Genomic DNA, 144,179 nt, shown 5'->3' with positions numbered 1-144,179 from the left:
TAATCATACATATGACCAGTAAATAATTTTACCTTGAATTTGTTTTACATTCTAATATGCCTTTTTAAAAAATGTGTATTTATTTTTTTAAGAGAGGGAGAGGGACATCAATGTGAGAGAAACATCAATCATTGGCCCCCTGCACACACTCCAGTTGGGTATCAAACCCACAATGTGGGCATGCGTCCTGACCAGGAGTCAAACTGGTATCCTTTCAGTGCACAGGACGATGTTCAACCAACTGAGCCATGCCAGCCAGGGCTTATATGCCTTTCTAGTGTAGTTATAAGCTTAATCGGGTTGAGGGCTATTTAATCAGCTTCCTATATTTTGTCCTCAGAGGCACACAGTTAGGAGGGTATGTGATAAGTCTTTGATTCTTCAATGAATTTTTTTAAAAAGTAAAGGCATCCAGGTCATGCCCTGCCGTCGTATCAAAAGTCAGACAGCGTATAAACAATTTCCATTCCACTGACAATAAATGTGCATGATCAATTTGTGGATGGTATTTGGCAGATTTAGATCCTCTTGGAAGATATGGAGGAAAATAATGCTTCATAATGATTGTAAATTCAATTTAAATTTGATTTAAAAGTCTTTCTCTCTGGTTATTATGATTGTTTAAGTTCTGGCCCTTCTCCTCTGATTACCATGACTTCTGGCCCCATACATGCCTCCTCGATTACTTGCCAAGGAATAAAATCAACCCCCACTGTGATCATCCTTTTTCATTTTTCCAAACAGGAATTGTCCTTTCAGGAGTACAGAGAGGGAAGTAGGGGAAAGTGAACTTCTGGTTGAACTGTTCAGCTCAGAACCCCCATCTTCTGGGAAACTTTTCTACACCTTCCCTCCCCAAAATTTTTATAGGAGTAATTACTCCTAATTATTTACTTTCTGTGCTATCTCTGCACCCTGCACATATTGTTGATCTTCCACTTTATCATACCTGCTGTTACTTATTTCTTTGCAATAACCTGCCTCTCTCTTGAGACTGTGGTCCGCTTGAGAGTAAAGACTGTGCTCTAATCATCTTTGTATCCTGAGAGCTGTTGGAATATGAATGTGGTAATTATTGACTGAAGTGGATTGTTGAGTTCTTGTTATTACTATTACTTTTAGTTAACACATTTAAAAACATGTTTAGATGTTCGTTTTCCAAACAAGTAATCAGTGACAAGTATTTGGCTAAGCCATGGTTTCGAAGAAGTTTTCTTTGTAATGCATTTATATTTTCTACTTTTGAAAGTTGTCATTTTATTTTTTAATCTCTAAACTCTTGGCAATGAATTATTTCTGCTACATATACAGCTTTAAGCTCTTGGTGAAAAGTTTCCGGCCTGTTCTGCCTTTTCTGATGAATGTTTTCCTGTTGGATGTGTTTAATTTATTTACTTTTCCTGGAATGACACATTATTTCTAGCTATATAGTGCCTCTCTGCTTAAGTTGTTATATAAATATTCTAGATTGAATTGCCCCTAAGGAACTAGCCTGTTATTAAAAAGATTTATTTTCTCTCTATTGTTCCTCTGATAAATAAATTCAGGAAATACAAAAGGCTGTTCTTTTGAATACTATGTACAGACAATCCCTGACTCTCAATGGTGCGACTTCAGGTTTTTCGACTTTATGATGGTGCAAAAGCAATATGCATTCACTAGGAAATGTACTTAGAATTTTGAATTTTGATCTTTTCCCGGGCTAGCGCTATGTCTTCCGATACTGGAAACTTTTTGAGAAGTTGGGCAGTGGGCCTCAGCTCCCAATCAGCTACAGGATCAAGAGAGTAAAAAATCCAATATTCTACAGAGTCCTGTGTTGCCAGTAATTTTTGAATATTATATTTTGTGCTTTTGCAATGCATCATGTCTACAAATCGTCCATCTGAGTCTCCTGCTTCTGGTGAGAAGAATAGGAAGATGATTACTCTTGAGAAGAAGCTCAAGCAAGATACTGTAGGCTAACGTAAGTGTTCTGAGCATGCTTCAGGTAGGCCAGGCTGAGCTCTGATGTCCGGTAGGTTGGGTGTAGCAAATGCATTTTCAACTTAGTCTTTTCATCTTATGATAAGTTTATGGGGACATTATTCCATCATAAGTTGTCGAGCACCTTTACTATGGTTAACTACCGTAGTTGTGTTTTGAAAAGGGAAAGGTAAGAATAAATAAATTAATCACTGATTTCTGTTTATCTCTTTTCCTTATTTTCAACTTTTCAATTTTAATTTTCTACTTTGGAATCTTTCAAATGTAACTAAATTAGGATGGTAATACTGATTTTCCTATACTCATAAAAGAGAGAAAGAATTATTCTTTTTATTTTTATGAAATATAGAAAAATGTTTAATGATATGGACATGTATTAATAGTAATAGTAAAATAACTTTTACATGCAATTAGGGTGAAAGGGCAGAAATTAATTTCACTACATAGAACTAAATTATTTTCAGAATAATAATGAACAAGTGAGATAAACAAGTGTTTTTAAAATATTAAAAATTATGTCTAAAGTAAAATGATCTCTACACCCTGTAATATTACAGAGTTTAAAAGAATGTTAATGTTAGTTATCATTTTAAAGATGGGGTTTAGTTATTTGTCCAGGCTCACACAACTAACTAGTCAGCAGCAGAAGTCTCCTGACTTGCAGACCACCGTCTTGTAATGTTTAGGCAAATAAATCAGGAAGACACATTAAATCATGACTTGTCAATGCATTTCAGGCCTCTCCTTATCAACCATAAAAATTATGCAATGGGCTATGTTTCGGTGACAGATTTTTATTACTTTCCAATGTGAGGCCTGGTATAAATATGCAGACTGTTACTCCTTAGCGTTTGTTTCTTTTTTATTAATTAAACACTTATTTAGCACCTTCAGTGCGCTGCGTGGTGGTGGATACTGAGCATCCACAGCAGTGAGGCACACCCAGGCCCTGGGAAGGCATGGTCAGTAGCAGAGTCGGACACCTGAGCCTGTAGTCTGAACATTAAAACTTTCTTTTTAATATTTGATCAAGATTGCAATATTCTTGGAGCTGCCCATGTTTAAAGAGATAAGACTTTTAGAGAAACATAACTGGACATACCTGAAAATGTGAACTAAGTCCACAGGCCTTTCTTGTTCATACCTGAGAGATGCTTTACCTAAAATTGCAGCATTTACAGACCCATTCTCTTTTATCCCCATGTAGATTCTGTGTTCCACCCATTCAGGAATAACATGCTATTTGTTAAGTTGTTGTCATCCATTTTTTAAAATTGAATTTATTGGGATGACATTGGTTTACAAAACCATACAGGTTTCAAGTGTATAACTCAGTAAAACATCCTAACCCCCACTGTCCTTTCCCTTTGGTTATCATCACACTGCTGTCTGTGTCTATGTGCTATGTGTGTGTGTGGGGGGGGGGGGGGGGAGGGGGCGCTAATTTCTTCACCTTCTTCCATCTAGTTATCCCACCCCTGCCTCTGACAGCTGTCAGTCTGCTCCATGTATTCATGCCTTGGTTTCTATTTGGTTCATCAGTTTATTTTGTTCATTAGATTCCACACGTAAGTGAAATCATATGGTATCTGTGTTTCTCTGACTGGCTTCACTTAGTATAATAAGCTCCAGGTCCATCATGCTGTTGCAAAAGATAAGACTTTCTTCTTTTTATGGCTGCATAGTGTTCCACTGTGTAAATGTGCCACAGCTTTTTGATCCATTCACTTACTGATAAGGCACTTTTCCAGATCTTGGCTATTATAAATAACTAGGGGCTCAGTGCATGAATTTGTGCACCTTGATAAGAACTGTGGGCCACGAGGATGTGGTGGGCACAGGGGTAGGTCTTGGTCCATCCTCTGTGACCCCGCCCGGCCCCTTCCCAATGTAGCCCCAGGTCCCCTGTCTGCAGGCAGCCCCACTCACGCCGCCACTGCTCCCACTCACTGCCGGTGCCAGCCCCACTTGCACCCACTGATGGCATGGAGCAATTGGGGCTGGTGCGTGCAGTGGCTCTGGCACCAGCAGCGGGTCTGAGCGAGGCTGGCGCTGGTAGCAGGTGTGAGCGCCAGGCGGGACCATGGCATGCTGGAGCAAAAAATTTTCAGTAACCACCAGAGGCTCGCCCCATGACAGCGACCGCTGCCCCGCCTTGGTCTGGAGCTCCCACTCACCTGCTCCACCATCCTGCTGCAGCCAACACCCACCACGTTCCATGCTCTGCTGCCTGCTGCCGACACCCGCCATATTCCATGCATGCTCCCTGGTGGTCAACACACATCATAGCGACCAGTTGTTTGGTTGTTTGTTCGATTGTTCTGCTGTTTGGTCTATTTGCATATTCGGGTCTTATATATGTAGATGCTGCAATGTAGTGTTGCATATATTCTTTTGAATTAGTGTTTCTGGATTTTTCAGATATGTTCCCAGAAGTGGTATCAATGTGTTAAAAGGCACTTTCATTTTTAATTTTCTGAGGAATCTCCATACAGTTTTCCACAGTGGTTGTACCACTGTACACTAGGGTTCTCATTTCTCCACATCCTCGCCAGCACTTGTTGTTTCTTGATTTATTGATGATAGCCATTCTGACAGGTGTAAGGTGATATTTCATTGTTGTTTTAATTTGCATCTCTCTGCTTATTAGTGATGCTGAGCATCTTTTCATATGTCTATTGGCCATCTGTATATCCTCTTTGGAGAAATATCTATTCAGGTCCTTTGCCTGTTTTCTAATTGGATTGTTTTTCTTCCTGGTATTGAGTAGTATGTTCTTTATATATTTTGGAAATTAACCCCTTGTCAAATGTATCATTGGCAAATATGTTCTCCCATACAATCGGTTCCCTTTTCATTTTCTTCATGGTTTCTTTTGCTGTACAGAAGCTTTTTAGTTTGATGTAGTAGTCTAATTTATTTAATTTTTCCTTCCCCCCCCCTTACCCTCGGAGATATTCACACAAATATTGCTATGAAAGAATGTCTGAGATTTTAATGCCTATCCTTTCTCCTAGGATTTATAATGTTTTGTGACTAACCCTTAAGTATTTTATCCATTTTGAGTTTATTCTTGTGTATGGTGTAAGTTGCTAGTTTAATTTCTTTTTTTTTTTCTTTTTTGCAATTTTCCCAACATCTTTTATTGAAGAGTCTTTTCCCCATTGTATGTTCTTGCCTCCTTTGTCAAATATAAATTAATGATAAAGACGTGGGTTTATATCTGGACTTTCTGTTCTGTTTCATTGGGCTATATGCCTGTTCTGATGCCAGTACTAAACTGTTTTGATTACAGTGGCCTTGTATTATAGTTTGTTATCAGGTATTGTGATACCTCCAACTTTGTTCTTCTTTCTCAAGATTGCTGAGGCTATTTGGGGTCTTTTTTGGTTTCATATTCATTTTTGGAATATTTGCTCTAGATCTGTGAAAGATGTAATTGGTATTTTAATAAGAATTTCATTGAATCTGTAGATTCCTTTTGGGTAGTATGGACATTTTAATGATATTAATTTTTTTAATCCATGAACATGGTATAACCTTCCACTTATTAGTATTTTCTTCAATTTATTTCTTCAATGTCTTATAACTTTTCAAGTACAGATGTTTTACATCCTTGACTAAATTTTACTTCTAGGTATGTTATTTTTGTTGTTGTTGCAATAGTAACTAAGTTTTTTCTTCATTTTTGCAGTTGAATATCATTATCTTTCCTGTAACCTTTGTCACCCTCCTCCAGTTCAGTATTATCTATTTATTCCTTAAATCTCAATTCAAATATCATCTCTGCTTGGAAGGATTTCTTCACCCTCCAAAAGCTGAATTTATTACTCAGTCATTTAAATGCTATATCTTGTTGCAGTGACCACAATTATAAAATTTTGGTATATCTACTTGCTTTTATTGTGATTTTGTACTTTATTAATTAATTTAAATAGGAATGACTCCAAACATTTTTCTAATTCTACAAATGATATGTGCTCTCATTAGGAAAAAGATGTCCTTCCTCAGAAATTGGATTGTTATAATTTAAACAGATCTGTGTTGTTTTGTATGGCAAGTATTTAAACATTCACCTCTGGGTATGGAAAGATGGATTGATAAGACTTTATTTCAGTGGTTTCTTAATTTTCTGACTTGTCATTATAGGGGTGAGTCAATTCCTCTCTCTTACTGTAGGCTCTGTAAACCTTGATCTTTCACCAATGAGGAATTTAAGCAAACCAAATACTTCAGGTAGAGAGCACAGTGTGTGCCTCAAGGCATAAAAACTTTGAAGCTCCTTTAAATCAATAATTTCTCAAAATGGTTCCTAACTTTAGCCAGGCCAGCATGGCTCAGAGGTTGAGTGTTGATCTGTGAACCAGGAGGTCATTGTTTAATTCCTGGTCAGAGCACATGCCCGGGTTGCAGGCTCGATCTCCAGTGTGGGGAATACAGGAGGCAGCTGATCAAAGATTCTCTCTCATCATTGATGTTTCTATCTCTCCCTCCCTCTCCCTTCTTCTCTGAAGTCAATAAAAATATTTTTTTAAAATGTTTTCTATCTTTAAACATAAGAATAATTTTATGTTTAAAGTATATTTCCAATAATTTTATTAATAATATGTTGTCATGATCATAATAACCTTTGTAAATTTGAAATATCAAGTAGAATAAGAATCATAAATAGTTATAACAAATAGTGTTCACTAATTTACATTGTTTATGTCCTTGATTCTTTAGTAGGTCATTAGCTTCTTTTATCTTTTGAACTAATATCATTTACTCTATTACCTCATCAGTACTCCTTTTAGTAGAGATTATTTCAATATGTCGCACTTCAGACAAAATATAAGATCTTGGAGAGCTTGAATTTTTTTTTGTGATAGTTTTCTTCAAAATTGCTTTGTATATTAGGTCATAAGGATTTCCTAAAACTAAATCAGACACGTTCAATTTTATATGGTTATAATTTATTTGTTTTAGATAAATATTATCTAGAGCAACATGAATGTGTTTCAAATTATTTTATGATGTCTTGAGAAGTTATGTTCTTTGTAACATCAGAAACAATTTTGAATTTTTCAATTGATCTTATAGGTTAGTCATTGATGTTTTCCCATTTCCTTTTCACCCCTTGAACTTTCCAGTGAAACCAACATCTCTACACAATTATCAGAGTGAATGTAATATCTTGTTTGTTTCTAAAACCTAGAGTTCTGACATGTATTTATACCACATCCCTATGAATGCTGAGGTAATGCTGTTGATTTTAACTTTGTAAGATATAATGGGCAGAGTAATTTCAAACATTATTCTGCCCACTATAATGTATCTTCCAAGATTCTTTATATTTTAATTTACTCTTAATACATACCAAAGTCCTCTGTGTGGAACACATGGAACACAAATCATTCAATAATACTCTTAAAGTATGAATTCATGATTTGAATTATATGATTTATTTCTCAGTGCTATCTCTTATTATGTTGTCCTGGTTCTCCAGTGAGAAAGAATGTGCAAGAATGCCTATGGTGATATGAATGGTTTTTATATTACTTTCTGCAGTAGAAAAATGAAATCATTGCCTCTCTGCTCACATCCTTTCTGAAAAGTACCTCTCCCTACTTAAAGCTTCCTCTGTGGGTGATGGTGAACTTAGGCAGCTTCTTTGTATGAGGTGACCCTGCCCCTAAAAGAAACTAACAAACATGCTCTCTAAGCCAGGAATTTGGAATTTGAAATGATCAAACTGAATGAATCATCCAGCTAAGAAAAACTGAGTCCCAAGATTATGCAGAAGTGTGACTGAAAGTTGTCTCTATTTTTTTTTTTTTAAAGCAAAATCCAGGTATAGAGAGAAGATAGCCACAAGTCATCAAAGAAAGGTGGTTTTCAGAAAGAAGCAGCCGAATGAAGCAGAAGCACTGACCTGGGCAAGCAGGGGAGACAGGCAGGCCCTTGCAGGGTAGAGGGAGTGGTCTGGTTACCAGCTCCTGTCTGGGCCAGTGTGACCGAGAGGAACTGTGCTTTCATTTCCTACTCTCAGATCCTTAGGAGACTGCCTCTTGGGCTCTTATTCTCACATTTCTTACACTCCTGATTTTCTATGCAAGCTTGAGTAAATTTTTTTTAATTGCCCCCTGAGAGGCATTTAAAATCCTGAGAGGTACTTAAAAATCGATAGATATTTATAAATTTAATAAGACTTGAGAAGTATTAAAATCAAAAGAATGAAAGAGATTCCCCTTAAAGTTCATTTCATATGAAACTAACCGATCCAAAGTATGTGGATAATGAAATATTTACATTTCAATCTGAAAAAGAACTTTTCAATATTAAGGTGTATCTCCATATCAGAAAATCATAAGTAATTTTATTCCCAGGATTTTGATAACACAAGATAATCACATAAGATGTTCTCTAGTTCTTCAACATCTTCTTTCTCCCAGTCAAACCTGAACCTCAGCATTGTTCAGTTTGAATTTAATGGAAAGCAAATTTATTTGCTCAAGTAACAAACTTCCTCCATTCATTTGAAGACTAGTATTTCCCCCCATTGTGCTCTTATTTATTCCAATTCAGTGTTTTTTATGCATTAGAACTCTTTTGATTATAAATGACAAAAATCCCAACTTTGAAATAGCTTAGATAAAGAGACATTTATTGCCTCTCATAATATAATTTTTTAACATTAGACTTCAGGTGTGGCTCAAAACATAACTAGTAATCTTTTTATCTTTGTCTCTTCACCCTGCTTTCCCCTGTGGAACCTCATTTCTTACAAAGAGGCTTTCCCATTTCACAGTCTGCCAGCTAACATATTTAGAAATATTGTCAAAGGCAAACTCATTCTCCATGTTTTCAGCAAATGTCTGACCCTGCTGCTAAGAATCAACTCTTATGACCAGGGCTAGAACGCTCTGAGTTGCTAGGTCTGGGTCCCAGGTCCACTACTGGAGGCACATGAAGTAAGAATGGGGCAATGGGGCAGGGGGGTCGTTTCCCAAGGGCAAGATCCTTTTACTATAACGAGAAGGACAGATGGTGCTGGCAGGCCTAAGCAAAGATATTCCTTGTATCTAACCAACACTTCACCCATTCTGTATTCATTCTGACTTCTCTTGTCCGCCTCAGTTGTTATAGCTTTGTTGTTGTCAGTTATAGACTGTTGACCTATACATCCTTACGCACTAATAGCACATTATTTTTCAAATGGGATCCACCAAATAAAAAATCATTCACCCAGTGATAGTCTTAGAAGCCAAGACCTCTTATGTAACATGATTCAAAGAATGCCTAGAGAGTTCCTCCCTTTTTCAAATATTCCCTCCCACTACCTGATACAGAGATGTACTTTTTTGAATTCTAGGGGTCTTGGAGTTGTCCAGTTTTTTAAAACACAAATATCCCCTTAAAGAGGCAGTAATATTTTAAGCCATTCAGGGATGGTGTTCTAGCAGGGATTAGTTGATGGCGAGTGATAAAACAGTTTTCTGAGGGGCAGTGTCTAAGGGAGATGGAATATTAGATTATTTTTGTTGGCACAACATCAAAGATTTACTTAGTTTAACTTCACAATTTTGCTTATGGTTATTCCTGTTCTAAGCCATCTTTTATACTGCTTCAACCCCAGTCGAAAAAATACATATAAGTTATAATGACCATAAGAAAAGAGGGAAAAATTACACAAAGATTTCTTATTCATAGTAATTGAAAAAAATGAAAGGATTTCAAGTGCCAAACCACAAGAAAGATATGATAGCTATCCATCAGTATTTGTAGGGTAAGACTCTATATCAAAGAAAGATAATGCTATTATATTTGCACGATTTCCTGGTAGGAAAACCTTACTTTAATAACAGATGTCGAGATCATGAAAAAATATTATTAAATTCAAGTACAAAGCAATAATGTTTTATTGACTGGAATTGGAGAGAATTTAAGTATTTTAACATTTAGTACCTTCTACGTGCCAGGCATTCATCTTGGTGTTAGAGATACATTGATATGTAAAATATACTAAAATCTTCACCTCCATTGAACTTACATATTAGTGGAGAACATATGCCACAATCACCACAATAAATAAGTAAAAAATGTGGAATAGTATAAACTTATAAAAACCATTGAAAAAAATAAGTTAAAAGAGATTGGGAGGGCTTTGTGGTGGTAACAGTGCAATTTTAAGTAGGATAGACTTGGTTGGGAAGGTAACAATAGGGCAAAAACTTGATACTGGTCAAGGAATGAGCCACACAGACATTAGCAGGAAGAAGTTATGGTCAGAGAAGTTCCCAGGTGAGCATGTGTCTGGAAGGTTGAGCAACAGTAATGAGGCTGATGTATTAGGACTGAATGAACAAGGGTGTGAGTAGAGGGACATGAGAACACAAAGGATATAATTACATTATTTTCTACCAAAATACTTTATTACAAGTTAGTTATATCCACTGAGGTTCTAAAAGTTTAGCTATTACATCTTAAACATGTATTTTGATTTGTAAATATGTTTACATTCACAAGGTCTGAGTGACAGCCTACTTTGGCTAGATGTTTTGTTTTGTTTTTGTGTTTTTTTTTTTAACCTATTTTACATTTCCCCAACTTAGAATTTCATTTTATAAATAAATGTGAACTATTTTTTAAATTGCTGTCTATCACATGTATGTTAAAAGAATGTTCTTAAAAATGTAATTTCTTGATAGGGCTTAAGGATGCAACATTGCCACGGGTGAACACATGTAGTCACAGACTGGATGATGATCAAAAAGACAGGCTTGCTGCAAAAAAATGCCTGAATGTGGAAAACTGCAAACAACCTCCCTCTAGTGTCCAAGAAGTATAATGTACAGACCTTACTTGAGTGGAATTTGTTGGAAACTGCTCAAATAAAGTCCAGATGAAGTTCAGTTTGGGCCTTGCCACAGACACTGGGTAACTGTGAACCAGTTATTGACCAGAATCTATAATAATAAAAGGGTAATATGCTAATTAGACCAGTTGTCTTCCGGATGTCATTCCAGACTCCGGATGTCCTCCTGGATGAAGCGGGGGCCTGAGGGAAGCCAGCCTGGTCCGGGTGACTGCCGGCAGCTGGAGGAGGAAAGCCAGGTCCCAGGTGCTGGAAGGAAGCCAGTGCCGGCAGCCAGGGGAAGGAAGGCCCACGCTTGCATGAATTTTCGTGTGTCGGGCCTCTAGGCTTCAATATATGGAAAGTGTAGGCTGTGTCATTGTAAAGTAACTTGGTAGCTGATAACATTTATTGAGATCAGTTTTAATTGTGTTTGTCAATTGTAGTTTTATGCATACAAATATATTGTATAAACATTTGTCAATATCAAAACCTGTGGATAGAGCTAAGATATTTTGGGGAAAAAATTACAAAAACAAAAAAATGAGACTCCCTACTTTTGACAAAAATAATATATTTTGAATCTTCTGAGTATTTATTCCCAGCCCTGCCTCTGCCACTGTGACACAATTTATGGCTTCTTTTTTCCAGGGAATGTGAATGCTTAGAGAATTCACTTTATTTATTTAGTGTCAGCCAAAGTAAATACAAGAAAGCATGTCTATAAAAGGAAATAAAATATTACATTCCAAAAATAGGCCACAATGCTCTTATTTGTCTTTATTAGTGGTAAAGTTGAGAATTGATAGAATGTTTAATTGACAGAATTTTAGATTTTTTACTAATTATTTTAAAGTCAGATTTTTTTCTCTCTATGCCTTGTGCTCTTGTTCAGTGTTTCCTGGACTTTAACATTTTTTAATTTTTTTCTACCTGCTCAAGTAATACTTGGATATGTTAACATTAAGTACTGTATATGTTAACATCTACATGAATAAAACAAAAATACAAATGTGCTGTAAAAAGTTTAAATAATATAGGAGTGTATCTAATAAAAAGTATCTTTGTCATCAATGCATTTCCCTCAATCCTGCTTCTCTTCCATGGATTAAACCAACATTATGGGTGTCAGCTTTATTGAAATGTTCAATATATGTGCACACGCACGCGCGCACACATGTCTATAGACTTCTGCATGATGCTTTTCTCACATAACTATATAAGTTGGAGATGTTTGCATGTGATAATTATTCATTTTTCTCTATTTCTCTATCTCTATATATGTTTACCTATCTATTCATCCATCCATCTATTCACCCAACCTCCCTTTATCTAATCTATCATTTTTATTTTTATTTTTATTTTTTTAAAATATATTTTATTGATTTTTTACAGAGAAAAAGGGAGAGGGATAGAAAATCAGAAACATTGATGAGAGAGATCGATCAGCTGCCTCCTGCACGCCCCACAGTGGGGACATGCCTGCAACCAAGGTACATGCCCCTGACCGGAATCGAACCCGGGACCCTTGAATGCGCAGGCTGACGCTCTATCCACTGAGCCAAACTGGTTCGGCATAATCTATCATTTTTATATCACCTAGTAAGTCCCCTCTCTCCATCGCTCGTCTCTACCTCTTTCTGCTCTTCTGCACCAATCTCTCTTACCAAAGACTGACATCTGTTCTTCCTGATCACAAGACAAAATGTTATCACTGATTCTGAGTTTGCATCTTTTTACTCAGGAACACACAGAGATCTGGACTATTATTTTTAGTGCTAATTCCAAGTTTCACAAGGAAGAAAAGAGCTAAATGGCCTTATTGGTTCAGATATGTCACTAAATTCATCTACAGTGTCCAGGGAGGCAGATGGTATTGACAACCACATGACCACCAGAAACCTTGCAGCTACAGGAAATGTAAACTACAGGCGGTTCACAGAGAAAATGGTTCTCAGGTAAGGAGGTGGGGATCTGGGCATCCAATTCAGTAGACATCTACTTACTAGTATAGGTAAACTTCCTCTTTAAACATCCCATTCAATTGTAAAACCTGTCTCTCAGAGGTGAACTCTAACACCAATAGCATTATTTTGAACATTTGTATATAGGAATTATCTTCTTATACAAATATTTCTGTGACATTCTCTTATATTCTTCTCTGGCTTCTTGACCTGCATTACCATTATCTCTTCCACACTATAAAATGCATTGCCTTGGATCTGAGCCAGTGAAAGCACAGTATTTTTTTTCTCCAAGCTAAATCAGGACCGATTTTCTTAAGTAAATGAATTATTATTTAATCACTTTGCATAATATTAAAAATATTATTGAAACAAAAGGATAGTATTATTGAAATTGGATGCCTTGTTTTAGGTATATCTCCTAGTAAGGTGGTCCCTGATTTAAGATCCTTCCATTTAGGATTTTTTAAATTATACACTAGTTGGAAAGCTATACACATTGATCTTTTCCTGAGCTAGTGATATGTAGTAAGATACTCTCTCATGATGCTGGGCAGTGGCGGCACAGCTCCCAGTCAGTCACAGGATCAGCAACAGATACTCTATAGTGTACTGTGCTGCCAGCATTTTTTGGAGCATATTTAAGGTAGGTTAATCTAAGGTGTGATGTTCAGTAAATTAGCTAAATTAGATTCATTTTCACCTTATGATGGGCTTATCCGGACATCACCCCATCATAAGTAGAGGAGCATTCTTATATGGAGAGTGGCACTGAAGCAAACTTGTTATAGAAGAAGAGTTTAGATGAGGTAAAGTCCTCTTGCTGCCTTTAGGATACTTACAGGCCCAATATTTTGATGTTTTACAATTCTTTTGAAAAGATTAGAAGAATATAAAATTCTGTGATCACTATTTATGATAATTCTTTGCCCCAAGAGCCACCTGTTTGTATAATTGGGGGTTTTGCCTCAAAAATTATTATTATCACTGCTGTTGTTACTTTTATATTTGGAAATTATCAAAGCTGTAGATGTAGAAGAATATAATGGATCCATATGCACATGCCATCCAACTTAACAATTACTAGCTCATGACTAATTAAATTTCAATTACTTCTCAATATACTCACCCCTTTCCAAAATTATACTGAAGCAAATCCCAGACATAAAGCCATCTTATCTTAGACATATTCCAGTATGTATCTTTAGAAGGTAAAAACTCTCTAAGAAAAACTCATCCACAATAACTGTGATTGCACCATAAAATTAACAATAGCTTCTATGTTTATCAACTATTCATCATAAAAATTTTTCAATTTGTTTTCCTGAATCAGATCCATGTGTGATCCATGCATTACAACTGTTTAATGTATCTTTTAGTTATTTTTTATTTCATTGGTTTCTTTTTCCATCACCCTCTTTTCTTTGTATTTTGTTGTTGTTGCCGCTGTTCATAAAAATTGAGTCATTGTTGCATAGAGGTTTGCACACGATCAGGATTTTGCTAATTTAATCCCCATGGTACTATTTAACATGTTCCTCCCAATTCCCAGTATATCTGACATTCATACTTTGATCTAGATGCTTGATGAGATGCAGATTAAATTTTTTGGCAAGACAACTTGATAGATGGTAATGTGAACTTCCATCATGCGGCACATAATGTTTGGCTATCTCAATTTCTGTAATGTCATCAGAAGTTGATGATGATTGGCTAGATTCCATAATGCCTTAGGCATTACAAAATGATGATATCTTAATTCTATCATTTACTTTTCAAATATTAACCCCTATATGAAGAAAACTTCTTGACAATTTATTTGGTTATCCTGAGGTATGTTGAGACTAGCAAAAGCAAAATCAATGCTTTTTTCCCCATTCTTTATGATTTTTCAAAACAGGAAGCTATTTGCATCATCCAGAGGTTATCAATGATTTTTTTTTATATTGCTATGAACTGGTGGGTCTAAATCTATTTTTTGAGTTTCAGTATATTGCAGTTATTTTTCTTATTGATTCACATTTGCCCAGCAGAGACTCTTTAAGTTGGCTCCTAAATCCTTCGAACACTATCCCAAGCAGTCTTTTTATCATTTCCTTGCTATCTGATTTGTCAGGACAATAAGGCTGATTTTGTATATTTTCTACTTCAGACTTGAAGTTAGCATTTTCTGAAAAATAGCCCAGGATCCTTTTAGCCAAAAGGTAAGAGGGGTTCTTAAAATCAAATTCCACTATTCACAGCTTATTTCTATTTAGCCTCATGGCTCTTAAATCTGTTTCTCCTTTGTCTAATATCAAAAATCTTGGACTCCTACCACACAAAAGTAATTAAAATCCCATAGAAGACACAGAACAGTCTCAGGATAATGATACCAACCCTACCACTAACAATCTGATTGTTAAAAAGAGTTCCATAATGAATCATTATTTTATAAATATGCAAAATATCTGTATGGTTACATAGCCAACGCTATGAAATAAGAGTAGTTTATATCCATAGTCACCTCCACCATAGTCCTGTTCTCCATTTTATTTTTGTGGTGGTTTGTTTTTATTCTAAAAAATCATAAGCAAAGACACATAGGTAGAGATACAGTAATATATATATATATATATATATATATATATATATATATATATATTTATAACCTACCCTTTCTTGGTTAAGGGCACATACAGTTTTCCATCTTGCTTTTTCTTTTTCTTTTGTTTTCACTTAATGATACATCTTGGCGATCACTCCAGAGTAGTATCCTATATAATAAAAGCCTAGGTGGCATCATGCGAAGGAGGTGGGTCACATGGAGGAGATGGGTGGCGGCAGGGGAGGTCAGTTGAGGACAATCAGGCCAGCAGGGGAGTGGTTAGGGGGTGATCAGGCTGGCAGGCAGAAGCGGTTAGGGGCAATCAGGCAGGCAGGCAGGCAGGCGAGTAGTTAGGAGCCAGTGGTCCTGGATTGTGAGAGGGATGTCCGACTGCGGGTTTAGGCCCAATTGGGATAGGGCCTAAACCGGCAGTCGGACATCTCCTGAAGGGTCCCAGATTGGAGAGGCCGCAGGCTGGGTTGAGGGACATCCCCCCCCCCCCAATGCACAAATTTCGTGCACCGGGCCTCTAGCATAAACATAGCATTCATTGCTTTTTACAGATACATAGAACTCCATTGTGGATATGTCTTGAGTTTATTAAACCAGTGCCCTATCTGTGGACATTTAGATTCTTTTTAAACATTACAAATAGTGCTACAGTAAATGCCTTGTGTCTATGTCTTTTCCTTATTTTAATAGTGTATCTTTGGAATAGATTCCTAATAATGGATTACTCATTAAGTCAAAGGGAAAATACATGTAATTTTGCTAGTTTCCCAAATTCCCCCCATAAGAGATAATGCTATTTTGTATTCTCATCAACATGTACGAATATGCTTGCCATAGAGATATTGTTAAACATTTGAATTTTCTGCTGTATTATAGATAAGAAATGATATATTGGTATAGTTTTATTATTGTATAAACTTTTTCATATTTTAGATTATTTCATATTTTTCTCTAAGCTCTTTGTTCATATCTCCAGACTTATTTATTTATTTATAGATTTTTTGTAATATATATTTTAAAGAAAGGAAGAGGGAGCAGAAAGAAGAGAGAGAGAGAGGAGAGAGAGAGAGAGAGAGAGAGAGAGAGAGAGAGAGAGAGAAGTTTGGTTGCGTCCCACACATATCTGGACCAAAGATAGAACCTGAACTTAGGTATGTGCCCTGACCAGGATTCAAACCTGACAACTTTTGGTTTCAGGAGGATGCTTCAACCAACTAAACAACTAAATAAAATAGCCAGTGCTCCAGGCTATTTTATTTCTAGAGTTGTTAGACTTCTCTTTTTCATATAAAAAAAATCTCTTTGGACAAGAGGGATTTTTACCTTTATCTCTGCTATAATATGTGAATACATTTTTCTGTTTGTCATACATTTTTATCTCTGTTTATAGTGATTTTTGCCATGAAAAAGATCACATTTATGAAATCCAGTTTTCCATTTTTTTCCTATATCACTCCTGGATTTTAAATCAGAAGAGCATTTCTCTGGTTATGGAAGAATTCAGTTTATGAACAATGTATCCATGTTTTCCTTTACCGCTTGCATTGTTTTATTTTTTTTGCATTTAAATTGTTGATCAACATGGAATTTATTTGTTAGAATATGAGAAATAGGTCAAGTTTAACTTTTTTCATATGACTACCTAGTTAAACCAATGCTTTAAATGTCCATCTTTTAGCCCACAGGCTTGGGATGCTGCTCCTGTCATATACTCAATGCCCATATGCAATTGAGTATACTTCTGAGTTTCCTATTGTGTCACGTTGTCTTACAATGAGCCAATAAAAAATTAATGGCTTATCTCCATCTCTTCAACCATTACTCTTCTTTTTCAGAGTTTTCTTGAACTTTGTTGGTTAGTCACCAAAAATAATTTTTATTAAATTCAATGCATTTTGAAATCAAGCTTCATGGGAAAAGAAACATGATGTATTTTTATTGTGATTACATTGAAGTTATTAAGTAATTTGGATAGAGCTCACATCTTTCTAATGTTGAGGCTTCTGCTCCAACAATACTGTGTAACTTTCCACTTGGCTCAGTCTGCTTTTTCAATCTTTTGGGTATACTTGTTGTTTTCACATAGATTTTATACATTTTTAGTCTATGTATATGTATATATATATATATATATATATATATATATATATATAATTGCATTATTAATTCTTTGTAATTGATATGGGATCTTCTCTCCCATTATAACCTCTACATTGTTTCTTTCTTATATATGAAGACTAGTGATTACTGGATATTAAGTTTAAAACTATTTTTTTTTTCCAGTAAATTCTGTTGTGTTTTTTTTTGTTTGTTTCCCAGATGTATACTTACGTTATGTTCAAATATAAATAGCTTTACATTTACCTATCTAATTCTATGGCTATAATTGATTTTTGTGGCTTGATTGAATGACTGAGCACAGTTCTCAGCAGTAACGAAGACTGTAGTCATCCTCACCTTGTTTCTTGCTTTTTAATTTAAGCATCAAGTGATTTCCTACTAAATAAAGATGCTAACTTTTGTTATGAGGTATATATGTATGGCCATACATTTCCATTCTATTTGTTAATTTTTAGCATGAATGGTGCTGGTTGAGTGTAACCAAATGCTTTTTCTGCATCTATGGAGATGGTCATATTCTTCTTCTTAGCTCTATAATACTGAGGGAGCATATTTATGGATTTCCTAACCTCAAATTTCTGAATAAACCTCATTTAGTTATGGTGTATTGTTTAAAAGGATTGTTGCTTTTAGTTTATTGCTATTTTATTATTTATTTATTTCATCGCATCGATATTCACAAAGAGGTTGGTTTGTTACTCTCTTTCTCTCTCTCTTTCAACTTGTTATTGCATATGGCCATTATATAATACTTTGTCTCTCTCTGAAGACCATTATGTATATTGAGTTCCACAGGTAATTGCATATTTTGCTAGTCTTTATTTCAATGTCTCCCCAATCATTGTGGTTTTCTAAATCTTGTTTTCTGGTAATTTCTAGGGAAGGTTTTGCAAATAATATTCCCTGACTTCTTGGATTCTCAAACTATTTTTTCTGTACCTTTGTACAAGCAGCCAGAGAAAGTTTGAGAATGTAGTGGTAGCAAGTGGGATTACGTAGGTATTAATTTCTAATGCATTCTGCACATTCATTGGACCATTTACAACATTGTTTATTTGCCTGAGGTTTGAATTTTCACAATAGACTTCAATGCCCTATGAGCAACCTCTGCATATAGACCTTGACAAAGGAAAGTGGCTCTCATGTGTAGTTGGGCAAGAAAAAGCTACCTGTTTTTGTTTGTTTGCTTGTTTTAAAACTTGGCAATCTAAGATTTGAGAAGTATTGCAAGCTCTTCATGGGAGGAGTAGAAAGTATTTTTGTTTGTTTGTTTGTTGGTTGGTTTTGTCAAGTCTCTTCCATTCACTAACATTTATATAAAAAAAGGCCTGTAAACACTTTTTTCCCAGAAAGGGTACTTTGTAATAATCTAACTCTTTATCCTTCTTACCATTGATAAATGTGCATTACTGCCCTCTGCTGCATGAACTTGAACCTCTCCTAGTCCTGTAAACTAATAATAACTGTGTAAGATCATTGATTTTTTTTTTTAAAGCAAATCTCTGACAGTTAACTGGAGGTCTTCTCTTGCCATCAACAATATCATGATAAGTTGAAATTTCCATTCACCACATACATGGATTTACTTAGAGGGATTACTTACAGTGGTTTTCTTATAGGCATTCTAACATTAAATGGTCACTGGAAAAAAAAATCAGAGGACCATGTGTGCCATATTCAGAAAGTATACAAATTAACTTATATTTAACAGTCTTTGGCTGTAAATGGTGTTGTAACAAGTATAACTTTTGACCAAAACTTGCAATTATGAGTTTTTTTTAATGGATGACCTAATACAATTATGGATACATGTAGAAGGAAAATCAGGTAATTCCATGAATTTGAAAATAGTACTTAGAAGGTTGTAAATGTAGTTTGCTTTTCATGTTAGAAAGGGTGCCAGTTTTCATAATCCTTGGCCCAATGTCAGCTCCAGTGTTAAGGAAACAAAATAATAGTTTTCCAAATTTGAATAATTCTGTTACATACAAAGCTCATATTTGAGTAATACAGTTTGATACCTAAAAGGCAAATTGATCAAATAATTAAGAATTCTATTTTCTTATTAATGAAAACGCACCATTGGTAATAGAGAATAAAGCCAACCCAATTTTAGAACATGGAACTAGTTGCTATGTTCTAGGAGACAGTATTTGATCTTAGGTATATACAAATTTGCACTTATATACTTGATATTAAAAACCCCAAATAGCATTTAATGGATTTCAGAAAGTCAAAAAACCCAAAAAACCCAAAACAATAAAAATTAAACTAAATTTAAGCTTATTCTAATTCATGTTTCTTGATATTTTAAAAACCTAGTGGTCGAAGTACACGTACATTAAAAAATGATTTCATGAGCACTTTCAATGAAATTAGATAGTCCCTCTGCTTCCCCATATTTAGTACTGCCTTGAATTAATTACAGTTACTGTGACTCCAAGTGATTATTAATTTACTGAATAAATTGAACAAATCAAATTAAACAAATGGACAAATTAAGTTAGTAACAGAACAGCTTGCTGATTGCTAGACCAATTCTATTTCTGATTGCCACTTCCTTTTTCTTTGTTCTACCATGATTTCATTTTTGTATCTTCTACTCCTATATTTTATTGTTTCCATCTTTCATTAAAAGCGTGCTGTTTTTCAAGGTAGAAATGACCTTATCTTCCTGGCACATAGCTTGTAGTCTTTGTTTTCTTTTCCAGGGCCCAATGGAATCTTGACAATCACATTCAGACTTAGTCAGCTGGGTTCATGTTTAGCCATAATTCACCCAAAGAAGAAAGATCAGGGAGTTAATATCATTAGCACAGGCCAAAAGTAAAATGGTAATAGACAAATTTAAATAATATTTTTAAGTGTATAATACATCTCTTAATTAAATTTAGGAACTCTGGTAGCGTTTCAGAAATGTTACTCTTTCCCCAAATGTTTTAATATACATGATGCCTATAAATCCATGTTATAAAGGAAGTGTGGCCCCCTCCTCAAAAAAATGTTCAAATGTTGAAACCCTAACCACCAGCATTTCAGAATATAACATTTGGAAATAAGGTTATTAAAAATGTCATTAAATTAAAATGAGGCCTTTATGATGGTCCCTAATCCAATATGACTAGTGTCCTTATAAGAAGAGGACAATTGGACAAAGACAGAGGGACTACTCAGTGAGAAGGAGGCCATCTGCAAGCCATGGAGAGAGGCCTGGAAGAAACGAAGTCTGCCCTCCCCCCAATAAAAATAATAACAAAAACAGACATTTAAAAAGCCTGTTGCTAGAGCCCTCTCCCGAGAGGTCCTGTCAAAACCCCCGCAGCTCTAATGTCCTTGTGTGATTTCTGTAGAACCCTGGAGCGCTAAGAAACAAAGTTTGGAAGCCACTTGTCCAGGTTATCTAAATGTTGTTTATTTTGTTGCTCATCAAGATGAAATTTTTTGCAATGACCCTCTCTCAAGAATTAAAGTTATTTCTCTTTCATTGCCAAGTATAGTACCGTTCCTCAAAATGACTCTCGAAATAGGCTGCCAGGACTCAGCAGTAGGAGTAAATGGACCACCAAGAAGGCTATGCCATGAATAGAAATGGCAGAAATTATATATCACAAATGTTATCACATTTGGAGATTGTTTCTAATTTCAGTTCCATCACTCATGAGCCAATAGAAATGTGTCTACCTGAGTTTCTGACTATATTACTTGCACCTATTTTATTAGTTAAGTTCAGGCTCTAAGAAAGGTATCTGTTCAGTAATTCTCTTGATTTGGGTGGCAGATTAAGCACTAAGAAAGTGATTGATATGTCAAGGATAAAAATAAGCACTGGCTAAGCAATTACCTTACCTTGAATCACGTCACTTGTGCATGCTTGTGTGAAGCACAGCTAGTGCCCCAAATGTGAGTAAGAAGGCCTTCTCTCATTAACTGGTCCTGTCGACCCTCAGATCAAGGCAGAAGACAGTCAACAGCTGAATTTATACCAGGGATCAAATAGGAAATGCAATCAATACAAGGACATCAATACATGGCACTGTTGTTTTTCAGGCAGACTGAGAAACATAAACTCTTATGGGAGAAAACACAAGTGTGAGTATTGCTAGAATATAGAATCAGGTAGCCTGGCTTACTATGTAGGGAAGCCACATAACTGTCTTCTCCAAACCCTTGAACATCCAACAAGATGAAGGTCTTTCATGTCCATCTTGTGTGGACAAGATGACTTGGGGTCCTATAGGAACTACTAAAAAGTAATCTCCCTTCCCAGGTTTGCCAGAGTACCACACTTTTGTTTTTACTAACCTAAAATGACCACAACTAGTGTCATTTCTTTGGGCTCAACCACAAACATAGGAGTGTTGTTTCCCTATACAATATTAAAATGTCCATGTGACTCATGAGAAAAAGGAAAGACTCTGGGGACTGTCTCTATTTTTTTTTTATTCCGAAGGTCACACGAATGCAATCCAAATCAGAAGTTTCAGCTCCCCTAAGAGGCTGGGGTGGGCACTACTCAACAGTGGATGAGGACGGAGGAAGGCTCAGAGCAGCAACTCCGGAGAGAGGTCAGGGCAGGTTCCAGTGAGGTAAGGCCTTGACAGTGGCCTGCACGCCTCTCCATGGCCAAGGCCCTGGCTGATCCACCTTTGTATCTTCGGGGTCCTAAACTTAATAAATATGCAGTGAGTACGTGAACAACTGCTAGACGGTTGTAAGAAGTGCTTACGAATGCAGAGGGAGAGACAATGGGCTGGAAAAGTAGAATAAGGTGATGAGGTATACTTTTAGCTAACCTTGGGGTTAAGTATTCAGAAGGAAGCCAGGATCCAGAAACAACTGCTGAGATAGTTGTGGTTTTTCTAGGAACTAAGAAGATTCCAGAACTGGAGGAGCTAAGTCCAAGGGAAGAATGGGCAAAGGAAAAACTGTCCACACGGGTACTTTCTTCTGGACAAGAGAATCCTATTTTTACTTTTCTATACAGTGTTGCTTTTATAACTTTTCATCTTAATGATGTTATTGCAAGAGGCATACAAATCTATTTTTCTAATTAAATATGAAGCTCCTATCTTCATACTTATTAAACACAGGAGGAAACACATGTGGGGTTATGACAGTAATCCAAAGACTATGTTTATTTGCAGTTAGTTGATTTTGTGCATGCATATCTACTTGTCAACATACGGTTTATGTGTGTCTGTTTCTGTCTGTTACACTATTTCACAGAGAGCATTTGGATCATAAATGAAATTAGTTTTAACCTCCTTTTAGTCCTAAGATATAGTTGTGTATGTTTTAGCATTTGATTCCACAGTGCAACTATATATATATATATTTGTGCAAGTGAATTTCATGTGAATTTTCATTTTTAACTGTAAAAATTGACTTTTGGAGTTTGTAGGGTGTTGGGTAAGCCTTTGAGGTAATCTCTTTATCATTATACTCCAAGCTGAGGGGTTTCTTGAGAGTAAATATGCTGAGTATATCAGTTTTCTTTTTTAGCAGTACTATCACAACAGTTAGGTGGGATCTTATTTTGGTTGGAGGTAAAGAAAGAGGGAACTGCTGGTGGAAATGTAGACTGGTGCAACAACTATGAAAAACAGTGTGGAGTTTCCTCAAAAAATTAAATATGGAACTGCCATTTGACCCAGGGATCCCACTTCTAGGAATATATCCTAAGAAACTGGAAGCACCAATCAGAAAGAATGTATGCACCCCTATGTTCACAGCAGCACAATCTACAATAGCTAAGACATATAAACAGTCCAAGTGACCATCAGTAGATGAGTGGATAAAAAAGCTTTGGGTACATTTATACCATGGAATACTATGCAGCAGAATAAAGAAGGATCTCTTACCCTTTGAGACAGCATGAAGGGACCTGAAGAGTATCATGCTAAGTGAAATAAGTCACTCAGAGAAAGACAAGTGTCACATGATCACACTCATATGTGGAATCTAAGTAACAAAATTAACTGATGAACAGTGTGGATCCAGATACATGGAAGCATGGAAGAGTGTGGAATCTCAGAGGCAAGGTAAGGGAGGGTGGGTGGATAGGAGGTAATCAACCAAGGACCTTGTATGCATATATGAATAACCCATGGATACAGACAATAGGGTGCTGAAGGCATGGGGGGGGGGGCTGGAAGGGGTCAATGGGGCAAAAAGGGGACATATGTAATACTTTCAACAATAAAGAATTATTTTTAAAAAAAGAAAGAGGGAACTGACATAAACAGGGGAAGTGACTTCAAATTTTCTTTTGGTTCATCTGAGTCTGTTCTTTAGCAGATGGTGGATACCTACACCCTTCAAAAGAAATGCAGAGTGACTTCTTGCTACATAGCGAGCTAGTGCTTTTTTGTCTTTACCTTTTGCTTAAAATACTATTGAAAACTATCTAAACCAGTGGGCTCCTAACTTAATTTCTCCATTTCTCTAATGTTTTCTGATTGACAAATCAGAGCAAAGGCAAAAGATATGCCCTTCTGTGAAGTCTGAGCTCTGATTCTAAGTGCTTATTTATAGAGCCGGGTCACTTTCCTTGCCCTCCATTGGTGCCTGGAATGCTCCACTTGTCGTTAAAAATCCATTCCTGGGCACATATTTTTAAAAAGTAAAAAGACATTTTTAAATGTGAAAGTCTTACCCTACGGAAGCACAAGGCAATCCAAAGATAATAAGGAAATATGCCAGAGGGCTCCTGAAGTTTTAATTCCCCATTTGCTTGTGTATTTAAAAAAACAAAAACAAAACTTTCTGAAAATGAAGAATTATCCAGACTCACAAAGCTGGTGCTGTCTGAGAGAACCCAGCTATAAATTCACACTTTAGACCCTGCCTTCTTTGGGGAATAAAGAAAAGAGTCACTACTGTTCGCACTGAGCGACATGTGTGAATTCTCACTCCTGGAAGGGCTGGCTGGTGTGTGCCAGGATCAGGTGTGAAAGCAGAGGAACCAGGTAGGAACATTTCAGCGGTGCAGCTCGCGGGAGACGCCGCCGCCCCTAGCAGGTGGCCACACGCTGGGCTGTACTGCCTTGGTTTCTCTGCGCGCAGGCATTGGAGACAGAGAAGGAGAAATGCAGCAACTTCGGAGCAAGCCCTCGCCTTGCTTTGGAAGCTTCGTTTGCCCTCTGAGGGCGAAACCTCTCTGAGCCTGGAGCTTGCCTGGGACAACTTATCTCCTGCAGTACTCCCGCGCCTTGCCCGGCCGCTGCCACTGGCGCCCCCAAGCGCCGCACGCCCCAACTCTTCTCGGAGTCTCCTTGGATCTTCGCAGCAGCGAACCGGACTTGGGGAGCCGCGGGGTCTGGCAGGAAAGTTTCCCATGGAATTCCCAGGGGCTAGGAGACAGGACGCCTAGGAAGGCGGCACGCAAAGGACGCCCTGTCCCCGACATTCCTCTCTGGGATTGCCCCTTTGCGAAGGGGCAGCTGCCTGGCGCGGTAGGGATGCCGGTGGAGCTGTGAGGCTCAAACCCAGGGAAGACGCTGGAGCGCACCCCACTCCTCCCAGCCCCTCACAGACAGAGATAGAGGCTGCGTGCGTGTTTGGGTGGAGGGTGGAGAATACCGAGAGTAGCAAGTCCTAAACGCCTCCTAGGAGAGAGAAAGGACCATCTTTCCAACCTTTCTCGGGTGGCCTTTCCCGGGTTACACAGCCCCCTCCGGATCGCTGGGCACCGCGTCAGCCGCGCCAGCACAGCGCCCGCCTCTCGCAGCCCCTAGGAGGCACCGGCTAGAGTCGAGCCTGAGCGCACAGATCACAGCATTAACACCACATGCCCCCCCCCCTCCCCGCCCCCCGTCTCCTGCGGGGCTTCGCGGGCTGAAGAGGGTCCGGGATGGAAGGAAGGGGCTGGCCGTCCCCAGGCGCGGCGACGGCGAGCCGCTGTCCGCTTCCACATGGGCACCCCGTCTGTTCCCACAGGTCCTCCCAGCCCCTGGGGCTGTTGTTAGGCGTCAGGAGCCCTCACGTTCCCCTGGGGGCGAAACCCATTTTCTCAATTGCGGGGTGGAGGGAGATGGGAGGGGGGAGAGAGGGAGAAACAGGAGGGGAAGCCGCCGAGCGGAGGCGGGGAGGGGGGCGGGAACATGGGGGGTGAGAAAAGCGTTTTCACTCTTTGTCACTCTTGAATTGGGGGCGGAGGGAAAAAACCACTAAGTGAAGCTATAAAAAGCAAAGGGGGCGGCGGCGGCGGCGGGAGCGCAGACGCGCGGAGCCGGAGACCGCGGGAGCGGAGCGCGGGACCGAGCGCCCGGAGCATCGCGGCGGCGTCCCTGGCGGCGCCCGGCTGCCGGCTGTGAACCTGGGGCGGACGCTCCGGGAACCTGTGCGCGCGCGTGGCGGGACCTCGGCTGGCCTCAGACCTCGGGGGCTCGGTCTGGAGCGGTTCCTGATCTCCCAGGAGAGCGCCGGCTGACAGTGCAAAGGCGGACTCCAGTAGGGGAGAAAAAAAGGGGAGGAAAGCAACGGAGGCCAACACAGAAGGGACTAGTGTAGACCTTCTGAGCGATCCGGAGCATTGGACCGCGGAGACCCGGGCGGGACCGCGGAGGTGCGGGGCTGAGTCTTCTGGCACCTCGGGTCACGCCTCCTTGGCTAGAAGGCGGGTCACCTTGGATTGCTCGCAGCTACTACAGAACTTCCTGCCCCGGTGGTGAAGTGGGTCTCGCCTGGGTCGCTCTAGCTCCTGGTTTGAGGCGTGGGACTGAGTTCGCAAGGTGCCGGGCCCCGCAGCTAAGAGGAGTTGGGGAACGGAGTCTGCGAGCCTCCGCGCCCCCAGTGAGTGGCCCGGTGTCGGGTCCTCCCTCCCCCGCATCAGGATCCCTCGGGCTTTGCGCCTCCCTCCCCGGGACCCCTCGCCCGGATATGGCCGCATGGATGCGGGGCAAGGACTCCTCCCGCTGTCTGCTCCTACTGGCCGCGGTGCTGATGGTGGAGAGCTCACAGCTCGGCAGTTCGCGGGCCAAACTCAACTCCATCAAGTCCTCTCTGGGCGGGGAGACGCCTCTACAGGCCTCCAATCGATCTACGGGCACATACCAAGGACTGGCTTTCGGCGGCAGTAAGAAGGGCAAAAACCTGGGGCAGGTAGGAAAACACCCCAATGCGCTCTTCAACCAGGAGAGGGAGGGACCAGCGCGCTGGAGAAAGTCCTTTGCCTTGTGCACCTTGATCTTCCCAGTGCGCTCCCAGGTGTGGCGCGTGGGACAGGTGGGGAGGGGATCCCAGAGCAGATCTTCGAGGGTGGAGGAGACCGGAGGCTGCTGCTGCTGCTGGAGGGCGTGGAGCGGGCGGGTTAGGGTGCGGTCTCGCCTTTGCACTGGGACGTGGGCACGTACGGAGATCTAGTGCCAGCGGGTGGGGAGAGTGGCCAGAATGGTCCTTCTCCAAATGGAGCACAGCGATGCTGAGGATGATGTTAGTGTCGAACACATAACAACTGGACGTGTTCTAAGCGTTTCACATATATTTCATCTTCACAACTCTATGCGCGAGGCACGGTTACTGCCCCCATTCAGCACATGGAGAAATGGAGGCACGGAGTAGCAGCTCTTTGCCCAAGGCATATGGCTAGTTGAAGTGGCCCAGCGAGCGGGATTCCAATCCCCAGAGTCTGCGCCTGGGTCCTGGACTCTTAATCATCCCCTTTTACAATCTGGAGGGGCGGAGTGCTTACCCCCTTTCACGTTCTTCCTTCCTCTCAAACACTTTGTCTCTGCAAAGAAGTAAGGTCCCAGACAGAAGGCTTCAATAGGCACACATTTCTCACGCCTGCAGAATTGTAAATAAATCACGCGGGAGGAAGCAAAATAAGGAAATGACAGTGACAGCATCCTTGGCGCGTCCGACCGGGTGCCAGCGATGTAGCAAGGAAAACCCCAGGGGCATTTTTTGCTAGAGGGAACTTTCCGTGGGCGTCTCTACGTCTCTGTCACACAGACAGATAGATTGACAGTCACATGTAAACAGTTACACAAACAGACGCACACAAAGACAGGAGCGCACGCACTCGCAGTCCACACCAGCAGTGGTTGGCGCGCAGCGGCCAGGAGAGGGGGCCCTGTGGGCACTGGGAGCCAGGACAGCTCCTCCTTCTGCTCCTTTTGTAAGAAGCCAAAACCAAAAGCCAGTTTGCCAAACAGCACACGCACTTCGCACAACACAGCTGTCAACCCATGAAGGCAGCTCAGGGCCCCACATACCCGGGTTTCCTTGTTTCATCAGAGGAGCTCACTGCAGCCTCTCTGTGCGCTCTGGGTGTCCTCCCTGCACCTTCACCCCAGCGCAAAGGGCAGGGTGAAGGGTGACAACTGGGGCCAGTCCTGGCTGACAGCCAGGGAAGTCTTGGCCCATGCTTGGCCCCCTCCTGCCCTCTCACGGGACAGCTTTGCTCTGTTTGCAGTTTCAGAAGGCTTCCTGGGCTTTGAAATGTCAAACATGTCAGTTCTCCTCTCCAAGGAATACAAGGTCTGCAACCACAGGATGTTTCTTAAGGTCTCAAGGGAAATAAACTATACATATGCATACACACTACACACACACATACCCTTTGCATATGATCACGTGTCACATATGTCCACACATACATGACTGCTATCCTTTTTCTCTTTCTTCAGAAACACCCTGGCATTTTCAATCAGAACGAACTTAACATATCCTTAGAAGTCCAGCATGAGATGGGGCAAAGTTTTTAAAGAAAAGATGCTCTCAGTTCAAATCAGCAGACATCTCTGAGGCAACTGACTTCAAATTCTACCTTATCAGTTGTTGAAAACAGATTGTTGTTTAGTTCAGCCAAGGACAGAGGAATGTACCCAATATTGTTTAGATTCCTTTTGATTCCAATCCACGCTCATTCAGTAGGTTTCTGTAGAGGACTTTCTGTTTCCATCACCACTGAACCCCAACTCCCAATGTCCCTCAGTCAAATTGTCAGTTATGTCATCACTAGACATGGGGTTATACGGACTAGACTGAGGGATGCACCTCAGAACCCAGCTTTTCCTTTATGTTTTGATAGTATGTTTATATATAAATATGCATAAAATGCCTGTTTATTTTCCTATATCTCCAAATATCTGTTGCTTAAACAGACTGCAACTCTATTTGAATGTCTTTATTAAACTAAAGTTTTATTTATTTTAAAAATGAGTTGATTTTTTTGGGTTGAATTACTCATGCTCACTATAACTTAGTGGTACTACACAATATATTTATTATATTTATTTAACTGCGATATTATATCCTTAAAATTCGTCCTTAGGTTTTTAAGAGATTGAAACATATCAGAGATAATGGTAACATAAAATAAAACCCTGAACTGAATTGCTGGAAGATAGCTGGGAAATGGGAGGGTTGTCTTTTGTATATTCTGGAATCTCACTTGTTTAGCGGGGGATGGCAAATGCGTACTGTTGTAAAGAAACTAACAGAAAAATCTCTCTTCTTTGAAGTAGCAAGAGGATCCTTTGAATATTTATGAGTTTATTTATTTTCTAAATTCCATTAGTTATGTGGTCACCAAAATTCTTAATACTCTTATTTTTCAACAATGGAATGACAATTAGAAAAGACTATTCAAAAGGCAAGATGTCACTTCCTTTTACAAAGAAAAACTCTAGAATTGAAATGTAGCTAAGCTGAATTTTTATTCACCATAATAGAAAAATATGAATGGTTGAGAAGTCTGGAAGTATAGTGTCAAGTGGCCTAAATAATGTAGGGTCATCCTGAGGCCTGGTAAGTTCAATTCTCTCCCTTTCCTCCCATTCTTGACTGATGGATGCTGAAATATACGCATTTCAGAGATACAGGAACGAAGAGCTGTAGGATGCAATTTCAAGTAGGCTTATTAGGCACTTACTCTTTGGCCTTCTATTCTGTAGTGAAAATTGTCTACTTAGTTGTGTTTTTTTTTTTTTTTCTGATGTACTTTCAGGATAGAGTCTCAATATAAAACATATATTGCCATTGCAGAGGAAACTATCCAAGACATTTCATAACTTATTAATCTACAAAAGAGTAAATGAGACTGAATGGGCCCCAAGGTTTTCTTGATTCACTGTAGCTTGTTTTCATATGAAGGAAACATTCTTACTTATAGGAATTCTACTTGTTATAGGCCAGGTGGATTATTTGTAAATCACCCCTTAAAAATGTGCCTTTGAATTTCAGAAGCGAGTTGGAGGGCTCTCGGAGAAATCGCAGTTTTCCAGAGGTGTTACAATTCTCATTCTTAGGTTTGCGTTCAAAGAAACAGCTATGAGCTATGATGGAAACTGACATAGAAAACTGAGTGTACAAATATTCAGGGGATTGTAGAGAAGTAGTAAAAATGTTTTTACTGAATTATTCACATTCATGTGTTAATTTGACTTTCCATCTGCATCCATTGTTAATGAGTCTTAAGAGGTACTGTTTTGTTAGGACTGTTACTAATATATATGTGTGTCAATATTTATATACTTCAATTTCTAAAGAGACTATTGCAAATTTTCTAAATCAAAGGTCATTTTAAACAAAATACTATCGTATGGCCAAATATATTCTAAATAAGTACACTGTTGCTTGACATCACCTATGGAATTTGAGATTTCAACTTTACAGGATATCTTAAGAACAAATTTAAAAAACCCGGCAATTTATGAAATCATTTTACCTTTGCAATACCCAATGATTTTTTTTTGGGGGGGGGGGGATGAAAATCCTTTCGGGTTTGTGTTTGTAATTGCTTCTTTTAGTCTTTACTCCTTGCTTTTTTTTTTTTTTTTTGACAAAAGATTAATTGATTTGAATGCCAGGCTATAGAATTTTAAAAAGTTATGAATAAAACTAAGGAAAAAATAATTACATTTTAAAGGTAGATCAGCTTCCTAACATGGGTCTCTAATAACAAGCTGAAACTGCTTTACTGTAAATTCAGATTCCATGATTTTCTAATATAACTTGGACCTTTGGAGGACAATGGTTTGGATGAAGTTATGTTGTGAAAAAAGAATGTTTGAAATACATTGAAACAGAAGCTACAGGAAGTTGGTTAGAAAGCATTAATCTTTGTATACTGCATTTTCTTTAATAAAAAATGATGTATCTATTTGCATGTACAAACACTCATGAAAGTGCTTCCTGAATAAACTACACGCTCTATTTTCTATAAGTCATCTCCTCATTTTCTGAAATTATCCATGATTTTTTTAACCCCAGCCCAACTTTCCCTCGCTGGAGAGTAAATATCTGCTATCTCCCGAGGACATCAATTGACACTAAACGAAATGAGGAAAGCAAATCATTTTGAAATTTTCCAAAGTTAAAAGATTTTGAACCAATCCACACTGAGGTTTCTTTCTTTTCACTGTGAATGATTGAGAATTGATGATAGTGGATACAAGTGGAAGGTCACCTTATGAATAGCAAGAAAACTATTTTAATGATAATCTAAGTATGAGCATCCATCATTTTATTTTTGCGCTAGACTAGAGAGCAAGGGACCCGGTTACTTACACTCACTCCAGCTGTGACTTGGACCCTACCATAAACTTCCTTCGCGCTTCCCTCTGACACAAACTCCTTCCCAGGATGTTCCAAATCTTGTATTTTTTAAAAATAGAGGAAGCAATATAATAGAAAGGTAACTGATATATTGTGTTCTAGGAGAATATTACCACTTCCTTTTATTTTCCCTGCACAATCATTTAAAATGTGCATTAAAATAATCTGTTAAATTATAGAGCCCTTTTATAATACTCAATATATTTACCATTTTCAACTCAGTCTCTTCTGAGTTAATTTCTTGGTATTGATGCGACATCGAAATAAATTACAATTTTATTTCTGTAACACCCTGATGGCGCTTTAAAGACATTTTACTTTATTATACCTCCAGCCACTTGTTCTCATCTACAAAAAAAAAAAAAAAAAAAAAAAAAGCAGGTAAAGCTAACTCCTAGATTTTATCTGATGACTAAATAGAATTAGTCAATTTTGTGTCTGCCTGTGTCTCTTAATGAGTCATTTAAAAATTTTTTTGAAAAAAAAATTCATAATGATTAATAGGTGGACTTCTGCATTGCATAGAATTGCTTTAAGGTTGCATAGAAAAATTAAATATGGAATGAAAAACAAAAAAATATTATTGCTATGTAAGGCAAGCAGAAGTTAATTTTCTATTCCTCTTACATCCACTCTTGCCAGGAACTAAAGAAGAACGACATATTTTTGTCTAATCGTTGGAATTTTTTAGGGCAAATATAAACCAGTCTCTCAAACAAAGAGATCAACTGATGTAAAATATGGAATTTTTTTCTAGAAACATGTGTCCACAGGAAGAAAAGTCACCATCCAAATATTTGAAATAGTGACTTTCCAATGGGTCTTGCATGCCAACAACTTTGGGTCACTGCCCACTTCTTTGGATTCAAATCAAGGCATGAAGGACAGGAATATCACCGATATCTACTCAGGAGTCCTTAAGAAGAATTCATCTCATCGGTCCTGAGTTTTGTAGTGGTAAATGCAATCAGAGAAAACTTCACGGCAGAGGGATTTCAATATCTGATTTAAATTTCTTTGTATTTTAACTCAAATGATTCATCCTAAAAACAGGATTATTATTCTAACACTTGTTTCACAACCAAGGAACCTATACACAGGTTATATCTGAGGGGATCTTAATACTAGTTTAGAATTATTTATGTGCTCCAAATAATAAATCTAAAAATAACATCTGTGAAAAACAAAAGTAGTAACTTAAAAAAAAGTTATTTATCTCTCTTCCATAGTCAAATAAAATAAACAAATGTACATCAGATATATGTCAAAATATGTTAGGGTCTAATTTAATTGATTGATTCTATTTATGCATTACATTTTGTATACAAAATAAATTTGTATATTTTCATAATAATACAAAATTTTAACTTCCCCACCCTGTCTAAAACAAACAAATTCAATTAGTGAATAAGTACACTGAGTGGTAAAATAAATCAAAGCATCACAATTAAGGGAAGTGACTTCTTCAAGTGGTAGACCTAATCAAATATTTTCTAAAAGATGTTAGTTCTCTATATTATGATTCATCATGTGGAATTATATATTCTTTTCTTCTGGGGACAGGAAGAAAAGAGTAATTTTCAGAATATTATTTCCTTAAACTGGCTTGCAAGTAGTCATAGCATACATTAGATTAGAGTAAGCGGTTCCATTTATTGATTATTTACTATGTACCAGCCACTGATCTAAATGCTTTATTTAAATTAACTCTTGCTTCTCTCAGCAGCTTTGAAGCAAGTCCTAGTATCATCCTTATTTTATAAGTGATGGAATATTTTATAAATACTAAAACAATAATTCTCCTGAGGCACAGAGAGGTTATGCAATTTGTGCAAATCACACAGCGTTAAGTGGAGAAAGCCAAAATAATGTCAGAGCCTGCCTACTCAACTACCAGGGTATGCTGCTATAATTTGCTAAGGCTATTCGGGACTTAAGAGGAACATGGGCCTTTATTTTATTCTTCCCTCTGTATCTTCTAATGACATGGGTATAAACTGTAGGTTCATTAAAATCCACAGCAAAACCCAAGCCCTCTGTTGCTGCCAACTGCTGCTACCGAGCAGCCAAAGCGTGTTAGCACTTTATGGTTACAAAGGCAGGCCCCAGACCCCTCCAGCATTTTCCTCTCTGCCTTTCCTTGCCTCCCTGCCAAGAATTCCTCACTGTCATCAAGGCAAATACACCCCCTTCCGGTTTCTTTCTTTACTCTGTCCGATAAATTATAGTGTTGCCCAAGTAGAAGATAATTTGTTGGATAAACTAGATTTCTCTTCTTTTCTCATGGCAACTAACGCACACCCCCTGTACCTATCTCCCTGCATCTGCGTGTCACCATGTGCCCACTGACAGCGGCAAGCTGAGGGCTTCTCTATGGCCTCCCTGCAGTGGCTTGAGGTTGGTTCAGCTGACATCCCATTAACCAGAAGGAAAAGCTGTCCAGGTTGAGAGCCTGCTTCTGCTTTCTCCCTACTTCGACCCACTTCAGTTTCCTAACAGGCTCTCCATTCCTGCTCACCACACACTTGCTAATGTCTTTGAAAAGTCACGTAGTTCTGGTTCTTTTTATTTTTAAATCTGCAAAATAGGATAACAATACCATCAGCAGCCATAGTAATAATCACACTTCCTGGCTAAAGGGAGAAAGAGGAAAGTGCACACGTAGTTATTGTGCTGAGTATCTTTATTACTGCCACCAGCACAGAAATAAATAAGGCCAAGTGCTCGCGCACAAAATAGAAAGTGCCTGCTTATGCTTCCCCAGCAAGCTGGGAGGGGCAACCAAATTAATGCATGTCACGTCCATGAAGGAGAAGAATGAGCTCAATGACACACTAACTCCAGGAATTGTAAAACAGAACAAAACAGGACAACACACACAGACACACACAGACACACACACACGCACGCACGCGTGCTATGACATTTCTTGTATTGCATGTTAACACTAAGAGGGATATTAAGACATGTTGTAAAAACTAATTAATTGGTGAAACTACACAGAAGCAAGGGTACCCCATATATTGAAAATATAATCACGATAAGTGGGGGTGCTGGCAACCACTGCAATATTAGCCATTATTAAAAATATATATTTATTGATTTCAAAGAAGAAAGGAGAGGGAAAGAGAGATAGAAACAATTTTCTCAATAATGAGAATCATTGATCGGCTGCCTCCTGCACAGCCCACACTGGGGATGAGCTGCAACCCAGGCACGTACCCTGACGGGGAATCCAACAATGACCTCCTGGCTCATAGGTCGATGCTCAACAACTGAGCCCTGCCGGCCAGGCGCAATATTAGTCATTTAAGCACGGGAACCATAACAATGGAAGAACATGCTAGAATCCACTGCCAACAACATTAATTTGATACTCTCCAAAGTCAGATAGCCTCTGCAAGGGCGAGCTTCTCCGTGCTCTGTGCACAGAGCCAGGAGCCCAGCGAGCTTGCTGAGGAGGGGAAGGTTTACGACCCTCTTTGAGTGTAACTCTCCTGCTAACAGGACTCGGAAATTCAGACTCATCATTCCAACATCATACTCTTTACTTTCTTTTCTTTTGGTTTGTTTTATTTGAATTTTTTATGATTCAGGTAACATGGACATATTTTCACAATGTGAAATTGAGAGTGAAAGTCATCTCCTTGAAGTGTATGATACATTCAGCTTGTTGGAAACAAACCTTTTGCCATTAAGTATCTAATAATGAACTAAAAAGAGTCACCCAAATGTGGGGAAGGGGGAAAAGCTGTCATTTCAAACGGATCAAAAGGACAGCGAATGTTCAGATAAGAGTCTTCATTTGCTCATTTTAGCTTTTACTTCATCTTAATCCTTTGAAATTTGGCTCAAAAGGCGTTTTGTTCATTAGTCCCTGGAAATCTGAAGCCTTTTTTCCAGTAAACACCCTCTGTACTTTGTAAACTGTTGTCTATCCTTTATTCCTTACCCACCCCTTTGCTTTTGTAATATTGCATATTTCCCTTTTCCTCTCTGGCTCATTCCTCTTTATTGCTTTTCACTGATTGCTCTACAACCTTCTACTCATGGACGTGGGCATTTTCCACATTCTCTCCTCAGACCCCTTTTCTTTCTGTCCCATTTTCTTTCTTTGTTAATAGTATTTCCTTCTTTTGAAATCATGTCACATATGCAGATCTCTACCGTTGGCTTGATTAAACTCCTGCTGCCTTTCTGCCTGCTCAACTCTTGGAAGTTTTTCCAGAAACAATCATACAAAAGTTTTTCATATAAATTAAACCTTTTATCTCTAACTTCAAGCTGTCAGTAATCAGGCAATCAAGTCTTTAGTATTTCTCTAATATACAGGATTCCTTCATTAATTTTGATCTATTTTGCTGATTTATTGTCATCCCAAATGCCATTGCTTTGACTCAGATCATTATCGTTTCTGATAGACTATTACACTATTGTAACAGTTTAGTACTTTTTCAAACTATATTTCACACAACATCCAATGTGAGCTTTCTAAAGGAAAAATCTTCATTTATATACATTTCTAGAGCACGAAATAAAAAATCCTCAATATTCCCCACAATTATCTTGTTTCTTTCTACTCTACCCTCGGGGCTACACAATCGGTGAGTGCAAAGTGGAGATGTAAAGTCAAGCAGTTCTACTTGAGTATATGTCCTCAGTCACCACACTATGCTGCCCCTCAGATAACTTGGATGCCAGAGAAACCAGCTGGAGACTAGCTATTGGTATGTTTCTTAATTCATATGTGATTAAATTGTTCAGATAAGTCAGTCAACCTGCTCATTGCTTACTTACTTCTTAGGTATATTAGATGCTGTGATCCCAGTAAAAATATTATTAGACATATGCTGGGTCCTTGTTCTGTGTAGCTATAACAGCAACTGTAACCTTCTTGTGGAATCCAGTTAGAATTTTAATGTTGAAAGACAAACCTAGAAATTGTCCAGTTCATGCCTCTATTTCTAATATCACATTAGAAATAGCAATTTAATGAGTTTTCCTTTTTATAATAACTTCTAAGAAGGCAGTCAGAGAAAGATAAATACCACATGATCTCACTCATTTGTGGATTATAGAGAACAACATAGACTGATGAAAAGGGACAGACCCAAAGACTGAGAAACAGCGATCAGGCTATCAATCCCCAGAAGGAAAGTAGGGGAGGGCGGGGGTAAGGGGAAGAGATCAACAGAAGGACTTGTATGCATGTATATAAGCCAAACCAATGGACATGGACAACGGGGGGATGGGAGCATGAGTTTGTGTGTGTGGGGGAGGTTGGGGGTTAAAGGGGGGGATGAGGACACATTTGTAATACCTTAACTAATAATAAAAAAAAATGAAAAAAAAAGAAACAACTCAAAAAAAAATAACTTCTAAGGACGGACTCTTATATTGCTTGTATCTCTTAGCTAGTCATCTTAACTTTAATTATGATAAGAATGAGAACATTCTGCTTTCTGCTGTAAGTGAAGCAGGAATATAACAAAGCAGGATATCAATCTCTCTATAAAAAAAATCAGTATTAAGAAAATATGTGATCTAGTTATTATTTTTCATTCTTCATGGGTAAGACTCTAGTTCCCTCTGTGGAAAGTCAGCTTAACTGAAAGAGGAAGACCATCTCCATAAACAGTCAAGAAAAGGTCTATCCACGCCAGATGTTATGCTGATAATATAAAGAGGCACTGCCTGCCTTTTCTTTTCCAAATATTTAAGAAGAAATTAATGTTTTCCTTTGTAAAAGACCCAATGATCCCTGAGGAAGCCTGCTCTTAATTTTATCATTTACAACACACTAAATTAGTGGGAAGAGATAGACTTACAAGGAATTAGAAGTAAGGTAAGAAATTACAAAATTGCACTAGGAGGAAGGTAGGAGTCTGGTGACCTTAGGGTGGATTGGTAGAGGGGATGTGTTAAAGTTCTTACTACATATAGTGTGTATAGATAGAATATATGCTAGCATATATCAAAGAAAGAAATTTGAAAAAAAATGCAAGATCAAAATGATGCTACAGATTTTTTTTTAAAATAAATGCACTCTAACATTATTTTTCAAAATTAGTCATTATAGACGAGTCATTCCTTTGATATTGTCATTTAGACCTTTTTTTGAAACTAATTTTAGAAGTCATATATATGTTTATTTATTTGGGGCTATAACCTTATGACCATAAACAATATTATACATATTGATTAATATCCACATTCAAAAATGAGCTCTGAGTGATTTTGAGCTGTTCCCATACACCAAATATCCCACAGAAGGTGAGCTTGTAAGAAAGAGAAAGAAAGAAAGAAAGAAAGAAAGAAAGAAAGAAAGAAAGAAAGAAAGAAAGGAAGAAGAAAGAAAAAGAAAAAAATAGTGGTGTATTTTTGGAAACAATTCCAAAAAGTTCCAAAGACTTTCTCAGCTATGAAATCAGTACTGAGGTTATAATTGTAAACCCTTCAATGGGGATGAGCACTTTAAGATGGAAAACCCTCAGCTGGGTTTATAGTCTTAATTTTTTTTAAAAAAATGTATGTAATATTGTTTTGTAATGAGGTCTTCTCCATTAGAGGAACCTGGTCAAAATTTATGTAATATGGTTACTATTTCTCAGAGAATCATGGTGTTCATGAAGCAATTAATAAGAGCAAGCAAGCAGTAAGTTCCCCACCCCAAACCCACTCTTTTCCTGAAAGAAGAGGCAGGAACAAATTATACCCAGTATAATTCCATAGAGACCAGTTTGGTTACACATTTTTTCAAGTGCCACTTATTAGATAAATGCATGAGTTGAGGCAAAAGAAAAAAAAGTCTGTGGAAGGTTATTATTTTTAATGCAAACATATCCAATTAAAAGTTCAGAGGAAAAAGCCAAACTGCTTAACTCAGTAAAAATGTTTTTGCAATTGTTCAAATTAATACAATGCTTCCAAAATGCTCTTTGGAAATTCTTATAAATTTCCCTGCTTGCCTATTTGCCCTGCTGCTATCTTCCAACACTATTCAGAAGGAAATAGCTTTTTAACAAGAGAAATCTTGAAATTACATTTCCAAGGGGTCTTGGCCACACCAGCTGCAACACATTGTAACTGAATTTCAGTCTCTATTGGTTCTCATTGTTATGTGCAAGTGACCAGCACTCAGGTCTTATGCCCCAGTCCTCCCTGTGGTTGATCCCATAGTGGATTGGAGTGTGTGCTGTGACATCTTGCTAGAAAATACAAACGTTCAACACACACACAAAAAAACAATTTATATTTGATGGCCTGGTACTTAAAAATTAAGTGCCAAAATATAATTCTGTTCTTAGTAAACATCAGTAAAGAAGAGTTTGGCCCATTCTCACCGGTGATTCTGTTTTTTTAAGAAGTCCACTTCTGGGAGAGTCAGAGACTAACTGGAAAGAATGCTCTGATGGTTGAGACCAGAATGTTCTGAAATGTCAAATTTTAAAATACCTCAGGGTACCAAGGCAGAGTGGGCAAAGCAACAGACAAATTAATAATTTTGAATCCATGCTATCAGATTTAAGAATTATAAACCCAATGAAGATCTCATAGCAATTATAATGAGATTTAATATAAGGATTTGAAGGAGTGATACTCTGCAGCTAATATGTATGGAAAGGAGAAGAAGAGCACAACTGATAGCTACTGGTGATTACACATAAAATCAAGCAGGACAAATAGGCCAACCTCCAAATCATAGCCATTGCCCTTTCATGGATACTGCAGTCTGATCTTGAAAGTGGTATCACTATACATTTTCAGTACATTCCAAGCAATAACTTACAGCCAACATTAGTGAGATAGGATATTGAACTATCATAGTATTTTGCTTCTAAAAGATAGGGCAAGTGACAGTTTTTCAGAGCCTACTTTATGTCAAGAACTTTGTGTTATTTCACTTAATCTTCTCAATACCTATGAGTTTCTACCATGGGCAGAGCACCGTGAATGTTTGAGGGAAGTAGTTAGTCAAGAAGGAAGATGCTAGAAAAGTGACCACATACCAGTACATTATGAGCTAGCTCAGCATTTGGTATCTTGTACTCCCATGATGGCTCAGCTTCAAACTGAGTTATTTGATTACAGCTTTAATATTGAATAGTTTTACCTTCCTGAGTTAAATGAGAGACCACTTGATTTTTTTTAAATTAGTGAAAGTAAATGAAATTCATATGGCCATTGGGTCATTGGGACATCATACAAATAGCCAATAGGTATTTATATGAAAATATGCTGTACAACATTAATCATTAGGAATGTGCAAATCAAAACCACAGTGAGACATCACCCCACTCCTCAAAAAGACAAGAAATAACAAATGCTAATGAGGCTGTGGACAAAAGGAAACCTTTGCTTATTATTGGTGGGAATATAAATTGACACAGCCACTGTGGAAAACAGTATCGAGGTACCTCAAAAAATGGAGAATGGAACTAGCATATGATCCAACAATTCCACTTCTGGATATCTATTCAAATAAGATAAAAACACTACTTTAAAAGATATATTGCACCCTTATTGCAGCATTATTTACAACAGCCAAGATACGAAAATAATCTGAGTGTTCACCAATGACTGAAAGATAAAGAAGTTGTGAGATATATATTATTCAGTCATAAACAAGAATGATATGTCGCCATTTGCAACAACATAGATATACCTCTATGACATTATGCTAAATGAGAAAAGTCAGATAGAAAAACAAATATCATATGATCTCTCTTATATGTAGAATCTTAAAAAAATACAAATAAACAGACAAACTAAAAGCTTGCAGATACAGAGAAAAAAAATTGGTGGTTGCCAAAAACAGAGGGTGGAGGGGAAGAATAAAAAGAATTTGTTTTAAATTAAAAGAACTAAAATGGAGAGATAGCACCAAAACTGAAGAGTGACACAACCCCTTATGCAATTAGTTAAGAAAACATGTCTGAATATTTTTTTATGTACTTCATTTCTTGTACAAGATATTTTTAATTACACAGAGACAGACAAGCATGTTTTACTGGAGCAGGCCTTGTATGAATTGAGAAAAAAAAAATGATCAACGGCATTTAATCTGAATTGTGAATAATTTATCAAGTCTCTTAACATACTTGAATTAATTAAGATTATGAGTCTTGGTTCAAGTGAATTAAGATGAATATTCTAATCTTGGTCAATTGGGATCTATGGCATGTAATTTTTCAGGTCATGTTATATTATAGTTAGTGCATTTTCAGGATAATAATGCAACAATATGTATATTATAAAAATCTAAGTTGTCTTTCCATTTTCTTTCCAATATAAAAAAGTGAATAAAATTATTTTCCCCATATTGGGGGTTTATTTTATTTTATTATAGGAGTTTAAGGACTTCATAGAACTGTGTTTGTATACTAGAAACATATTGAAGTCCTTGTCTTCTCAGGTCTGATGAAGAAACCAAAATTGCCGTAATATTCAATGGGATTAGCTACCATTCCCTATTAAAGGAAAAAATAAAATTTGTAAGTATTTGATCATTACTAAAAGGTAGCATTGCTAAACAAGCACTTAAAGGTAGTTTGTGGGAAATTTAGCCCCCAAAATTGCAAAGAAGTAATAATTACTAGTTTATTCTCTTCTAGATGTCAGTTTTAGTGTAGGGAGAAAAAGACAGCTAATACTAATTGTTCAATAGCTTCTGGATTGTTCACCATGTTTACTCTGATCAGAACTCCATAAATTATTAGGGAGCCATGGTGTGGGACAAATGTCTCATTGTGTTTTAGGAAGACTAAGGAAGAGAGGTATTCCCTTGTTGGTCTGATAATTGCAAACCCAGCGGCAGGAACATAGAGCATGTTTGGAATGTGCACATGCTTAACACCTGGAATTTTCTGCGAGTTATAGTCATACTTCATCAGTCACCAGAATGAAAAGCCAAATGCCGATCTGAAGGAGGACTTCTGAGCAATTCTCCTGGAGCTAGCGATATACCCTACTTGTCATCTCTCAAACATAAGCTTTTAATCCCCTCTTCCGAAAATTGTTTATTTTAAAATATGAGAAAGGCTAAGGATGTCACAGCTGAGCTGTGAACTTTCTCTTTAAAGAATCCCATTCTTCAAACCCATCTTCAGCAAAGAAACTGGCACTTCATGTGCTGAGCAGATGGTGTCCTGCAGAACTGGCCAGCCCACATGTGCAGCTGGGCCTATCTGGCACACAGGTGTCCTGATTTGGACCTTCTTGAAATTCTGACACCACACTTTCCTCCACTGGGGAGTGTGACTTGGCTATGCTCCTTATTTCCAGTGACAACAAATACACTGGCCTAACAACAGCTCCGGCTAAGGTGGTAACATAACCCTCTAACTCACATTTACCTCAGACCCAGAGCATAGGGTTTGTCTTAAGTGTCTGGGCCACCTTTTTGGTTTTGATTTCCTCTTTTATATAATCTTTTGTCATTCATGCCGCCTCACTTCACCCGCCTGAATTGTGGGTACTTTTCAGAAGAGTGAGAAAGGCCCTCCGATGGAGAAAATGCTTCTGCAACCAACAACAAAGATCAAAACGAAACATGAAGTGGGTAGCCTTTCTAATCACTGGCAAATAATTGGACAACCACGTTTAAATTCTTAACCTCCAAGGATTTAAAAATTGGGAAAACTAGACCAATTCATTCAACTTTCATAGCATTTGACAAAAACTACTGTAAAAGTAGGAGATTTCACATGTAGGCAGCAAAGAGGAAATTCAGTTGCTGCTGCTTCCGCATAATCTTTTACATAATCATTTCAGTCTCACCAAAAATATTTCTCAGAGCAGAGCCCAGATGTTTTGAAGTTTTGTTTTTTTAAGAAAACGATATTTAAAATTTTCCCATTCTTTCCTAACTTAGTAATAGCTGCCTCTAACAACTGCTTATAATGAAATACGGCTAGGTAGGAAAAACATTAGTAGAAATAATGAAAGAAGTAGATGGTCTTATAATTTAGAGTTTTAGATTGTGTTCTTGTCCCATCTCTGATTTTCTATCTTTCACATCATGATTTTGAAAATTGTGTCTCATTTATTAAAAGCTAGTCATCCTCACTTAATTGTTCTCTACAAAATTGACTGGCTTTGCCTTTAGACAAAGAGACATAAATTACTCAGCTCGAGGGGAAACTGCAAGTTTTTACCCAGAAGAGATTTTATTCTACTGTGTTAAGAATTTATTCCCTAGAATGATGAGTTTGATATTGATTCTGGACTACATTATAGAGTAGGTTATAAAATTAAGTACTGAGGGAAATAGATATAACCAGGAAATAACACATGTTTTCTTAGAATAAATCATGACATACTAATAGTATTATTTCTTGAGCAAAGAAACTGGTCTGGTATCAATATGATGTTAATCCTTGACATCTGTAGCTACCCCCTTTGTGATTTAATGGTCTTGTAGCTTTAAATGCCACGATAAGCGAATGGCTCCCCTATTTATTTACACCTTAAGGCAAAACCTCTTCCTTGAACTTCAAAATGATATATTCAAGTGCCAACCTAACATTTCCACTAATAGATATTCCTTATTGACCATATCGACATCCCATATTTCCCCATTTCCAAACATGCTGCCACAAGGATTTCTTTATCTCATTTGATGATTAATCAATTTTTCCAATTGCTCAACCACAACCTTGGATTCATTTATAACTTTTTTTCTTCCCTCACATTCACATTCAACCCTTCAGTAAAGCCCTTTAGCCATATCTTTTAAACATACAGACCAAAACAGGCATCTCTACAAAGGTATGAGGTAATAGTAGCTCACAGGAAAATGACTTAGGAATTTAAATAAGACTGAACAAGATATGAATAGGGCAGAGAAGTCCTTCCTAAGAAAATAACTTCAAACAAATATGAGAAACATACGTATTTTATAGTGAAAGAGGTGTTTATCTGTATACATTTAGACCATTAAAAAAGTAGTATTCTGGGAACCAATTCAATCATCAAGTCTGCTATTGCCAGGGCAGGAAAATTTACTCAAGTGTCATACACTATAAAAACAAAAACACTTTGTAAGTCCTGTTCTTTGTTACTAAGCTGGATTCCTCAGTCATTTTCTTTAGTGACTAAATAACATCAAAACCCATATATTAGCTTATTAGTTGTGTTTTCTTGATACCTTCCAAATGCTGTGGGGTTTTTTGTTTTGTTTTTTTTTACTTTAGTTTAGTTTAGTTTAGTTTTATTTTTAGTTTTTCTCTGTTATGGTGCACTTATAACTAGCAGTGGATGCTAAGCAGATAAGGAGAATGGTTTTTAGATGGACTATGACATTCTCTAATGGTTGTATATAGTTATGTCTTAATACTGAGATGTGATAGCTCCTCAAACCAGACTTTCAAAAAACTTTCCTCTAATTTGACTCTTTGGAAAGGCAAGCTTTATATAATGTTTAGGGTTAGTAGAAATGTTATTACATAAGAGGTATTATGATATTGCTATCACACCATTAATTAAAGTCCTAATTTTTACCATGAGTATTAACTTTTTATGTTTTAATGTTACTCATATAACCAATATAATCTATCAGTCACACTGGTACAGAGATATTTGAGGCAAATTCTATTTCATTTTAGCAATTCAAAGTATCTCCATTGGCCAAAATTTCAGGTTATTTTCTAATCCCATTTACAGGACTTAGTATTTCTGTCTTAAGAGAGACAAAAAATACAAACCTATATTAGTTGATACTGTGATACTGACAAATTAACCAATGAAGTAGACTAGAAAACTTAGATATAGATTGAGAGATAGGTCACTAAAAGAAAAAAGGACTATTTAAAAACTTACGCTAGAAATATTGAGTATTCACATAGAAAAAATTGATATTGTATTACTACTATATATACATACACACACATATACACACACACACACACACACACACACACACACACGCAAACCAGCCAGGCTCAGTGATTGTTTACCTAGGAACTTGGAGGTCACTGTTTCTATTCTCCATCAGATTGCCTAGGTTGTGGGCTCTATCCCCAGTGTGGGGTGTGTGGGAGGCCACCGAACAATGATTCTCTCTCATCATTGATGTTTCTATTTCTCTCTCTCTCCCTTCCTCTTTGAAATCAATAAAAAATGTAAATCAGTTCCAAATGGATCAATGCTTATTAGTAAAAAGAAAAATATAAAATGTATAGTAAATATCTTTAAAGCCCTGGATTATAAGGATATTTTTGTTGTGTTAATCCTCACTTGACTATAGTTTTTCCATTAATTTTTAGAGATCGTGGAAGGGAAGGGGAGAGACAAGAGAGAGAAACATCGATGTGAGAGAGACACATTGGTTGCCTCTTGCACGGACCCAACTAGGACCTGGAATGTAGTCTGCAACTGTGGCACATGCCTATGATCTGAGTCAAACCTAGGACCCTTCAGTCAGTGGGATGCTCTATCCACTGATCCTGACCAGCTAGGGCAAAAAGGAATTTTTAAGCAAGGCCCCAATAAGAATACTGGTCTACCCAATGACACTATAAAGAAAGTAGAAAACAGTCCACTAACTGGGAGATGCATGAGCACATGTAGCCATCCCAAATCTGTGTGACTACAGATTATTGTACAAAATATTTAAAAATTTCCTGGGAATTAAAGGGAGGTAATCTAGTAAAAATGGGAAAAGCACATGAACATGCATTTGACAGAAGAGTAACAAAATGGCCAATGTATATTTGAATAGAGTCTTATTTGTAGTAAAAAGAATGCAAATTAAGATACTGACCTTTCATTGTATATACATTGGATGATTAAAAATTAAGAAATTGATAACACCAAGTGTATAAGAGGACATGTAGAACCTTAATATATTGTTCATTGGAATATAATTCTTAATACCACTGGAAAAATATCTTGCAATTCTGAACATTCACATATTCTATGACCTAGCAATTCTGCTCCTATGAATTTAACTCAGAGAAATGTTTGTTCATGTGTGCCAGAAGATATGTATAAAAAGTACTATACCAGCACTGTTGGTATTATAAAAAACAACATTGTTGACAAGAGAATGCATATATAAATTATAGTAGACTAACACAATGGAGAGTTACAGAGCAATGGATATAAATATATGAAATAGCTAGAAGTGAGCATGAACGAAGCTTTGAAATGCAATGGTTAGTGGAAGAAAGAAAAAATATATAAATCATATTGAGGATAGTGTTAATGTTAGAGGGAGTTAGAGAGTTACCCTGTATGAGGTCTACTAAATAGAGGCAAGTTATTAATATTGCTGTAGTTTTTGGATCAGATGGTGGGTTCACAGTTGTGCTTGATAACTTAAAAATATTTAAATATATGTTGCATGTACCAAACATATTTTAATATTTTTAGAAATAAAAAAAATTAAAGGGAATATTTGAGAATCTTTGTGTAAGTTAAGGATCTTCCATTCATGTGGGATAACTGGAGATGAGAGCCAAGAAAGACTTACATATCTGAACATAACTTCAGGAAAATGTTATCACTTTAAAAGTAATTTTTAGTGGTCATATGTTTACAACAGTAACAGGGAGAGTTGTGTGAAAGTGGGAACCAGGCTTTAAGGAATGTAGTTAAAACCTTTTTCAGTAACATCTTTTATTTTATTTATTTATTTTATTTACCCAAGAGAATGGCTGAAAAACAAGTGGTTATTCACACTTAGTAGTTAGCAAATATTTTCTCAGCATGAACAAAGTGAACCTGTTACTTCAAGGAAAACATTTCCTATTTGTTGCCATGATAAGATTTGAGCTTTCACGGTCTGTATAATTCTATGAGCAATATTTTTTAAATAGTCAATGGATGATGTTGCAAATTTATAATGCAAAGTAGATCAAAGGATTTTAATGTAATAGAGTATGAAAGATTCATTGATATAGTTTCAAATTTCATATGGCAACTAATCTTTAAGAAACTACCATTTGTCAAGTTTTAGTATAGTAATCACAGAAAAATATTCACAATTTATATGAAAAAGCTATTAAAATACTCCTCCCCTTTGAAACTGCATGTCTTTGTGAAGCCAGATTTTCTTTATCTATTTCAACCAAAATAACATACTGCAAGAAATCAAGTGCAGAAACAGTTAAGAGAATCCAATTATCTTCTACTAAGTCAGATATTAAAGAGATTTTTAAAATATATTTTATTGATTTTTCACAGAGAGGAAGGGAGAGAGATAGAGAGTTAGAAACATCGATGAGAGAGAAACATCGATCAGCTGCCTCCTGCACATCTCCTACTGGGGATGTGCCCGCAACCCAGGTACATGCCCTTGACCGGAATCGAACCTGGGACCTTTCAGTCCGCAGGCCGACACTCTATCCACTGAGCCAAACTAGTTTCGGCTAAAGAGATTTTTAAAAATATAAAATAATGCCGCCATACTTCTCACTACATTTTTCTTCTTTTTAGTTATTTTTCACAAACATATAATGGAGTTATTGTTATTTTTGAATAAACTCATAAATATTACTATTTTTGTTTTAAATTCTAATAAGGTCACTAAGGATAGGTATAACAAACATAAATAAAAGCTTTTTGGTGCGCTCAATCATTTTTAAGATTCTAACAGGCTCCTTAGACTCAACTCTGAGAACAACTTTATTTTTTTTAAAGAATATTTTATTGCTTTTGAGAGAGAGAGAGAGAGAGAGAGAGAGAGAGAGAGAGAGAGAGAAATGAGTAATATCCATGAGAGAGCATAACATCACTGCCTTCTGCACGCCCCCCACTGGGGATAGATCCTACAACCTGGGCAGCTAGCCTACAACCTGGACACATGCCCTGACCAGGAATTAAACCAGCAACCTCTTGGTGCTGTGGAAGACACCTAACTAACTGAGCCACACTGGCCAGGGCTGAGAACAACTTTCTTATGCCAATTAATGGTCTTTTTCTTCCAGCGCTTAGGAGCAAAGTAAATAAAAAAGTTTCAAGAATTCCAGAACTTACTAGGAGAAGTAGGGAGTCAACTTGATCCATTCGTTTTAGTTTAATGGTCTAGTTTCTCAGACATAAAGCCTCTTACTATGGATGAATCCCATATTTTTCTCTTAACCAATATGCTGTACACTGAGAACCTTCTATGCAATAAGTATCTTTCTAGAACTGCGAATAGAGAGAAAAGACAAATGCCCCTATCTTCTCTTAGAAAAGATACATAAATTAAATATTGGATTTAAATTTATTTATAACAGTGAAAGATTGTGTGAAAGCACTGAAGTGTACTTAGTAGATTATTTCAATGTAGAAATTAGAAATAAAAGTATTATCTTTGTTTATTGCCTACCCACTCCCCTGTTTAGCTGTCTTAATAAAGGGTTTACCCATCATTTTAAAGGAAAGCATTGGATGTTTTATAGTTTAAGTTGATGGATCTTTATAAAAAAACAACATATTTTTATTGATTTCAGAGAGAAGAAGGGGGAGGGAGAGAGAGAGAAATAGCAATGATGACAGAGAATCATTGATCGGCTGCTTCCTGCATGCCCCACACTGGGGATCAAGCTCACAACCCTGGCATGTGCCCTGACCAGAATCGAACCATGACCTCCTGGTTCACAGGTCAATGCTGATCAAAAGGTGTTTCAATAGTACCTGTATTTGCTCTTATAACTGGTGCTATTCTGAATATTTTTGATCATTCAGGCTGGACAAGTTGATGGGTCTTTAACCAAGAATCATGGCTATAGTCTAATTCAAAGCACACACTGTGAGTATGGACAGCAAATTGTTACTCCTTTCCTAACTTTGTGGGAAGGCAGCTTAATTGTAGGTAAATACAATAATTTAAACAAAGGAAGACAGATTTTTTGTTGTTTTTTCTTTTTTTTTGAGGGGGGCCGGTGTCATTTTCTGCTTTTAGCATAGAAAGCAGCTCAGTCTGTAAAGTGATGGTAAACTTCACAGATGGCAAAATGCTCTGGAATTCTTTTTTTTTTTAATATATTTTATTGATTTTTCACAGAGAGGAAGGGAGAGAGATAGAGAGCCAGAAACATCGATGAGAGAGAAACATCGATCAGCTGCCTCCTGCACATCTCCCACTGGGGATGTGCCCACAACCCAGGTACATGCCCTTGACCGGAATCAAACCTAGGACCTTTCAGTCCGCAGGTCAACGCTCTATCCACTGAGCCAAACCGGTTTCGGCAAAAAAAAAAAAAAAAAGGGAAACCACTTGCACTCAATTCAGCCATCATATGAATCCTAGAATTTAACACTTGGCAAATACTATGCACTGAACTTGATCATGAAGTCACTGAAGATTTCAACCAGATCGTAGAAATTTGACCCAGACAAACAAACGTTCTTGGTTGCTAAATGATTGCTGAAGGTGTTCTTTTTCCCACAACCAGGTGCTGTAAATATGGAAAAAGGATCCGAGGGCCAGGGAGGACTCTCTTCCTGGAATTTAGTTAGGGCGCATAGAAAAATGCACTGCTTTGAAATCATCCTTGAGATGTGGAAATGCCTCCATCTGAGTCCTGCTGTAGTACCACATTACCAAAATTACATATTCAAACGATTATCATTAATAACAGAAGAAAGCTGCTTGTCTTTTTTTTTTTTTAAGTCGCTTTAACGTGAGCCTTTAAACCATTACCTTGCAGCCCTTTAATTTTTATTTCCGACATTTACCTTCTAGCTCATTAACTATATTCTAGCTCTTTGATTACTCTCTGTTCTTTAGTTTTTAGTTTCTTTCTGGAGGTGGAGGGAAGAATCCATTTCCTGGACTTACTGGGCTTCTAGAGACCACCCACATTCCTTCATCTCCAAGCAGGCAGTGGAAAGGCCAGTCTTTCCCATTGCATATCTCTGGCCCTTCCTCCTCACTAACATTTCTAGGTCCTATGGTCCTTGACTTTAGCCTGGAAAATTGTTCCAGTTTTAAAGACCTTTGTGTTTGGATTGGGCTTGCCCAGATATTCCCAAATAATCTCACCAACCCAAGGTTTTTAATATCTGCAAAGTCCCTTTTGTCACAAATTCTAGAGATTAGAGTATGGACATCATTGGGAGAGACAATTATTATGCTTACTGCATCATGTTTGTCATTTGGGCAGTTATTTTATAAATGACATCTATAATTTTGCTGAATTATAGAATTATAAAATTAAGTATATTAAAATAACTTTAATGGAAGTATTTTTTGTCAGTTACAGATGACTTGTGGTTAATGGTAGAATAGATGTTAATAGATTTTTATTTGGGGCTTTAGTCTAAATCACCTTTGAAATTTCTTAGGAAGACATCGTTATGAATTCTAGCATAGGTCTATCAATACAATCCATTTTTTCTTCATTGCTAGAATTTCAATCTGCCCGAGTTCTAGACGCTGTAGTTAGTAGACCAAAATGTGCATCTCTAAATACTTTAGTTACAGTGAAGTTAGACACCACAATATCATGATGTAAGAAACACTTTGGAACTGAGTAATTCAATAGCATATTCACACCCAAGTCCTCGCTTACTCTGATTATACAGTTTGGAACGATTGGTTTAATTTAATTGTTGTTTTTTTTCTCTTGCAGTGTATTTTATAGATTCTGACACTCTCTCTCCCAATCCACATAGTATTGTGAATATTAGTTATGTTGAATCATGTTGTTTCATAAATTCTAATTTGACTCTCCCTCATAAAATGAGAAATAAGTAAAACAAACAGAGAATATGAATTCCATCCCATAAGTTTGTCTCCATCTCATAACTCATTTTGGAATGCAAGTATTACACATTTTAGAGCAATGCTTCTCAAATTATAAAGTGCATACCAGTTACTTGAAGATTTTATTATAAAGTGGATCTGAATAGGCAAATCTTGGGTCAGCCTAATATTTTGCATTTTAACGTGGTCCCAGGTGATGTGATGATGCTGGACCTAGTCTGAGACAGGTTGGTCGTAGCCTATGATGATGTGCTGCTGTGATGGTAAACCTGTGGTAGGAAAGGAGGCCACAGGTTCAGATATTTGGTTTATGTGCTTGACTGAGGAACCAAAGGGGTGAAGCTACCATCTGTGAAATCATTACTGAACAGATCTAAGTCAGATTCCCACGAAGGCAGAACTTTAGGGCAATGTCACCAAGCCATTGGCTCAAAGGTGGTAAAAGCTGGTGGGATCATTCATTGAGGTGGAATCCAAGGCCTCTCTAGTCAGTCAAGGGCACACTCAAGAGCAGTGTGTGAGTGTGTGTGTGTGTGTGTGTGTGTGTGTGTGTGTGTGTGTGTAGAGCATGAGCAATTCTGTTAGGATTAGAATGATCATAAACTATGCCTGGGCATATAGCAAAGCCAGAAGAAACTGGTGGAGGTTTGTAGCAGTCCTGTGCAAACTTTGTCTGACCTGAGTACAGGGACAAAAGACGAAGCCATCTAATAGCTAGTTCTGTTCAAAAAGTTTCCCTCTGGATAACAGGCACACATGGAGAACACCATGTGAAGAGAAAGGCAGAGATCTGCAAGCCATCAGATGCTATGGAAACAATCCTGCCTTTTTAGTAATAAGGTTTTAGTGAACTTGAACTATAAAGAATCTAATTTTTAATCTATCCATAATGATACAGTAGGTGGAGTAAACTATATACTACTAATCATTTATGAAATGTGATAGCCTATCTGACATTCTAGTAAGCATTTTATGTATGCCATCTGTTTTAATTCAGACAACAGTGCCAAAGAATGGGTATTATCCTGTTTTACCAAAAAGGAAGCAAAAGTGAGCAAAGTCAAATAATTTGTCCAAGATCACACAATTTGTAATTAGCACAGCTAAAGTCAGATACATCTAGGTTATTCAGCGCCTGGAATTTAGATCACAGTGCTTCAGTAATTATTTAGACAGGGGCTAGACTGATACCCCAGGACCAGAAGTTAGAATATTACAATGAGGTTGATTTTCAATTTTATGCCCTTTTCAGGGCATATCAAACTTACTTTTGACTCAACATTTGTTCAATGACTAGTGGTTTTCTCTTTCTTTTTTTTTCTTCTTCTTGGCAATAGAAATCATTGAGCCAGCAAAGCAGAAGCATGTGAAGCCCTGAAGCAGATAGACATTTTCCATTCACATTTTGAAGAGGATAAAACAGCCAAGTAAAAGAACCCAAATGGCAAGCACTGTAAAGTCATTCTTTCATAAAAATGTATTTTTGGTGAAGAGGTCTTTCATTTGGAAATTAGATCCAGCTTCTGCTTTGGAAAAAGCAAGTAAAAGGCAGGGAGAACCAGTAGGTCTGCTAACTATATAGTCACACAGTGATACTTACAGTTCCAGAATACAAAAATATAGACTTAAAAGATTTGAACAATTTGTTTGCATGTCTATGCACTGTGAAATCGGGCATTGTGAAGAAACAGAGTGTTGTAGCTAGTTCAATGACATAATTCAGAACAGATTTTCCTTTCCTTCTTCAACACATGGTTTTGAAATTGAAGATTTCTGTTCTTCGAAGGAAGATGAAAAAGTCATTATGTACCAAATGCAAAAAATTAAGTGTGGGCTAAGATCTTCAGGGCAGGTGACATTGCACTTCCTGCTCACCTTTGATTGGGTGGGAGTATTTCTAGTCAGAAAAGACCAGAGGGTTGAGGTCTGCAGTAGTCTAGCAAAGGTAATGACATAATGATAAAGCTTTTACATTGCAAAGGACAATGATTTGTGTGTGTGTGTGTGTGTGTGTGTGTGTGTGTGTGTGATGAATTCAAACTTTATTTTTCCTAATTATTCCAGAAATTGTTTTCAATGCATTGTTATAGACCTTTCCTATGGAGAACAACTGGCCTTTAATTTCTTTAGGTTAAAAAACTGATAGTTTATTCTTTTGTGCACATAAGATATTGTCCACTAGGAGCAAGACAATGCACCTAGTGGTAGGAAACCATGTTCTCTACCTCTGGGTCCTTAAAACTTGCAAACCATCTAGGACAAGAAGAAAGAAAAAGAAAGAATGTACTGTTCTTTACTGAGCATGCCATGCCTCCGAAGTTTTGAGCTAAGATATTTAAATATTTTATTTAGTCCTTACAATAATTAGTTGATTTAAACACCAATCATGTAGCCCTGATAAGCTATTTTTTTTAAATTATTCCAGAAAGTCTGAACATCATCATATAGATAAGAGTTAAATTGTTTATTTAGGAAATTCTTAGAAGAGGAAAGTCTTCAGGATTACCAAGATCTCTATTCATTTCTTAGATGAACAAAGTACCCCAAACTGGGTGGCTTAAAACAACAGACATTTATTCTCTCACAGGCCTGGAGGGGAGAAGTTTGAATCATGGTGCTAGCAGAACCTTGGTCCCTCTGACGGCTATAGGGAAGGGTTCTTTCTTGCCACTTCCTAGCATCTGATGGTTGTTGACAATCTTTGGCATTCCTGAGCTTGGAGTGTTGTACATATTTGTGATGCTGGGCCGTTACACCACCTGATCTCATTGGGGCTTTATTTCTAAGATTACAGTAAGTTTTCTTTCGTTTTGTTTTAGCAGTGAGAAGAGCCCTGTCCATAGGATATGGAGAACAGTGAAAAGCAGTCAATCCTCAGACCAGTCATGCCTGGTTTTTCCCTCCCAGGTAGCTTCACAACTATGACCTTAGAGCCAGTTGAAGTGAGCGTAGTTCAGGTATAGAACTGAGAATAACCACTTCTCACAACTTCATGGATTTTGATGGTAGTAAGATCTTAACTTCCTTAGCTGTATGGCCATGGATAAGAGACTTAATTCAAATTTCAATCTCCTCCTCTGTAAAACGGACATAATACACATTACATGAGGACTCTATGAGACAAGGCATTTAGAGCCTGGCTTCATGTGGGGCACATAATGAACATCGATGTCTGTTCTCTTCCTTTGTCCTGTGGCTTACATGGGTACACTATTATCTCAAAGGGGTCGGTCACAGTTTAGGAAATCTGGTACAAGCCCCCTGAATTATTAGCACTAAGAATAGGAACATGAACCATATACCAGAACACAAACATACTGAATAGTTACCAAATAACAAATTAAGTCTTGTAGGTTTGAATCACCCTTTTGCTCCTTGAGGAGAAGCCTCCACTCTGAGTCATATTTCAGGTGCTGAAAGTAGTTTAGTGTCTCGTGTTACAAAAATGATGGTGGAAGTTTTGCTTGGATTAAAAAACCCATAAGCATTTTGTCCAAATGTTGTAAACAGCATTCTTTATTTTAATTGAAATAAGTGCTTTATTATTGATGAATTAAACAGAAACACTGTCATTTTCTCTGCCATTAGCATTATTTCAAAACTATGAACTGTGGCTTTTCAGTCTATAGCACTAGCAAAGAAAAATGCATACTAAAAATAAGTTTTCCCTGAAGCAAGACTAATCTTCTTAAAAGTAACATATTAGATATATAGTAAATCTTAACTCTAATAAATACATTTAATGGGTTTTAATCTCTTATTATTTCTAAAGCTTTGCATTATTTTAAAATTTTGATCTGTTAATCTTTATATTTCTATTTTTTTCATGCCTTTACACAATACCCTTTCTTTAATTATATATACTCTTATCACCTCTTTCTGTATTTATTTTCACATTACATATTTTATCACATTATTTATTTTTGTAGTGATAAGGTTTGGAAACATTCCCCTTCCTTTCACAGGCATAGTTTTTTTGTGTTTTTTTTTACCAGAATTATTTGAAGTTTAAATCTTACCAATTTAATACTCCAGTTTATACTTAAAATTTTATATTAAGTATATGTTTATAGAATAATAAAGTTAAAAAGATTAAAAAATACAAAAATTTGATTTGAATCTTTAATTAGCTATTGCATGTAGCCATATGCTTTATAACTAAATAGATAAATATTGAATTAGGAAAAATTTTCCTTACAAAAGATATATACATGTACATTCACATACATGGAAGCATACATAAACCCTATAATCTACAATCACTTAGGCCTGTGCTAAGTGATTTACACTTCAGTTGTGATTCTCATAGTAACTCTAGAAGGTAGGCATAAGATAATCATCAGGAAAATAAAGTAATTTTCCTAAGAACATAAACTAAGTTCTGAGGTCAGGATATTAATCCAGGTCTTCCTGATCCAAAAGTTTATATGCTTTCTCTAAAGTCAATTCCTGCTTTATTTTCCCTAAGGAAATGTGGATAACTCTAAGGAGTTACATCTCATGCATATTGAGTATGTCAGTGACCCTAGTTTTTAATGCTCAGTTGTTTCTCTCAGAGTTTTTCATAGTATTCAGGAAACTATTTATATTATTTGCAAAATTACATACTTACAATATGATCCATTTATGTGAGAAAATTGCTTGTCTCAAATGTAAGCTTTGTAATATAGTCTTCAATGTGAAGTACTATTAATGCCTCCAGTAATTACCACAAATAAACTGATTTCTAATTCTATATAAAGCATAGGGGAATTTTTCTGATTAGCTACAACTATTCAGATATGGCTTAAGAAATTTGACAACAAATTTATTAGACATACAATTTTGGAAAGTATTATTGACTAGAGGCCAAGTGCATGAAATTTGTGCATGGAGAGGAGGGGATCCCTCAGCCCGGCCAGCACCCTCTCTCAATCCGGGACTCCTCAGGACATGCCTCTCGCAATCCAGGACCACTAGCTTCTGCTTAATCACCCCTAACCACTCTGCCTGCCTGCCTGATGACCCCTAACCACTCACCTGTGTGCCTGATTGCCCCTAACCACTCCACCTGCCTCCCTGATTGCCCCTAAGTGCTGGCTTGCCTTCCTGATTGCCCCTAACCGCTCACCTGCCTGCCTGATTGCCCCTAACTGCCTCTGCCTCTGCCCCTGCCATTATGGCTTCATCCAGAAGGATGGAATGACATCCGGAAGGTCATTTGGCTGTCCAGTTTAATTAGCATATTATGCTTTTTTTATTATAGATACTTTATAGAACTCTTTCTTGTATATGAGAATTATTACAGATTTTCATTTAATTTATTACTATAGTTTTAAAATGACTATTCTTTTTCTTTCTTTTTTTGTTTTTACTGGAACTACTGAGTTAAATGAGATTTATTGTAAACTGCTTTTTAGCATTCATTTTTAAGATGGCTTTTGGAAGGAACATTGAAGATTGTCCTTCCTGGAGGAAAAGAAGAGATGCAAATAGGCCTCTATACTCTTGCATAGCTGAAGTGATCACAACAATTTGACAGGAAAAAAAATGGGGGTACACTTTATGTACTATTCTTCCAGAAGAAATTTAAGCAAAATAACTTGTTTTGTGGCCAGATGAAGGGTTACCACATTGTGAGTTTGAAACAGAATGGACTGAAAAAACCCCACGACATTCAAAATGGATTAGAAAATATGATTCACCTATTTTTGGAAAAACAGGATGTTTGACAAGTGAGAAGAAAATAAAATGTTCCTTTGCTTGGATATTTCAAGCCCTCTATGCCAGTTGTTTAGCGTTCTCCTGCCTCACCTACTTAAATGTTCAAATCGATATTTTATATGCTGGGCAAGCTCTGGATCATCCTTTTTCTTGAGTAGGCCCAACAGCTTTCAAGAGGTAACTCTAGAAACAGGAGCCTGATATTAAGCATCTACACATGTTCTCCATTATTTCATCAGAAGAAAGCAATACTTGGGTAATATTATACTCTAATGGAATTCATTTTCACTAAATAGTTACATTTAGTTGGATGTAATTTAGTAGACCATAAAAGAGAACACACACAATTTATTACAAAGAGAAAGAAAGTATGTAATGCCTGTTAAAAAGGTGTCTAACGGATTACACATACATGCATAATTGCAGACCTGAATATTTATTTCAATACACCTGACTCTTAGAGATCTTGGAGAAGAAAATTCAGTATTTAAGCTACCAGGACCTTTAACTTGGATGTTTTCATTTGTAGACTTAATATTTTTCTGTCCTCCAATAACTTTTTTGAATGAAATTAAAAGGAAGTTTTTTAGTTGGCAAAGTAAATGAATAATTGAACTCTAAGGAATTTTAAAATAACACACATATCTCTTGGGTGCCTAGATAGCTGACTGGCCCCAAATAATTTGTCGGTACTCTTGGTGAGTTCTAAAATTTTGGGAGGAATTGAATCTATTTACATGCTGATTACATGCATAAATGTGGTGCATGTATTCCCACCAACAAATGCAGTACTTAGCTGGTAAATAAAAACTGAAAACTATTTCACAGGAAGAACAAATAAAATACTGAAACATTTTAACTTGGAAAGAATGTCTAGTAGTATTTGTGTTGATATAAAGTAATTGTTCACACATTCATTCAGTCATTTATTTAAAAAACACTTATTAAGAGCTTAGTATGTGTCAGGCCCTGTGCTAAATGCTAAATATATAGGAAAAGCTCTTGCATTATATAGCTAGTAGGATGAGAACAGTTATTCTTTGTAAATAGGAGAAAGAACTGGGACTGATAGGTAGACATTACAGAGATTCAAACTTGAGTTTTGTATAAAGTAATGTTTTCTAAAAATCAGAGATTTTATAAAAATAAAAAGCTGTTTTGTGTTATAGAACTTTAGGAGTGTCCTATATGTAATTGTGTGCCAATTCGTAGGGATATTTAATATATGATAGTTCTCAACTAAATTTGGTTTTAAAGTGATGTATCATATATTATTAGTCAAATTAAAAGTAAGTTCGCGGAGCTAACCTTGGCCTATAGAAAAAGGCTAAAATAGGTGTCAGACAGACCCTTTTCAGAGAAGTAGGGAAAAAAAAGAAAAACTACTGGCTGTATTCCTGTCACAACTGCCCTAGAAAGGAGAGAACTAATCTTGTGCAGCTGTTTTTCCTTGTCCTGCTAGTTATTAGACTAGCAAACAGGTCACCAAGGGAACTATGAAAATCTGTCACCATCCTATGACACAATAATTTTGTGTGTGAGGTTAATCACCAGACATTGCCTTTCCTTTGATGTCTCAGAGTGTGAGGGTAGTTGTGGCTCTAAGAACTGCCAGCTTCAATATCCATGTGATTTCATAGTTTACCTTAGAACTTTGGGCTTAAAAGAGTTCTTTCAAAGACTTCATTCAGAAACCTTTTTTGGTAGCATACTAAACTTACAATCTGTTGTCCATGAGAGGTGTTCAGTTACCTTTCCTAGAAATAGAATGGAATACGGATCAGAACACTTGAAACAAGAAATCTCTGTTTGTACTTTATTCCTGAGGCATAGTCTTATGTATTCCATCAATTGAATCATATATTATTTTAAAAATCTGAGCTACAAATCATTGTAAGTGAAGCCAGCTTAGAAGTCGAACACCTCATTAAGAGATTCTGTGATTCTGAATTTCCACAATGACATACTTAGTTTGTTTCTATATATTCTATTTGATTTTTGTTACAAATGAAAGATTTCCAAAGTAGACATTTTTAGTTTTTAATTCTTCAGAACTATTTTTCCCCCTTTAAGATCTTTCTCAGTGTCTCAAAATTAAGAGTTTGAGACAGATTTTCATATGGCTGATTAAGTAAAAATAAGGAAGTAAAATTTCTTTTGGATTTCTTCTGAAGAAAGGGTATTCAAAGGTAAATAGAGTCCCCTTCTTCAGGGAATTTAGTTTGCACGTGAGAAATATTTGATTTTCCTTCTACATTATGTAGGATTATAAAAATTTATATTGGGGATTTTATTTCTTAAATATTGCTTTAGCAAACAATGACTACGCAATAGCACAATGAAGTCTTTCTGTGTATCTTACTTCATAAAAATCAAAAGTCCAGCAACTGAGACTTCAATCTGAAAAAAAAAAATATGACAATAAATGGGACATTGGTAAAATTTCTGAGATAAAGATTAATTTTTACTTGTAAGTTCTTATATAAAGTACTTTAAGTAGGGAAAAGACTTTCAGAATTCCAATCAACATATTCCCAACAATGTCTATCACTAAAAATGAAGTGAAATTATTAACAACAGTACTATACATTTTAATTCATCTTAGAAAATGACAGGAGGACTATCATCAATCTTATAAAACATTAAATGTTATTAAATTTGGGGGATATAAGAAAAGGAAAAGTTGGATTATAATACATTAATATTTTAGGTAATAGTTCTAATGTTAAATATAATCAATACTATTAATGATATTAATAATATTATCTAAAACCAATGAACACTAATTATTATAAAATAATATGCCAGTCCTGAGAAATTTTCAGTGGTAGAATAACAGCATATTTTACTAGACAAACGAATGAGGACGTAAGTCCAGCTGTCTCCCTAAGACTGTTTGAGCAGCGTTAACTTAATGTGCCCATGTGATGGTCAAGCAAGAGCCCTTGTATCCTTGTTCTAGTCTAGTGTCAGGTGAGCAGGACAGTCCTCACCAAGCTTCAAAGAAGAGCAGCTGCGGCCCAGATGGGGCCAGTTGTCACTTTGAAAGGGTTAATTTGGTAAGTTCCTTATCAAGGTCTTCTTCCCTGCCTATTCTCCTCCTAGAGGCCTGGTGCACAACATTCGTGCACTGGAAGGGAGTCCCTCAGCCCAACCTGTGCCCTCTCGCAGTCCGGGACCCCTTCGTGGACATCCCCCTTGGATCCTTAGTGCTGCTGTGGAGGTGGAGAGGCTCCCACCACTGCACTCACCAGCTGTAAGCTTGGCTTCTGGCTGAGTGGTGCTACCCCTGTGGGAGCACACTGACTACCAGGGGGCAGCTCCTGTGTTGAGCGTCTTCCCCCTGGTGGTCAGTGCACATCATAGCGACTGGTTGTCCCACTGTTCGGTCGATTTGCATATTAGCCTTTTATTATATAAGACTAGTAGCCCATCGCGCGATATCACTCTCAGTAGGCTTCCCTCTGCTTCCGCGGGAGCCAGCACAAACTGAAGCGCACCCCCAGGAACCACGCTGCTTCCATGAGAGCCATGCGGCTTCCACGGGAGGCGGAAGTGAGCCACTGGTGCCCATGGGAGCCTAGAGGGAGCTGCACCGCTTCCACTGGAGCCAGGAGGGATCCGCGTCGATTCCACGGGAGGTGGGAGGAAGCCGCATTGCTTCCACGAGAGGTGGGCCTGCCATCGCCTCTCTAAGCCTGTGCTCAGCTGCGGAGACTGCAGGCTGGACCCCTGTCCCTGTCCATGTCCACTTCAGCTCCGGGGGCCAGCCTGAGCTGGGGCACAGAGGTTTGCTGGCCCCCATCTCTGTCTCTCTCTCTGCTCCGGGCCTCACCTGCATGCGCAACCTCCTCCTGTCTGGCCGTGACCTGTTACTGAGTCCTGGCCTAATTTGCATATTTCCTCTTTATATTTATAGATTATTTATACAAAGAATGTCATGGTGCTGAATTATAAAAAAGGAAAAGAGAACTGCTCTCTAATCCTGGATATTTTTTTGTATAATAGCTCAGTATAACCCACCCTTTGAATTGTTGAATTCAGAATTATTCTAAATTTTAATTGTGAACTTGAACTTGTAATGAGGGTCATTTGTGTGTGTGTGTGTGTGAGAGAGAGAGAGAGAGAGAGAGAGAGAGAGAGAGAGAGAGAGAGAGAGAGATTGTTTTAGAAGACTTTCTGGAAGAAAAAAAGGGTCATATATGCCTAAATCCTACATAAGCAGACTCTGAAAAATTATCTTAAGTGAATGTAAGTAAATCTTCACATGTGTTGTGGTTACTTGGGTTTTGGAAATAAGCAGCCATGCATAGCTTTTGTCCTTAAGAGGTCTTAGACAAGTTGGTAACAGCCCAGTGATAAGGAAAGCTAAATGACCCCTTTGGTGAGAGGAGAGGATGTTATGTGAACTAAGTAGTGGAGAGGCTGCTAAATACAGTGTCTGCTGGTAGTTTCCATAAACCACAAAATGCTCTTTAAGTTCTTCAAACCAAATTACTTCAACCATTAGATAAGGTTTCAATGCATGATATTATTAAGCTGTAGGCATTTTCCCCCTTCCAAGTTAATATTTTTGTTTTGATTTTGGCTGGGTAATTTCCTTTGTTGGTCAGCCACAACATTTCCATTAACTCACACAAATTCCCCATCTCACAACTCTTGCCAGTTTTCTCCCTGCCCAAACAGGATAGATAACATTAGCAGTGGTGCGTGAAACATCTAAAATTAAAATTATTTTTCCCACAGCTTCCGACCACTGGATTGTGAATAACTGCGGTATTATTCACAACCTTCCTAAATAGAGCAATGAACTTGGGAATGCTTATCATCTTAAGTAGGAGCTAAATAATCATGCATTAGACTAGAAATTGTATGTTTTTTTTTAAAAAAAATAAAGAATATCAGAGTTGCTTCAGAATTACTTTCTGACTTTGTAATCTAGTTTGTCTGTTTTGGCTGCTAAGAGCAGTGGTCAGTGAGAGCTTGTGTGACTTCCCTTTACTCTTCCTAACAGTGAGGGATTATCCATTAGGCCTGATAGGCCTAACCCAGCAATCCAATCAGTCAGAAATATAAGTCTCCAAAATATTTACTAAAGCAAATTGTAAAGCAAACTAGTCTTTGTGGATACTGTAGCAATGACTGCCAGGGTAACATTAAATGAGTCTAGAGAAATGAGTCTTATCCTGGGATAATTGAGAACCTCTACTTATTGAGCATGTTTCCATGTATCAGGCATGGGTTAAATACTTCATATATATAATTTCTTGAATTACTGACAATAATGCAGAAAGATAAATATTAGTTTTTTAATATCTTTTTTTAGATTTATAGACATAAATTCTTTCAACAATTTGTCCCAGGACATATGGTCACCAATCAAAGAACCAAGACTTAAGCAGGACTGCAGAGCTGTGCTCTGAACCATGAATTACTTCATGCTATTTAATTGAGTCCTGGTTAGCCAGGCTTTGAGAAGAATGGAAAAGGATAAACTTCTCTGCACTTAAACTGGTTTCTCATTAAAAGGAACCCAAAGAGAGGTCCATAGTGGTTATCTGCTGTATCCATTTGGATCTTCTTGGCTCCAAAAAAGATCCCCATTCAATCCATATGTAGCTCTGTTTCTGTCTCAGACATCTATGTGACAACAATGACAAAAAACTCAGAGAGTTTTCATCTTCTGTTAGACACTGTTCCAAGTGCTTTCCATTTAATCTTCACAACAACCCTATGAAGTACTTTCTCATGTTCTGGGGCAGAGTATATAATAGTAGGGGATTTTAAAACTCAAATATATGTGTGAAATGTTACCTACTCTATTTTATTTTTAATAAATCACATTTCACATTAGCCTGGTAAAGGCTCTGAAAAAGTTCTGCAGTAAGAAACATCTTTGTTTTAGCCAGCATAGTACAAATTTATCCTATATAATAAAAGTATAGTATGCAAATTGTCCCTTTGACCGGGAGTTCTACCAGGGGGCATGGCCAGCCCGGGGAAGGAAGGGCTGGCAGCTGGCAGCTGCTAGAGACCTTACCAGTGCACAAGTTTCATGTGCTGGGCCTCCAGCTTTAATATATACTCCCATATCTAGCACCCATTAACATCTCACAGAGTGCAGAATGATGATTGCTCTTCCAGATCATCAATAATACACTGAGCCCAGAAGCCAACCCATGGGCAAAACTTTAATGGCCAGGAAGTGAAGGGAGGCTATGTGGGGGGCAGGATTTGGGAAGGGATGTTACTCCAGTAATTTTGGAGACCACAGTATACACACTGGGCTCAGGGAAGCAAAGCTGCATTCCACGTGTTGGAGAGATGTCTGCCAGCACAGAAATAAATATACAAAATGTTTGGCACTTAACCACACGTTGGCAGTTAACCAACTCAAAACTTTAGCATTTCTGCTATTTCCTAATGCAAATCTTCCAACTAATAATAAAGTTATTCCAGGACTTAGGAAAGACTAGCACCATATATGTAATTGCTGCTGATAGGATAATTCTGTTCAAGCACAGACAATCTTGTTACATGTACTTGGGGAACTGTTGGTCTTTCATAGCCTGCTGCTTACCTCAGCATTGAGGAAATACTGAGCAAGTAACTTAGATTCAAAATATGGTCATTTTTCTGGACCCGTGGGATCACTTTAATATATTTTTATTGATTTCAGAGAGGAAGGGAGAGGGAAGAGAGAAACATCAATGATGAGAGAGAATCATTGATTGGCTGCCTCCTGCATGCCCGCCACCAGGGACTGAGCCTCCAACCCAGGCATGTGCACTGATAAGGAATTGAAACGTGACCCCATGGTCCATAGATCATTGCTCAACCACTGAGCCACACCACCTGGGCCGTGGGATCACTTTAAAGTTTAGTGTTAAGATGGAAATAAAAAGGAGTGATGTGAGATTGGCCATCAAAACAACTGTAGAGAGCATCTAAGTGGCAACATGAGTGGGGGAATTAACTGTCACTGGAGTTCGGTGTTTGGAGCTGAGGGTGTAAGCCAAATGATTATGAAGGCTTCAAAAAGTTTGAGCTTCAATGATGAATCTCAATAATGGGTGGGATTTGAAAATATACAGATGAGGAAAAGTAGTGTGTGTGTGTGTGTGTGTGTGTGTGTGAGTTGGAGGCCAGGTAAAAAGAAGAAAAAGCACTGTATGAAGCAAAAGCACTGTGACAAAGACAGCCTGTGTTCTGGAAATTACAATAACTTGGTCTGGCTGCATGGATGTCCTCATATGAGATTTTAGAAATATAGGTTAAATTTAAATGAGGGGGTTCTTTGAAGGGCCAGGCAAAGAATTTGGATCTGTGTTGGTAGTGAAAGAGAAACCTGAGGGCTCTTGAGCACTGGGGGTGACAGATATTAGGAGGAATCAGGAAGTGGTAAGAAAGAAAATTTTTTCAATAAACTGAATAATTATGTTACTATAAAGTCATTATTTAATACCAAAAAGTATTGTTTCAATAATTGTTTGCAATTTTTTTTTTTTGCAGAAAAAATTTCCTAATCTGTTGCAAACAAAAACAAATATGCTCTCTCATAACTTGCGAGGCTATGTGAACTCTTTTTCCCAAGTGGTGTCCACCACTGATTTATATTGGAAAGGCATTTTTCCTTTGCATAAATTTTATACTCACATAGAACAAAATTTTTAACCTAAAATAATCTGATACCTGTTCTATTTGGCACCCCACATTCAAAGTCTATGTTACAGAGTTCAGCCTCCTTCTGGTCATCTATTTCTTTTATATGTGCAGAAGGAAAAAGAGAAAAAGGTAGACAGGCCTTCTTTATTTTGAGTATTAATTATATTTTCCACTTGCCCATTTTGATTCTTCTCCAACCTGTTCAGTGCCCTAAGAGGTTAACCTGCAAGAAATGCATCAAGGGAAAGCTTACCTCTAGTTGCCAGTTGAGTTTGGCCATCAGAAAAGACAGGAGATTGAATGGTAGGAAGAGATGCAGTGGTGTGTTGGAGAGAGCCAATTCTGCACATTTCCCCCCAACTCAGCTCAGTGACATGTTTTTAGCTTGCATGTAGCTACAATGAGTACACATACACCATGAAAATGAATAAATATTGCAAATCAGGGTTTTCATTTTTGGGAAATCCAGTTGCCAGCTTGCCACTAGAGGAGTATGGTTCCAAGTATTTGTACTTTTTGTCCTCTGTACTTGCCATCAAGGTTGGCTACGTACTTCAACCAAAGGTGCATAAAGGGGACTGTCTCCATACAGCAACAGTATTCAGGTCTCTAACCACTGACCCTTCTTCAGACTTAAAAGAGAAAATAGTTTCCTGCCCTGTTCATCTCAGACTACTTCACCATTTCTTCTGTTTTTCTAACCCTACACCATCCAATATGGTAGCCACTGGCCACCTGCGGCTATTGACCACGTGATGGTGTGACTATCATATAGTGTAACAAATGAATTAAATATTTTTTTGGTTAAAGTTAATTAAAATTTTAAAACAGAAATAGTATAAAACATATTTCCATTAAATAAAATTTTATTGTAGGACATATTTTACTTGAGAATTTATTATTTGGACTGAGAAGGTCTATAAATGTAAAATACACATGACATTTCAGAGACCTAATATCAAAACAAGAAAAATATTACTAATAACATCTTTAAACTTATTACATATTGAAATAATATTTTGTCTATGTTAAGTTAAACTGAAAATATTATTGAGATTAATTTTTACCTTTGTTTTTTTTTTTTTACTTTTTAAGTGTGGTTATTAAAAATTCTAAATCTCTGTATGGCTGCCACTATTAGTCATTCCTACTCTAAAGCTTGCCCACACTACTATAAATAGCCCCTTTAAACTCTTTTGAAAAACACAGCTAACTAGGGCATGGGTTTTTGACCGGTGGGACCCTAACTGATATCACCACTACTAATAATAAAATCAGTGACTAATTCTCTTTATTCCTTATGAATTAATTAGCACCCTATTTATTTAATTTTAGTTTTTATTATGCCTCATCTGAGGATTTTTTTCCATTGATTTTTAGAGAGAGTAGAAAGGAGATGTACAGACAGAGAGAGAGAAACATCGATGTGAGAGAGACATATCGATTGGTTGCCTCCTGCACACACCCCTACCAGGGCCAGAGATTGAGCCTGCAACCAAGGTATGTGCCCTTGATGGGACTCAAACCTGAGACCCTGCAGTTCATTTTCAATGTTCTACCCACTGACTACCTAACAAAGGCTACCACCTTGTTCTTAAAGAGAAAAGAAACTTTTGTGGGATATATTCAATGAGCTCTATTAGGTAGGTGGCAGTTGGCTTCTAATGATGTTTCCTAAATAATTTTAATAACCCCCAAAGCTGTTTCCAGAAAGAAAGTATTAATATTGTTAAGGAGCTATCATATGACAGATAAGTTTTGATAGATTATCCAATACACCTCTCCCAATGATTCTGAAAGACAGGAATGTTTTGAGGTAGCCTCATTTTACAGACTGGGAAACTGAGGCACAGATAAACTGCTTGCTCAAGATCACACAGCAAGTAAGCATGAAGTCCAAATATCAAGCCCAGATGTGCTTGTCTTTATAACCTAGGATCATTAGCACACCGAATACTAAATATTTCTTACCCTAAGGTATTTTAAACAAAACTAAGGGGGGAAAGTTGTTGACTTTACTAGATATTAATTTCAAAACTTTCCTTGCAATGTTGGTGGCCTTCAGCATTCCTTTTCCATCTCGCCCAATCTCTTAGACCACCTTACATTTCTTCCTCAGCCCCAAGGGTAACCACTTTCTAACTGACCTAGAAAAGACTATAGCTCACAATATTTCTATAAAAATTTGTTTCTGGGGTGGCCGGTAAGGTCATATTCAGGAAGGGGGAGCCAGAGGTTTGGTGTAATAAATCAGGCCAGTTTGGACAGACTGTATTGTGCCGAGTTCAGCCTCTACCCCAGCCATGATCCCAAACCATCCTGCACTTAACCCTTAATTAGAGTTCTACATAGATCATTAAATAGTCTTGCTTTCCTTTAACAACACTAGGAAAGGAGGAAAAGAGAGACTCAGAGATGTGATCTGTACCCAAGTCACAATATGGATGACACCCTTGACCTTAGAGTTGAAAACATCATGGTGCTGCTTTGCATTCTTATTTTCAGTCTACATATAATTTGATCCTTCTGCCTTTCACTCCGATTTACAATGTAATTCTTCATAGGAGTTTTCAAGTGATGTTTACACACATGTTAGCACTTGTTGCATTGGACTTCATGTATTCTCCCAAATGGGTGTGAAATAAAAATACTTTTTAAATGCAGGTAGGGACTGTACTCGAACCCATGTTAATTCTGGAATTGTGCACAGCTGTGTGACATTAAACACTAAAAAGAGAGTGACAGGAAACTCCAGGATCACTGCAAAATTCATCATGGTTTTGTATTCCTTATTTAGTGTAAGGAATCCTTTGGGTACATAATAAATACTATCTGATTAACTGTAAGAAAGCAAGTAATGCTTCCTCCTATGCACATTTTATAGTTTTGGTCTGATCTGCTATAATTGTGTGACCATGGAGATAGCCTCTCATTCAAACTTGTCTGACACTGAGAACAGAGGCAATGTTAGGGGGTGATTAAAAGCAGAGCTTGAAGCAGGCAGATCCAAGTTCAGCTGTGATACCTAAAAGATATGATTGTGGCCTAGTTCCTTCACCTCTCTATGCCTTAATTTCCTCATCTGCAGGAAGAGAGTAACATCATATCAGAGATGTTTTTTTTTCAGGTTTAAGCAATGAAAATCAACTCTTAAGTGACCTATAAAAAATATATGTTTTTAAAGAAGTTTATTGTAAGTATATGAGGTAGCTAAAAAAAAAAATCAAAGGAAAGAATGACCTGGACCTTAAAAAAGTATGAACCCACTGAGCTCCAGGGTTATAAAAAAGACCGTATGGGTGTTATTAGTACACCTTGACCAGAACAAAAGAACACTAAATCAAATTTTATCTTTTGGCCTCTCCACTCAAGATGAAAATTTCCAGGAAGAGTGTAAGTACTTGGTTACCAAGAAAGAGACTTAGGTGTTGAAAAAAAAAGTGTTTTACAGACTCTTTTGACTTATAGAGTCATTATGCCTTTCAAATTAGATTATTGACTGACAGTGACAGTGAATAAAAATTGTGAATGAAGACAGTTTTTTAAAAAAATTATCATTAAAAAAGAGTTCATAATTCAATTTAATCTTCTATACTAAGAATGGTCACAGTCTCAAATAATATGTTTTACACACACACACACACACACACACACACAGCAGTCCCTTAGCCTGTACTAATGGGGCATTATAACAATTTGCTATCTAACTAGATGAAGATACATGGAAAATAAAACAACTAGTAATTATGCCCCAAATAGTTAGCATGCAATTATTTAATTAAAAAATCTGCCTTTGTTATTTCAAACATAAGCCATCAATAAGTCCCATGTCATCTATTTTAGTTATGGTAAATCATAGTTGTATGTGGTCATGATTACGGCTAATTGTGGGATAAAGGATTTAATTTTAGAGTATGAATGAAATATGTTCTTGTTGACATTTATGCATGCCAGTCTGGGAACAATAGGGGAAGACCTAACAGTGATGCGACATAAATCCCCCTACAGAGAGAATAATGAAGAACATTTAAATCAAGGATTCCGATTCTTAATGATGGCTCTGATGATTGTGTGAGCCTGGGCTCTCCATATTTAGAATAATCCAGCTGTTTCAAATCAGAGAGACTATAGACTCTTCCGACTTGGGTCCATTGATGGTTTGAGTGTGTGAATGTCTTTTCAGTTATGTGCAAATAGAAAATCTAGAACAGCTCCTCGTTTTTAAAGGAATATATTCTGTGCGAAACTGCTATTCCACACAAAAATTGCCAATCTACATCAAAATTTGTAACTTTTTAAAAACATTGAAAGAGAATCTGTTTGTACTGAAATTGCTTATGGACTACATGACAACACCAGGAACCTAAAAGGAACTAACTCTTTTTTTTTAACTGCTGCTTTTACTTCACAATGTCTCCCATTAAAGTTAAACAATTAGTATGATCAAAGAAAGGCCTCACACAATTAACATAAGATTCAAAGTCACTTTCCACTCTGGAAATCTTTAGGAAAAGGCAAGATATTTTTATAATATGAAGAAGAACCAGAGTATGCCCTGTGCTCCCATAACACATCTCCAGTAAGAGCAGTTCCTACTGCATTGATTGTGGTTACTGAGTGTCAAGATATAGTGCTTGCAAAAATTTTTCAGAGAATACTTTAAATAAATTCGAGTTGAAATAATTTAAAACTGTGTCATTTTATAATTGTACTGTGTGTAAGTACACTTTTGGTGTTCAAATGAGTCTTAATCACCTCCTTTTCTATTCTGGAAATATCTCAATAATCCCACAGTACCTTGACCACCATTAAGGGGCAATGTGGGGGGAGATTGGCTGGCTGGGATCTAAATGCCTTCATGAGAGACCCTATGCTTCCCTCCTTGCTTCTGTCCCTCCCTCTCTTCTTTTTTTTCTTTTGTTTTGAGACCAGTGTAGATCCACATCCGATTGCAATAAATAACATAGGGAGATCTGGTGTACCCTTTGCCCAGTTTCCCTCAGTTGAAACATTTTGCAAAATTATAGTTCAAGATCACAACCAGGATATTAATATTGATATGTCAAAATATAGAACATTTCTGTTTGACAGAGATCTATTATGTTGACTTTTATATTTGCATTCCCTTGTATCCCAACCCTAATTCTGTCATTTCAAGAATGTTCCATTCATGGAACTATACAGTGTATAATCTTTTGGGATTGACTTTTCTCATTTAGCATAATTCTCTGGAACTTTATACAGTCTGTTGCGTATATCATTCTTTTTTATTGCTGAGTAGTAGTTCACAATTGAATATACCAGCTTATTTAACCACCAGAGGCCCGATGCACAAAAATTTGTGCACTCAGGGGGGTCCCTCAGCCCGGCATGTGCCCTCTCGCAGTCTGGGAGCCCTCGGGGGATGTCCACTTGCTAGCAGGGAGCAGGCCTAAGCTGCAGTCGGACATCCTTAGCGCTGCTGAGGAGGTCGGAGAGGCTCCCACCACCACCTCTGTGCTGGCACCATCAGCCTGGCTTGTGGCTGAGCAGAGCTCCCCCTGTGGGAGTGCACTGACCACCAGGGGGGCAGCTCCTGCATTGAGCGTCTGCCCCCTGTTGGTCAGTGTGTGTCATAGTGACCAGTCATTCCCAGTTGTTCTGCTGTTAGGGTCAATTTGCATATTACCCTTTTATTATATAGGATAGAGGCCTGGTGCACAGAAGGGGGCTGGCTGGTATGCCCTGAAGGGTGTCCCAGATCAGGGTGGGGGTTCCTACTGGGGTGCCTGGCCAGCCTGGGTGAGGGGTTGAGGGCTGTTTTCAGGCTGGCCAAGCCCCCCATCAGGGACCCTCACCCCATGGGGGTGTGGGCAGCCTGGGTGAGAGGCTGAGGGCCATTTTCAGGCTGGCCACACCCCTTTCAGACTGGGGTCCCTACTGGGGTGCCTGGCCAGCCTAGGTGAGGGGCTGATGGCTGTTTGCAGGCTGGTCAAGCCCCTCAGTGGGGACTCTCACCCCATGGGGGTGTGGCCAGTCTGGGTGAGGGGCTGATGGCTGTTTGCAGGCTGGCAACAACCCCTAGCAGGGTGTGGGGGTGTCCCGCTGGTGTGCCTGGGTGAGGAGCTGATGGCTGTTTGCAGGCTGGCCACACCCGCTTCAGGGTGGGGGTCCCTACTGGGGTGCCTGGCCAGCCTGGGTGAGGGGCTGATGGCTGTTTTCAGGCTGGTCACGCCTGCGGGCTAGAAGCTGGTATCTGGGTTTTATTTATCTTCTATAATTGAAACTTTGTAGCCTTGAGCTGAGCTCAGTGCCAGCAGGGCAGGTGGGAAACTTGGCTTCCTCCATCACTGCGGGAAACGCAAGCCTCCTGCTTGTTCCATCTCCATGGCATCTGCCATCTTTGTAATGGACTGAGGAAGTGATAGTTAATTTGCATATTACTCTTTTATTAGATAGGATTCCCCTATTGAAAGACATCTGAGTTAAGGATAAAACTGCTAAAGATACTTGCATACCAATGTTCATGGCAGCATTATTCACAATAGACAGAAGGTAGAAACAACCCAAATGTATATCAACAGATGAATGGATAAACAAAATGTGGTATATACATACCATGGAATATTTTTCAGCCCCAAAAGGAATGAAATTTTAAGACATGCTACAACATGGATGAAATTGAAACTATTATGCTAAAAGAAATAAGCCAGATACAAAAAGACACATATTGTATGATTCCACTTATATGAAGTACCAAAAACAGGAAAATTCATAAAGGTAGAAAGTAGAATAGAACTTAGTAGGGGCTGAAAGGAAAGGGAAATGGGGAGTTATTTAATGGGTATGGAGTTTCTTTTTGGGATTATGAGAAAGTTCTGCAAATGGATAGTGTTGGTGATTGTACAATATTGTGAATGTACATAATGCCAATCAATTGTCCACTTAAAATGGCTAAAATGGTTAAGTTTATTATGTATATTTTACCACAATAAATATATATATATAAACTAGCATATAATTTGTTGTATGAACAGAAGTCTTTATTTCTCTGGGATAAATGCCCAGGAATGTACTAGCAATTGCTGGGACTTTGCTTTCAAGGAGGTTTTATTCTAGTGAAAAAGGAAGGAAATAAATAAATAAACAATGAAATAATCACAGATTAGAATAAATGTCACTTCATAAGGTTTTACGTTGTTATACTTTGAAATACTCCAAAACTTTGCATATTAGTTATTTTGATTGTACTATTGGAATTACAAAATGTGTCATTAGAGTGATATAGGGGTTGAATTCACTTACAATATTTTATTGATTTGTGCAATATTCATTGAGTATTCCAACATTGTCTTAGTTGCTTCTATAACCCCAAAGACAAAAATTGCATAACTTTTTATCTCCAAGATTTTATAATTTAGCTGAAGAGATAAAAATATACATAAACACATAAATATATTAAATGTGTAATTCAAAGAGAAGGAATGATAATGATTTAAAAGAAAACCAATAAAGAGGAAAAGTCCCTCCCCTTGGGGATGATCATGGAAAAGCTTCACTGAGCAATATCATAATGATGGGCTCTGTAACAAATTTTAAAAAGGAAAGAAGATTTCAAACAGTCAAAAACCACGCAGGAGGCAAAGGACAGTGAAGATAATTGCCCCAAGAAAGGCTTAGCATGGAGAGAAAGCATGGTTCCCAATTAAAGTTTAGAGATATTTGTTTGCATAATGTGTCAACATAAAATCACAATAGTTATTGTTAATTCATTTCACTGTTTTAAAAAATTCAGACCACTCCTTCTTGTATCCACAAGGTAAAATTTTGTTCTACTCTGATTCAATCCATTTTTTACCCTTTTGATAGTAGCAGTTAATGAACACTTTAAAAACTTTTTAAATTATTATGTGGTGCACAGACAAAATATTGATCAGATCTACCCTGGCCAGTGTAGTTCATTGGTGAGAGTGTCAGCCCACCCACTGAAGGTCATGGGTTTGATTCCTAATCAAGGGCATGTACCTGGATAGCATGTTCAATCCCCAGCCCTGGACTGGCTGAGTGCGAGAGGCAACCAATCAATGGCAATTCTCTCTCTCTCTCTCTCTCTCCCCCTCCCTGTCTTCCCTTCTCTTTAAAATGCAGTAGAAAAATAGCCTAGGGTTAACAAAAAAAAAACAAACAAAATTGTGAGCAGATCCCATCCCTTTCACCTACCTGTTTTTTCAATCGGGAATTGTTTTTAAGACTTGTATTGAATCCTTGTTCATGTCACTTACCCTCTTTGAGTGGGAAGACAATAATAATGTTTATTTCATACTAGAAGCCCATTGCACAAAGATTCTCACAATAGGCCTTCCGTCCCCTGACTGCTGGCACAGGTTTTCCTCCGGCCCCGGGGACCTAGGCCTTTGGTCTGGCTGGAGTAGAGAAGTCAAGCTTCTTCAGTCTTCAGTTTTCAGTCTTCACTCTGGCTGGAGCCTTCAGTATTCACTTCACACCTGTGTATGCAAATTAACTGCCATCTTTGTTTGGGTTAATTTGCATAGTCTCTCTGATTGGCTGGTGGACATAGCGGAGTGCCACCAATTTGCATGTTTCTCTTTTATTATTGTAGATTATTGTCTCAAGAATAACATGAGGCCATGTGCATGAGTTATTAAAAAGTTGGTAGAGTGCTAATCTAACATTTTTTGGTTAATAGACTTTGTTTTGACTTGAATTACCCCTCAGATATCTGAAATTCTCCAAGGGCCTCCTGCAGTACCTGTAACATAGCACTAGTTGTTATTAGTAGTATTGTTGAAAATAGCAACAACACCACAGTAATTTGTTTGACTTTACACAGGGAAACTGTTTAATATGCTTATTGATGAGTAAATGGATGTTTTAGGAACTTATTTGCAAAGAATTTAGCATGTAATTATAAATCAGCCAGAATAGAAAAGTCATATTACTTGTGTCAAAGAAAAAATGCCCAAAACCAAAACTCACAGAATTTTTACTTGTTGCACCTATGGGTTGATATATCTAGTGTAATGCTGAATAAAAGTAAAATTATATGTCTTCTATTATTTTCCCTTCATGTTTAAGCAGACAAAGTACATGATATAATAGCATTATATAACATGTAGAAAAGTTAAGAAGTTTAAATAACAGGTTTGAGCCTAAATATTTAAACTTAATTTTTGATAACATATGGATAGAAATATGCATATATGTGTGTATATATATACACACAAACATACCTACAGGTATATATATTTATGTATATATATATATATATATATATATATATATAGATATTATGGATATATTCTAAATTGAAATTAATAATACTAGTGCCTCAGAATGTTCTGAGTTTCAAATCACATTGATAGTGAAAAAAATAAACATGTATAGCTATACAGCAATAGCTATATTATGTTGTCTTGTTAAAATTATTTTATTTCAGACTCTTATTTGGGAGAAGCTTTCTGTAATAGAGATCGGTATAACAGAAACCATAATACATACACCAAATAAAATTTTAATGTCTAGGTTTTTGGATGAATACTTTAAGACTTACAGTAGTAAATTAAAGTGACTAGTTTTATGAATTGTCCCCTGTGAATCTATTTAACCATTTATAAAATTCTTATGTGGTTAAGTGTCAAAGTGTGACAAACAAACAAATACCTGGATACAGTGATGTGTGAGAAAAGACAGAAGCTCCACCTGGGCGTGAGTATAATGAGTAAATTGGTAGTAAGGCTGGGAGTAGCTGCACACTCAACAGAGCAGATCTTGAACACTTGCAAACCCTCATGGTTTTAGTCAGCAACACTGTCCAACAGTGATGTGGGCTTCTCCTAGGATAAGTCAGGAGTCTATAATGTACTGAAGAGTGGCCTATTTATGGTACACAGGAGGATACCTTGCTGGTTGTTTTTCCCACAGCTACTAAATCTTAGCAGCAGTTAAAATACAAGATATTGTATGACTTTGCACAAGATGACAGGATGCTTCCTACATGTTTCCTATCTTTTACAAAAATGAAATTAGGTAGTTGATCAGAACTCAAGGAATGGAGAAAATGTGAATGTTTGGGCCATATGAACTTGCCTTCAAATCTTGGCTCTTTATTTAAATTTTGTTGGTCCATATTTTACTTTTTTGCATAATAGAAAAAACAATATGTACCTGGCATGGTTATTTTAAGTAGTAAGTGGAATAATGGAATCAACTATACTGTATAATGGCCAACATCTATTAGATGGCCATACTGTCTTATCCTCCAACACTGCACCTGCTCTCCATTTTCTATCATCCATGGGGAAAATAATCTTAGAGTTTTATAAATTCTAATATTAAAAACTTTGAATGTTTTCCTATAGAAATTTCATGCTAATTCATATAAGGAGAATTTAATAGCTCCTCATATATTGGTATTTATAAGAAAATGCTAGCAACTGTCCTAAGATATATATTATGATTTTAATCTACACATCAATACATATCCAATCTGTTAGGTATTATTATAAGAATTTTGCAAATGCTTATCACAATAATCATGAGAAAAAAAGTGCCAACCTACTTATATTGTCTTTAGAACAAGAATAACAAGCTCCACAAGAAGAAGAAATGTTTACCATCCCTATATTTTAACAGTACTTTGCTTTGCACTTAATAGTCAAGGAACATTAGTTGATTTTTTTTCTTGAAACATTTTATTGCTAAACCTAGGAAGATGACATTATAGAGATTCTGCTTCCCTGATCCAAGTTGTAATCAAGAAACTCTAGTAGTGAAGATCTATCTAGGTTGTAAGTGAAAAAGCAAGAGTTTTCTGAATATGTGAACAACCTTGAAACATTTTGCTTCTGTGAACTGGTTTGTTTATTTAGATAAAGATGGGGTGGAGGGACAGGGGGAATGAAAGAGAGAGGTGGAAGGAGGGAGGAAGGAGGGAGGTGACACATTTCTCTAAATTCTCATGTGTGAGAAATTCCTAGCGAATTATCCTTGAAGTGGTCAGATTGCATTTCAATAGGTTGCACCAAAAAAGGCATGCTTTATTAGGGGGAAAAAATATATATATATATATTATAGCATTACCAGCTTGAGGCCCTTACTTCTCTGGACCTATTACTAGCATCACAAATAAATGGATGCTCCAGTATAATGGATTTAGGGTGGCAAAGAAAGTAGTGTCAGGTTGCTACATCTGTAGTATTTTCAGGGGTGGAAAGGAAAATAATGAGGATACCAACTGGGCCACCCACTGAAAAATGTGGGTGACCAAATGAGCCAACAGAACCTCTAATGAGTATTTACTGCAAAAGACTCTGCATGTAAACTACTTCCAGACTGATGTGGAGCCAAGCTTAGAGGATGAAGTCTTTCAATGGCTTTTGTTGATCAGCAGCCAAAGCATCTAGGAACAAAGAAGGGGTCTCCTTATTAAACATATCAAGAATATTACTTTCAGACAAGTAGAATGCAAAGAATGGATCAAAGGACACTAAAAAATAGATGGACGACAGTAGAAATAAGTAATAACAGCATCATCTGTACTCTGGATTAAGGGTGATTTTGTTACGGCATTATTTTCCAGAAGATTTTAAAGCAATGCTTAGCATATATGTGGTCTGGCCTATATTATAGGTAGTGTGTATGTATCTTTGGTTTTGATGACTGTGAGGGCAGGAATTTCTCTGTTCTGTCTTATCAGTGTGCCATTAATCTTCTAGCTCTTTCTTCCTGCAGAACTAAGCAAAACATAGATACAAGGTGTTTAATAATTAGCTCAATATCATTTAGGAAGTTAGTGGCTGACTTAGGGATCTTTATATCTCAGACTATTCAAATCCTCTAAAGCAATGCAAATGAAAGAGCACATATGGAAAATCACATTCTCTATATGTTTACTCAGAGAAAACACAGGCAAGATAATGTTTGCACAAAATGTTTCTGCAAGAAAATGTTTGTGACAAAAGTCAGTGCTAGAACAGATTCTAAGATGGCCACCCAAACAAATGTTTACTTTTTAAAGCAAAGCAAAGCAAAACAAAACCCAATTTGATATTTTGAAAGTTTGAAACATAACAACAACAGTTGTTTCATTCCTTTTTTCTGTTTCCAAATAGTTGTGTTAACAATTTGGAAACTTTACCTTTCTGGTCCTTCACAAAGAAATGGTCAATTGCATTTATTTTTTTATTTATTTAAATTCTTTATTGTTTAAAGTATTACATAAGTCTCCTCCCCCCCCCCATTGACCTCTCCCCAGCCGCTCCCACCCCCCAGCACATGCCTTCACCACCCTACTGTTTGTATCCATTGGTTATGCTCATATGCATGCATACAAGTCTACAAGTCCTTTGGTTGATCTCTTACCCCCCTCCTCCCCACCCCGCTTTCTTTCTTATGTTGTACAGTCTGTTCGATGCTTTTATGACTGGCTTTATTTTTGGTCATCAGTTTATGTTGTTCATTATATATTCCACAAATGAGTGAGATCATGTGATATTTATCTTTCTCTGACTGTCTTATTACACTTAGCATAATGCTCTCCAGGTCCATCCATGCTGTTGTGAATAGTAAGAGTTGGTCAATTGCATTTAATAGCAAAATTTCCTAAGAAACTTTGTAAATCGTGGCCACTAGTTTCCCCCTCTTTAGACACAAGGTAACCATATGGATATTAGAAATTGATCTATAATTTTGGAACCACATTCTCCAGCTTAAAGTTTTCTCCAATGATCAGCAATGACAATTTTGCCAGAGTCCTAACATTCTGTAGGCCCTATGCAGATATAACAGTTCACAAGCTAGACCACAACAGTAAAAAAAAAATTGAATTTTGAACAAATGCAGTGAGTACTTGTTGGGTCAATTATTTGAGAGATTCTATTAGTAGCAACAGGCATTGCCAATTGAGATACCCTTGGGGTGCCATGGGAAAAAGAAAATGGTTATGTAGTATTACATAATGATGATGAGGAGGAGGATGGCAATACTAATAGCTACTGTTGGGTAATAATAATAACTACTGCTATATGCCAAGCACTTTGCTGGGAATTTCACATACATAATCTCACTGAATCTTGAGAGTGATAATGGCAAAAACAGATAACCTTTACTCTTTTTTAAATGGACTACAATTACATGATTGCATTTATACATGTTTGCAGAGAGTTTCCAGAATGTTTGTTTATTTTATTCTTAATTTAACAATCCCATATAGTGCTAGAAAATGATTAATTAATTCCATCATCATCCTGTACAATAGATAGCAATGTTGTCCCTATTTTATAAATGTGAAATGGAGGTTAAATAAATCAATGAAGGGCATGCATCTCTAAAGCAGTAGAATTGGGAATCAAACCTGAGCCACATAACTCAAGCACCCTAAAGTTTGACTAAAACTCAAAAATGTGTTTTTAGGACAATAATGATAGTGGTTAGGTTTTCAAAAAGTCCTATCCAACTCATAATATCCCTGAAACTCCATGTTAAGCACCTTCCTCCTTTATTCCACATCCAGTTCTGCAGTAGAAACACAAGTTCTCTAAGTCTTATGCCCCTGGGCTCAGGGTCCTACATAGAAGAACCAAAAGGAAGATTGGAATTATGTAGGTTGGGAAGATTCCTGACCAATTTAAACTCCTGGGGATATTTCTGAGCTATGGGAAATTTCATGTCTCCCTTCTCTTACCTCCTTTTCTTTGCTACCACTAGTCAATTCCAAGTTGTTTTTTCTACCTATATTCTTTTTTTAAAAATTATATTTATTGAGGTGACATCCTATCTAATAAAAGAGTAATATGCAAATGGACCATCACTCTAACACACAATATGGCCGCCTCCATGTGGACAAAGGATGGCCTGCAGGGGAGGGCAGTTGGGAGGAACCAGGCCTGAAAGGGAGGGCAGTTGGGGGTGATCAGGCCTGAAGTGGAGGACAGTTGGGGGAGACCTGGCTGGCAGCAGGAGGCAGTTAGGGGTGACCAGACCAGCAGGGGGGACAGTTAAGGGTGACCAGACTGGCATGCACGAATTTCGTGCACTGGGTCTCTAGTCTATATAATAAAAGCCCAGCAACTGTTAAGGCATAATGACCAGAACAACCAGTCACTATGATGTGCACTGACCACCAGGGGGCAGATGTTCAATGCAGAAGCTGCCATGGTCAGTGCGCTCCCACAGGGAGAACACCGCGCAGCCAGAAGCTGGGCTCACAGCTGGCAAGTGCAGCAGCAGTAGCAGGAGCCTCTCTCACCTCTGCAGCAGCACTAAGGAGCAGCGAGCAGAGCAGTAAGGAGCAGCAAGCAAGTGTGCAGTAAGGAGCTAGGGGTCCTGGACTGTGAGAGGGCTCAGGTTGGGCTGAGGGCCCCCTGCCCAGTGCATTAATTTTGTGCAGCAGGCCTCTAGTTGGTTAATAAAATTATATAGGTTTCAAGTGTACAATTCTGTGATACATCATCTGTATGTTGCATTGTGTGCCAAGACCCAAAGTCAGATCTTCCATCATCATATATTTGACTTCCTTTATATTTTTCACACTGAAGCAAGCACTCAAAGTAAATATCAAAAGCTTCACAGGGTTTACTGCCAGGGACCAGAAAGAAAGAGAGGGTGAAAGTATATCAGAAGAGAAAACACATTCCTTCCTTTTGTTTGAAAAAACCTACCCTTCTCCCCGCACTACCACCTACCCACCCCCCACCCCCCACATTTAAACTCTACGCACAGTGCAAGGGTGTAAGTTTTGTAGCTGATTTTCAGTGCAATATATTATTGTGTCATTCTGGAGTCAGCATGGGCCTGAAGTTCTGAGGGGAGGGCTGGGAAGTGTGGGAAGTAATAAATGAGGAAAAGGACATTAGCACTATGGAGAAGGTAGGTCCTGAGAGCGAGGGAGCCCAGGAAAAAAGTCCTGCAGAAGGAGAAGGAGAAGGGGAGCACCTGGGGTGACCTCGGGCTATGTGGGAGAAGAAAGGGGAGAGAGAGGTCCCAACATGGAACCTACTAACTCGAGCAAAGGCAGAGTAAGGAAATCCAGGTTTCAATTCTAAGCAAAGATCATGAAACTGTTTCTTGGGGTAATTGACTCCTACATTAAATAATAATAATAATAAACAAACAAACAAAAAAAAAACATAAATCAGCCTTATCCTCCAGGAACCTACCACTCAACTGGGATTTGCTTTGGGTCAAATGCTGAAATTTATTCTTGAGTGCTTTTGTTTCACTCTGGGAATATCTCTAAGTTGACCAGTTATGCTTCTGTGAAATCCAAACTGGACACATGGGAAAAGAAAGAAGACTATGGATGTAAATCTTGAGGGAGTGTCTTTCTATGTTCTCTTCAGTGAGGGAGTTGATACTAGTAACACTTCTCTTAACCTGAGAACCTAGAATCAGAGCCAGCTCTTGAATTCTCTGCAAACTCCATGTGTGACAACAGGTCAGGAATCTTGCCAACACATTCAAAGCCAAACTGCCCCGAAAGCCATATGGAAAATGAAGACTCAGTGACCTCACTATACAATCCATTGTATGCATTATGTATTTCTGCTATCTGTTGGGCACACTGTGCTTTATAGCAACTTTAACTAAAAGTAAATGTATTATTTGGTTAATTTTAAGAATATGAAGCATGGCCCCATTATTTAGACTTTTACTTTAAATATTAATCACAATCAAGACCTCCTCAGGGGAGGGAGAGAAAAAATATGTGTGTGTATGCCTGTGTGTGTACACAAATACAATACTAAAATGCTGGAGAGAGGAATGATGAAATGATTTGTTGTATCACCTTAACCAAGTTGCTTGACTATTCTAGCTTTATTATCCTCATCTATAAAAATGACAACAACAGCCAAAATGAAGCAGCTCTGGAAAAAAGTTGAGAAGACACAACAGTGCATAAAAACTCTGACTTGAACGTCTGTAATTTTTTAAAAAAATTGTTATTGTTGACATGCAACATTACATTAGTTTCAGGTGTACAACATAGTGATTAGACATTTATGTAACTTATGAACTGATCACTGATAAATCTAGTAACCATCTGACACCATCTGTAGCTATTACAATATTATTGACTGTATCTGCTACACTGTACTTTACATCCTGAAAATATTTTGTAACTACTAATTTGTACTTCTTTACCCCTTCCCCTTTTTCACCCAACCCCCAGTCCCCTAAATCTGGCAACCATCAAAATGTTCGCTGTGTCTATGAGTTTGCTTCTGTTTTGTTTTTTCACTTATTTTGGTTTTTAGATTCCACATATAAGTGAAATATTATGGCATTTGTCTTTTTCTGATTCATTTACTCAGCACAATACCCTGTAGCTCTATCCATGTTGTTGCAGATGAAAATAATTGCATTCCTTTTTATGGCTGGGTCATATTCCATCGTATATATGCACATCTTCTTTATCCAATCATCTATTGATGGACACTTAGGTTGCTCCCATATCTTGGCTATTGTAAATAATGCTGCAGGAAACATAGGAATGCATATATCTGTTTTACATAGTGATTTAAATTTCTTTGGATAAAGAAATTGTAATTCCATTTTTAACTTTTTAAGAAATCTCGATACTGTTTTCCAGAGGGGCTGCACCAATTTTCAATTCCACCAACAAGCCATGAAGGTTTCCCTTTCTCCACATGCATACTAGAAGTCATTATTGATTTATTAACAAAAGCCATTCTGATAGATATGAGATGATAGCTCAATGTGGTTTTTATTTGCATTTCCTTGATGACCAGTGATATTGAGCATCATTTCATATGCCTGTTTGCCATCTGCATGTCCTCTCGGTAGAAATGTTTATTCTGCACATTTTTTCTTGTTAATCCTTACCTCTGTATAATTTTTCTATTATTATCATTATTGTTTTTTAGAGAGAGTGGAAGGAATGGTGGGTTGGGGGAAGAAAGAGAGAGAGACATGTGAGAGAGACACATAGACTGGTTGCCTCCTGCATGTTCCCCAACCAGGGCTGGGGATCAAACCTGCTACCTTTTGGTGCTTGGGTTAACACTCTAACTACTGAGAAATACCAGCCAGGGCATCTACATTTTTTAAGTGGATTTTTTTTTATGTTGAGCTGTACGAGTTCTTTATATTTTAAATACATTTTTATTATTGAGTTTTTAGAGTGAGAGGAAGGGAGAGGGATAGAGAGAGAGAAATATCAATGAGAAACATCTGTCAGCTGCCTCCTGCATGCCCCCTACTGGGGATAAAATCTACAATCGGGGCATGTGCCCTGTCCATCTGGTTCATGGGTTTATGCTTAACCACTAAGCCACACTGGCCAGCCTTTATATATTTTATATATTTTTATATCAATCCCTTATCAGATATATTATTTGCAAATATCTTCTCCCATTCCGTAGGTTGCCTTTTGTTTTGTTAATGGCTTCCTTTATAGTGCAAAAGCTTTTTTGTTTGTTGTAGTTGCATTTGCTTATTTTTGTTTTTGTTGTATTTGCTCTAGGAGACATATCCAAAAAATATTACTAAGATCAATGTCAAAAAGTTTATTGCCTAAGTTTCCTCTAGGAATTTTAGGGTTTCAGGTCTTACATTTAAGTCTTAATCCATTTTTACTATATTATTGTATACTGGAGGCCCCGTGCACAAAAATTTGTGCACTTGGGGCGGGGGGGGGGGTGTTCCCTCAGCCCGGCCTGTGCCCTCTCACAGTCTGGGATCCCTCAAGGGATGACAACCTACTGGCTTAGGCCCGCTACTCAGGGGATTGAGCCTAAGATGGCAATCAGACAGCCCGGCAGACCTCGGGGGATGTCCACTTGCCAGCGGGGAGCAGCCCTAAACTGCAGTCAGACATCCTTAGCGCTGCTGAGGAGGCAGGGGAGGCTCCCACCACCACCGCTGTACTGGCAGCCATCAGCCTGGCTTGTGGCTGAGCAGAGTTCCTCCCATGTAAGAGCGACCTGACCACCAGAGGGCAGCTCCTGCATTGAGCGTCTGCCCCCTGGTGGTCAGTGTGTGTCATAGTGACCAGTCATTCCCAGTCTTTCTGCTGTTAGGGTCAGTTTGCATATTACCCTTTTACTATATAGGATAGAGGCCTGGTGAATGGGTGGGGGCCAGCTGGTTTGCCCTGAAGGGTGTCCCGGATCAGGGTGGAGGTCCTGCTTGGGTGCCTGGCCAGCCTGGATGAGGGGATGATGGCTGTTTGCAGCTGGGCACACCCCTTCAGGGTGGGGGTCCCCACTGAGGTGCCTGGGCAGTCTGGGTGAGGGGCTGAGGGCCATTTTCAGGCTGGCAGGTGACTGAAGCTCCCAACTTTTCCTTTTTGTATTTCTTTTTTTTTATTATTCTGGGATTTATTTACCTTCTATGGCTGTCACTGGAGCTGAGAGCCGGCATTAGCTCTGAGGCTCAGCTCCAACTCTGAAACCTCGGCTGCTGAAAGCAGGAATCTAGGGTTTGTTTAGGTTCTATAGTTGTAACACTGTTGTGGTCCTGCTCGTTCCAGCTCTGACAGCTGAAAGCAAGTTTCTGGGGTTTGTTTATGTCTATAATTGCAACATTGTTTCTTAGAGTGCAAGCTCAAAGGCCAGCAGCAGCAGGCGGGGAACCTTGGCTTCCTCCATCACTGGAGCAAGCAAGCCTCCTGTTTGCTTCAGCTGCCTGGCTGCCGGCTGCCATCTTGGTTGGCAGTTAATTTGCATATCTCGCTGATTAGCCAACGGGAAGGGTAGCGAAGTTAGGGTTAATTACCATGTTTCTCTATTATTTAAAAAGTTGAATTACTTTCACTTTTTGTATGTATCTGTCTAGTTTTCCCAATGCCATTTATTGAAGAGACTATCTTTACCCTATTGTATATCCTTATCTTCTTTGTCATATATTAACTGCCCATATAGGTATGGATTTATTTCTGGGCTCTCTATTCTGTTCCATTAGCCAGTTTTATGCCAGTACCATGCTGTTCTGGTTATTATAGCCTTGTAGTATAGTTTGATATTAGGTAACATGCTGCCTCCAATTTATTTTTCTTTTTGCTTTGGTTATTTGGGGTCCTTCATGGTGTCATATAAATTTTAAGATTATCTATTCTAGTTCTGTCAAAAATGCCATAGGTATTTTGATAGGGATTACATTGAATCTGTAGATTGCCATAGACATTTTAATGATGTTAATTCTCTCTAACCATGAGCACAGTATATCCTCCACTTATTATGTTTTCATCAATTTCTTTCTTTAATGTCTTACGATTTTTAAGTACAGATCTTTTATATCCTTAGTTTAATTTATTCCTATGTATTTTATTCTTGTTTAGAAAACTACTTATCTCTCATTCAATTCTAGATGATAGTCTTGATGGGTAGAGTAATTTTAGTTGTCAGTTTACGTCACTCATCTTTTTGAATATTTCATGCCATTCCCTCACAGCCTGCAATGTTTTGAAAGTCCCTGTGTATACCTGATTCAGGTAGATCTCCCCTGTGCGGTTTGTGTTGCCCTCTCATTAAGATTGATTTTTAAAAAATAAAAATTAATGATTGATTGATTTTAGAGCAGCGGTTCTCAACCTGTGGGTCGCGACCCCTTTGGGGGTCAAATGACCTTTTCACAGGGGTCGCCTAAGATCATCGGAAAACACTTATATAATTACATATTGTTTTTGTGATTAATCACTATGCTTTAATCATGTTCAATTTGTAACAGTGAAAATACATCCTGCATATCAGATATTTACATTATGGTTCATAACAGTAGCAAAATTACAGTTATGATGTAGCAACGAAAATCATTTTATGGTTGGGGGTCACCACAACATGAGGAACTGTATTAAAGGGTCGCGACATTAGGAAGGTTGAGAGCCACTCTTTTAGAGAGAGAGAGAAAAGGGGGGAGAAAGAAGAGAGAGAGAGAGAGAGAGAGAGAGAGAGAGAGAGAGAGAGAGAGAGGAAGAGAGAGAGAGAGAGAGAGAGAGAGAGAGAGAGAGAGAGAGAGAGAGAAAGAGAGCTCTGCTACTCAATACATCCATACATTCAGTAGTTGATTTCCACATGCACACCAATTGTGTATGGAACCCACAACCTTGGCATATTGTACCAACACTCCAAACAACTGAGCTATCCAGCCAACGCCTATATTTTAGTTTTGATTGCTGTTGGCACATCAGTGAGTGATACTGATCCTCAGTCTGACAGCCTATGAGGACTGGCCATAACGATATCAGACAAGCTATTGCATAGGGGTGAACAACTGGTTTGTGTGACAAATTATTGGTACTCTGTTGCCAGCCAAGGTCACTCTTCATGTGTGTTGTCTATAGAGCCGGAGTGGGGCTCTGGTGCAGGCCAAGGTTAGCCACCAGTTTCTTTAGGCTTGGAGCCTCTTGGGAGGACCTCCAGTACTGGCACATATCAGCTGCTACTTGCACAGAGCTTGGGGCTGCTTTTGAGGTGCTACAAATTGATCTACATTTGCTTGCCACTTGTACTGGGCTTGAAAGCACTTGGGAGAGGCTATGCTGCAAACTAAGACCAGCTTCCACTTGTGATGGGCTTGGGTTCCTTTGGTGGGCACTATTATATGAGCTGAGGCCAGCACTCCATGTTCAGTGCTTATGGATGCTTAGTTGGAGCTATGTTAGAGGCCAAAACTGGCTGCAATTTATGCTGGGGCCACCTGATGGGTGTTGCAATGCAATTTGAGATCAGTTATTGCTTCTGCTGGGCTTAGGTCCACTTGGCAGGAGCTATGATGCAAGCCCAGACTGGCTGCTGCTTTTGTAGAGTTTGTGAACCTCTGAGGGGGTCTTTGGCATAACCTGAGGGTAGCTACCACTTGCATGAGATTTGTGGACTTTGAGAAAGCCAGTAGTGAAAGCCTAGGATAGCTACCACTACCTTGGGATTGGTGGTCCTTTGAGTGAGTCTGAAGCATGAGCTTAGGCAGGGCACTCCTGTGGAGGAAACACTGTAAAAGGATCAGGAGTTAGGCAGAGTGGCATCTCAGGGAGTCATCAGGGTGGGGCAAACAGTGTCAGGCAGGCTAATGGAAAGCGCAGATTTGGCCAGCGGGGTGGGAGGAAATCTCTACAAAGGAACAATAGCACCTGCCAGTGCTTCTGTCCCTGGAGACAGTTGCTCTTATCCTGCCTTCATCCTGACATTTGTCATTTTGTCTCTGGCACATTTTGCACTTTGGTCCCTTGCACTGGAGCCCACAGCAAGTGAGTCTGTGAGCCAGTGAGTGTGTTTAGGCCCTTTAAGAGCAGCAGCATCTTGGTCTCTAGAAGACCTTTCTTTTTATCATTAAAATGTAATCTCTGCCCAGCCGGTGTGGCTCAGTGGTTGAGTGTCGATCTATGAACCAGGAGGTTACAGTTTGATTCATCAGGGCACATGCCTGGGTTGCAGGTTTGATCCCCATTGTGGGGTGTGCAGGAGGCAGCCAACCAGTGATTCTCATCATTGATGTTTCTATCCCTCTTTCCTTCTCCCTTTCTCTCTCTGAAATCAATTAATAAATATTTAAAATGTAATACCTGCTGGTTTTTATAGCCAGGTGTTATGGAGACTCCTCTTCCAGGCAGTGGTGCCCTGGGCTGGGGATCCTGGTGTGGAGCTGGAACTCCATGCTTCTTAGGGGCTATCTCCACAGCAGAGATATCCCTCCCATTTCTTAACCACCACACTTTCCTGTGGGACCTACCTGGTCTGCATAGTGTCCCCTCCTACCAGTCTTGTCGCGGTTTCTTCTTTGTATCCTTAGTTATCAATGGTCTTCAGGTGGTTCTCAGTGGCACTTGTCCTACAATTTAGTTGTCATTTTTACCTACTCCACCATCTTCAATGTCGGCAAATTTTGAATCTCTACTCCGTCTCACTCTCTGATATTTTCTTCTCTCTTGTATTCCCTTCGTTCCTTTTCTATTTTTACAAGTACTTATCCGCTCTATTAGATGACAGGCATTGTATGCTAGGTATTTAACAAAATCCCCAGTGGGGAAAAAAAAGCCCTGTACCCTAGGATAACATGGCCACCTTCCTTAAATCCTTTTATGACTTCTATTTCTTTCACAATAGCCAATATCTATGGCATGGCTGAGCCAGCCTCAGTTCAGTCCATTGACACCTTGCTCTCATCCTCCGGTATTTCTTTTTCACTATGTTGTTTTCTGCTGCAGGCACTTAACACAAACCATTTCCACTTTCTGAAACTTTTCTTCAGGACAGCTTTCCCTTCAACTAGTTAACTCCTAGGCATCCTACAGATCTCAGCTCAAATATCACTTCTTTAGAAAACTTTCTCTGACCCTTCTCTTTTGCTATGTGCTTCCACAGCACAGTGCACATTTATTCAGAGTATTATCTAAGCTTATTATATTTGTTTATTAATCTCTATTCCACCAAACAATAAACTCCATATGAGCACAAATTGTCTTTCTCTTCTTCCACCATTGCGAAGCCAGTACCTCTCATGGTGCCTGACCTTTGAAAAGTGATCCCTAATTAATTGAATGAATGGGTAAAGAAATAAATGAATGAATGAGTAGATCCACCAAGGACCTTGATGAAATTGTCATCAATTCTTGTCCATATCTGTAATTATAAAGCTTTTAAAATGCTTTCTTCCCTTTCAAATTAAAAAATAAAAATTAGTGCCCTTCTGTAATACAAAAATGAACTATAATAATCAAGATAATCCTTTGAAGACAGTTCCTTATTGTGAGCTTTCTTATACTTGTAGTCTATTATTAACAAGAAATCTATGGCTGAAATGCCTGGTAGTTCTGAGCCAGCCTCCAAAGAATTATGAGTACCAGGCTCTTCATTAAGATGCATATTGTTTAAAGAAAGAAAAAAAAACACAGAGGCTTACAATATGCTCTTTCAAACATGACTATTTGAGAACAATGGACAAGACATTTAGTTTACTTCCTAACAGATGAAATTTAAATAAAAAACATGCATGCATTCTTGGGAAAATTAGAGTGGTTGAAAATTTAGAAGGGCTGGAGAGTTGGCCACTAAAGAGAAAACCCCCAGGAAATTGATTAGGTTGGTATTCAGTTGTAGCTTTTGTGAGTCCAGTTGAGAATAATACTGCATAATTTTTGGCCTATAATGCAGATTGCTACAAAAATTCCACTGTGTAGAAAAAGTATGAAAATAGTGAATGGATTGCATGCTTTTCTTTAAACTCAGAATCTGATCCCAAATTTTGGAAATTTTATTCTTTTTCAGTGAAGGAAAAGTATGTCACAAAAGCCAACTTTTTTTTTATTGATTTGTAGAGAGAAAGGAAAGGAGAGAAACATAAATGTGAGAGTACAACATCAATGGGCTGCCATTGGGAATAGAACCAGCAACCTTTCAGTGTGCAGGATGATGCTCAGCCACCTAGGGCACACTGACCAGGGCATGATAGCCAGCGTTTTACTAGAACTAATATATCAGCTACTGTTTGGGGGCAAATTATTTTGAAATTACCACTTGGTCATCATCTCAGAATTTCAATCATTTTATGAGTATAATTTGCTTATGCATGACTTACTGCAAGCATCCAAACCTAAGTTCATTTGAAACTATGTCCTTAAAAGCCTTTACATTTTCCAAAATTATTTTTAAATCTTAAATTACTATATTATTATTGGATTTTCCACTGGAATTCTAATATAACTGAGAACTTCTCAGTAGTATTCATATTGTTTGGAAAAAAATGGAAAGAGTTGTGTAAAAGATTAAAAGCAAGTAAAGTGGGTTACATCTATTACATATTATTTTTGGTAGGATGGTCCAAATAGTTTTTAGTGCTTTTTTATTGGGAAGACCTGTAGACCTCTTGGTTTTGACATTCTTGGGAAACTTATTCATTTCACAGTTTTAGAAATAACTCATTAGTTTCATAAAAATATATGTTGCCATAGTTTTAACATACTAGTTGATATTAGCTGTTCCAAGAAATAAGAACTATTAATTATCTGGACATTAACAAAACAAAAGTGTATTTCTATTTTTTTTGTCTTCAAAACTGATTCTCAGGTGGTATTTAAATGTCAAGAAACAAACATTTATAAGATGAAGGTCACGTAAAAATGATGTGGTTATATAAAAAATGCGTAAAATGAAATGTTTCTCCTTTGACCTTTATTCTATTTAAAATCAAGTCGGTTGAGTGGTAATGAACACTGTATCAGCCCAGCTATTCCAAAGAAACAGAGTCAATGTCAGAAAGAGAGGTATGCCTGTGGGAGGGCAGAGGACTGTATGGATGTATATGCCTACAGTCTACATCTTCATCTATCTCTCTGCCTATCTATCTATATTTTAAAATAAATTAACTCACATGATTGTGGGACTGGCAAGGCTGAAATCAATAGGCTGGAATCTCAAAAATAGTTGACACCGCAGTCTCAGGCAGAATTCCTTCTGGGAATCTCAGGTTTTGCTTTTTAAGGCCTTTCAACTGATTAGATGAGGCCCTCTCTCATTATCAAGGATACTCTCTTTACTTAAAGTCAACCGATTGTAGATGTTAACCACGTCTACAAAATATCTGGGTAGCATCACCTAGCTAGATCAGTGTTTGATTAAATGAGTGGGTATATTAATCTACCAATGTTGACACAAACCAAACCATCACAAGGACCAAACTACTTATTAGTCTCCAACTTTCTTATCTTCCTCTTGCTGGCAATTCAAATCATATTCTTAACTTAAATTTCAAAATAAAGCAGGTTTGAAGACACCGGTAGTTGTAATAATTCCTTTTCTTCCTTTAGTTGATCATTCTTAGTCTTTTGTTGTATATTAGTATATTCATCTGAGAATCATAAAAAAGAGTAAATAAAGCTCACTCCATCCATGTACTTGATCAGTAGGTCAAGTACAGTAAAACTTAGAACTCCATTTCAAAGTAATATTTAAATAAAATAATATCCTGAAAGAAACATTTATATTGAAATGTGACTAAACAAGTGTGCAATATGACAACATATATGTTTATTTATGTATTAAAGAACAAGATGCAGCTCTAGATTTAATAACTACCATAATTTTGAAATGGTGATGAGTGAAAACAGTATTTTGGGATTCAGAAGTAAGTCTATTTCTGCATTTCTGTACTGCCAGTACCACTGTGATTTGTGTATAGAAGGATATGTAGTTAGAGATCAGTGGAAGAAAGATATGTTTCCCCAACCAACTTCAGAGACCTCTGGTTAAGAACCAGTTCACTGATGAGAAAACAGAATGATGGTTTGGCCCTGGCTCGTTTTGCTCAACGGTTATAGCATTGGCCCACAGACCAAAGGGTCTCCAATTCAGTTCCGACCAAAGGCATGTGCTTAAGTTGCAGATTCATCCCAGGCCCCTGCAGGGCCGAGTGTGGAGGCAACCAATCTATGTCTCTCCCACATAGATGTTTCTTTCTTTCTCTCTCTCCCTCCTCTACTCCCTTCACTATATCTAAAATAACCAATGGAAAAAATATCATTGGGTGAGGATAAAAAAAAAGAATGATGGTTTGACTGAGACTTTGAGATTATCTATGGGTTTAATGTCTCAAACATTGCCTGATGACAAGAATAATGATAGAAATAGCTAACAGAGCAGTTATTAAGTGCCAGACATCAGGCATTATTCTAAGTGCTTTATACATGCCACATCACATAATTCATAGAAAACCTCCATGAAGTAAGATCTGACAGATGGACAGAGAGGTGGAGTAACTTCTTAGAGTCATACAGTTTTGTAAGTGATGGAACCAGGCTCACTATGGTCTTTTAAACTACTGTGCCATATAATTAAGAGCTGGTTTCTTTCTACTCACCTGAGTTTTGTAGTAAATGATGGAAGGGCAAGCATTATGTGAGAAATCTTTTTCAGTAGAACATTATGGAATAGAGCTTGACTACCCATAAATTTGCATAAAGCCTTTATTATTGTCTATGTAATTTACAAATTGTAACTAAATTTTTAATGTCAGAAGCATAAGAAAGAGAAAACCCATGTTTACAAAGAAAGTCTGTGACTGTTAACTATTACCAGATTTAAAAATTTTTTCATTTAGTACAAGCTGTTGGTGGTTGCAAATATAAGAGTTTGAAATTTCTTTATAAGGTTAAAACATTTTAAAACTTATTGTTATATGGCTATTTGATTCTGTTGGAATTCTAGAACACTTGTAAAAATGTCAAGGTCTTAGAAGTTGTAAAGATTGAAATTTAGGAAAATTAACATCTTGTTAAAATATTGCTACTATATTTAAATATTAAATATTTTTCAACTCTAAAAAATGCAAAAGAGACAATCCACAACATGTATTAACTTTTCAATGGAATCAGCACACCACTCCCCTCCCCGAAAGATTTAATGAGTGTTAGGATTACTCTATTAGAATACATTCAAATTTACCCAACTCTTGGTTTCCCAGAGAAGGAGGAGGTGAGATGGCATGAGGAAATTTTACACATTTTATAACAATATGAATGTCAATATAAAACCCTGAATCTTTAGGCATTGTTTCTTAAGGGTAGTTGACCATTTATTTAATGAGACACAAACCTCTGCTTATAAAATAAATGTATAATGGATATTTAGGTACCCAAGTTCTTTTTTCTACATATAACTAGTTTTTTTCATTTTTGTCTAAATTTTCACCCCCTCAGCTCAGTTTTCATGCCAATGAGCAAGTTGTTTCATAAATTAATGACATGTTGAGCAAACTCAGAAATCATTTTTTAAAAATTGTCTGAGCTTAATGAATATTTATACACTGTATGGTAGGAAGGGCAAATTGGTTTCACAAGTGGCAAATATTTGTTGAATGAGTGAATGAATAAATCAGTAAGAGAAAGAAGAGTGAACTTCTGCCAGCCATAACTCTTTCAAAATCTTTCAGTTTTATAAACTACTATTGTCATGGATTTGCTCATATTTTGGATTTATAGTTTATTTTTTATAATCATAGTCATATTAATTTTTTTTAAATTCCCATTAAATCTGATCATTCTGTTCTAGGAATGAAGTAACTAGTGGGAATTTTACAAATTGTGTCTCCCCTTAATCAACAGTTGAAAAAATAGGCATAAAGAATCAAGTAGCGCCCTGACTGGTTTGGCTTAGCGGATAGATAGAGCGTCAACCTGCAGACTCAAGGGTCCCAGGTTCAATTCTGGTTAAGGTCATGTACCTTGGTTGTGGGCACATCCCCAGTGGCGAGTGTGCAGGGGACAGCTGATGGATGTTTCTCTCTCATCGATGTTTCTAACTCTCTATCCCTCTCCCTTCCTCTCTGTAAAAAAATCAATAAAATATATTTATATATAAAAAAAAGAATCAAGTAGGCTTCCCAGATAAATGAAGTGATTTACATGAAAGGGAAGGAGCTGATTTCCTTGCATTGAGTACTTCAAGCCAACCATTTCTTAATGGCATGGAAGACCAACTCCAGAGTCCCTGAAAAAGAAGAAGAATGAGATCAATCAAGAACATAAACTTATGTGAGGCAATCAGGCACTCATAAAGACAGCTTAATGTAATGAATTTTTGTGATGTGGAGACTTAGAATATTTCAATTCTAATCCACCAGAAAAACCCTTTTATATGTTTGGAATATTTTCCCACACAGGCAAATAAAATCTTATTTTAGACATCTTGTAAATTTGGAAAGTCAAATATAGTAATGGAACATATATTTTTGGCCTTCCAAAATATTGTCTGCTTGATATCAACTATTAAAAGAAATGTAAACAGATGTCTTCACTTAATGTCATTTTTTTCATCTCTTAAATTCTTAGTAACAACCTTTCTGGTCATTTTGTTTTATTTAAGAAGTGGAGAGAACATGAGGAAAATGGAATCTATAAGGCAGGAAGGCAATCGGTTGAACTGAGTATCAAAAATTAGAAGCAGCTGTGCTTAAGTGCATAATTTTTTGCCCTGCATGGTTAATTAAAAATTTTATCAAACTAAATGATGCTAGGTATGCATACATGAATTTAGACTTCCTTCACAGTGCCTGACATATATTCAATATAGTAGGACATTTTTTTTTTATTTATATGTATGATTTGGGGGAAGGTATATCATAAGAGGGAGATTAAGAGTGACAACATCACCCTTGTTTCTTGAATACAGGTGCAAATCTTGTAAATTATAGGTAATTTTTAATTCAGATGTATTTTCCTAAATGTCAGGTTCACATCTGTTTTTCACTAATCCTTTTTTAAATAATTGAGACTCTCCAACAAAAATAAGAGATAATACATCCATTGCAAAGACCCTGTATAATCTATGTGTAATGTATATATCTAATATAACTTTTTGTTGTTGTTAATCCTCTCCTGAGGATATTTTTTCCATTGATTTTTAGAGAGAGTGGAAGAAAGGGAGAGGAGAGAGAAAGAGAGAGAGAGAGAGAGAGAGAGAGAGAGAGAGAGAGAGAGAGATTCATTAATGCGAGAGAGACATATCTCTTGGTTATCCCCTGCAGGTGCCCCAACTAGGGCCAAAGATCAAACTTGCAACTGAGGTATGTGCCCTTGACCAGGGATCTAACCCATGACCCTCAGTTCACTGGCCAACACTCTGACCACTGAGCAATCAACCAGGGTTCCAATATAGCTTTTGATATACATAATCACGTTATCATACATGTCTATCTATCATAGGTCAAAAAATGCAAAAGGAGAAGTTTTACAATGTACATGGCTCAGAATAAATTTTTAGTATTTTTACTTCAGTAGTAGCGGTCAGCTAAAATTTTGAAGAGTTCTTGCTATCTTTAGAAATACTGGTGGACAATCATCTTAACAAATTGGAGTATATTCTCTTACTTGTTAATAAACTTATCATCAGAGTTCAGCATTCCTGTATTTGATGATATTTCACTGATTCTCTTCTATGTGCCAGAAACTGCATCATGAACTTGCATACAGAGAGGCACTAAACACCTTACTTGCCCTTAGGGAAACTTAAAAAACTGTAGTACATTTTGATCAATGCTTCAACAAAGATAAATGAATTCAATTGGGAGCAGGGGTGGGAGTTCTGTTTCTGGAGTTGGGGTGCAGGAGGAAGGCATGAGAGGGCTCCACAGAGGAGTAATGTTTACCTAACTCTTTGCTGGGCTATGTCCTAACTTAAATATAGGATTTCTCTATCAGTATTTTGTAGTTAATAGCAATAGCTTACTACCGAGAAGTGTTTTTCATTTGGTCTCTTCATAATTCTGATTGTGGCAAATAAAGCCCTTTGGCATACCTTGGTTTAGCTGCAGTTTCACCAAAGATGTCCATAGTACAGCAGATATTTGTTGACCTTTGTTGGAAAAAAGTAATAGTTTGCCGAAACCGGTTTGGCTCAGTGGATAGAGCGTCGGCCTGCGGACTGAAGGGTCCCAGGTTCGATTCCGGTCAAGGGCATGTACCTGGGTTGCGGGCACATCCCCAGTGGGGGGGTGTGCAGGAGGCGGCTGATCGATGTTTCTCTCTCATCGATGTTTCTAACTATCTCTCTCCCTTCCTCTCTGTGAAGAATCAATAAAATATATTTAAAAAAAAAAAAGTAATAGTTTGCTTCTCCCTTTATATTGTCAAGTGAGACAAGATGATCTGTGGCAAATTCATGGTGATGTGTTGATTTGTGTTGGATGTGATTCCATAAGAGAAAAAACAATTGTCAAACAGACACACTGTTATGTGGTGCTTCCTTTCCCAGCCATATGAAACCTTCCCAAATGGCATGCTCTATTATACAAAGTGGAAACACACAACAAGTTTATTTTTCAAATGTGTTCATCTAACATTTACTTTCAGAGAGTTTTAGCTCTAGAGATATTTTACCTTTCTAACTTTAGAAGAATAGGTAGGAAAATACAGTTGTGAGTACATGAAACACAGACTTTATTCTTGCATTATTACTATTTATCAATTATAGTATTATTTATTTGTATTACAACTGAAACTTACTTTTGCCCACCCCTATGAGTAAGGAAGAGGGGTAAAAGTCACTCAGCCTTTTTGTATTTGGAAGGGTGTAAATATCACATTAAAGGATAAAATAAAAGGACCTATTACATCTCCAGTAAGTTGCTGCTTTAAAAATAATTAACATTAAAATCTAGCACACTGTCTTGTTATTATTTGATTTATGAATAATAAATTTCCATTAAGACATGTAAAGTTGCCTCACTGAGCAATTTCTCAAGGTTTACAACTGAAACACAACAGTGTTATTAATTATAAACATATGAGGACATATTCCACAATAGGACTATTCCTCCACAACATCCAGAAATATTTCCACTTCAGTCTCTAAGGCATGGCCTTCTGTTTAATACAGATGGTGGTTTCTGTGTACCATGAACTAACTGCCAAAGATCTGCTTTTCTCTGTCACATGACAATGGACATTTCTCAGATTCAAATAAATGGAAAGACAGCCTATGTTCATGGATTGGAATCAGGGAGGAAGGTGTGGGAGAGAGAGCAGAGACAGAGAGAGGAACATTGAAGTGAGAGAGACGCAACAATTGGTTGCTTCCCACATGCACCTGACAGGGCCAGGGATTGAACCTGCAACCCAGGTATTTGCCCTTGATTGGGAATTGAACCCGACCGAGACCCTTAGGTGGGAGGGCTGATGCTGAGCAGCCTAGCCAGGGCTATTTTTCATTTTTGAGGTTTGTTTTTACTTTATGGAGTCACTGACTATATATGCACATCAAAGTAGTGCTCAGTTTAAATCATAACCTTAATACAAATAAAGAATTTTGGCATCAATATCACTGTTCATTTTGAAGGCCACAGGATCTGATTATTTCCAAAAGGGTATTAACAGAGAGTCACAGTGATAGTTCTTCACCTTCATCTCTTAAGTTGGAAAGTTTATTAAATTCCCAATTTCTATAGTTAAAAATATTCGTGCTATACCTTCTTTATACTAGGTTATATCAGGATATCCAAATAGGTCCTATTTTTATAAGGAAATTGACCAAAGCTAAGCAGAGGTTACTTTAACAGAAACTTTCTACTAAATAAAAGAGTATAAGACTTATTTTGAGTAGTTTTAACATGCAGAACCAGAAAAACTGGATAGGAATGAAAAGGAAATTAGACTTTTACTTAATATAGGGGAAAAACAGCTTAAAAATTTATTTCTAAGTGGAATGAACAGCCCCTAGAGGTCATAATTTCCTCATTGCAGTCAAGGCTGGATTGCCACTTGTCAAAGACTCTGAATAAAAAAAAATCATGTTGTGTTAAATAATTGATAAGTTCATATCCAAATTTAAGATTTAGTTTTCTTATTTAGTCAATGCCATACAAAACATGCAGTTATTTTTCAAACAGCATTTTTGTTTGATAGCATTTAGAAAAAAATAAGCAAATAAATTGAGTGCATTTTTTTCCACTTCATGCAAATGTTTTCCCAAATGGTAAGACATATTATTTTTTTTCTTAAGAGACATATTTTACAGAAAATGTTCAAACACTAAAAAAATGTAAAAGAATAAAGTTGCTGACTTCCACCAGCCAGAATCAAAAGTTTTTAATGTTTTTCCATAATTGGTTAAAAAATAAATGTTAGAGTTTAACATGTTTAACTTTATTATTAAGAATGCTCTGATTACTCCTTCTCTTTCCTCCCTCAACAATTTCTTCCCCTACTCCTTAGTCACAGGTTTTGTTGGTCTCCTTTTAAATATTTTGAATCCTTCAAATTTTCACTTTTTTGGATGATGTTTAAAGATAAATAGCAAATTCACGAGAAAGAGATGGTTTTGATTGACTCTTAGTGAGTACAGATGTAAATATGCAACATTTAAGAAGCCAGAAGAAATCTAGGGGTGTAAAGCAGTGAGTGGGAAATGTTTGGAGTTTCCAGGGACAAGTTTTAGTCATTACTGTTTGGAATGACTATCTTCACAAGATAATCAAAACCATACATGTGGATAGAATTCTGGAGTGAAAGATTCTACAAAAATAAAAATAAATTTAGGCCAAAGCTGTTTGGATAAGAAGGTGAGAGGATGAAGAGAACTCATTTAAGACAAGGTGAAGAACAAGGGTGATGTGTGCTAGAAGCTAAGGAGAAAATGACTGTCCTTTCTGGAGAATCAACTTCTACAGAAAAAGTAGAGAATGATATGACCAAGGATAACCCTCTGAACTGAACTGAGCTCCTAGAACAGCGGTTCTCAACCTGTGGGTCGCGACCCTTTTGGGGGTCAAACAACCCTTTCACAGGGGTCGCCTAAGACCATCGGAAAACACATATATAATTACATATTGTTTTTGTGATTAGTCACTATGCTTTAATTATGTTCAATTTGTAACAATGAAAATACATCCTGCATATCAGATATTTACATTACGATTCATAACAGCAGCAAAATTACAGTTATGAAGTAGCAACGAAAATAATTTTATGGTTGGGGGTCACCACAAATGAGGAACTGTATTAAAGGGTCGTGGCATTGGGAAGGTTGAGAAACACTGTCCTAGAAGGTTAAGGATGACCAGGAGTGATGATGAATTTCTGCACATTGGTAGCATCAGATCTGAAGTTAAATGTTGAATTAAGGAATAAATGAGTGGCCATAAAGAGGAGACTACAGGTGTAAATTACTCTTTCAAGAAATTTACCAATGAAAGAGAGAATGAGCATAGTTAGATATCATATTTTTATAAGGGAAGATTGCGTCCCAGCCAGGAGATCACAGTTTGATTCCCGGTCAGCACGTGCCCATGTTGCAGGCTCTATTCCCAGTGTGGGGCGTGCAGGAGGCAGCCAATCAATGATTTCTCTCATTATTGATGTTTCTATTTCTCTCTCCTTCACCTTTCCTCTCTGAAATCAATAAAAAATATTTTCATAAATTGCTGTTAGATGGGGAAAATAAATGCACTATTTCTTTCTAATTAAACCCTCACTAGTCAAATTCACAAAAACAATTTCTTCAGGTAGTGGGACAAGCATTTACTTAAAAAAAAAAAGGAACAATTGAAGGAGGAAGAGTCTGGAGAGAAGGAGGAAAAGGACCTCTTTAAGGCTAGATATGCAAAACTATGTTTATAAAATAGTAGAGGCCTGGTGCACAAAATTCGTGCATGGATAGGGTCCCTAGGCCTGGACAGCGATCAGGGCCAATCGGGGCCTTCCGGCTGGCGGGTGGGGCCTCCCTTCATTCTGTGTCGCCCCCTGTGGTCAGCGCATATCATAGCAAGTGGTTTAACTCCTGGTCTCCAGGTCAAACTCCTGAGGGGACAATTTGCATATTAGGCATATATATAACCATTCATTCATTCAGCCAGATACAGTTCTCAATGTTGATGATACAGTCAGAAACAAAATAAAACAACAACAACAAAAATACCTGCCCTCATGGTGCTTATACTTCAGTGAGGGGATAGACAATTAACACATAAACAGTTAAAATAGATAGCATGTCAGATGGTGAGAAATGTTATAGAGAACAATACGTTGTGGAGACAAGGGGGCAGTAGAGTGCAGTGTCAGGGAGGCATCAGGACTAAAGTGGCATTTCAGCAAAGAACTGAAGAAGAGGGAAGGGGACCATGTGCCTCTTGGGAAAGAGCCTTCTGGCCAGAGAAGAACTGGTGCTGGGCTCTCCATTGGAGGCTGCCTGGTGTGTAGGAATAACAGCAAGATCAGCCTCGCTGGAGCTGAGTGGGGTGAGGCAAGTGGACAGAAGTAGGAAAGAAGCACAGGGTCCGCTCAAATCAAACAGAGGGCCCTCAAGCTTTTATGCTGAGTGAGATGCAAAGCAAGTGGACAGTTTTTTAGTAACTGACAGGCTCACAAGGGCTGCTGTGTTGATAATAAAATGGGTCAGGGGATTGCTGGGATGGCAGGGCAAGGATGGAAGGCATGCAGCAGAGCAGAGCAGGCAGATAGTGAGAGGAGGCTGGATTCTGAAAACACTTTGAAGATAGAAATGCCTGGATTTGGTGATGGGTTTGAAGTTAGGAAGGAAATGGAGGAATTCAGGATGGCTGCAAGGTTTTTGGCCTGACAATTGCCATTGCAGACTTACAATTTACTGAGATGGGGAAGGCTGCTGTGAAAAAGAAATACAATAGCATTTGTAATATTTGTTGAAGGATCATTTCAACCTATATGGATTTTTGTAAAACATGTGTATCTGCTGGGACCTTTTTGAGATTCCAGTTTGGAATTGAATTGTTAAAGTTTTGCAGTTCAAGACATGTTTTAGACTGTGCAGGAGGAGCCTTACACACAAGTTATCGTTTATAAAATGCTTATCACAGAGCAGGGTACAGAGTAAACACTCAATAAATATTAACTATGATTAGAACTTTTCTGTAATGCCAGGCTGTGTTAACAATGTTGATGCTATTTATCAAATATTTATTAACATTCTGCCTAGATATCTAGTTTGTTCTAGATGGAGACAATTAAAGGAGGTAATATATTATTTCTATAATGTGAAAGGAAGCAGATTAATGACAAATAACCACTGGGAACCTGGTAATTAATTATTTTTTCTAATTGCCACAGATAGCTCGTTAAAAACCAAAATAGAGCTTTTTAGGTCATTTCCTTCATTCTATAGATCAGCAGTTCCCAACCTGTGGGTCGCCAACCTGTGGGTCGTGACATCTTTAGGTGTTGAATGACCCTTTCACAGGGGTCGCCTAAGACCATCGGAAAACACATATACAGTGGGGCCTTGACTACGAGTGTCCCGACGAACGAGTTTTTTGAGATACCAGCTGTCTCTCGGCCGATTTTTTGCATTGAGTTGATAGAGTAATTTGAGTTAACGAACTCCTTAATTAGCTCGGTCTCAGAACGAATTAAACTCGTAAGTCAAGGCCCCACTGTATAATTACATATTGGTTTTATGATTAATCACTATGCTTTAATTATGTTCAATTTGTAACAATGAAAATACATCCTGCATATCAGATATTTACATTACGATTCATAACAGTAGCAAAATTACAGCTATGAAGTAGCAACAAAAATAATTTTATGGTTGGGGGTCACCACAACATGAGGAACTGTATTAAAGGGTCGCGACATTAGAAAAGTTGAGAACCACTGCTATAGATGAAAAGCCAGAAACCCACAGATGAATATAACACATGCTTATTGATGGAAGAGTCAGAACTGGTACCCAGAATTCAGTCTCCCAGTGCTCAGCTACTTGGACCACAATATTTCTCTTTTGTTTGAATGCACAAATCATTTGTATGGAGATTCTATGTGTTTTTAAGAAACTGATTTTATATTTATCAGAGCTATAAAGTTGTGTGTGTTTTTAAATCCTCCAATTGTGCCTTCATTTGATGCCTGGGAATAGAAGTCATATTAGTGTGAGCAGAGCCGTCATCTTTTACCAAAATAATAGAATAGAATAGAATAGAATAGAATAGAATAGAATAGAATAGAATAGAATAGGATAATAAAATAATAAAATAAAATAGTCCAAATAGCCTCCCACCCACAGAGCAGAGATCTAGAAATGTGTGAGTAATTCAAGTCACCTGGTACCATGGGCTCTGCAGGTGTTGATAGCACACTCCTTTTAGTGGTAAATGGTTTCCTGGTGTTTCATTTAGTCCCAGTGTCACTGCATAAAGAAGGAAATCTCAGACATCAAAGGAAGAAAGATGAAAGGATCCCAGCACTTTAGAAACATGACATTGTCAGCCCCACCGGTCTCTCTTGCAATGCTCCTCCTTACCCAACCTCAAGTTAAGTGGCCAGGGGAGTGCACATGGATCTGGCAGGCAGATGTTGGACTATATGTTGGCTGTATTACAAGTTGCATCTATACACATGTACACACATGGGCAGGGGCAAAGAAAGTGGTTTGGGGTTGATTCTAAAACACTGGCATCAACTCATGCAGAGATCCAGGGGAGGAGGGGATGCCTTAATCAGTGCTTTTAAGATCTTTTAGTGCAGTTGGACTACTGGCATGACATCTACCTTGGGTAAGGATTAAGCTATGGAATAAAACTCCATCCATAATGTGCATCATATAAGTTGCTTCGTAGCCATATATTTAGAAGTGCCTTAAGTAATTCTAAAAGAAACCCTCTCACCGTTGATTGTTAAGTAAACCTGTGAATTCAACATTTAATGACTATACCAGGCACTGTGTCAGACCCATGAGATTTCTGTTGTTTTGGGAGCACAAGTTTACAGTTTGGCAATTTCCTCAAGCATGCTGGAAGACATAATATGTTTAGATAGTGAAGTGAAAGGACTGACCTTCAACAATGAATTAGATTCTAATGTACATGGTGATAATTAGGCTGGCAAGGGGCTTCCACCTCCATGTTTTCATTTTGATGTTGACGGAACCAATAAACCTGTGAGGTAGACACCTCCTACAGTCTATTGTGCAAACATATAACATTCTGATTGAATTAGCAAAACCTGTAATTATAAATGGGGGAGTAATCAACTCATTATTGCACAATGGTTCTCAAACCTGGTCTCCAGACCAGCAACATCAGCATCGCCTTGGAACTTATTAGACATGTAGACCCTCCGGCCCCACTGGAGACTTCACTGGATCAGAAACTTTATGGCTAGAGCCCTGCAATCTGTGCTTTAACACGTCCTCCTGGGGATTCGGATACAGGCTAAAGTTTGAGAACCACTGATCTGGTAAAAAAAAAATTCAGGGATAGAAAACCTGGGTTCTGTTTCTGGCTCCAGCACTTACTGACCATAGGTCACCTCAGAGTCACTGAGTAGGCATCCTCACCTGTAAAGCTGAAGCCAGCAATGCCTCCCCATTTTGGAATATTGGAAATACTTTGGAAAAATAGAGGTAGTAGTTGCACAACATTGTGAAGGTACTAAATGTCACTGAATTATTCACTTTAAAATGGTTAGTTTTATGTTGCTTGACTTTCACATCAATAATTTTTTTAAATGCCTGCGCAGCCTTGGCTGAATAGCTCAGTTAGTTAGTGTCATCTCATACACTAAAGTTGCAGGTTCTATCCTCAGTCAGGGTACATACAAAAATCAACCAATGAATGCATAAATAAGTGAAAAACCAAGTCATCTCTTTCTCTCCCTCCCTCCCTCCCTCCCTCCCTCCCTCCCTTCCTTCCTTCCTCCCTCCTTTCCCCTCTCTCTCTCTAAAATATTCACTTTAAAAAAATGCCTGCCCAATTCACCTCCCTAACAGGAAGAGAGAATGTGTGGGTCTCTTTGCTAGCCAGAAGGTGCTATACAGATAGGTGAGTTTATGAGAAGGCTCTTCAGAGAGTAAGTGTCCTTAGCTACTTCTATTTTTCCTGAAAAACAAAGAGCTCTGTCATTTCAATTAGACAGACATTTAGCAAGCGTTGTGAAAAAAAATGTGGCATCCTAAAGAAAACATTTTATTTTTGCAGTATCCTTCCAGGAGCTCCATGAGTGAATTTGGGGTAGGATGAGGGAAACACCAGCTGCAGCGAATGTGGTTAGTATCAAGAGGTACAATCCTACACCCCAGTTATTTTGCCTCCACCCCAGAAAAATGAAGAGATTCCATGTACTTAGAAATGGCTCACGCAGTCTGATTTCCATTCTCTTTCCCCTGTTGGCTCATTTCAAGATAAAGGAGTCCCTGTGTGTTCCCTGAAAGGACAGTTGACAGTGTCATCACCACCTGGGTTGTGACTGCTCACAAAAGCAATGGCTTGTTTCTGCCTTATCCTATCTAATAATAGACAACCATGGTAATTAACCGTACCTTTGCTATGCCTCCCATTGGCTAATCAGTGCAATATTAAAATTAACAGACAAGAAAGATGGTGGCTAATTTGCATACTGCAGGCAGGGTGGGACAGCACCACCTCACCTGCCGTGCCGCCATCCAGGACTGCTATCTGTGACCTGGGGCAGCCGGGTGGGGCAACAGCGATCGGCTGACCCGCCCAGGCGTCCCGTGTGTGACCCGACCCAGGGTGGCCGGGCAGGGCAGCGAAGGCTTGAAGGCGGCTCCGGCCAGAGCAGCGAAGGCCTGGGTCCTGGGTGCTGGAGAAAAACCAGTGCTAGCAGTCAGGGGAAGGGAAGGCCTATTGCACAAATCTTTTCGTGCAACAGGCCTCTAGTATAATATAAGTCTCTTGAGGGCAAGATCTTGTCATATACATCTTTACCATCCCTAATAAGCCTACATTACTAGCCCTTGCATAAATAGTCAATGGATGACAATGGTTCTGAATGGGTTCTTTCTTGTGGGCTCCTGGCATAATTTTCACTTTAGAGATTTGTAAGAGGCTGGAGCACTAATTTATAAACCAATGAACTCATGGCTACCTCCGTGTAGTAGATGTTGAATACTCCAGCTTGTAGAAGCTCAGAAGGTTACTCACACTATCAGAGGTCTTGTCAGTGTGATGCAACCTTATCAAAGGTTGCCTTTCACCCTCTCCAAGGTGAGGATGGAATCAGCAGGGAATTGTAATTCCACGTTGTCAGGTTGCTGTCTGAACTCTATGTGTGAAACCAAGTGATGTCAAATTATGTCTAGAGTGGGCTGCTCCTTGAAGATTAGAGTTTTAGAGTTCTACCTATGCTGCAGGGATTATTTAGTCTTTTTCTAAAATTTCAAACGTGCACAAAGGGAGAGAGAAGAGTATGGATTAACCCCCATGTGCCTGTATTGTAGGTTCAACAATTTTTCATTTATTGCTAACCTGGTTTTACCCAACTCTTCCTCACTTTCTCCAGAGCATTTAAAAATAAATCCTACACATCATTATTTCATTCACAGATATTTCAGTCATGTCTTTAAGAGACATGAAATTTATTTTTTTTTAATATATTTTATTGATTTTTCACAGAGAGGAAGGGAGAGAGATAGAAAGTTAGAAACATCTATGAGAGAAACATCGATCAGCTGCCTCCCGCACATCTCCCACTGGGGATGTGCCTGCAACCCAGGTACATGCCCTTGACCGGAATCGAACCTGGGACCTTTCAGTCCGCAGGCCGACGCTCTATCCACTGAGCCAAACCGGTTTCGGCAAGAGACATGAACTTTAAAAATAGAATCACAATACTATTATCAAAAGTTAGAGTAAACAATAATACCTTAATATCATTAAATATCCATTAAGTAAAATTCTTGAATGCTTACAATTTTTGAAATTATTAAGAAAAAGTGATTACAATTAAAATTTGGGATTTGCAATAAACATCAGTGGTTGGTCTCCATTGGTCTGTAAGGTGACACATCGATTAAGTGCCTAGGAAAATTGTGAAATCATTTTGTAAAAAGCACATCTGCATAATATCTGTAGTTTCCATAAACTTGGCTATTTTCAGGGTCTCGTGAAAATATGTACAGTTTGTAGAGAAGCGCTAGTAACTGTGGCATCTATTAACAGGAGGAGTTTCTTTGGCTGGTGAGGCGGTGAATCTAAGGATCCACAGCAGGGCTAAGGTTATGTGAAGAGTTGCTGAACTCTAGTGAGAAATGTGAAAAGCCCATCCTTGCCCCACCCAGGTTATGCACCCGAATTCCCAGACAATTTTTGTATTATTTCCGGCAGTCTGTCCTCAATGAAAACCATACTGCTCTATCACTAGAAACACATTTTTCCCTTTGATTGAGTATTAGTTGAAGACTCAGCAGTGAACCAGCCAGACAGCGGAACATGGGTGTGTATTATAAGCCCATCTCTGTACATCCAAACATTAGATCAACAATGGAAAGATTTCCCTGCAACCATGACCAGAACACTGGATGTTAAAGTTCTCTGCAGAGCTTTCCAAACACATGTTGGTGGTTATAACCGAGAGTTAATTTGTTAATACTTAAGACATTCACTACTTTGAAGACAAATAGCTCTATGCAATATTACTGATTATTCTTTAACAGTCACTGGTTGATTACTGTTTTAACTGATTCATTCTGTGAAACTAAATTTTAGAGATCTGTGATTTGTTTTTGAAAGGTTCTCAGAAAATGAGATTGTGGTCTTTAGCAAATTTGCTATTATTTATCAATATTTTTATATAAGAAAGGCATTGCAATGTGCCTTGGAATCATCGTTTGTAAGTTGTAAACAGCTTGCAATATACCATTGATAAGAGTTTGGCTCCAGATCTTCTTACTGTGGAATGATCAGTCTTATTTCAAGAGCTCATTCTTAGCTTTTCCAAACGCCCCTGCTTAAAATCGCAGGCAGAACTGGAAGAGCGTGTATTAGGAGTGTGCTCAAGCACGGGGGATGAAAAGCAGCACATGACTAGATCCTTGTGCTTTTGATCTGCCTTCAGAAAAGAGCCTGGCGAGGGCTGGGTTTTGTAATAAAAATCACTTCATCTAACATTGACATGGACACAACTTAGCTTGCTTATGTGCATAAAGCTCTGGTGATCACATTTAAACCCAGGAAATGTTATAGTCAGAACATAATCCATCCTGTCTGTACCTCTGTACCTGCTGTGCTCAGGTGGGGCTGTCTTTGTCTTTCCCCTTCCTGTGCAATTGCTCCAGTCTATAGGCTGTGCAGCCAGACTGTACAGGAGTCTCACAGAGTCTTCACCTTTTCAAACACAAAGTGACATCCCTGCCTAGACTCAAAAGTACTAAACATGTAACTTGGAAAACTTCACCTAGAAGGTAGAGTTCCTATTTCTGGCTTCTTTGCCCAAGCAATAGGCTTAGATCATCCCTTCATAAATACCAAATACAAACTTAAATTGGGCTTAATAAAGTCTTTTGCAAATTCTTAAACTTAGGAGTAAGCTCTGGTAAATGTATGAGTGTTTCTAAAATTTCAACATGGGGGCATAATGAACAGAATTGGATAGGCATATGCAATATGCCTATAGTTTTTAACCATAGACATGATTAAAAACAAACACTTGGCTCAAAACCTAGAAGCATTGACCATATTTTTATGGAAAATATTGACATGTCAATGATATTTAGTTAATTTAACCTGGCTGGGAGAACCTTGTTTAACTCAATTTGTTTAGGATAATAAACAAGTTAGACATCAAATGAATGTGTTAGTGGTGGCATTCCATACGGCAAGCATTTGAAAAAAGTAGGTTTTATGCTCTGGTTTTATTTTGCTGTGGCTAAGGTGCATCAAGAAATCGAATCCCTTTAGTATTCCATCTATATATCTCCAAGATGCTAAATAAAGCCACCATGAGTTTCTCACCTTCTTTCTTCTTTGCAAAAATACCTCATGGTGATGGAGGTTAACTATGAACACTATCAGATATGATCCATGAATGAGAAAAAAAATATAAATATATATAAAGTTGAAGAAAAGTTATAAAGAAGAATTTTGGATGGAGTATCATCAGCTTCATCTGACTCTCAGAAGTACACAGTGTTACAGCCACCCACCAAGATTCTAAAACAATTTTCTGGGGCCAATTAGGAAAGAGGTGCAATACAGAGTCACTGCTGTAAATGGTGACAAGCACAGCATTATTGCTATGGTAGAGACCACTGATAGATATATAAGTTAGAAATCAAAGAGCTTACTTTTAAATACATATATTTTAGAGAGAAGAAGGGAGAGGGAGAGAGAGAGCAATGTGAGCCATCAATTGGCTGCCTCCTGGTAGGCTCCTACTGGGGATAGAGCTCACAACCTGGGCATGTGCCCTGATCAGAAATTGAATTGAACCAGCAACCTTTTGGTGCAGGAGACAACACCCAACCAACTGAGCCGTACCAGTCAGGGCCAAAGAGTTTGCTTTTTTACTTTAGATAATGTATATGTGAAAAATACCACAAGCTATAAGAATGTGATGTAAAGTAACTGATGATAGCACTTGAAACTGCATTTGCGGTCCACATGAAACAGCTGTAATCAAGTTGCTGGCTAGAAAATTACTCATCATCCAATCTCCTTTCTAAAACCAGATATGACTCCCTTAGCTATATGAATGATTTATGTAGTTCTTAGCTGATTTTTAAAATCTATTTCAAAATATCTATAAACTCATCAAATTCTTTATTTTTACCATTTCCCAATGGGTACTTATGTGAACATTTTTTGACAATTCAATGGTATAAATTCCCAAACACTCTTTCAACAAAATCTCATTTGCTAATGCATTACTAGACAAAACGTGGGATGTTAACTTATTCCAGCTTCATCTTGCTCTAACTTACTCTAACTTATCTGACCACTGGGGATACAGAGATGACAGATGATTTCTGTAATCAAAGAGTATAAGAAGGCAGAAGAATAACTCAACAGAATGTGATCTATATCATGGTACAGAAGAGCATGCGGTATAAGCAGGGTACAGGTTAAAAGGGACCTTCACATCAGGTTCGAAGTGAGGAGCCAGCCTGGAAGGTTTCCCAAAAGTGAAGTTACTTGATATAATCTCTGAATGAAGAATTGGAATTATTTCAATGATGAATTATGTGGAGAAAAGGTGTTCTAGGCAGAGGAAAATGTTCGCAAATGCATAGTCATGAGAGAGTGCGGCTGACTCCATCATGTGCAATTATACACTCACGTGGAATGTGTAATTCAAGTGCTGGGGGCACATAGGAATCATATGCAGTGCTGAGAACAGAAAAGTTTTCTGGCCATCTTTATTGTAACACAGCTGCCTTCTTTGATTGAAAGAAACAAGCAAAACAAACAGGACAGACTCCAGATAGGATTGCAAACAAAGTTCTAGAAACACGCTACTACTAGATGTGAGGGGGGGGGGGAATTGAAAAATGTGTAGAATAACAGATGGACCCTAGCAAAGTTGTATAAAAAAATCTATTAACTCATTGGCTAATAATTTGAATTTTGTTCAATTTGTTTGCCTAGACTTCCTGTTAACCAAAATAGTTGTGTGAGCCAGGACATATCTACCCCAGTCCCTGGGGGATCTTTGCTATCTGAGCTGCACTGTTTCTCTCTCCTACTCTCCCTCCCCCATCTCACATTCTAAACCCCCATTCAAAGTCTGCTGGAATGTCAGGGCAGACACAGAGGTGTTAAGAAGACTCTAATGCCAGTACAGCTGGAGATCTTTATTAATGAACAAGAGCCAACAAAAGAAGCAGTAGGCATACAGAGGGGCATACTCTTTGCACAGGCTGAAAGGGCCATTGGGATGGAGGAGAAGTGACTTCAGTCCAGAGACATGCTTTCATCTTTTTTCCATCTAAGAACAAGTCACCTAGCCACTCTTGCAGCATTAAGTATGTGCTGGTCACCACTCAAGCAGATGTACTGGGCTGTGGGTGCTGTGAAAACCAACATCTTCAATGTGTTTTCTTTGAGATTACTAGCACATTGAGTATGTGTTCTGAGGCTGAGCTTTGAACTCTAGGGTCACATAAACCAAAGGATCTGTCATTTGGCTCAGAATTTCCTCCCTTTCCAATCCTCTAGCAAAATATTTAAATAATTTTTCTTGATAGAAGTAGATAATAAGCCAATGAGTGACATCTTTCTCTATGCAATGTTTTCACTAGACATATATTTTCTTTGTCCTTGTGTTTGCTGCCCTTCCTTCCATCCCTTCTTCCACCAATAAGAATTTAAGCTGGTTCCTGGGGGTAGGAGACTGAGAAGTAAGACCATGTGTGCATTGAAATATTGATTATTTTTAGAAAAAGTATTTTATCTTAATAAACAACATGTGGTCATATAATTGCTATTATTAGACACTAAAAATGAAAATACTCTCCAAGCTGGGCTTTTCAGTGCAATCCTCTTGTGAGTGTCCGAAAGAAACAAGTAGCCTTGGCTATTGTAATTTCCTCTGTCAGGAAGTCACAGGACTGTTCCGCCTGGGTGCTTTAGCCCTGTCATTATGTTAGAAACTCTGAGACTGGTTCAAACTTTCTCAAGCATCGCTGGTCCTGATCTTTGAAAACCATACATGACGATGTAAATGTGCTTAGACTGCTTCTTGCATGAACTTTTATGTGGGATCTATCTGCCGTATCAACTGAACATTTCAAATACATGAAAATGAAACATGGGCACAAAGTACAGATCCTTAACTGTTACAGGCTATAAAAATATTGGCTTGAATTACCCAGAGTAGAAATCAAGTTGGGAAATGGGGAAAAAAAGATGGCAAAATAACTATTTACATGAAATAACATCCATTCCTTTCTCTTGATGACAAACAAACTGGCTTATTCAAAGCTCAGGAGATAAAGTCCTGAGATACACTTATAACTTGCATCTTGATCCCTCCATTTCCTGGAAGTATTTAATATCACTAGAGGCCCAGTGCACAAAAGTTGTGCGTGGGTGCAGTCCCTAGGCCTGGCCTGCTATCAAAGCATGAGCAGGTGGTGTGGAAGGGCAGGCCCCAGCTGGCATCTGGGCCCTGGGCAGCACCTGGGCCCCCGGGCTCCCATGCCCACCCCCCCCCCACACACTTCCCCACCTGAGTCACAGTGCCTGAGTCCCCACACAGATTCAGTGAGCTCAGACAGATGCCGTGGGCCCAGGCACAGTTTGGGCCTTTGGGAAGCCGGGTGGGCGGCATGCTCTCTCCCTGCTGGCCTCGCAGACCGGCTCCTGCGAGAACCCATGGGGAGCCCCATCATCCCCGATGGTCTTGGCGGCTGCGGCTTGGCTCACCCAGAGGAGGCCTTGCGGGTGTGGGGCCAGCTCCTCCCTGGTGCCCTGCAACTGATTGTGGGGACTTCCCCAGTGAATGAGCCCTGGCGTCCCAGGGGAGTGAGAGTGAACTCAGTGGACACCCCACATTCTCACTGCACTTCTGTCCCCATCACTCCTGCCCCAGGTAGCCGGCCAGAGGTCGCAGAGCTTCGCTGATGCTGGCCATGTTCTGTGCTGCCCCTGCTGGTCAGCAGGCATCATAGTGAGCGGCCGCACTCCCATTCTCCCTGGTCAAATTCCCAGTCCAATGACTGCCGGAGGGAACAACTTGCATATTAGGCTTTTATTATATAGGATAATCATCCCAGTCCAAGACTCTTCTCAGACATTCTGTTTATTCTCCTCTAAATGGCAGAGGCAAAAATAGATGATTTGCTTAGGCAGAGTTCTGTGTTAGAACTATGAACCACCTCTTCATCCTATTTTATTTTCTTAAAATATATTTTTATTGATTTTAGAAGAAGAAGAGGGAGAGGGAGAGAAAGATAGAAACATCAATGAGAGATAAACATCTATCAACTGCTTCTACACCCCCACTGGGGAGCTAGTCTGAAACCCAGGCATGTGCACTGACTGGGAATCGATCCCGGATCTTTTGGTGCATGGGATTACTCTCAACCACTGAGCCACAAAGGTCAGGGCTTCATCCTACTTTTTTAATCAAAGGGTTTCTTAGCTGATTTGATCTTTGTGCTACCTCTATTAGGTGATCCTCTTGCTCCAACCATCTAGATCAGTGGTTCTCAACCTTGGCTGCACATTAGAATCACCTGGGAATCTTTTAAAATCCTGATTTCTGGGCCGCATCCTCCAGAAATTATGTTTCTTTGTTATGGGGTGAGGCCACAACATTAGTAACAAAGAAATATAATTTCTGGAGGATGAGGCCCAGAAATCAGGATTTTAAAAAGATTCCCAGGTGATTCTAATGTGCAGCCAAGGTTGAGAACCACTGATCTAGATAATCATGTTGGATGGTACTTCTCAAATAATTGTCTACCTTCCCAGCATGCAAGGGGGAAATAAACTGCTGCCTGCCTTCTTGCTTATGACTCTAAATTTGCGCAGTAACATTTTTTATTTTTATTTTCAAGCACAGGTTCAAAAGTAGTTCAGGGCTTAGAGTAGCTCCTAAACAGAAATTATGAATCTTTTCATTGCAAAGGAATATTGAAGATTATATTTTGCTGTGCTGATTTTTCATCTTCCCAATCATAAAAGAAAACAATCTTTCAATGTTATCAGCTTTCATCAACTGTCTCCTCAAAATCAGAATAGCAGAATGGAATGTAGTGAGTGGCCTTTTAATATGTCTAGCCTAATTCCTAGAGGAAATGAAAGAGAATTAAGCAAGATTAGAGAAGTGCAAAGTTTTCATTTTGTATCCTAAATGAATTTAGCAAAGACAATAAACACTAGCTCAAATAAATAATTGTTGGACAAATGGATTGTGTGTGTATATATATATCAGTGTTTCACTGATAATCTGATTCTGCTAAAAATGTGACATTTGTGAAATAAGAGAGAACATTTTTACTCAAGAAACTTCCGACTTGATACTCTTGCAAGAAGCCTGTCTTTAGAAAAACCAAGTTCTTTCAAGCCTTCCTAATATGCAAACCAAGAGGCATAAGTTAGCAGAGAATAAGAAATTTCACTTTGAATCTCATAATATTAGTTCTTTTTAAAATAGTATTAACTTTACTAGATAACACATGCAGCTAGTGGAGATGATAAAATGTTTGAAAGGGTAGGGTTTAAGCAAAAACTAAATTTTCCTCTTTACTCAGTTCTAAATAACCCTGTTTCCTTGCCATGGGTAAATTCCATTATACATTTATTCAGTATAGTTCCTCAGATAACTTAGATACACACACACACACACACACACACACACACACACCACATTCTTTTATATCCTCATTTCTAAATCCATGATTTTATAAATGAAAAATAACTCAAAGTAAAATATTTACTGATGATGACTTATTATATAATCATAAAAAGGTATTTTCTAAACAGCAGTTATAAAGTATATTAAGTTTTCATATCTCCTTGGACATCAGTATTTGAATTTTAAGTGTGATTTTCATTGGAGAGGAGAATTGATGGTATACAAAGAATAAAAATTAATAAAAACACATAATCATCTACTTATCATACTTGATATGCTGAAGAAGAATGCTTGTTTTGTAAAGAGCCACAGGATACATTATCTAATATATATATATATAATCTCCAAGGGGCATCTTTAATCTTTGCAACAATTCTATAAAGCGGTGTTTTCTTATATTTCCTGATCATATGGTCACCAGAACAGTATTTATTAAAACTAAAGATACCCAGACCATATCCACTTCTACAAAACTAGAGTCTCTATGGGGTCTGTGAACAAATAGCTTTTAGAGAAAACCCATGAGATTTTTATGATTAGGTAAGTAGGGAAACATTACTGAGGGTATGAATTATATCCATCTTATCAAGGAGGAAACTGAGATTCAGTTCAGTAACTTGTAACAATGAATTCATTGTGGAGGCATAATTCAAATTGCAGTAAAACTCCAAAATTCTTCCTTCCATATTACCTTTCTGAAGGCCGTGAGGTCAGGGAAATTTGCAAGGCTACAGTGGAAGGATCATATTATAGACACGCAATCCTGGATTTGGAAGGAAACTTGAAATTGTGCAGTTTCTCCCTCAGTTTTGGTTAGAACAATTACACTCAGCCAATCCCAGGATGCTAAAGGGCTTTATAATTGTATATGGGGTATAAAGGGCTGCAAACACGGCTGCAAAAGCACGCCTGAGATGCTGCTTTCTGAGCATGCCATATGACTGTGCTTTGCCCTATCTATTCCAAATGGTGGGGCAATGGGTCAAAAACAGGCAAAAATGTTAGCCATGTAAACTGCCTGGTTTAGATTTTTCTAGGCAATGAGACCATATGGGACAGATTAACCCTCCCATTTACCTCGCGATCCATAGCCATAATGTGCATGTTATAGTTGAGAAGGTGGTATGTGTTCAAAGTAGAGAATTCCCTGGAATCTCCTTTCTGCTTAATGACACACAGAGAACAGGGTGGAACAACTGAAGTTAGAGAGGACCTTGCCTTTTTTCCATGGAACTGTTGTTTAAGTGAGGTTTTCTGAATATATTGGGGAAGTTAATGGACCACTGGCAGGAATCCATCATTCCTAATTTATAATCCAGGCAGTATTATTAGAAATTCTCTCCGTTATGAACTTTTATATCAAAAACAAAGGTCTAACAACCTTAAGGGAATTAATTTCCAGATATTCAACTTCCATTGTTCTTTTTTCTTAAAATTGTCTGGGAATACACCTGTGTTTATAATAAGTTTTGCCATTTTAGGGGAGGGGGAAAAAAACAAACAATCACACATTCCAAATCTTAATATACTGCATTAGCCAGAGGTATAAAAACCTTTTTTGGATGACAAACTAAAGTAGAATTTGGAATATCAGTTTAACAAAGAGACTTTTTTTTTTAAATGTATTTTATTGATTTTTTTTTTTTTTACAAAGAGGAAGGGAGAGGAATAGAGAGTTAGAAATTTCGATGAGAGAGAAACATCAATCAGCTGCCTCCTGCACACCCCCTACTGGGGATGTGCTCGCCATCAAGGTACATGCCCTTGACCGGAATCGAACTTGGGACCCTTCAGTTCGCAGGCCGATGCTCTATCCACTGAGCCAAACTGGTCAGGGCAACAAAGATACTCTTAGTGGTTGATCAGGGCATCCTAATTGCACAAAGGCACTTTCTTTCTTTGTTTTACCATTAATTTTTTAAAAGTGAAGCTTGGCCCTGGCTGGTGTTGCTCAGTTGGTTGGGCCTTGTCCCACACACTGAAAGGTTGCTGATTTCATCAGATGCTTAGGTGGTGGGCTTGATCTCCGTTATGGGATGTGCAGGAGGCAGCCAGTGGATGTTACGCTCTCACATCAATGTTTTTCTCTCGCTCTCTCCCTTCCTCTCTCTCTAAAAATCAATAAGCATAATTTTTAAAAAAGCGAAGCCTGGCCCCACCAGTTGGAAAATTATGGATACAGAACACCCAAATTAGTTGTAATGACTTGTAAATCTTAAAACTTAACTGAATGTTTTTTAAGACAATTTAATTTTCAAAATCTATCAATAAATATGTTGTGATGTATTTTAGAATCAATATGCATTGATCAATGGCATCATGTCAATCACTGCAAACTTCATTTTATACAATGTTCAATAATAATAAACATAAACTTATGCTGAGATGTTTGTTTTTCAAAGTTATTTTAGGAGTAACACAGGCAAAATATTTGTACATCCCAGAGCCAGTTATGTCTGGTTCATAGCTGGTGTTCAATAAATAAATACTGAATAAGTAATTATTGAATATTGAATGAATACCAAGCAGCTGCCTTAATGAACCTATGGCACAACTCCAGAACATCATGAAATACCTGAACTTTTCCCCTGGAATTTAATATAGCTCAATCCTTCTGGCTTTCCGTTCAGAAATCCTCAAAGATGCATCGAGTGCACCCTTATCCTCTAGAGTAATTGTGGATGATGGAAAAGATCTGATTGCGCAGCCTGTGGCTGGCAGGCAGGATTCAACTGCACAGGAGCCAGGCGAGCTCTATGCCCCTGGACCTCCCTCAGTGGCAGTAAGGATGGCTGGGTTGGACTTGGAAATGACCAAAGGAGAAGCATGCCTTGCTTGTTCATTGAAATACAGATCTCTCCTAAGAAATGTCTGAGAAGGGAAATTAATCTTTTCTCTGAGGACCTAGGGGAAGCCAGTCTGATCTGGTTTCCCAAATGGTAATTGCCAACCTTCTGTTGTTTCTTTGGGACCCCAGCCCTTTGCTGCTACCTTCACACTCACCCCAAATGTTTCTCATCCCCACAGCTGGTCCCCTCCCCCCACCCCCTCCCACTCCCCCACCCCTGGCAGGCTTTTTTCTGCCTGCCCAGCGGATGATGTTTTTCTGGCTTCAGAGAACTTCCGAGGTAGTTACAAAGAGTGCTTGCGGGGATAAAGGATTGTCCCGATTAAAGCAACAACAAAACTAGGACAGTCTTGCAAAAATCCGGATGGGTGGTCATCCCACATGAACAACTTGTGATGTTCCTCCCTTCCTTTCCCCACCCTATCCCCCATGATTAAACAGGAACAATGTCATTATTTTGAAAACTTGGGAGTTAAACTAAGGTTTCGTTATGGCCAAATGTTTATTCATCAGCCAGTGATGCTGAGCTACCTGAAACACTTTTTCTTGTTTTATTGTTTTCAGCAATCTGATTGCTTCATTGTTGCATTTGAGTATTCCAAGGAATGGGAAGCAATAGAAAAATAAGAAAAAATTCAAGCCTAAATCTAAGTCTACAATTAATAGGACTTTTCTCTCTGCAGTTTTGAGATTAATTGAAAATAAAAGGCTCAGTTAGTTCAAATAAGATGTAGTAGCATTTCAGTTTCTTTTGTTCATTAGAATATTATGTAATTACTAGAATCTCAGTGCACGAATCTGTGCACAGGTGGGATCTGGCGGGCCTTCCCTGATTGGGGTGATCAGGTTGGGCAGTGGGGAGAGGCCCCAGGTTGTTGGTGGGCCAGTCTCACCCCCTGGTGGAACTCCCTGTTGAACTCCCAGGCAAACTCCTGGTCAAGGGGACAATTTGCATATTAGCCTTTTATTATATAGGATTATTACTTGCATGAAGGGCTTTTGCTTATAACTCGGATTACATTGAGTTTATCTGGACATAAACGGTTGTCAAGTCAAGAAATGGAATGAGCCCTGGCAGTTGGAGCATCATCCGATACACAAAATAAATGGGTTCAATTCCCCGTCAGGGTACATACCTAGGTTGCTGGTTCAATCCCCAGTCAGAGTACATAGGGAGGCAACAATAGCTGTTTCTCTATTACATTTATGTCTCTCACTGTCTCTCTCTCTCTAAAAAACCAATAAGACATATCCTAAGGTGAGGATTAAAAAAAATAAAAAGAAAGGAGTTTAGAAAATGTTGTTTACAGTCTCATCCGTGTTTCCTGCCAGTATTCTGTCTTTCCAACAGCTGCAGCAGGACATACTGTTGGTATTTGGAAGCTTCTAGAAAGAGAAGTGGCCAAGTTTACTTTTCTAATCTCTACATTCAGCTCACAGGTCACCACTCCAACACCTTCTCTACATGTGCGTTAAACCACCACTGCAGAAGGCTTAGTCATGACACCTCACAGTGAGGCCTGCAATCCCCAGGTTGCTGCTGCGGAGCACACACAGATGACTTCCTTGCAGAAGTCCCTTGACTCCTGTTCACTTCATTGCTGAAATGTTAAATAATGACTCCAAATTAGCACAGAGTAAATGACTGAAAACAATCCTTTGTACTAAAAAGAAATGCTCATTTATGATGGACATTATTCCAGTCGTGTCCAATGTGTTTTCTCTTTTTTCAGTCCATGCCATGGTTGTAATGATAACTAGTACCACTATTTATGGAAACCACATTTTTTTTTTCTAGAAAGGGGATTGGGCAAATCTTCTTTGTGTTTGGCCTGATTGTGGACAGCTCTCAGACATTCTTAATTTATGATCCATCATCATCTGCTATTATTAGGTGTCTAAAATGAATTCATCTCCTAATTGTGACCAAGCCTAAATCAAGAATGACTCTGCATGAAGGTGATGATTCTTGGATGCTCACACAGCCCGATTTCTGATTCAGTGTTGGAGTATTTTAGGATAGGACAGTGTACTAAAGTCCCTCCCTTATTCGATCACTTGATTTACAGTGACGCAGACTGTCACAGTTTCTCAGACTGTTCACGTAAAGTCAAGTAAATGAAACTGTTACCAGGAAGGGGCCCTGCACCTTGGTGTGTCTGCCCAGGGCTGGCCAGTAGTGTGTAGGTTCTTGACTTTGCTCAGGTGAATTTTAGAGGACGGTTATCAAAGCTGGGGACATTGAAACAAGGAAGGGCTGGGGACATGAGTCCGGGCTGGTCTTTTTTGGCTCACTAAGAAGTCATAAAAAGGGGTTCTTGGGGACAGGTTCAGAGGGTTTTTCTGGGATGAACTGCTGCTGCCCATTGCTGCCCTTGGATGCAAGCCTCTTGGGGTCCTTTATGTTTAGGAGACAGATACCTGTGGGGTGAAGAAGTAGGGAGAAGGGGAGAAAAGCTGGTGTGTTCCTGTGTCCCTGGGAGGGAGAGCGTGTCCTGGGACCTTAGGTTTGGTTTTGAGAGGTATTAAAAGCTCGGCATCTAGGGGAGGTCTTAGGGGAGGATCAATAAAATATCCAGCAGCTTTATGCTGATGTACAAAGTGATATTTATTTTCTGAACTTCATCTGGCCTTGGGCAGTTGGCAAATGGCACTAATTAGGTTTCTGCTATCTACCCCTCTGAGCAGGGTGACTTAAATTATTTACCCTCTGGTTGAGGAGAAGTGCAAATCCTTTATTCTTAATTATCCTTCATTTAGGAAAGATAGAATTTAACTATCTGCCTCAGTTTCCCTTTTCTGCTTGTCCTAGCTTACTAGCCTACCCCAAAGAGTCATAAAACTTCACTATGAACACTTTCAATAGCAGGTAAAATAAATCAGTCTTTCTATTCATTTATAACACAAGTACCAGGGAAACATATTATTATTTTTGTTAAATGGAAACTTAAAGTCAGGCACTCAAATTTACTTTTTGTTAGTCATGAACCCATCATCAAATCAGGCCAGGAACAGATTTTTGGAGCCAAAGTAAATGGAAAATAAAGATTATTTTTCATGAGAAAGTTTCTGAATGCCACTTTTATTAATGTATATAATTCCCTTCAGTGGTCTGTTAATCACCACAGTCATCACTTCTTCAGGATCCTTCACAAATCTTTTACCAAGTGCTTCTTTCACCATCCCTCCCTCTTTCCTCCTTCCCCCTCTCTCTTGCCTACTATGATACCATTTTCAGACATTCTAAACGGGTTAATGTGTGGGCCAATAGCAGGCTGCAGAGTCCTCATACTTGAGTTGAAAATTATTTGTTTAAGACTCTTTACTAACAGATAATTCATTGGGCTGAAAACACAAGCTTTGCTATTCATGTGTCAGATCCGTAGTATTTTCTCATGTTCTGCATTATCTTGCTAATGCCTATGGCAAGGGAAAGGGAAACTGTGGCTGAGTGGGTCTGTGCTGGGGGACACTGATTTCAGAAGGCCAAGCAGGCCCCCAAATATCACCTGCTTTTCCAAAAACCTGCTTCCATTAATGTATCTCATCCTTTCTTGATTTTATTAATAAATAAAGCTATTTATTGGAACCAAGATTCTCATAAGTATATTAGAAGTTGTGTAACATAGACTTGAATTTCAATTATTCATTTTTTTTAATTGTCAAAGAATTCCTCTCAATATTACACTCTGGATTTCATTCCAATTATAAGTTCATATTAACAATAAGCTTCCGTTAAAAAATCCTGCATAATTTTTGTCTGTGTCATTTTTGGTTTAAGTCAATTAAAAGATATATTGAAACATAATAAAACTACCTACCCTCTAAAAGGCTGCCTCAGACAAAATGAGCTTTTTTTTTTCCTGAAAAATTGTCAGAATTTTTCTGTGCCCCCATTCAAATGAAGAATACTTTGCTTATTACTTTGTGTAATATCATCTGTATCAAATTTTTTTCATTTCAATATTTTTCATTTCTTATCAACTAAGCATGAAAAGATGATAATGGGCTTTCCACAATTTTTGAATAAATAAGTGCTTTCAGCAAACAACTTGTTTTTTTTTTACCATGTAGATTATTTTTTTAGGACTGGAACCAAGTATTATTTTATATTCTGATTCTCTTCAAGATTTTTTATTTGAGTTGTAAATTGCGCATGATGTTTTAGGTAGCACATGTTTATTTCTGTTGAAAGAACATGTCCTATTTTTGAGGAAGGGAAAAAAAAAAACTTGTAAGACATCAAATGTTTCTTGCAAAACAATTTGATGAAATGAATGTAAATGAATCAGATCCATGTGAATTGTGTTTCAATTAAAATGAATGGGTCTAAATATGAAGGGAGTAAAATGCTTGAGGGAAAGAGTGTAGCAAGTCAGGAAGTGACATTTGTTTTGTTTTCATCAGATTTGGAGCCTTGAAAAATGGCCTAGTACTCCAAATTCAACTTCATTAAGAATCTCCCTTAAGCCTAATGAAGTTCAGAATGGGATAATAATTTGAAAATTCATTTTATAGCTGTATCTGGCTCATTTATAATAATATAGGCATCAGGTATTGCTACTGTGCGGTTCTTCAAAAGCATTCTCAATTTAAAGCTAGTGGCTTTTCTATTTTTTTATTTCCTTTTGAGGGTAAACCGTACATTGTAATGAAGCTAAAAGTACGTTGTTTTTTTCATAGAACCACATGTAAAGTTTTCAGACTCACACAGCAACTTCATATTTCTTTCCTCTAACTGAAGATGGTCCAATCTAAATGAAAAACACATGGGGGTTTCATGTATACACACAGTGCATACACAGGAGTAGGAGTGGTACAGAGGAGAAAAGGCGATGGCAGAAACAGAGAGAATGAGAAGGACAGAGGGGGAAAGGAATGAACAATGTGTACAGAGTGAGGCCATCAAACCTCATTTCATAAAGCACTCAGATCGCACTCATTTGAATCACAAAAATTGTATCCCATAGTTTTGTTGTCGTCGGAGGAATCGGTGGGTGGAATTCCCCTGTTGCTAGTGGGAGTGAGGTGGCTCTTACCATATCTTTAGAAAATGAATTTTCTAAGACTCTCCTAGGAGACTAAATGGTTTTCGTTGGCATAGAATTATATTTCTTTTTTTAAAAATAAATTTGTGTGTATTTTTTTAAATATATTTTTATTGATTTCAGAGAGGAAGGGTGAGGGAGAGAGAGAGATAGAAACATCAATGATGAGAAAGAATCATTGATCGGCTGCCTCCTACACACCCCACACTGGGGAACTGAGTTCACAACCTGGGCATGTGCCCTTGACCGGAATCAAAACTGGGACCTTTCAGTTTGCAGGCTGACATTCTATGCACTGAGCCAAACTGGCTAGGTTGGAATTATATTTCTTGAGTATCAAAGATCCATTGTCCTTAAACTAGTCCAGGAAAATATGTAGCTAGGGCTCCAGCAAAGCCCAAAATAGGGCCACTGTCCAAGGTTTCCATTCCATGTTGGACCTGGGTTCAGTGTAGCATCAGGCTAATTAAAATTCATTCGTCCGAGAGTCCTGCTAGCCAGGGGTCAGGAGGGAGCAGCAAGAGAGGGGGCCGTGTCCTTTGTTCAGGAGTTAAGTATTGAGATTTTGCAATGGCCAGGCTATTCTGGCCACTGACTTGTTCCCAGGTATAACTGACAAATAAGCATCTTCCCACATCTCCCAGACCTTACTGGGCATGCACCTGGTTTCCATCCTTTCCCCAGTGATCTGTGGGACAGACTAGGAGAATGTTAACTGCAAGTTCCTGGCAAAGCTGTATAAATGGCATGCCTATATTATCTAGTTTTCTCCTTTCCTGTTAAATAATAATTAGATTATTATAATGGTATCTGTTTTGTATTCATGTCATTTATGCTTGCTTTAAAAAAAATGCATTAATCTGAAATTTGGGCGGGGGATGAACTACCAAATTAAAAAAAAGACATAAATAAGTCTCGCTGTTAATTGTCAAGGTGTCTCAAAATATGAGTAAGTTTGATGTGTGGTGTGAGATATCAACTCTGAGTCTCTGAAAAGGGGCATTTTAAGTGTTCCAATGACTTCCAAGAGGCAAGGAATATATAACTGTGTAATATGTTTTTGTTTTTTGAGATAATATGACACTGCTTAACTAGTCTTGTAAACACATAACCTGGTAGTGAAGTAGGAATAGAAGTCCTCTCTGTATAAATTAAAGGTGCAGTAGCCTTTAGGGCTATTGTGTATAAGGAGCCTGCTTGTTTGTTTCCTGAGAACACAATGATGTGATTGCAGCTTAGCATCTCTCTGACCACTCAGGACACTGCTGCTGCTGCTCACCACCTCGCTGGAAGTGCTTCTGCTCCTTGCTGCTCTCTGGCAGGGAGTGTGAGCTGTCACTCTTTTTTAAAATATATTTTTGTTGATTTCAGAGAGGAAGGGAGAGGGAGAGAGAAATAGAAACATCAATGATGATAGAGAATCACTGATTGGCTGCCTCTGTACGTCTCCTACTGGGGGACTGAGCCCGCAACCTGGGCATGTGCCTTTGACTGAAATCGAACCTGGAACCCTTCAGTCCACAGCTTGATGCTCTATCCACTGAGCCAAACCAGCTAGGGCATGGCTGTCACTCTTAAAATATGTGCTCCATAATGAGACAGATGTGTTTTAGGTTCTAGCACAGCCATTTGTTATTTAACCCTCCATTCATCCTAGGCTAGCAGATGAAAGTGGAGTGGCTAAGCTGGCTGTTTCTTACACACTTAAAATCAGTGGCGATGTAAGAATCATAACTCTTTCCAAGCTCCCAAAGTCACTCTTAATGGCTCTACGAATCATTGCAAAGTTGTTGTTGGTGGTGATTTTTTAAAGATTATTTTTAGAGAGAGAGAGGAAGAGAGAGGGAGAGAGAGAAACATCAATGTGAGAGGGAAACATTGACTGGCTGCCCCTGCATGTCCCCCACTGGTTATCAAACCTGCAAACCAAGCACATGCCCTGATGGGGGAATTGAGCCTGTCAACCCTTGGGTGTACCTGATGATACCCAACCAATTGAACCACACTGGCCAGGGGGAAAAGTCTAAATTTTAATCCAAAATTGTGTCAATGAAAATATATGGTAAACTTTATTTTTTTTTCACATCAATAATCAATATTTCTAAGGCTCTCAATTAAGTAAGTGTCTCTACGTAGGATCTATGCTCAGAACAAAATACAATGGTACTATCGTGACTTATTTTCCATCATAATTTGCAACAACTTTTCATAAGCGTTAAAAGATCTAATCTACTTTGCTTGTGGTGTTTTTCCACTTCCTGACAGGCCTACCCTTGCAGCAGTGATAAGGAATGTGAAGTTGGGCGATACTGCCACAGTCCCCACCAAGGATCTTCAGCCTGCATGGTGTGTCGAAGGAAAAAGAAGCGCTGCCATCGAGATGGCATGTGTTGTCCTGGTAACCGCTGCAATAACGGTAAAGATAGTGTTCAGTGTTGCTGGGCCTTTTCCTTTTCATGTTAGGCTGCCTTCTCCTTGGATTCCTGACATGTAAGGAGTCTTTCCAAATAGGCAAGAATTGGAGCATAGTTTAGATAAGATTACATGGACTACCTCTAAAATCTTAGTGTCCCTAGGCTTTGATCACCTTCTGTATTTAATAATCTACGCTGCGTTGGACTTATCCTCTTGAAGAGTTGCGTTTAAATAGCTAGTTCTATTCCACTAAGCACATGAGCAAAGACATCCAAAAGAACTAAAGAAAATAATCTGCTATGATTTACCAATGCAATTGTGAGTCCGTCTCCCAATTTCATACGTTTCATACCTTGAATCTTATACTCATTATCCTCTTTTGAAGGCCTTACCTGGTGGCACACTCAGATGGTAACAAAGTGATTGGTTCCTATGAAAGGAGATACAGGAGTCTATTCGCCAGCCATTCCATAAACATGGCTACACTCAATCTCAATTAACTTATGGGCACAAATTCAGCAATAATGAAATGAAAAACCATAGACAACATGTGGTAAAAACACTAAATAATTGCAGAAGGTGATCAGAAACATACACTCAGTCACACAAACAACATAATCAGGCTCATATTCTTATACTTGTTCCTTACCTCTGGGCATAGTCCTACTGGAAATGCCTTGGACAGGAGGTAAAGGGAAGATGACCTCATACCCTAGAGAGGTTTACAGTGTAGATTAGGATTGTACTGGTGATTGAACAAAGGGACATGAGTCCCAAAGATGCATGTCTGGACAGACATTTTTAAAGTATGAATAGGTAATATTAATTTAATACTTCACTATAGCACTATTCTGAGCCTGCACAAGTATTCACAATAGCTCAGTAAAATGAATTTCTATTTTTTTAAATTTTGTTTTATTGTTTAAAGTATTACAATGAATTTCTATTTTTATTCCTATTTTTGCCCAAGGTCACTTAGTCTTGAAAGAGACAAGATGCCAATAAAATTTGGACTCAGGGCCAAACTATTGAATATTCAGATTCAATAAGTTGGTAAATGAACAAATGGACAAATGAAGAGATAGATGACAGGTAGGAGGATGGATAGATAGATAGATAGATAGATAGATAGATAGATAGATAGATATACGGCTTCAGGCCTTACATCAGGAGAATACATAGATAAGAACCACATTGTATAGAATTGAATAAGACTAACTGCTTACCTGACTATCTCCAGGCATCTGCATCCCAGTCACTGAGAGCATCTTAACCCCGCACATCGCAGCTCTGGATGGCACTCGGCACAAAGATCGAAACCATGGCCATTACTCAAACCACGACTTGGGGTGGCAGAATCTAGGAAGACCACACACTAAGATGTCACACATAAAAGGTAGGGATAACTGTAGTTCTATGTTTACTTTTATTGTTTCATAAAAATGTATAGAAAATATAGTTAATTGATTCCATTGGTTTTAGAAATATACAAAGAAGATAGTTTAAAGGCAAGATTTTAACTGGATTTGTTAATTCTTAATTTTGAAGATGCTTAGAGCTTCTTAGAGATCTTAAATTATTAGAAAATGTGTGTTACAAGAATTGCAGTAGTCTGATCAACTCTGTCATTTTCTTAACAACCCTGTCTTTTTACATGAGATTTAGAAGATATTGCCTATGCAAGCATTTGTCACACATCAAAGGATAAAGCATTCTGAAAAATAAATAAGAAAATGTTTGCTTCCAAATGACTGAATCACTATGTTTTTGAGTCTTTCTCACCTTTGCAGATTCAGAAATTTTATTTCACTAGACAACTACCATACTATTCATAAAGTAAAATTACCAAGAATAATTGGTTTCTAGTGTGATTATGAATAGCCATAAATCTTCTTAATTGTATCAAAATATTTCAGAAGTTGAATCCCTGATAATTAAATTTGAAAATATGAACCTTATTACCAGTAGTAAAATTTTGAAAGTATGAAACACATCCATTTTTAAAGGAAGCTTTTTGCAAGTCTATTCTGTGGAGCACAACTCTTTCAAGACATTCTGTGAATAAAAGTGTCTTGTGTTCAAAAGTTTTGTAATACTATATCTCACCATTTTTGGGACTTTATAATAAACACCAGAGGCCAGGTGCACGAAATTCGTGCACAGTAGGGTCCCTAGACCTGGCCATAGATGAGGGCCTAACTGGACCTTTTGGCTGCCGGCCAGGGCCTTCCTTCGTTCTGCACCACCCCCTGGTGGTCAATGCATGTCATAGTGAGTGATCGAACTCCTGGTCTCCTGGTTGAACTCCCGATGGGACACTTTGCATATTAGCCTTTTATATATATAGATGGGACACTTTGCATATTAGCCTTTTATATATATAGATGGGACACTTTGCATATTAGCCTTTTATATATATAGATTGCTCTATTGAAGGCTGTGAGAAGTCCAGCAATGAGGAAAACTGATTAACTTCTTAAAATACTGTATTTCCCCAACTTGCTTGAACACAAAAACTGTTTCCCCACATTCTCATGTTTTGCAGAGAGAGTATTATATTGGATACTGACCTTAGTCTGACCTGGAATACAAATGGTCATGTGGATAGGACTAGAGATTGACAATTCTTCTTCAATTACCCTTTGCCTACACTCCTAAAGGCCTAAGTTCTTTACCCATATCTCTTATTACTACTCCACCAAATTCACATGGAATTGTTAATACATGAGTATTTCTCTTTACTCAAAGATGCCTATGTCATTGTGTACTTTCAAATTTGCTAAGTATTTATATATAATTATATGTGTAATTTTATGATGGGTAGAAGGAAGAAACCTTATGCTGATGGCTAGTGAGTTGTGTTCACATTACACAGTAGGATTGGTTACATTTGGGATGACAGAAAACCCTTTTGACCAGGATTCTCACACTATGGCCTAGGAACCAAATCTGTTCTGCTGCCTGTTTTTGTAAATAATCTTTTACTGTGTCACAGACTTGCTCATTCGTTTAGGCATTATCAATGGCTGTTTTTGTAAGACAGCAGTAGAATTGAGGAGCTATGATACATATGATCTAAAAAAACCAACTTTATTTCCAATCTGTATGTAACAGAGAAGTCTGCTGACCCTTTCTTTATACAGGTTACACATCAACCCAACTGTGATGTTTGGAGGCAGGCTCTTTGCTGACTTAAACATTTTTTTCTGAATTAAATACCCAGATTTGTGCTTCCACGTGTTTTGTATGTGTGTGTTTGATTTTTCTTTTTTGGGAGAGAGAGAGAGAGAAAGAGAGAGAGGCATCAATGTGTGAGAGTGAAACATAGATCAGCTATTTCCTCCACACCCCCTACCAGGGATTGAGCCTGCAACCCAGGCATGTGCCTTGACCAGGAATCAAACCGGCAACCTTTTGGTGCACAGGATGATGCCGAGCCAACTGAGCTATAACAGCCAAAGCTCCACATGATTTTTATGATGACTTTGTGGTTGACCCTGGGGCTTTCTGCCCTTTCTCTGTATCACAACTCTTTCTAGACTGCATTTCCTAGACTCCCTGTCAGTGGCTCCTGGCCACACGGGTTTTGCTGTGGTGGGACCCTGCGAGGAAGAGGAAAGAAAAAGCCAACATGTTCTCCCTGCCTCCAGTAGTGCTTCTGGCAGAGCTGTATCTCCTTGGGGTTTTAGTCCCATCAGTTGGGCCTGATGAGTTCTCATCCCAGCTAGTGATCCCGGCCCTCTGTTCTGCCATCCTTGGCTCCCCTGGATTCTCCAGCCTGAATGTAGTAGTGGCTTCCTGCTGTGTTGCTTTAGCATCCTCTGGTACTTCTTAGCCCTACCTCTACCCATGTGACCAGTTCTCTGCATTAAATACCTTGTAGTTTGAAGAATCAGTTTCCGTTTTCCTGGCTAGACTCTGATGCATGATCTTAGGAGTTCCTGAGAATTTCAGCCCCCTCCTTCAATCAGAGCTTGTTTACAACTCTCAAGAAAAGTATAACATTAATTAATTTGAAAGCAATTCGTTTTATTTTCTTATTTCCACTCAACTAGTAAAAGGAGAAATAATAATGAGCAGGGAACTATCTAGAAGTACAGAATGAAAAAATAAAGAGAAGACAAAATACAGTCTAGCTATTTGCTAAATCTGATATTCAGACAGCAAACATGAAAATAAACAATAACGGATTGGTCAGATTAGAGGAAGAGCCAGTTGCTGTTAATCCAAGACATTATGGAAAGCAGCATAAGTAAAACTACTTTATGTGCTTCTGACGGCAAAGCAGAACTGTTCTGAAGTGTGGAGGTGACAGATTTTGGTTATCATCCTGCAGGGCACGAAGGAGACCCCTGCCTGCGATCATCTGACTGCATGGAAGGGTTTTGCTGTGCTCGTCACTTCTGGACCAAAATCTGCAAGCCGGTGCTCCATCAGGGGGAAGTCTGCACCAAGCAGCGCAAGAAAGGTTCTCACGGGCTGGAAATTTTCCAGCGGTGTGACTGTGCAAAGGGCCTGTCTTGTAAAGTATGGAAAGATGCTACCTACTCCTCCAAAGCCAGACTCCACGTGTGTCAGAAAATATGATCACTTCAGAGAAAATGCGTCACAAGCAGACTGAATCTGCATTTAGTGCATCACAGCACAGTGGGAAATAGGATTTGGCTCTCAGAAGAATGGCTAATGTAAGGCATGTGATAAGAATATGAATCACAGAGCGAGAGAAAGAAAAAGAGAACTAAGTCTATTGGAAAGGGTGACGAATGTAGTACAACTAGTGTGTTTCCATTATGCAGCTTGTTTTGTAAATAATGTGCACACTTGTGAAAATGCAATTACTAAAAAAAGAAAGTACAGTGAAAATCACTGACCGTGTGACTTCTCAAGAGTTTAGGCGGTGCTGGAGGATCGGTTTCCTCCAGATAGGAGATTATCTATAAAATAAAAGCCATATTTCTACTCCAAGTTATAGTTTGATAAAAAACTCCCAGTGTATCTTGGTATACATAGAATGTAAAACATGAAAAAAAATGTTAAATAGGAAATGAAGCAGAGTTAATTTGTAACACAGATCACCGTTTAATTTGAAACACTGTTTTTACTGTTCAATTAAAGGCCTTGGTACACACACACACACACACACACACACACACAGAAAGCAGTTGATACTTTCCAAATAATTTCAAACTAATTGCAGGTCTTCCATCAAGGCCTTTATAAAAGAAAACAACAACTTGTTTTCCCTCAAACTGCTTACTTGTGTTTTCCAATATTTACTTTCACCTATACGTAATCAGAACCAGCATAACAAGACAGACAAAAGTAGTCCATTCAGATTCTCAAGGGACATTGTTTCATCTTTCTAGATTGTATGTGATGCCTACCATGAACACATGTTATTTTTCCAACCTAACCCCAGTTGTCATGTAAAGCGCAGAGAATTTTCACAGATTACCAATCTTTTTAACATAGTCAAAATGTATGGGAAACCAAGCTAATAGAGAGATCATTACTTTTTCAGGCTTCGGCATTCCCTGAGTGTTGATAGCATTAGACTGGTAAGCACACGTATTCCTTACGTGCTCTGCAGGATGGCGGGGTAAAGCTGAGAATGCAGACCAGAGCTGCATCTGTCCCGACCTGAAGTCAGCGAGGAATGGGAGAAACTGTTCAGTATCCAGGTTTGGGAAATACATAGACATGTCTGAAGCACAACATGACTTCATCTTTGAACCCAAGGCTGCACAACCTACGTGGAGTTTCCTATGGGATCTGCGATCTCAAAATACTTACCACACAGATGATAACAGTGTGAGGTCACTAGTTGACCTCAAAATATATATTTTATACATTTGAGGTCCTAAAGTAATATGAGGAGTTCTCACAAAATGAACTCTCAAGACAGGGAGTACATAGTAAGGTTCCATTGCCCTAAATAAGCTCCTAACTGGCCGGTAGCAACATCTGATTTTTCTGCATCAACCTTCCCCTACAACTTCTTTTCTCCCACAAAGATACAGTTTCTGTTTTCTGCATCCACTGATTATATATATATATATATATATATATATATATATATATATATAATGACTTGTAAGATCTACATATTGCTAATCTATAAAAACCACAGGTTCTTCATTCTTTGAAATCATTTTATCTTTTTTTTTTTTACTTTATCACTTCTAAACATTATGTCTAAAGCATAAGGTAAAAATTTATAGTTGTTACTTTTGACCTTTTCTTTTATAAACTTAAAGTCACTCCTTAATTTTATTTTTTTTACTTAACGTTTATCTTTAGTCTCAAATTCAAGTTCTCCCAGTAGAAATTGAACCTGAGCCTGCATGTCTATTAAAAATTTAAGCTTCCCACACACATTTACTAGGATAATTAAGATTTACATTTCCTCCATATGTCTGTGAAAACAAAAATTTTCAAACTAACCTATTCAATAACCAAAGTCTGTACAAACAGGATTCTACACGCTGGGCAACATAAAAATTGAGCATTTCAGTCAAATGTTTGCTATGTAACAATTACACTTACAATCTGGTTTCTGCATTATTTCCCTTCTGTACATCCTTTCAAAAATTATTATTTGAAGTAATTTATTTACAGGAAATGTTAATGAGATGTATGTTCTTATAGAGATTTTTCTTACAGAAAGCTTTGTAGCAGAATATATTTGCAGCAATTGACTTTGTAATTTAGGGGGAATGTATAAATAAGATAAAATATATTAAATTTTTCTCCTTCAAAAATTGAATTTAAGTATCTCTGTGTTTTTCTTATGGGAGAAGTTTTCATAGAATCATAGATTTTCAAAGTTCAAATGGACAGGGTCTTATTTTTCAGTCTGAGTAGGAATCCTTTGGACAACATCACCATAAGATGGTGCAAGGCAGCTCGCTGTTATTGAAGGTAGTTTATTTCATGGCATTACAGCTGTAATTGTTAGAAAGTTATTTTTTCAGATTATGTTTTCTACCCATTTATTCCTATTTTTGCTTTTTGGAAGATCTTATAGCAGGGACTCTCTACAAACTTCTTCAGAACTCTTGAAGCCACCTAGCATATTTCTTATAATCATCTCTCCAGGTTAAATTTTTTTCAAAATAGAAATGCCAGCATGCTTAGGATATTGGTTCATTCTCCTGTGGTACAAAGACGATACAAAATATATTTGTCCCTGTATGGCTACACTGATTCCCTGGCCCTGAGTGAACTCCAACCTACTTCCTGGGAAGGTCTTTCCTCTGCTTCCTGAACGCCGAGATGTCAGGAAGTACTCACCAATTATGAGACCAGGAGTAGTTGTAAGAGCCCACGTTATACTGAAGATGGTAATGGGCTGAAAATGTGGAAAAATAAACATTCTGTGACATAGTGGAACAGATTAAGTATAGCCATGGCAGCTTGAGGAAGCTGAAACAGTCCCATAGCTACAGGTCAGAGTTAAAGATACCTCAAGCACTGCTGAAGTAATTCCCACATTGCTAATTATTCACTTAAATGTATTTATAAATAGTTAATCTGTTTCCTCAAAGTAAGAATATTTATATTTCCCAGATTCAGTGTATTTTATACTATAACAATCATATGTGTGTAATTTTTTTTTCTTTTCCACTGAGCTCAGTGAGATGCTTTGAGAAGTGACAAATTGTTCTAACTTCTTTTTTAACCAAGAAATGAAATGTCTATTGTAGCCTTTGGATTTGAAGAAATAATCACACCTTTCTCTGTCCCCAAACTAAGGCCATTTGAGAAAGAGGTTAAGACAGAAAGGCAGATGATGACAGATTATCCTGATAAAGTTAATATTGGAGAGTGTGGGGTGTAACTGTGGGCAGAAAGACACCAAAAAGAGACAGAGTCTGTGCCCATCCTTAAGCAAGACCAGACAACATACGTTCTACCTGTGGGAGGTGCCCCTATAAAATTTACAACATGGATAGGCAGAGCAGAATGAAACACTGTATTCTGGCAGTAAGTGCCAAAGAAGAAGGGTGGGAAGGCATGGAATTCTGTATTTCTCATTCAAGAATTTCATTTGAAATTCTACAAAAAATCAAGTGAATACAAAATCTGATGAACAGAATAAACTGGTGAATATAATAGAATCAGGGGCATAGAAAGGGAGTGGACTGACAATTCTCAGGGGAAAGGGGGTGTGGGGGATGTGGGAAGAGACTGGATAAAAATCGTACACCTATGGACGAGGACTGGGGTGGGGGCGGTAAAGGCATGGGGTGGGGTGGGAACCGAGTGGAGGGGAGCTATGGGGGGAAAAAAGAGAAACAACTGTAATAATCTGAACAATAAAGATTTATTTTAAAAAATCAATGGAAAAATATCCTCGAGTGAGGATAAAAAAGATGAAAAAAATGTATAATTTATACCACATGAGAATAAGGAGTGGGATGGAGAGAGACAAAGATATACTCTGCATTAAATAACATTAAGGGTTAGAATGACCCCCCCCCCCAATATCATTCCCAAATCTCTATATTTTAACCCATTATACATACCATTTATCTATGGTGAAGATATGGGTTTTAACCCAATCTGATCAGTTATCTCCTAAGGCAGTATCTAAGGAGGTCATTTCCCCAATGCAAATCACTCTTTCTATATGGCTCCTCTAAGAATAAATGGAAGGGAATTATTTTATTTCTCCAAAATTGAAAAATGGATGAAAATACTTCATTAATTCAATTGACTCCAAGATCACACTATATACAGAACTGGAAAATAACTCCTCTTTTTTTTTTTTTTTTTTACCATCCTAAATTAAGTTTACCGTAGTCTTTAACACAGTCTATCAGAGGTTCTATCATGAGATTAAATGAAACACTGGATATCTGATAATAAAATGTATAAACACACTTCAATCATAAAACTGCCCCAATTTTGAATATCAATTCTCTTTAAAATTTTTAGAAGAAGTTAAAGTACACAGTTTAAATTTTAACTTGCATGTTAAAGATAAAAAAGTTAAAGTCTATATTTGTTATCTTTCTCTTTAGAATGCGTCCAAAAAAAATGAAATTCAAAATCCTCAAGTTGATGGCTAGAGTTTTCTGCCTTTATTCCATATTCTGCTCTGTTTTCACCAGAGGGATTCTTGATATCTGGGAAAAGTCAAACTCCTTCAGCAGCTATGGCCTGGACTGTATTTCAATGGAATGACAGACTGCATTTTTTAAAAATGTCCAATGAATTTTTAGCATACACAATGGTAAGCCAAAGATTTCACCACATTTAGGAAACATGCCAATCTCCAGCTCTTAGAGTAGGTATCTTAGAAAATGTGCTAGGACATGGTATTGTCAAAAACCATAGCAGAGATGCTTGACATCTGAGTGAAGGAAGATAGATGGAGAAAAATCTTTGTTTTGGGAATACTAACAATTTTTAAAAAATCCCAACAAGCTGGCTGAAAACCATGACCTCTGTACTTAAATTTACTTGAGAAAAATGTTACACCAAGACTTTAGCTATGGAACTAAATTTTACCAAATAGTGGGGTGGGAGGAAAATCCACCTGGGTGTTCTCCCTACTTTTATAGAGTGTGAGGCATTGATGCCTTCATGTAAAACTGGTCAAGTTTAGAAATTCACCAGATTTATCGGGGCTTCTTTCTTATGTACCTAACATAGTCAAAGCAACACCAGTGCTTAACTGAGAACAGGTATGGTTTGGTGATATGACCGCCACAATATCTTGCAAGCTAACTTTTTAGGAGCATGCCACAGTGGCTGCTTCTACTACTGAAAGCTGTGGAATTACTTACTTACTCCCTCATCCCTGCTTTTATTCTAGAAGCGCATCAGCGGATTTCTGAAATAAAATTACTACTGATACTTACAAAACTATTTTCAGAAAGGGGCAAAAAGACACTTCCAACTTTTCTTCACTCAACACACACTCCCTGAGAGCACCTTCTATGCGGTAGGCAGCTTTGCAGGCACAGTGAGTAAAAGCAGAGAACCATACCAATAAAGTTTGCTTTCTTACTATTTTTACATTCTAGTTACTTTTTAGAGCAATATCTAGGAGACATAAAATAACTAGATAACTGATAAATACTATAAGAGACATAGAGGAGCACTTTGAAGAAAATTGAAGCATGGTAAAGAAACAGAGAGAGATGAGTAGTACTATTTTTAAGTCAATGGTCAGGGAATATCTCTTAGAGGAGAGAAACATGATCAGGAACTTGAGTGAATGAAGATTTGGCAATACAAGGTCTGGAGAAACAGTGGCATGAGAAGGAGAAGAGCAAGGCAAGCATTTGACAATCTGAAGAAGTGGAAGGGGAGGGTGAGGTGGGATGGGAAAGAGGGAGAGGTATGAGATGAGATCATAGAAGACATTGGGTCAGATTCTGTAGAACATTATTGACCATCATGAGTATTTCTATTTTGAAAGGGATTTGGAACTGGCAAGAGCTTGTGAGCATGGGAGGAACATGAGCTAATATGTTTTCAAAGGCTCACTCAGGCTGCTGTGTGGAGAAGAGACTCTAGTGTATCCAAGGCAAGGACTGCTGGTGGCTTAGATTAGTGAGGTAAAATGCAAGTCATGAGAAAATATTGAATTTGAGGTCTATTGGAGATAGAGACAATGGGATTTGCTGCTGGACAGTATGAAGTTTTGGAGAAAAAGTAGAATCTCTTTAGCCTAGCATGAGGATTATGAACAAAGAAAAAGAAATTGTTGATTTAAAAAAAAGTTAAAAAATATTTACTGTAAAATGGCTTTGCATTTAATATAAAAAGAAAGAATTGTCCTCAGTAGAATCTCGACAATTCTTTAGAAATTTGCCCTTTGTAAGTTTCTCATCATCCAGCTTGAGGACTCAAGAAGAGAGTTTGCATCAACCAAAAGAGAGAACTTGTTCAATGTACTAAGAAAAAGCAGTTGCGGACAAGTGGATGAATAAGGCCGGGGCAGGAATATATAGAAAAGGAAATAAACAGGTTCTAGGGCACAGAGATAGAGCAGAGATTCAAGTGGAGGGTGTAAGAAAGAGATGCATCAAGTGGAATGCTGGAAATCCGAAAAGGTGTTAATAAGATGCTTCAATTTAATACAGATGTCAAGGAGTGTCAAGGAAAACTCATGGGAGGAGAATAGTTGACTCACAGCAGTAGGTTTAGAAAACAATTTTACCAAAGGGTGTAGCTCAGGCAACACTCCCATTGACAATGGGCCAATGAATTGCATTAAAGGGCAATTTGTCAAGGCAAGTCTTTCAGTCTGAAGCAATTGTATAGTACAGTATTTGGAATTCTAAAGAAATAACAATATGCAAGTAATTGAAGTCATTTCATGAGAAATACACTTGCCATCATACCTCTAACACCTACGTCATGAATACCACAGTGCAAAACCTTTTAAAATTTCCTAGGGGTCCACATTTCTTATAGATGCCATGGACTTGTTTTATTTGCTCCACACCTTCCCACTTCACTGCACCTGCTACCCCAGTCATCATTCTGCTTTTAATGGCCCGGCAGCCTCCAGGGCCTACTCACAGATGGAGAACATCAGATCAGCTAGTGCATGTAAAATATTCTAAGTCCCACTTAAGCTTTTCAAGGAGACTTTGAAATTGAGATCATTTAATTTTCCATTTCTTTTCCTACCTGGCCTATCGTTCCTTACAGCTGTGTTCTTGTCTGTTCCAATAACCATTTTTTTCTGTGCCCAACTGTATGACTTAAAGTTTATTTAGATAACATTCAGACTGAGTGTTGTCTGTGGAAATTTTAATGTAACATTTAAGCTATTTAACACATGTCCACATCTTATAAATTTCCAAGATCCAAATATAGTGATGCTACCTTTTACAATGCCTGAGAGGAATACACAGCAAAACCATTTCACATGTTTCAAGGGATCTTGAATTCTCTATGGGGAGTACACTCCCCAGTACACTCTGGGCTTCGTTTGGGGGCTGTTAAAAATCAATGTCAGCTGTGGAGAAATGTGGGCTGCTTTGCAAAACTTTCCTTACAATGAAAGAGGTAAAGACAACTTTAGAACAGTTAGGATTTTGTTTTTCTTTAATGGGTATAATATTGCTCAAAACAAAGTTCTAAGGTTACCAAAGAGAATATCTGTTATTGAGCAGGGAAAAACACGTTAGGAAAAACCTACTCAGTATCAAGAGTGGGATAGACTGAGGAGACTGACCATCTGGAAGAAAGGGACAGGCAGAGGCAATTCAAGAAAATGCTCAGGGAGGAGGGAATATGTGAACTTTCCTTGGGAAAAAAAGTTTGTTTTAGTAATCTTGAAATAACTCAAAGGGAGTACTTAAAATAAAGGATTGATTGGGTGCAAACTAGCTGTTAGGAGTAGGGCTTCACAGAAAAAACACACAATGATTTAGGGACTGACCAAACAGAATATTGTGCTAGTCTAACATTTTTTGGTTCTTCAAGTTATCTTACTGAGAATCCAGATCTTATCTCATGATTAACTGGCACAGATGGTTATAAGGACTCTCTCACAGGATGCAGACATGAGAGTAATGATAATAGTCATTACTATTTCTACAGCACATTTACTTTGCCTCAGAATGCCATCAAGTGTGTTACTGCACTTTATTCCTCACAATATGCTTGAAACTCTTGTCTCTTTGAATGGACCAGGGGCTGGCTAAGTGGTGTCTCTATGTCTGTCAAATCATCGGTCACACAACTGACCCCCCCCGCCCCCATACAGCCAAAAGGGGTGGAGCCAGGATTGGAGACTCTGACTCTGAGGCCAGATTTTGCCCTCTTATCCATTAAGGTATGTAGCCTTCATTGGAAGGAACCACTCCTTTTAGGATTATGGGAGAGTCTGTAATGGCGGAGCTCATTAGTATCAGAGCTGAGGCTAACTGCTATCTTTCATAACCATATCTTTACTCCAAAATTTGCTGAGTACGTCCTAAAGCAGTTTCCTAATTTCCCCTGAAATCACAATAGTTAGTGCTGGAATTAGGGCTAACCATATATCATCCCGCCCTACTGAATTCTTTTCAGGGGACAATCGTGCCCACTGAGTAGACAATGTTAACAAGGACAGCTTTGGGGTATTTAACATTTTACAGTTTATAAAGCTTACAAGTAAGTACTATATCATCTGTTATGGGGAAAATTGAAATGTAATGTAAAAGTTCAAAATTTTACAAGAATGAAAAGCAGGCAGAAAGCAGGATTTGGGGAGTATATGGCTGGAATTAGCTTTGCTATGACTAACATACTAAAATAGCAATTGAATTTCCATCCCACCCCATCTCACATTCTGCTGTGATGACATAGCTCAGAGCAGAAAATTAATCATCATTTCTTTGAAAATTATTGTTATTTTTTAAAGAGTCAGTTTAAGATTCCATTGAACTTGTACTTTGTTCAATGTACCTTACCAAAATATCAATGTCCATTTAGATAGACACAGAGTTATTAAACATGATGGAAATGTGTAAATCTTTCTTTGACTACATATATTTAAAAAAATGTCCAATCATTCTGTCAGGAAAATAGAAATATAGACTGGACAAAATGACTTGTCAATGTCACTGGGTTGGGGGTCAGAAGAAGTAGGTAATTTGCCAAAACTACGAGGAATATACCAGTGCTTTACTTGTGTAAGTTATTCAAAATATTACTATATTTCTTGTTTATTTGTCATCTGTGGTCTAAATAACTTATCTGTTTCTAAAAGAATAGTAATTTATTATATTATAAACTAGAGGCCCGGTGCACAAAAATTTGTGCACTCAGCGGGGGGGGGGGGGGTTACTCAGCCTGGCCTGTGCCCTCTCGCAGTCTGGGACCCCTCAGGAGATAACGACCTGCTGGCAGAGGGCAGGCCCAATCCCTAGGTGCAGCCCCTGGTCGGGCTCAGAGCAGGGCCAATTGGGGAGTGGGGTGCTGCCCCCTGTCATGCACAGAGCAGGGTGGATCTGGAGGTTGCGATGCCACCCGCAGTCACACTCAGGCTAGGGCCGATTGGGGGGTTGGGGCACCACCCCCGTCACACTCAAGGCAGAGTCGATGGGGAGGTTGCGGTGCCACCCCCTGTCACACACAGAGCAGGGCCCATCAGGGGGGTTGGGGCTCCATACCCTGTCACGCACAGAGCAGGGCGGATCAGGGGGTTGGGGCGCCGCCCTCTAACACCCACAGAGCAGGGCCGATCAAGGGGTTGGGGCACCGTCACTGTCACACTCAGGGCAGGGCCAATGGGGAGGTTATGACTCTACCCCGTCACATACAGTACAGGGCCGATCAGGGGGTTGGAGTGCCGCACCCTGTCACACAGAGACACAGGGCAATGAGGGGGTTGGGGAGCTCTCCCCTATCAGGCACAGAGCAGGGTTGATCAGGGGGTTGGGGCGCCTTCCCCTGTTACACACGGAGCCTCAGGGCAATCAGGGGGTTTGGGCGCTGCCCCCTGTCACACTGATCCGGTGCCGGGAGGCCTCGCGGCTCTGCTGATCCCGGTGCTGGGAGGCCTATTACCCTTTTACTATATAGGATAGAGGCCTGGTGCACAGGTGGGGGCTGGCTGGTTTGCCCTGAAGGGTGTCCTGGATCAGGGTGGGGGTTCCCACTGGGGTGCCTGGCCAGCCTGGGTGAGAGCATGATGGCTGTTTGCAGCTGGTCACACACCCTTCAGGGTTGGGGTCCCCACTGGGGTGTCTGGCCAGCCTGGGTGAGGGGCTGAGGGCTGTTTTCAGGCTGGCGGGTGACTGAAGCTCCCAACTGCTCCTTTTTTTCTTTTCTTTTTTTTTAATTCTCGGCCAGCTTTAGCTCTGGCTCCAGCTCTGAGGCCTCTGCTGCTGAAAGCAGGTATCTGGTTTGTTTGGGTTCTATAGTCGAAACACTGTATAATTCCAGCTCTGAGATCCTGGCGGGCTGAAAGCAGGTTTCTTGGGTTTTGTTTAGCTTCTCTATTTGTAACTATGTTTTAAACTCCAAGCTCAGAGGCCAGCAAGGCAGGCGGGGAACGTTGGTTTCCTCTGTCACTGAAGCAAGCAAGCCTCATGTTAGCTTCAAGCTGCCTGTCTGCCGGCCACCATCTTGGCTGGCAGTTAATTTGCATATCTCACAGATTAGCCAATGGGAAGGGTAGCAGACGTACGCTAATTACCATGTTTCTCTTTTATTAGATAGGATAGTGCATCTCTGACGGCATCTGCCCACCCATCAATCCATACATCCACTCATCCATCCATCCATCTATCCATATGTGGCTCCTTATAGAATAAAAGGCTGATTATGAGTTCAAATTTTGTTTTCTTACAAATCCTGGTTTTGGTGAGTAATTTTCATCAGAAAGGCACTCTTGCCGAAACCGGTTTGGCTCAGTGGATAGAGCGTCGGCCTGCGGACTGAGGGGTCCCGGGTTCGATTCCGGTCAGGGGCATGTACCTGGGTTGTGGGCACTTCCCCAGTGGGGGATGTGCAGGAGGCAGCTGATCAATGTTTCTCTCTCATCGATGTTTCTGACTCTCTATCTCTCTCCCTTCCTCTCTGTAAAAAATCAATAAAATATATTTAAAAAAAAAAAAAAGAAAAGAAAGGCACTCTTGAAAAGCATTTCTATCCTTAAAGAAAAGCCACAACTTGAAGAATCAGAGCCAGGTAAGAAAAGACTTTGTGAAATCATATGCTTCTTGTTTTCAGTCTTATTTCACTTAGCATGATGCTCTCAAATCCATCCATGTTGTTGCAGATGACAATATTTCACCTTTTTATGGCTGAGTAGTGTTCCATTGTATATACATGCGGTATCTTTATCTAATCATCATTAAAGGACTTAGGTTGTTTCCATGTCTTGGCTCCTGTGAATAATGCTGCAATGAACATAGGGAGAAGGATTAAGATGGTAAAGGGAGTCAAATATATGGTGATGGAAGGAGACTAGACTTTGGGCTCTGAGCACACCATGGAATATACAGATGGTGTATTACAAAATTGTACACATGAAACTTATGTAATGTTATTAACCAATGTCACCCCAAAAAATTTAATTTAAAATTTTTTAAATAAATACAAAAGACTATCATAGAGGGGAAAAAATATTTTGTATAATGTAGATAATTTGTTGATTTTTAAAAAAATATATTTTATTGATATTTTTACAGAGAGGAAGGGAGAGAGATAGAGAGTTAGAAACATCAATGAGAGAGAAACATCGATCAGCTGCCTCCTGCACACCCCGCACTGGGGATGTGCCCGCAACTAAGGTACATGCCCTTGACCAGAATTGAACCTGGGACGCTTCAGTCTGCAGTCCGCAGGCTGACGCTCTATCCACTGAGCCAAACTGGTTACGGCTGTTGATTTTTTTTTTAAAGCCACAACATTTAGTGTATAATTGGTTTCCACTAAAATGCCTTTCTTGGAAAGATATTTTATTTATTGAATTAATGTAGCAATTATTAATTTGTAATATATTTGAAGTCATTTAAAAAATGTATTTGACTTGCCTGAATGGTCTTCCTTGGCCCTCCTGTAACCAGAAGATTGATATCAGTTGCTTCAGTGGCTTTCGTAGTCTCTAGTTAGCTCCTTGCTGGGTTTGGCCAAAGAGAGATACCCGAGGAAGATCCGACAAGGATAGTAGAGTGCTTAGAGGGTATGTCCTCTTGGCTCTTGTTCTGACATGGCATAGTCTAGTAGGGGCTATATTATTCAACAAAGGTCCCATCCCAGAGTTCATCAATATCCCATGCTGATTTTTCCCAACATTGCCTACACCCTTATAAATATAAATCTTTCCTCAATGTCCTGTCTCTGTATACCATCTGTTTCCTGCCAGAACCCTGACTGATACCTGACCGAGGTATAAATGTTAATGTGCTTTTCCTTGTCACTCTTCTTCCTCACAGTCAAATGTGACTTAATGAAGATGGTAAATTATCCCAACCAGGGTTTCATCTGGCTTCCAAGCATGTTCAGTGGTGTTGACAGAGTGCTAGCTTGTATACTGATTTTAGGAAAATTTGTATTATTTGCTAACATTTAGAAAATTGAAAATTCTTACATAAAACCTGGGTTTCTAGATTCTCCTGAAAAAACAAAAACAAAAAACACACAAAAACAAACAAAACACCCTGAACTCCTAAACTATTAGAAATTGCTGGGTTTTCCTTTCTGACTATCAATTGGCTAGAGCCAAGAGGGTTGGGGTTTTCTACTCTTTTAGGTTACCACCGTGCCCCGAAGTCTCCCCCGCCATCCGCTTTAATTGAAATTGGGTGATTTTTTTTTTCTTATTGCACATTCATGAAGAAATGAAATGTCACACAAATACCCCAGTCTCTCATTATCTTCAGTATAACCTATAAATGTAACAACCTGGCCTTGGCCTCTGCTTACCTTCTTGACCTCATCTCTGATTTCCCTTCCCTTCTGTCACTCCAATTCAGACATATTTATTTTCTCTCTGTTCCTCAAACTCACCAAGGTTGTTCCCATCAAACTCAGCTTTTCTTTAGTCTGTCTGCCTAGTCCAGTTTTCCATATACATATCCCCACAGGGCTTGCTTCCTTAATTCATAGAGCTCCACCAAGACTGTCACTTCAAAAAAATCTCTCTAGAATCAGCAGGACTCCATTTTGAGATCTAGCATGTATGGTGACAACTCTAGTGTCTTGTTTTTTCTTCTGGATCCTCTACCTATTTTTTTTCTTTTTATCTCTAGCACCATTACCTCTCAGCCTCCTCTACCATAAATTGTAAATCCATAAATTGTAGCAGCAAGTGAACTAATACCACATGATCTCTGCACGATCCAGACTGTGAATGCAGCTTCAGCCTTGGGATTAAGGGGGAGAAGAGTTATTGTGCAGTATTAAAACCAGATGGTGTTATTTTAATTAGAGTAATGGGGGTTCTCAATCAGAGAAAGTGCACTAACAATGCCAGGATATATCATCATGACCATTAAAAAAAATCAGCAAAGAATTGTAAAGCTATCACTTTAGAATATCCTTGAAAATTTTCTGTAGAAATATCTGTTTCCATTAACATGTACTTGTAGGCCTTTCCCAAAATTCCTTCCATAATCCTTTTTTTTTTTCTAATTCTTACAATAAAGAGGCAAAAGCATAAGTGTCATGAAAGGCATGTAAACATAGAGTTTTAGTGCTTCAGTTTGGGAATGTGAGTATGTATGTGTGTGTACTTTTTGTGTCATAAGGTGTGTTTGCCTCAGAAATAAATAAAATGAAAGACAAAGCCTCCCTTTGGGACCATTAACCCAGAAGATTTCTATGAGAAAAGTGAAATTTAATTTGGGAGGGATGAATGGAAAAGTCTGGTCCCATAAGTAGTGCAATATACTTAGCTCCATTCCAATCATTTTAATAACTCACACCCACTCTTTATCCTTTTCACTTGCTTGTGTTTTAGCACTTCTCTGTGGATCTCCAGAGACCTGAGCATTCTTTCCATGTTTCTGACACTTGTGCTTATATGTATGGGGGCTGACCCTCTCTCCTCCATTAGATTTTAAATTTACAGTGCACCAAGAACTTTATAACTCCCCACTCCACTTACTAGCCCACAGCTGAAGTCTTACCTCCTTCATGAACTCTCCCCTAGACCCTTCTGAACCCTGGTGATCCTTTTTTTCTCTCCAAATTTATATTGTATTTTTCATTGCATCACATACCACAGCTCTTGGCTGTAATAATATTTAGCGAGCTCTTGTTATACAACACACACTTTTCTCTGTATTTTATATGCACTATTAAATTTAATTCTCACAATACCCTATGCATCAGGTACTGTTCTTATGCCAATTCAATATACTACATTAAAATATTTACCTCCCAAAAAATTACCCAAGCCATACAGCCAGTAAGTGAAACATTCTTTTTCATCATTCTGCTTGATCATGTTAGACTCTCTCCCACATACGTAATGTCTATTTATTTATGAATTACGTCCTGTACCATCAGTTAGTTGAGTCTCAGCCGAATGCCATACTATACTGAATGAATCAGTCCCTGTCATGCCAAGGTCTGCATTATGGGAGGCACTCAAAAAATGCATTGTAGTGAATTCAGAAGCTTTAGTTTGAACTGTACAGTCTCTATGGTTCTACATCAGCTCACCCAGCTGCATGTAGCCAGGTTTTTATAATCGATGAGACTTTAGACTTTCTATTTTTGAGATCATCAGAAGATTCTAAGGAAATGGGTTTATGCTATGTAACTGAGGTTATTATTTTTATGATCTAAGGGAGAAAAGCCGAGACTGCAAACCCCCCCCCCCCTACATCAACGTGACCAGAAATAATACTTCTTCCTGGTGTAGAATGAATTACATTATAACTATACTTTCCCTTAATTTATGCTGTGGGAAGAAACAGATGACGAGAAAGAGAGAAGGAAAAAGAACTACTATTTATTAAATTTCTCTTTATCTTATTACCTAAATTTACCTTAAAACTGTATTTTAAAGCAACTTAGTCAATTATAAGGGACTAGGACATCTGGGTCACTTTTTGTGTCCTTGTGCGGGAGTTCTTAGAGCCCCATGAAATCAACAAACAAACTTCAGGATGTTCAAGAGCATTACGAAATTCTCTGAAAAATTCTATGCATCTGCTGTTGTGTTTAGTTAAGAGGGTGCACAGCTTTTATCAATTCCTCAAAGGAGCTTTGACCCAAAACCTCAAAATAAGAGAACAATAATATCTACTGCTCTCCTGGGGGGTGGGAGTGGCTGGGGATAGGTCAATGGGGGAAAGGGGAGACTTATGTAATTCTTTAAACAATAAAGAATTTAAATAAAAAATAAAAAAAATATCGACTGCTCTCCTGATGATTATAATACATCATGAATAACCTGAAAGTTGTTCATTTGCCCATAGTCAAATAGAATGATTAATAGGAAACTTCCGTGAAAGAAAATTTTCAGGCTTTAATACACGGAAAGAGAAAGCAAACAAAGTTGTCCCTATTTTAGAACAATTGTTACCAGGGCACTTTAACAACCTTAAAAATGATTGAGGACCCCTCAAATGATGGGGGCTATATCTATTAATAGTTACAGTATTAGGCATTGAAACAAAAGGTTTTAAAATTCTAGCATACAGGGTGGGGCAAAAGCAGGTTTACAGTTGTTAGTACAAGAAACACAGTTCATTCTTGAATTATTATTTATTAATTATTGAATTATTTTCTATACAAAAAACAACAACAAACAAACCTGTAAACCTGCTTTTGTCCTCCCTGTATGCAGGTACGCATTCTGCAGCCTTCAGAGTGGCAGCACCATCTCAGTGATGGTCTCACAGCCTCTGGGAAATCCCACTGTGAGATCATGAGAGATTGAAAAGGCAAACAATATTTTTATTTCATTATGAAATTAATTTCACTTTGAAATGCCTTGAAAGCTCTAAGTGATACTCGGGAATATTCAAGATGACATTTTGAGAACTACTGCTTTGCAGAAACTAAAATCTTGTCATTGGTTCTGTTTTCCCATTTCATTTTGGCTTTTGTAAACACGAGATCCAAATGTGGGACTCATCTCTCAGAAACAGAGTGAACTTTATGCACCAGTAAGTGTTAATGCTCCCCGCACTCTAATTCCCTTGTTTTCTCTCTGCCTTACTTTTATCATAATTTATTTCATCTTGCTACACTGTGTACACATTCACAAATATGTCTTTTGGGGGCAAGATTTATTTAAAGAAACAAACATACCCACACAAACACTAAATCATAAAATGACGAAATGAGGACAATGGTTTTTTTAAAGTAATTAATTCTGAAATTACTAAGTGCAATGTCATGATACGATAAGAAAATCTGTAACTTTCAGCAAGTTAAAAACATGTTTAATAGAATAGTTTTAAAGTTAGAAGTGTTGGTGTTTTCCTCAAATTTCATCTTTCTACAGAGAAAAAAAGTGAAGTAATGTTTTTGCTTCGATTTTCTTGACTTACAACATAAATTTTAAAAAAAATCTTGAATATAGAAATTACCTTGATAGAAATACAAGGTATTTTATCATATTTTTATTACCTGTGATGAACATGTCATATTTTTCTTACACAGATGAGCTGTTTATGTGCACTGAGCATGTATAGCTAATGTTAAACGTGGCAGGAAAGTGAAGGTCCTGAGTGGGAGTCGGTACAGAAGCAGCCAGTGTCTGGGCCTGTGTAGTGTTCATCATTGACAGCAAAATACCACATCTCCTATATGCAACCGGTGACGTTCCCTGCCTGCCAGTAGCCCACTGTTAAAGATAAATGTTTGAAAACAGAAGATTTCTCCCATGAAACCATAAATCTGTGTTTGTGGTATTGTCTAATCTCTGTTGTGGAAATGGATCTGACATCACCGTATGAAAATTATGACTTTTGTCCACCCCAAACCAGGATGCAGATAACGCTACAGAAAACTTTCATCTTTCGATTCGGGCAAATGTCACAATTGTGGCTAATTCTGTTACCCATGTTGAGAGAGTTTACTATCCTTTAATTAGAATTATCTTCCAGAAGATGTCATGGTTTATGTGCTCACTAAAGAAACTGAACTGAGAGCCCTTCCTTCCTCTAGAGCTAATCCTGGGCTGGAAAATGCAAATGTCATCACTGTAACATTGTAAGTCATGGAAACAACCCAGAAACGGGGATTTTCATCCAAGGGTTCAAATCAAGTCCATATTTCCAGGCCCCCAATCGCTGCCCTGTGTTCTTTCATCGAACGTTTCCAGTGTACATTACACCTTGCTGGAAATATCTTTTAAATTCCACTTGTCAGAGTGACATGATACAACAGTTGTGTTTTATGGTAGGAAAACAACCTGCCACCTACTTAACTGTGCACCCCTCCTTCAATCTCTAACAATATCCTCCAAGAAAATAATATTGCTTTAGTTATCTTCTCTCTCTCTCTCTCTCTCTCTCTCTCTCTCTCTCTCTCTCTCTCGCATACGTTGGAAGCAATGACATCATGCGCTAACCTTCCTCTCTCAGAGAGCATGCAACACCTTTCAGGCAAGATGCTCAGAGCTAACATTAAACATGCATCCTACCTCTTCCCTGCACATGGGTAACCATCTCCATATGATTGGAGAAGGTCACTCCATGAGCTGATGGTGCCGCTGGGAATAGAAGCCAGAAGTCCTGACTCCCTGTGAAGTGTTGCAACTAGAAAGCACTCATCCTGTTTCTTTGGAGAATGAAGTACACGCTGAGCAGGATGAAGGTCTGGCTAAGAGGATGGGTCAGGGATGCCTCAGCCCTGAGCATGAGCCCTTCTAGATATTTCCACAGTGGTTCTTACGTGGGTGTGACTTTACTGAGTAACTATTTCTAATATCACAAAGATGATTCAGCTCCATGTTTGATAGCATTATGGAGGCAGTTTTCTCATTTCAAAAAAGAGTATCAAAGGCTAAAGGAGAAGTGCCATTCTGTCTGGAGAAGCTCCAACAAATTCCTTGACTTATAAAACAACTCAGAGTAAGCAAGTGAACAAAAAAAAAATCATTGAGAACCTCTATAAGCACCAGGTTAAAATATATATTCACCTTTCTTTTTAGAAATTAACAAATTCTTGTTGCTGTGAATTGAATTAGTTATTTTAGGCAATTACTTCAATACTGTTAAAAACTGAAAATTTTGAACAAATTCAGAATTTAGGATCTGAAAGCTTCAGAGCAACAATCCCCCTTACCTCCCCTGCCCCCAATACCTCTGCCCCTATGTCTTCAATCCACCAGCAGGGTCTAGCTCAGCATCACTAGGGGGCAAATATCCTGTTAAAAGAAAAACATAATTTGTTTTTATCTGTATTTGAAGCTCAAAACAGGTTCTCAATAAGTATTTATTCACTATAATAATGAAAATTGTTATCAAAACCCATGCCTGTGAAAATGGCCATTTCCCATGCCCATTTTATGGGGGAAATTCATTTAGAAGGACACGGGGGTGGTTATGAATACTAAAAAATTATTTGACAACATCTGCTGCAAAAATAATTTTGAGATATATCATTACTCATGCAGACAAGAATGTCATACGTTGAATTAAACTTGATTTTACTTTTTGGTCCTGCATAATTATTTTTCATTGTCATTACTCTAATTAGACAAGGCAAAGAGGCTACTATGTTCATTTAAGTTTTATTTTTTTTTAGAAAGTCCATACCCAAAGAGTCAGAGATATTTCTTTATATTCATGCAACATAAGAGTCAGATTTTAAATTACTTCTTATTATTTGTAAACTTTTTCTATAAACTAACTGAACTTAAATAAGATTTAAAATTTTCCAATTAAATAATTATAACCATATAGAGATAAGGGGACATTTGTTAGCCAGTTGCCTGGAATCCAGAGTATGGTGACATAAAAACTTATCTAAAGAAGTGATAAACACAGGTTAATTACCAGGACAATGGGAAGCGGTCAGAGGGAGAGAGTGGGGGGCGGGGAGGAATCAAAGTAATTTTGAAGTTAGTAACCTTTCACCTGCCTCACATTGGTTGGAATCCAATATTGACCAGAGGGACTGGAATTCATTCTGATGATGTGATGGTAAAAGTTGTGAGTTCAATGAGTCTGGTGGTCTTGGCTCTATTCCCAGAGAATTCAAGTTCCCAGCAAATAACTAAAGGACCTCAACTTTGGTCCAACTGGCAGTCTTTAGTCCGTCAAAAAAGACTCGTGTGGAAATGGACCATGGGGACACATTTTCTCCTTCCTACTGACAGGCTTCATCTCTGAATGAGTGGAAGGAACTCTGGCGGTCACCTCTGGTACAGCAGTGGTCAAGACCGTCTTTTTAGTCTGACCTGTGACTGCAGGGGACTCAGGGTTTAAAGGAGTCCTTCTCACAGCCTAATGCTATCTTTGGGGAACAAAAAGGAACATAAAATTTATCACTTGAAAAGATGGAATGATTTCATGTGCAGCCTTCCTATCGGAGTCCTCAGGGAGACGTGATGAATAATCTGGGAAATGTTATTCAGCAGAACTGTTCCCTAGGGGATGGGGAAGAGTGAGCAGAGGTCGTCTTTATTAGAAATTTTTCACCCAAGGGCTTCCAGACAGAGTGAAAGAACATGCACAACCCCACTGAAAACACTTTTTAAAAAGCTTTAGAATGCATTAGTGCATTAATACACAGGGGTTAACTCTGACTGCCTGATATAGAAATCCCAGCTGCTAATCTTCAAACACTAACAC

At 38.3% G+C, this 144,179-nt stretch overlaps 1 protein-coding gene across 1 annotated transcript; it reads left to right on the top strand.

Annotated features, from left to right (window-relative positions):
- Nucleotides 1–25,695: 25,695 nt before the first annotated feature.
- DKK2 (dickkopf WNT signaling pathway inhibitor 2) lies at nucleotides 25,696–124,978 on the top strand. The gene is made up of 4 exons (XM_081102388.1): nucleotides 25,696–26,608; nucleotides 119,806–119,956; nucleotides 121,196–121,351; nucleotides 124,292–124,978. The coding sequence occupies exons 1-4, from the start codon at nucleotides 26,387–26,389 to the stop codon at nucleotides 124,540–124,542; spliced, it is 780 nt and encodes a 259-aa protein (XP_080958514.1). The 5' UTR covers nucleotides 25,696–26,386; the 3' UTR covers nucleotides 124,543–124,978.
- The last annotated feature ends 19,201 nt before the right edge of the window (nucleotides 124,979–144,179 follow it).

Source organism: Myotis nattereri, assembly GCF_964212035.1.
Source record: "Myotis nattereri genome assembly, chromosome: 1".
In the NCBI taxonomy this organism is placed as follows: Eukaryota; Metazoa; Chordata; class Mammalia; order Chiroptera; family Vespertilionidae; genus Myotis; species Myotis nattereri.
This window is presented reverse-complemented; position numbering and strand designations above follow the sequence as displayed.

What these genes read in the sequence shown, in the direction of transcription:
- DKK2 (XM_081102388.1), top strand. Translation starts at nt 26,387, where the DNA reads ATGGCCGCATGGATGCGGGGCAAGGACTCCTCCCGCTGTCTGCTCCTA. An exon ending in AGGGCAAAAACCTGGGGCAG is followed by an intron (nt 26,609 to 119,805) that starts GTAGGAAAACAC and finishes ACTTCCTGACAG; the next exon opens with GCCTACCCTTGCAGCAGTGA. An exon ending in TGGTAACCGCTGCAATAACG is followed by an intron (nt 119,957 to 121,195) that starts GTAAAGATAGTG and finishes GACTATCTCCAG; the next exon opens with GCATCTGCATCCCAGTCACT.